The 108436-nt window shown below is 40.4% G+C and overlaps 1 protein-coding gene across 1 annotated transcript; it reads right to left on the bottom strand.

Moving 5' to 3' along the window:
* Positions 1 to 10508: 10508 nt before the first annotated feature.
* Positions 10509 to 81597, bottom strand: tgfbr1b (transforming growth factor, beta receptor 1 b). Its single transcript, XM_062441896.1, has 9 exons — positions 81521 to 81597; positions 43675 to 43926; positions 37410 to 37676; positions 33830 to 34060; positions 30314 to 30481; positions 29124 to 29280; positions 24244 to 24368; positions 23881 to 24011; positions 10509 to 17215 (listed from the first exon to the last, which is right to left on the bottom strand). Exons 1-9 carry the CDS (start codon positions 81582 to 81584, stop codon positions 17090 to 17092), a joined length of 1521 nt encoding a protein of 506 aa, XP_062297880.1. The 5' UTR covers positions 81585 to 81597; the 3' UTR covers positions 10509 to 17089.
* Positions 81598 to 108436: the final 26839 nt, after the last annotated feature.

The raw sequence follows: 108436 nt of genomic DNA, 5'->3' as shown, positions 1-108436 counted from the left end.
CTCGCTTAATGATTCACCACATCGATTTCCTCATCACTGTTGACCTTTCATTCCCACTGCCTGCTCCGAGCCAAGGCAGCGACACACTCACAAAAACACAGAGAGAAGAGAGGAGGGGAAGGGTTCAGCATGTGTACTGTGTGTTAATCACTCAGCTGGATGTGGAGAGTAAGATCTGCCGTTTCACCTTCCTTGTTCTTCTCTCCATCAATAATACACAGTGTTCCATAATATGTTGCAGGGAGATAACACTGTATGTTGTCATAGTTCACTCTGAGTCTCTACAGTCCTTGTGCAAACAAGATAATGGCTCATGCGTACATGGTTATATCTCATGCACACAGTGCCAGCTTGTGCTTCTTTACCTTGAGAATGAAACTTTGTGTTCTTTCATCCCGTCACTCAGCTGTGAAGACTTTTGACTTTTTCATTTGCATTCAAACTAAAAGAGCGAGGCCGAATAGAACAAACAAAAGAAACACTGATTAAACCAAAAAAAACAAAAAAAAACACTTTCTATCAAAAGAACTAAGAGCGTTGAAGACAGTTGATTGCAATTCAGAACTAAATGAAATTCCCCACATACAGTATGCAGTTTCACAGAGAGAATCATTGTTCCCTGAGAACTATTTATCCAATAGTCTTAGATGAGAGTATTGATTGGTACAACACGCACACACACACACACACAAATAGACACACACACACACACACACACAAATAGACACACGCACGCATACAAATACACACACATACAAATACATACACACAAACACCCACATTCACAATTTCACACACATACAAATACAAACACCCAAATAGACACACACACACAAACACATACAAACACATGCACACACATAGACACACGCACCCACACACACACACAAATTATTTCTTTCTTTCATCCAAAGAGTAAATGCTTTATGAATATCAACTAAAATAAACAAGTAATAGGTAAATAAATACAAATATGTATTATTCAACTATCAATATTAATATAGCAATATAACAATATTAAATAAATGAGTTAATGAGGAATTCTAAACTAAGATTCTGTTCACAGTATCATTATTATTACAGCAATGTATTAAGCTGTCTAACAGCAGTTTATGGTTCAGTTCAGTAGTGATAAAACAGATGTGTCATTAACAGCTGCTTCAGGGTCTGCATACTATAAGTGCACAGCCTAACATCACCTACTGTATAATACTGACTGTCACACATGTCTTTGACCACCTCCCATTCAAATAATAACCACTCTGCTTTAGTATCTAACTTCCTGACATGTTGATGGAAGCTGGATTATTATTTTCTTTCAATAGTTCTGTAATATGAATACCAACTGTGTCTGACTGGAAACTGGTGTTTTCACTCTATGGTAACATTTTTATGTGTGACACCCACCCACCCACAATTGGAATGGAACAGTAGTTTTAAGTGCATCTATGTACTGCTAACATGCTGTAGGTGATATATTGTTAAATGTTTTTCACATAGACAATGCACAATACATTTATTGCATCCGATACAGCTAAAAGCTCATTTCCATGTGTAGTCCCGTGGTGGCTGCCAGTGATGTGCAGAATGACACAGTAAAAGTCTTTCAGTTATTGTGAATTCAAACAAACACTTTCAACGTTACAGTGTTTTTAGTAGCAAAGTCTTTGTGTTACTATACTTCCACCACAGCTCAACAGGGAAACACTAAGAGGGAGTTTGCCACTATTACTATTACTGGAATTAGAACGGTTGCATTAATGTGTCTCCGGATACTTTCTGACATCCATACTCTGTCGGTCAGGATTCCCATGGTCATAGACAAGCTGGAAAAGTCATGGAATTTAACCCTCCTAATGTTGTCATGCTGTGTGTGTATATGTGTGTGTGTTTGTGTGCATGCTGTGCCAGGTGTGTGATGCCATGTGAAAAATAAAGCATGAGAGCCAGCTGGAGGACTGGTGTATGTGTGTCTGTGTCTGTGTGTGTCTGTGTGTGTGTGTGTGTGTGTGTGTGTGTGTGTGTGTGTGTGTGTGTGTGTGTGTGTGTGTGTGTGTGTGTGTGTGTGTGTGTGTGTGTGTGTGTGTGTGTGTGTACTTTCGGGGACAAATTTCAGACTGATCAGGGACGGCTTGTCCAATTGGGAAAACGCTGATTTCTGGGTCAGTGGTCAAGCTTACGGTTAGGGTTAGGGTAAGTTTCCAGGAAATGAATGTAAGTCCCCACAAGTGATCTAGTTCAGTGTGTGTGTGTGTGTGTCTGTGTATATTGGGAGGGTGGCATCATATTTGCGGCATGCAGCTTGACAATTGAAATTAAAGTCACTACTCTTTCCTGGCATGAAACAAACTTTTAATATTATTACACAATATTTTTATACTATGATGACATTTTTTGTTATTCATCATTTGTATTATTCCTGATGGTTTGGCAACATTGATGCATTTCTCTACAACAACCCATACTTACTACTGGGTCAACAGATGTCATTTTTTTTTAAATAGGGATTTTTTATAATTTAAAGCTTGTGAATGGTCACAGAAATGATATTATTGGTCCTTGAAAAGTAATGGAAAGGTTTTGAAATCTTGTCTATGAAAATGTATGAAAACCTTCATCAGTGGCTCTCAGCTGAAGACTGTTGAAAACACAAATCTTTAACAGCCTACAAACATATCACGTCATTAAAATGGTCATACAGCGTTACTCATACAGGAGGAAATATTTGCATTTGTTGTGGACTATTTTCAGCGGTGGATTAATACACATTCGGTGCTCTAGTAAACAGCATTCTCACTGGAAGAGAAGTCAAGATTAGTGTGTTTGATGGTTCATAAAACAATCAAGTAAATTAAGAAGCACTGACACATAATACAGAAATAGAAACAGAAAAATAAAGGAGTAAAAATAGAGCAGCGGAGGAAGACGTAGAACAAAACCAGAAAGTGTCAGCCTCAAAGATTAAAGTGTGTGTGTGTGTGTGTGTGTGTGTGTGTGTGTAGTCAGAGGTTCAAAGCCAGCATCACTTCCTGTTGGGTAGCTTGTAAATCACAGCCGTCTCCTGCTGCTCTTAATCAGCTTTGTCACTGGAATCAGTTGAGCCGATGGATTAAAATGAGGCTGGTTGCAGCGCGGTTGAGCTTAATCAACGTCAGAACAACCTGCAGTCACTTCCACTCACAAATGAGCTATTGGCCTCAGGTTAGCCAGAGCCAAAGGGAATCAATATAGGGATTAAGCTCCAGTTTTAATGCCTCATTCCCTGAATAAACGCATCAACAGTTCAGTTAATAGATGACAAGAGCCTTTGGTTACACACAGGAAGTGGTGCAGCAAGCTGCTGGTCAGGAGGTGAATTCCATATATTTTCCAATTTATCAGTAAGTCCTGAAGTCTGTGGACTGACGCTGCGTTCATTCCTCCTGCTGGAAGGAAGTCAACTTCATTTCTATATTTCTACAGCACAGTTAGAAGCTGCTGCACAGCTGCAGAGAGAATACTAAACCATAAAGTACAACAAGAGTTTCAATAAGTGTCCAGAAACAGAGGAATAAAACAAAAACAAAAATGACATAATAAAAGCACAGGAGTAAAAAAAAGAAAGCTGCTATAGAAAAGTGAACTCCAGTCTGTGCTTCAGTGTGAAGACCTGCTGCATTACAGCTCAGTGTGAGTGGCAGTGCAGATGTTTGACAGATGCTGAACGCAGAGCTGAAGGTTGTCGGAGTGAGTTATTCTATCCTAAAACAACATAATAAATAACATTCTGCTTCTTTCGTTCACTTTGTCAACTCAGTATATTGGTGCGCTCTAATTTCTCTAGTTTCTAGTTGGAAATTTCAACTGGAATGCTGTCATGTAGTTAGATTTCTGATTCAGGAAGTTAGAAGAACATCACCAACATTGACCTCAAAATCCAAGATGACTGCCACACAAGCTGTTTATTAGCACTTCTGTCTAATTTGTGTCTCATAAAATCAGTCCTACACACTGTTACTTCTATCCGAGGACTTGTTGCTACAGTGTTTGTAGGGTTGGTAGTCACACTTTTACCGGATCCTGAATAAATTCCATTTCAATGTGTAATAGAAGCCTACAGTGTCAGGTAGGAATAGAGAGGTGATTCTGAAAAGATATGGGCCGTCAAATATATCTTTTGCTCTTATGACAACATCATGGGGTTGGCAGTCACACACACAGGTTGGTTGTGTTATTTTAATGGGTACAATCTTACTTTTTTTTTTTTTTAATGTTTAGTTTCATTGAAGTACAACGACCTAACACATCTCCTGCACCAAGAGAACATACACAGTACAAATCATTCCTATAAGTGCATTTTTTATCCTTATATAACAATATTATGCAGTTTAATCTCTCTGAGCTTCACATCTGGAGGAGTCTGGCTCTTGTTTGTCTTCCTGACAAGTTCCTGCTTGTTTTGACGTAAAGCCTTAATTACATTTTTTTAATAGTTTGCCATGAACATCACAACATTTAAAAAGTGAAAATACAGCATCAAAGACGAGCGAGAAATTCTTTGGAGAAACAGATTGGATAGTGCTGAATAAATTCAACATAATTATAGAGCAGACCAACATATTATGAATAAACCACTGCTGTCTGTTCTTCTTTTCTTTCTTTCTGTCTTTCTTTTTCTTTTTTTGCTTCTTTTAAAAAAAAAGTCTTATTAAAGAAGTTGCAGCAGTGTGAAATCACTCACTCTAGCTCCTAATTAGTGACACGGTCTCCTTCAAGCAGCCAATCAGAAGCTGATTTAGCTGTTTGACCTTTTGCACTGCTATTAATACAAAACATCTTCATTCAGTAATGTTCTGTTTATCTGTAATGTTATCTGATATTAGCACTTAGTAGAAACACATGTATGTTACTAAATCCATCTACAATCCATCTAACATCATCAGCTGCTGTGGACACAAAGGTTAACCTGGTGGAAACAGCTGCAACACAAGTTTTTCATTTGCTCTGATCTGATAGCAGAGAGGTCCAAACTATTCACAGCGAGTCCAATAATATATTCACCTGGAGGCAGATCTATTTAGTCTCTTATGTGCAGCCTGACTACACACACACACACACAGTTATTTAGAGTTATGAGTTTGATGTGCTGCAGGTGCTCCTCTACACTCACAGCTGGATTCCTGCTCTGTGATTTGGAATCATTTTGGGGGAGATGTGTGCTCCCATCTGCTGCTGAGTCAGCTTTATGAAGGAGTGATAAGACATAATAATCCACCGTAGCTGTTCTCAGTCATCTTTAGATTAGAATATGCGTGTTGAACAGGCTGTGAGACAGATAACACTGTTACTGATATTACTGATATTTATCGTCCCACAGTAATAAACAGGCAGCTCATACATTCATACGCTCATGTCCACGCCTCCTGTTGCTACTACTCTGAGCTCGGTTCCCCACCTCACCCTCCACCTGCTGCCTCTGTTCACTACAGTTCCCGTGGGGGGGGGGGGGGGGGGGGGGGGGGGGGGGGGGGATTTGTATTGATCGCTCCCTGTGCTCCCATCTGCTGCTCAGTATGCTTCACAGCAAGTGACAAGACATTCAACTGAAGCTGTGTGTTCCTGTTCTAAATAAACCTGATGATTGATGCACTGTTGTTTCAAATGTCATGATTTGAAATCCTGGTGAGATTTCCTGCTGCAGGTTTTTTTTGGTTGGTGGTGTTGAAGCTGGGTGAGTTGGTTTGTGGCCAGTAGAGGACAGAAGAAGTCTGATACTTCCAAACATCCAGCACACATGGAGAAACACTAAAGCTCAAGTATACTCCATCAGAACTGCTGGTCAGCTGGTCTAACAGCTTAGAAAGCTTCCTAACACCTTGTTCATGTTAGCAGGTGCTGTGTAGCTCTGCTTAACTAAAGGTGCCACATTCACACTGGCCTCATGCTGATTGGTCAGCTGCGTGGAGGCGAGGAAGGAGCCAGGGTTTGAACTTTGCTCTTTTTTCATTTTTTTTTACACAACTATTTGTGTCACTGTCCTCCTGTCCGACCATGTGATCATCATCCAGGAGAGACTGACGTCGTTCTCCGTTATCCTCGTATTTAAATGACATCACGTCTCCTTCCTCTCTGTGACTGCCAACTGTTCTATTTGGAGATGTGTTTGTGTCTGATGAATAAAACTCAACTCAAACTACAACTAATTACAAATGTACAGTGGGGGAAATAAGTATTGAATGAGTCAACATTTTTTTTTTCAGTTAATATATTTCCAATGAGGATATTTACATGACATTTTAAGCAGACTTTGGTATTAACTCCATAGATAAAGTAATGTGTAATAAAGTCAGCTGCTTCCTTACCTTGGTGTGCTGCTTTTTTCCTAGTGTGTTCAATACTGTGTTCCTGTGTCATTACACTTCATTTCACATAACTTTATTTATGAACTTTAGATTTCTTTATATGTGTGGATTTCTTGAATTAATACCAAAGTCTGGTGTGAATATCCTCTTTGGAAATATATTTACTCTTAAGGTCTAACATATTTATGACTGTAGAATGTGTTATTTTGTTGTTTGGGCTCCTCAGAGCAGAATGATGTATGTGTAATTTCATCTGCCTACAGGGGGAAAGTTTCTCTGTTCTGTCTGAAAATCAATTGTGGAGCCAATCACGGTCCAGTAAGCAATATTACACAGATGTGATGTGGAAGCTTAAATCCTCCAGCGCACCAACACTGAGCTGAGTCTGAACTTTCTGATGATGTAAGAGACATGTTGAGTCCAACAATTCAACTCCTGAGATGAAGAATATTTCAACATTTATAGATTGTGGATTTTTAATGATGTATGAGAGAAGAGAGAGAAAGAGAGAGAGAGAGAGAGAGAGAGAGAGAGAGAGAGAGAGAGAGAGAGAGAGAAAGAGAGAGAAAGAGAAAGAGAGAGAGAGAGAGAGAGAGAGAGTCATTTTAAGGATTTTTATGTAAGTAACCAGACTTTTTGTGGAAACCCATGAATTATTAGTCAAAGCAGAGTATTTTCTCATCTTCAAACAAGTCTGGAGAAGATCTTTAAATACACAAACCTTCATTTAAACACTTTTAGATGATCAGTTCTTCTGTCTGCAATCGTGTCAAATCTAAAATTGAGGTTTGTTTAAAATCTAAATCAATAATATTTCATGTTTAGTTAATGTCAGACTGTTACTGATAACGTCACAGTCACTGGACTTCTTGGCTTATTAAAGGTTTTCTGTGGTTTCTATAGAACAAATAGACAGTGAGCATCATATAAGCTGCTGCATCACCACTACATCAAAATGACTTCACAGCCTCGGTGATGTTCAGGAGCCTCATTTATAACCAGCTGCATAACCTACGCACACAACACGGCTCAAAAGATACACATCACCTCCCACGAAAAAACATCTGCATTTATATAAACAGACCTGACAGCAGAATGTGCACAGCTGTACACACTGTCTGCTCCATGAACATGTTGGAGACAGAGACAACTGGAGAATTGAAGCCAGATTGTATCATGATTCCTCTCACACATTTAATTTCACTTCAAATTAAACTATTTATAAATCCACTTCTAGCCGGCAGTGTTCCTGGTCCTGTTCCATAAGCAGCTTTTAATTTGAAAAGATATACTGTGATTCATTATTGAACTAGTAATGACATATTGAGGCTTTCTCACCATCACATCTCTAATGTCCAGAGCACAGAGGAGAGAGAGTGTGTGTGTGTGTGTGTGTGTGTGTGTGTGTGTGTGTGTGTGTGTGTGTGTGTGTGTGTGTGTGTGTGTGTGTGTGTGTGTGTGTGTGTGTGTGTGTATGCTGCTCACACAGCAGCACAGTGATGAAATGTCAGGATGTGACAGGTGGCAGCATTCTGAAATATCTGGCTTGTCTTTCCCAGATATTAATCATGAATATAATGATTCCTTTACACCTCGACCACATTAACTATAACTATAGCGTCCTACAAACAGCAGTGTCAGGCACGCGCTGCACACTCCAGCTGTTTCAGCGGCTAATGAAAATAGACTATTGATGACCTGTTAATGCTGTATGTTGTACAGAGAAATGATTCAGTGTGTTGATCAGAAGTATTTCAGACACTAGTTGCTGTGATGTTTCAGTATTTACAGACCGAACTGATGTTGAAGCGCAACATCTGTTTGAGCACAGCGACAGCTCTGATGTTGTTTTTGGGACTCAGTAAGTAGATTGATAAAGTTTTGGAGTATAAACATATGTGTTTATATATGAATAACTACTGGTTCATTCATATAAACCAGTCCTTAAGAGAAAAGTGTTTTTCCCAGCATGAGAGCCCCCAAAATAGACTGTGACTTATACACCAGTTTTTACGGTAACTGATGAAATATCATCATAATTTGTAGGAATCCAAGATGACATCAAATCATTTTAAAGAACTGAAGAGCGGTGATAGAATTTTAAAGATATCTTCTAATACTGTGCATATATCACCAAGTAACATTTTAGTTGTCATACAATCAATCCAGTCAGCCAAAATATTAAAACCACTGACAGGCAAAGTGAGTAACATAGATTATCACGTTAATCTGCTGCCTGGTATATATTAAACAGCAAGTGAACATTCAGTTCTTGAACTTAATGTGATGGAAGCAGGAAAAATGGTGAAGTGTAAGAATCTGAGTCACATTGTAATAGCTAGAGGACCGGGTCAGCAGGAAGTGGGTTGGATCATGTCTTCTTATATATCATGTGGACAGCCGGGTGGATGTGCATTGTTTACCTAGGAAAGAGATGCACTATGGGTAGAAGGCCAGTCAGCTGAGGCATTGTGATGCTCTGAGCCAAGTTTACCACTGACCTAAACAATGCTGCAGACCAAGTACACCCCTCCATGGTTAATGGTATTCTCTGATGGCAGTGGCCTCCAAATTGTTCAGAAATGGTTTAAAGAACATGAAAAAGATTGTGTGTGTTGTCTTGGCCTCCAAATTCCCTCGATCCTATCAATCATCTGCAGGATGTTATGGAAAAACAAGTGTTATCCATGAAGGCCTCCACCTCACCACTTCAGGACTTAAAGGATCTGCTGCTAACATCTTGGTGGCGGATACTCAGAGGACACCTTCAGAGGTCTTTTATAGTCCAGAGTTCTTTTGGTGGCACTAGGCAGGTGGCTTTAGTTTAGTTTTTGGGTTTAACATGAACATGACTTTGGGCCAATTCTAAATGAATCCAGTGTTTATTGTGTAAGATATTGAGTGTGCGTTCTCTTTGTGTGCTTAGCCTGCGCCTCCAGCAGTCAGTGTGCAGCAGTGTGCTTCTTGGCATCTACCTCCATGTCTAACACTTTGTTTCATTTCAGGAATTGTTTCCGTTTGTTGCACCAACTGCATTACCAGCTGCTGCAGCTTCTGTTACTGCTGCCGTTCTCTACAGGAACAACAAGTACATCAATATTCATGAAGGCTTCTACAATGATCATTTACACTTAATACTGGGAAAGTAAAGGGTGGGATGAGGTTCCTACATGCCTGCCATGCATGACAAATAAAAGACACAAATCTTGTAGTGAAACTTTGTTTCTTTATTCACACCATTTTCTACTCCAGCTATGTTAGAAGTTAACATAAGTGTCAATCCTCTAGTTCCTATGCTGATCTTTCATTCATCTGTACACACTATATAAAAAAGTCAAGATTATAATATGTTTAGAAATCCAAGAGGGTCACGAGGTGAGGAGGGTTCAACAGTTGTTGAGGGGTTTTCGCTTTACAGTCCCTCCCCTCACTTCCAGCCTCCTCCACCTCCACTCTTCTTTTTTTTTTTTTTTTTTCATTAAACAAAAGAATATATTGAACAAGGCATTTGTACCAGAGCTCAGAAGGGGGCTTGGACATTTGTAAAGCGCTTTGACTGTACAGCTCACGCAGAACACAACCAACAGGTCATATACAGAGCATGGTGAAAGAGGAATAGTATACTGCTTGGGCACAACACAAACACATTACAATGTCATCTGACAAAAAAGTACCATTGAAAAGAAAAAAAACATTTCTCTTCAACTTTTTTTAAGCATTTCATAGAAACAAAAAGAGAAAGATAAATTGCAAACTTGGAGTAAACAAATCGAGAATATATATACAGTGAGGTAAAACACATTGGTCTTTAAAAGGAGGTATTTTCTTTTTGATTAAGTGACCTTTTTAATATGTTAATTATGCTTTTTTTTAAAGATACTTTTCAGCTTTTGGATGACATCTATAAAGCAGATAATGCAGACATCAACGCCGACACACAATCACATGCAGTCTTGTCATTCGAGGTGAAAAGTAAAAAGAAGTCTTGTCAAACTTAGGCACCAAATAAAACAAGATAAAGCTTTCTGCTACCCTTGTTGCTACAAAGGCCTCACTGCAGCGTCCGACCAGAGTGTGGGGGGGGAAAAAATGCTTTAACCGCGCTAACTCTGAGACCTTTGGTGACCCAAACCACTTTCCTGGGCTTTTTGTTACCGCTGCGGATGCTTCAGCAGAGAGCAACTTACATCTCTGAGTCAACGGAGGGAAACCATGAAGGGAGGAGTTGATAAATAACCCTAACCGTTTCAGTTCTGAACACGGCCCTCGTCACAGTGTGTGGATCATGCTAGCATAGATAGGTCGATTTGTAACCTGTGTGATCCAGTGGGACTGAGTGGGCAGACGCTATTGGTCCGGAATTTGCATAACGAGACAGATAGAAAGGAACCCGTGCGGAGGATATTTGCGTTGCTTAGGAAGCTGCTGCTGCGACCTTTGGGCTGAGTTAACGCGGGTTGTGCTCGGATTGGTTGGAGACTCTCGGGAGGGCCGATACATTCACAGCTGTGGGAATTTTCTCAGTGCGTGGTTGAAGCGGTAGAGCTGCTGGCATAGTTAATGTCCCCTCCCTGTTTTGGCCCTCTATCAACGCACACAGAGCAGGAAAAAAAGCACGGCTCATGTTGTACCTCTCTCGGCTTCGAAAGCACAGCGTTAAAAAGGCTACGTGTTTCACCAGAGAGCATCTCTTTCTTTAGGTTTGAGTCACTAAACGGCTCGGTCACATCGCTGCGTGCATCCACCACCTTTTTAACCGGGTTGACTGGTGAACCGAGGTTTGAGATTGCAACGTGGCTGCATATCAACAGTGAACCCCCCCCCCCCCCCCCTTTAACCTGAGCTAAGGAGAGAGAAAGCAAGGTAAGGTTCTCAAAGACGAGGTACAGCAGGTTTCTCTTTTAGAAGTCTGATTTTAAAATGGTTCTGGAATAAAATTTACAAGACCCAAACAACCCACAAAGAAGAGAAGGAAAAAAAACTAGTTTTACAGATTTGATTCCAAACCTCCAGACAAATGCAGGGACAGACCCTTTATGAACACTACTGTACAGTCTCAACACTAAAGGCAGAGGTACGCTTGAAACCAACACGTTCGTCTGAATTGTCGTCCCGACTACGTCAAGTCAAAGACTTTATGGCTGTTCCCAACGGCCGTCAGAAGACATCCCTCACTTTTCATTGTGCAACACCACTAATACCTTTGAGACACCGCTCCAAAGTGTTTCCTGTTTGTTTTCGGAATGACGCTTTGCACAAATTCGTTCATTTCAAGCGTACCAGAGCTTTAGGATCAGAGTTTAGAGGAATAAAAGAAGGTCGGGGATGAATGTGAATGGATTCTCCCGGTAATGGAGCTGTGAAGCCAGGGAACCGGCTGCAGTGAAGCGTGGCCCTTGTAGCTAGGAGATATATCTGTAAGTCGATTAGAGAACATGGAATGACAAGAGAAAAAGGCAAGATAGAATCAAAGACAGAAAAGTTGCTGTATAAAGACCACAAGAGAGGAATAGCTGGGTGCAAAAAAATGTCTTTTTACAGTTAAGTCATCTTGGGTTTTGAAAAGAAAAGTACAAGGCTGCTGGTGACTTTAAGACAGAAAGAAGGTTGTCCTAGTAGAGGCATACCAGAGGTGCTGTTGAGTTGAGCTTTTGTTGTTGCTATTGTCCCAGAGAATGACATTGCTAATGGAATACACATACTTTACACTCTCAATCCCACCCAAAAGGCCCAGCAGGGCTAGCCAGGGCTTACTTAAAGGGATACTTTTGATATTTGAAAAATGTAGAGATTCCTGCACCACCACCGCAACCCCCCCCCCCATCCTGTCCCCATCCTGTCCCCTCAAAACCCACATGGCTTAGAAAGAGAAATCCTTGGCCCTGGTCTTCCCTGGCAAGCCCCAGTTGGCCCTACTTAGCTTGACCACTTCTTTTTTTTTTTTTAATTTCTTCAAACACATTAAAACATTTAATTCAGCATAGTTTGTCACCCTTTTTGAATTTCATATAGCAGCAATATCCAACTTGACTTTCTTCAAATATTAGGATAGCTTTCATCTTTCATCTGCTTTTTGTTTAGTGATATTTACAAGGTCACTTCTGCCACCGTCGACCATTTCTACATATTTAAGAGACTTCATTCACGAGGACAACTCTGAACAGTGGAACTACACGGGTGGGAACATCACATCAAACTGTCTGCATTTTGACAATTTTGGTTTTTTAAAACTTAACTCAATTTTCTTAAAAGACGACAAATAATTGCTGACTAGGCTCTATAACAACTGACTATGTAATTATCACCAAAATAGCTCTTTCATTTTTTTGTACATTTTTTAGTTATAAGATATTGCTATCAAAATGTTTCTATTTTACTTTTGTCATGTTCAATCAATCTTTATTTGTATAGCGCCAAATCACAACAAAGTCATCTCAAGGCACTTTACACATAGAGCAGGATCTAAACCGAACTCTTCAGGTTTTAATTTTAAAGAGACCCAACATTCCCACAAGAAAAAACTCCCTTTTAACAGGAAGAAACCTCAGACAGAACCAGGCTCAAAGTGGGAGAACATCTGTTCTTTAACTAAATGCAACAGCATTGATTAATGAGGAGACGCGTCTAAAAGCTTTCATTAAAAGTTTGAATATCTTCACACTTGTTTCTTTCAAATAGACAAAACAGTCTCCTTACAGTCAAAAGGTCTGCTTACAGTCCTTCTGGCTGATGAACATTTTTGATCACTTGCAGCAATAAATGAGCAGCAGGTGGTGTCTTCAAGTCACAGAAACTAAGTTACACATTATCTGTGAATTGTGTTCAAAAATGCATTTAGAAGTTTGCACATTGACATGATTACATCATCAGTTGCTATAAAGGCTTTATCTGGGGGTTTATGAAGAACAAGCATCTTTTACTAAACAAATCCCTCCTCTCTACACTCGGGCTTACAGTGGAAGAAATGGGTTCATTTTCTGTGTGGGCATCAATGGGACTTGAGAAGGAGCTCCTCAGATGCCCGGTGATGGACTGGCACAGTGGTTTTCAACCACGGTCCACAGAGGCTTCAGCTTTCCATTTTCTAAATGAAGACCCCGGCAGCTGCTGCTGGAGTGGGAGGGGGTGTGACTCTGCACTTCCATGGATGCTGGCTGATAACAACTCTTCACATACTTCAGCAAAATCTGAGGACTGCCTGCCAAAATGTCGATGGGCTTGATTTGCGTCGGAGCAACATGGCACAGAATGATCAGATTTAGGCAATCTGAGGATATTTACATCCAACGGCAGCTCTCACCTCGACTCAGAAAAGCAAGGCGGACAACTAAGTAGCAGCACATCAATACATTATGTATCCATAACGAAAAAACGATGGAGACAGACGGACTCGTCGACATCCAAATTGCCACACAGTTAAACCCTGCGCTGGTTCAGAAGTGCACTTATTGCTGAACAATCAAGAGACTCTGGGAGATATTATTTACTGGATGGATCAAATATTGAGTTTAACTCTACTCAACTGTAACTACTTCTGCATTTAGTTCTGACCTGTGTATATTACAAGTGCTTCAGATGGAACTTAAACACAAGTAAATGTGTAAAATCAGTGGAATGGGTTTAGATGTATGGCAATATTGGCAACAGGACAAACACACTGAAACAAACTGTTAAATCAGGTGCTACATACAGTATATTTGTTTTGTCCTTTAGATAGATCATCATCACTTATATATATCATCACTTATATATATATATGTATATATATTTATATTTTTTCTTTAAAAAAAACGGAAAAAAGAAAAATAAGAGCAGATCCTGGCTCTTATGCGTTGGTCCCTTAAGGCTTGCTAAGCTGAAATGACAAAATTGTCCATTTTAAGCATTTTTTCGTCATCTTTTGTTTTTCATAAATGTACATTCTCGTAGAAAAAGACCTCGCCACAAAAAAAAGAAAACAAAAAAAAAACAAAAAGAGGAAAAAAATAACCTGGAAAACCTATGGCTTAGTAAATATCCGTTTGCTATATTTAAATGAATGTACCTCACTGTTTTTTTTGTTGATTATCCTACAGAGAAGAAAATGCTTGAAAGGTTGAGTTGCGCTGCTGCACAAAACACACGAAGGAACGAAAATCAGAAATCCAAAACGTTTTTTACATTTATAGGGCAACATCAGTAATGCTTACAAGTCTTTGTGTCTCTTTTTGAAAGCCGCCGTGAGCTTTGTGTGGCAACGTTTCTCCAACTAAAGACAGTTTGAGGTGCTGAAGCTCAGGTTCCAGACTCAGTCCACTGTGAGGACAAGCTGTACAATGAGTTGTTGCTGAGGTGGTCGGGTGTTCGGGGGGGGGGGGGGAGGTTGGGTTGACGAAATGGCACCAGAGTCGGCTGGATTGTGGGTGCTGTGCAGTGCGTGCCGTGTGTCCCTCCTTGCTTTCCATCCCTACTTCTTGGGTGTGCATAGTACGAGCTGCTGTTTGCTCGGCAGGGCTCCTGCAGGCTTCCTCTGACACACGCACGCACGCACGCACGCACGCACACAGAGCTGCATACAAGCGAGAAACAAACACTCCACGGCAGCCGACATGAGAGGAGTTGGGTGTTTTAAAGCACTGGCACTTTCCGGTAACAGCTGGCTAGGAAGGCATGGTGGCAGCTGATTGTTGTTGGTGTTGTTGTTGTTGTTGTTGTTGCTGTTTGTGGTTTTAGCAGAGCGGAGTATAGAAAATAGACAATAGACACATTTATCTACTGTATATTGCATATGTTGCAGCATGTTCACCAAAAATGAATGAGGTAATCATGTCCAGTTTAGTTTTGCAAAAACGATCCCCTGCCACCAGAAAATTAAAAAAAAAAACTAAAAAAAAACACAATAAATTAAACTGACCTGTCCGACTCCCTGATAATACGAGGGGAGACGGGGAAATAACTAAAGAAAAAAAAGGTGCAAAGGTGTTGCAGAGATGAGAGATTCTGCACACAACTCGACTAGATGAAGAACAGATGAAGCCAACGTATGTCTGGACCCAGCAGGGTCTGGACCCCACAGGCTAGCTTACAGACCATCCCATAACTCCCAGCTCCTCACTTCAGTCCCCAGTGCTACTGTTATATGACTGGAGAGCAGGGCTGCAGCCAACATCCAAATATACCATTTCTTAAATAATCTTTACTCTGAATACTATCAATCATGAGTCATTGTTAGCTTGGTGATTAAAAGGATTGGGTCAAATACACCTGACCTCGTTCTAGTAGCTGAACTGTAACAAAGAAAATAACTCTTACTTTCATATATTTTTAAAAACACACTGCATGTCATTTCATTCTCAAGCCAAAAAAGAGAAACAGTTCATTCATTCTTTCAATGAATTCTACTGATGTATTCACTCCATTTCTATAGAAGCCAAAACAAGCCAGAACTATTTGAACTTTTTACATAACTGAATTTCTAAATGTAAAGTTGAACCACAACTGAGCTGAAATTTAAAGATGAATTATATCATATATAAGAAAAATATATTACATTCTGTCTAAATTCATCTGGTTAATTTATTTAATACATTTACATTTTAAAGACACTCATCTGAACTTGTCTTTCTTTGAACACAGAATATTAAAAGTTTGGTATTGGAACTTAATTTTTTTTTTTAATTAAAAATATTCAAATGCATCCAGATAAATGCTTTTTAAAGTGAAATACTTCAGTGATATTTGAATTTTAACATTAGTTATCAGTAGTTATTCCTTACAGCTTATCTTTGCTTTGGATAATTATTAGAATTATAATACTCACTGATTTTTTTTTTATAAAATAAAAACCACTTCAATTGCAAAAGGCCAGCAGTGTCAATCAGTGAAATGCCAAACTCATTTAACAATTAGCTTAAAAACATGACATCAATGCTGTGGGAGCAGTGCTCATAGTTCCATTCATTATAAAACATACAGTATGTTGCTGTTATGTTTTCTAGATATCAGATAGTGATATTTTGTCTTTAGAATTAGAGGAAATGTGAATATTCCTTTATTAAAGATTATTCAAAAAAAGGACATGAGAGACGTGCAGCCCTGCCCAAGAGTAGCTTGACTCTGAAGTGAAGGATGAAATGCTAATATACAAATGAGGGCGTGATAATGAAGATGTGAGGCAGCTCGGAGGTCTCCTAGGTGATTCCCAGCTGCCTCTCTGGTCTTTAGTTTACCTGATGAGGTCTGAGCTCTTATTGGTCGAGTGTGTGATGAGCGGTGGAGGCGAGACTTGAGATGGATACTAGTAGCCTCGATGGGTCTTTCACAGACTTCATGTGATGAGTAGAAGATGGAGGATAATGAGCGGAGGCTTCCTTTAATGCCTCTCATATTCCCTTCATCAAGATCGATCCATCCATCCAATCCATGCATCCATCCGTTTATGCACCCATTCATTGTGTGTTTGTGAGCACGGTGCGAGACACACACTCCGTACACACACTGCTCTTCAGTTTTAGGTGCAGGACTCATCAGTTTGTCAAATGAAATCGGGGGACAAGAAAAAAAAAAAAGAAAAGAAAAGAAGAATACGAGGGGAATAAAGTCTTCACTTCCCTTCCAAACCAAAGGGGAGGAACAATCGATGAATAATAATAATAATAATAATAATAATAATAATAATAATGATGAAGATAATAATGTTGTAATGCTAACGATATGGATGTCAGTCAGAGGTGTGTGTGTGGGTGTGTGTGTGTGTTTGGTAGTTGTGTCTACATTTTGATTCCCTCCTGTTGGCTGAGTTGAGAGAGGGTCTTCTTGATTCGGAGCGCAGTGAGCCTTGCGGCCCCGTTGGCATACCAGCACTCCCTCATTATCTTTGCCATCACCCTCAACGCCTGCAGAGAGAAGAGAAGACACAGTTTAATATGACTTCATTACAACGTAGAATTAAGACAGCATTGAGTCTGTTTATATCCTTAGTATGTTCAATAGAGGGGGCACACTCTTCCATTCTTAGTCCTTTTATATGTTAAACCATGCTTCTTATAGGACACATTAGTTATTACATTACTGTCTGAGGACTTAACAGCTGGAAGACTTAAAACCTGCCTTTTTAATCTACATGAACCTAGTTTTTTCTCTCATTTTTAATAACCTTTTCTCTTTTATTTTACTTATTTATTTATTATTTTATTTAAATTTAAAAAAAAATGTCATTCTTATTTTCTCATGTGGTCTCAATTTTTGTAAAGCTCTTTGAACTACACTAACCTGTATGAAAGCTGCTATATAAATAAAGTTTAATTGATTGATGAAATACTGATCTTTATGTATTTGTAAAGCCTGATCATTTCTCTAATCTGGCTCTTGTTAAAGTCAGTCTGGATCAGAACCTTCTTCAGTTAAAACACAATAAAACTAATCACACACAAATGTGCTTCTAAACCTCATGGGGTCATTTTAGCTTCTTCCCACTTCTACATTAGATGAGTCATTACAACATGTGGATGTATCATTATGTTAACATCACACTTATACATGCAGACTTATTCTGTATTAAAAATGGACGTACACAACTAGATATGGGCATATTCAGTCCTGTTTGACATATATGAACAAAGCACAGAGCCACAGTGTGCCTTTACTTATTGACTTTGTGATACATTTGCTGTGATTGGTCAAAGCTCAGCTGAGTGCAAAGTAACCATCTTTCAAAAGAGGGTGCCTTTACTTTTTCTATTTCATTTCCTGTCTCTATCTATGTAATTGTAGTTTCCCATTCTAACTTCAGTGTTGTGTAACTTTTCAAAGCTCATCCAGTGTAATCACTGTTCCATTTTATCTTGTGTTTTCTGGGAAATATGACTCCCGCCTCTCTAACGTGGCGACGTCCGGCTAGACGCTGCCAAGGTTGAAATAGTGTTTGTGGATCCAGAGTTTACACTAATTCCTTCATGTCTCTGTTGGCAGGGCTGCAAACAGCATCTGGTATGTATGAGTCAACGTGTCTAGTGTGTGTCTCAGTCTCTCCTAGCGTCTGCCTGGTAAGATGGTGCTGCTCCATCTGTGGAACTTCCTACAGTGCTCATTAAAGAAGGATCGACACATTCCACTCCTCCATTCATTGGGTGGATTAGTGCCGACTTCACACACACACACCTTTTATCTGCCATCATGACTTACAGGCAGAATAGTAAAATGTCAAGACAACTGAAAAAAGAAAAAGAAAAAAGAAATCCATCTTGGGAAGGTCACTGTGAAACCTGACGTCTTGAACAGCAACACAGAGGAACAACTGCACCAGACTTGACTCTAAGGAGTGATTCTGGATCCTCAAATAGTTCCACTTTAGATCCCCTTGAGTCTCATTTGAGTAGTTACTGTTGATTTGTAGAAGAGCAGGAGAGAGAAGTAAGAGAGAAGAATAAAAACCTGCTATTATTCATCCCCTCTTGCATGCTTCTCTAATTCGGATCATTTGAAGTGCAGGTATTACACAAGCATGTAGAACTGCTCCACACACACTGTAGTGCAACTAAATATCAGAGCATTACACCTGTGCTTGTGTGTCTTAAACTAAAATCAATATACTCTAAAGTGCAACAGTATGACCTGCCTAAGTTAGTCAGTCACTGCACAAACACAATAATGTTGTTTCTTGCTCCTCATCATTTCAACACTGCAGTACAAGTAGTATAACTAAACATCATTTATATTCTGTTTTTCTACTGTCACTATGTGTATACACTGTATGTATGTGACTCACGTACATACACGCATATATACTGTATATATACACTGGCATCACTTATGTATGTATATGTATGGGTTAGGGTTCCATACATATACATCTTCAGTTTTTGTTACCATTGTCAGAAAGGAGATCATTCTACTTTCTGTTTATTAATGATGTCATAGTGGCTGATGGGAGTGTGTACTGATGTGTTATATTGAAAAATGTTCCTAATATTTTGTCCCGCTAATGTATACTAATGTGGACAAGATGGAACACCATTAAGTACAATTTCCTTCCTGACAATGTCAACAAAAACGTATATATGTATGCATTGTATGTAGTTATCTATATATATATATATATATATATATATATATATTCTAATGTATATGAAGGAAGAAAAGATTCCTTAAAAAGACTATCTGCATTACCTCATATGATGGATGCTGTTTGATTACATACTTATTATTTAGTTTGTCCCTTTCTGTGTTTGTCTGAGACTAAATTAAATATCCTAACGAGCCAGAACAAGTTGGCCATGACAATTAACCCACTTTGTTACATTTGAAGGTCTTTAGTCTGCAGTTTACTAAGACTGCAGCACAGTACATGCTATTCTTAGAAGCCTATTATTTAACATGACAGCCACTGATTATATTTACTGTAAATCTCTGCTTAAGTCTGCTAGCTCACTGAGACATTGTTCTTTCTATAGGTCAAACTTGTTTTCTTAGCGACATACACAATAAAAACTTCAGAGAATGTATCAAAAAAATATCATCTATCAAATTCATTTTCTTTCTCTCTCCATCACATCTCCAAACACAAGCTTTAACATGCTGAAACCTGTCTGCTTATTTAGGTATCATTGTTGAAGTGTTTGATTTATCACGACTCACTGCTGTGTGACAATGAGTGAGATGTGTGACTCTTTGTGTGAGGATATGTAGACATTTCTGTGTTTATTGCCAGACAACAACAGTGCTGTATGAATAAAGGAGAGAGTGCAGCGATACTCTGTCTGAACTGGATGATTATGACAATCAGTCATGATGAGGAACATCTTTTTATATCATTTCTAAGCAAAGTGTTGGATGTTTATCCTTGATGAGAAAAATACACTGGTAAGCAATGTAAGCTAACCATCATCATCACTGTTCTATTCAGACAGCAGTGACATAAAACCTGCATTCTTTAAACATCTCATCTCAACACAACAAAGTCAATGTGTTAAGTTGGACAGAAGAACAAAGCACATGTTTCCACGTTAAGATGCTGCCTTTGGCTCACAAAGGTCTCATTAGCTCACATTCTGGGGGCACTTTCTCTAAGTGTCAAACATATGGCTTGCGGGCAAGAACCGGCCCACCAAGGAGTCCAATCTGGCCCACTAGATAACCTTACAAAGTATGAACATTGCAGAAAAGCAGAAAAGTAATTCCAATGTTTCTGCTGCTTCAGAGGTTTTTTTCCATCCTGACCAGAATACCTACGAATACATATTGTGGTCATATTTAAACCATTCATATACTAAACAGCAATCTGCAACTTCTGTGCAAAATAATCTGAAAATACTGAGACATAATATTGTTTTTTTTTTCATAAGTAAAAGGACGGTTTATTATAGTAAAGCTATAATATATATATTACAGGGCCTGACTGATACTGGATTTTTGGGGCCAATATTAGGGAAAAAATGCCAATATCGATACATCAGCTGATTATCTTATATACACAGAATACGTACTTAAAAATCACATTTTTTATGTAACACTTGTGACAAAGATATATAATGGAGGCATGATATTTTACAGTTTAACTATATTTAAAGTATAAAATGACTTCACTATAAATGACTATATATAATAAATCACATACAACAAAAATATATATATGCATTTAACTTGAATTAAGAAAAAGGATACACATACAATGTTGCCTATCTAACTTAAAAATAAGTATTGGTTCAGATAAGACAATATATATCAGCTGATGATATGGGTTAACCGATGTATCAATCTGGCTCTAATATATTGTATATTATCTATAGGTTATTACGGGTTTACCTGTCTTGCCCACTTGAGATCAAATAGCCCTGTATGTGGACCTTCAACTAAACTGCGTTTAACACCTCTGCTTTAGACTCTATTCAGGTAGAGGTATGGATATGTGACTGCCATGCTATACAGAAGCCTTGTGTATAAAAATGGACAGATTCTTCCTTCCAGATCATAAATATGACAGATGTCTGGATGCTGCAGACAAGTACTCTACGTGGCAAAGCTGCAACGACCTGAGGTCACATTATACAACAGAATGTGAGTCTGTTCTTTTATATCCAGCTTAAAGAAGTGTGCGTGGGCAGCAGACTTGGCTGCTTATGAGAGAGTGTTATTTTTTTTAAAAGAAAGGCTAGTTTGAACAGCTGAGTGGTGGAGACGGTAGACCAGTCTGACTCAAACTAAACTGATGAGAGCTGGAGACGGCCACCATGCTGCAACCTGAAAACTGCAATAATACAACAAAGTCCTGCATACACACATATCTGTCTAGCTCTACGAGGCAGAGCAGTCACAGAAATGAATGAGGTATTTTAACAGTCTGGCAGCTGTCACATGGGGGGGAAAAACGCATATTAAAGATTCATTTGTGTCCTCACATCAGTCATTTATGTGTATTAATTAACACAATTTAAAATGTAACAACTTCTTAATATCCATTGATGTAAATCCACATATCTGTTGAAAAGCTAAAAAAAACAGCCTTTAATCCAATCAGCTCATTAAGCTTCAACTGTCCGTGGTCTGACTGTAGGGCTGCTACTAATGATCGTTGTCATTATTGATCTGTATTGTCTCCATTGTCAATAAAATGTCAGAAAATGGCTCAAGCTTTGTATGTGTGTGTTTTGTGTGATGTTGGTGTTGGTGAGGATGGATTGCATTGCTCTTTACACAGTGACTGTAGGAATTGTTTGTTTGGAAAAAAACCCAATTGAAAAATCCTGATTTATTTTGCTGGACTGAAGTTGATATATTGAATTGGCTCTTTAAGATTTGTGTTTGAGTGAGATTTATATGAGAGGCTGGGGCTGCTAAGATAGAAAACTCTGTAACTTTCTCAATAAGACATTTCTACCATGTAGACTAAATGTTTTGCTGTGTTCTTGTGAATGTGTGGAAGTGTATATAATGATCCTGGTTGTTACTGGTTAGTGTCTTGCAACAAAATAGTTGGTGATGAATTCAATAGTTGGCAACGGATGGATGAATAGACTGTTCATTCTGGACTGTATGAGGCTACACAGTGGCTGACTGACAGTAGTAACACTGAAACAATGTCTCATATATACATATATGTGTTATTTTCAGGTGACTATACACCAATCAAAACATATCTTTTTGTGACATGAATAGCCTCTTAGCTGCTAATGTGAAGTGTGGCAATATTGAGGTCAAAATAATGATCAAGGTCATGTCCATGTATCATATGATAAGTCCATATATAGACATGTTGATGCTGATAATATCATTATTATTGTGACAGGCCTAGACTAAACACTTAAGTTCAGAGTTACTGCAGCTTTTGCTGTTTTTCAGGTGCAGATGTGATTCAATCTGTTAATTCTGTTAATCAAACAGCTGCAGCAGGCTGGAGTTTGTGTGTCATTGTGTGAGCGTCTCCAATCTGCCTCTCTCTCCTCATTGTATCAGAGGGAGACACGGCAGAGCTTTACTTGTGTATTCTGCTGGATTTACACTATATAACTGTGAGTTTTGCCACATGTGTTGGTCTGTAGCCACTGGTGGGTATCGTATCTCATCTTCACTGAGAACAATGGAGCTGCCAGTCATTTGTTCTGTGTCTGTGTGTGCTTTAACCCCTAAAAAATGTCTCATAGAAAGCTCTAATGGAATGCAGACATATTGTGCAATTACTGCTTTGCCAGCAAAAAAACAGTATAATGACTTCAAGGGGTTGACATTTACAAAAAATAAATAAATAAAAGATCTGCAGACACTCCAAACTCCACGTCCCTGCCTACACACACACGCACACACAAACTGAATTATTGATGTGTGTGTGTTGATGTGTGTGTGTGTGTGTGTGTGTGTGTGTGTGTGTGTGTGTGTGTGTGTGTGTGTGTGTGTGTGTGTGTGTGTGTGTGTGTGTGTGTGTGTGTGTGTGTGTGTTTGTGCAATGGTTGAAACTGAAACCTGAGACTTGCCGTTGTTACAACACACATGCTCTCTCTCATCCCACAAACTGAGTGGTTGCTTCCTCTCTGGGGAGTGTGGGAATGAGAGAGTGTGTGTGTGTGTGTGTGTGTGTGTGTGTGTGTGTGTGTGTGTGTGTGTGTGTGTGTGTGTGTGTGTGTGTGTGTGTGTGTGTGTGTGTGTGTGTGTGTGTGTGTGTGCGTGCGTGCGTGTCATATGACTCAGTGGTGTTATTGAGTAAGACTGTGGGGCCTGCGAGGTTCAGACTTACTGCTAGATAAGTGTGAAGGAGACAGAACACTGGACGCCTAAACAACATGTTTACATCTGAATTTGAAATGAATGCTGGGAATGTGAGTTTTTCTGGTTTTATTTTCACTTCAGGGAAACAACGCAGCAAATCATGTCATTTCACACAAGTAGTTAGCTGATACTTACTGCAGGCAACTACTGGTTTATTGTAAACCAGCTGGAGTTATGGAGTGTGTTACATATATACAGAAGGTAAAAACAGATGCATTCATCTCCTCTTTGATTCCATTATGGTGAAAATAATGACAGAAAACATCAAACATGTTAAAGTCACACATGGTGTCAGTTGTCCTACCTCACAGCTCTGCCAGCGGTTGGGAATGTTGGGTCGAAGCTTCTGCTCACACACCACCTTCCTCATCTCCTCTACTGATGGATCTGACTGGACCAGGTCATAGTAGGGCAGCTGGTAGTCCTCGTGAATGCCTGATACAAAATATATGGGCTTAATTAACACTGAGATGTTTGTGCATGCTACGTGTATCAGTGTGTCTGATCATGCCTCCTTCCCTCCATCCATGCAGATACTGCTGCATCAATAGTCCTATAATTAACTCTTGCTTCATTCATCCATCACCGCCTCCGTTAATCTGTCAGCCTCCCTCCTTCATTCACCCGGTGATTTACCGCCCTGTGTCCCTTCTCGTTTGATCCTCACCTCCCATAGAGCAGCGGCTGGCTATCTCCCAGAAGACCAGCCCCATGGCGTAGATGTCAGCTCGCTTGAAAGACTCAAAGTGTTTCATGTTTATGGAGTCGTCCAGCACCTCTGGAGCCATATACCTGAGCACAGAGATAATGGGAGAGTTAAGAGAGCGTTTCATGCTGATGAAGTCATTTTTTTTCTACTGTGGCTGATTGATGTTGTAAGTACACAGACGAGCATGTTGTGTCACATTTCTGTTACTCATATAAACACACAAATACTGAGCTTCTCCTGGCTTTAAAATGACACGTTGGTAACACAAGCTAACATGTTGGTGTGCAGTTCTATAATGTTTAAGTCTATACTTCTATATCACTCTACTGCTTTCTATGAAGTGGTGCATGGTGTGAAAAGAGTCATATTTAAACCTAGAAACAGTAACTGAACATTATTTGACTGATTGTTCCTCTTCTTGTCATATCATGCTGCCATCATGCACACAGCAAGAATCACAGTGATAGCAGCAGCAGTTTGATGGAGGAACGTGAAGGTTACCTGATTGTTTTTTTTTTAGCTACATCAAAGAAAGAAAGAAGGAAGAAATTCCTGTGGCTGAAATGTCATCATCTGTTTTTCATCTTTGTTATGTTTGATACAACAGCACCCACAATTACTGACATTCATATTCATCAAACCTCTCACATCTGTCACTGCTCAATTTAATGTTGAATGTATGCTGAAGAGCAGCAGCTGATCAAAGTTGACTTTTAATCACGCTGTATGACTGTATATTGATCTATAATGTCTGTTGTTTTTGTTTCTGGTGTTTAAATTGATGCGTTATGATTCAAGTTTTAAAGATTTTATTGGGGCATTTTGTTTGCTATTATTGGGCAGATGATGGAGGAGTAGAGGCAGACAGGAAACGAGAGGACAAATATGAGCTTAAATAACTGCATCACACAATTATCATCCTTCTAAAATATGATAAAGAGTGAGGAGTTTGTATGTTCTCCTCATGATGGTCAGTCTACTCTATGTTAGCCCTGTGATGGACTGGTGACCTCTCGCCCAATGACAGCTGGGATTGGCTCCAGCCCCTCCACAACCCTCTAAAGAGGATAAGCCATTTGGAAAATGAATTGTATGAAATTTGACTGATGATTTTTAAAATGTGCAAGTTGAAGGAAATGCGCAGCTCTTTTGCAATAATACTGATTTTTAATGATTGATTCAAAGTTGTTTTTTATTGATTATTAATCATTTTTCCAAAAATCTGATGACTCCTGTCTCTAAAATGTGGATAAGACGAAACAAGACTTCTGGAAATGTCAACTTGTCATCCATTTTTCACTGTTCTCTGAGGATTGACAAAGCAAAAACACTTATTGATAAATCTAGTAGCAGATCAGCTGATAATAACAGTTAGTTGCAGGTTCAGACCGGGCGCGGAAGCGCCGCGATCAGAAATTCTCACGCGTGCCACAGGCCTTCAGTTCACACCAGAAGCGTATTTTTCCGCGGCGGTCAGCAAGCAGCTCTGCTCCTCTGTCACACTTGGAGCTGTTTTTTCTCACTGTCTCTGTTTGCGTGTGTATGACCAGCCCACTCTGTGTCCCTCTCTCTCTCTTGTGTGTGTGTGTGTGTGTGTGTGTGTGTGTGTGTGTGTGTGTGTGTGTGTGTGTGTGTGTAAATCTTGTACGTGTGTGTTCATCTCGTGCTCTGATTAGACACACACACACGCACCGCATTCGTCAAATGGGATGTTTAATTATTGAAAAATAGTTATAGTTATTTTGAAATGCTTTATTTTTTTAAATTGACCGGATTCTCTCGTCGTTGCTTTGTAGACTTCCTGCCCGGCTAGACAAATTCGGCCGTGGCACGCGGAGAAAATAGACCAGACGCCGAAACGATCGCTGCACGCGCCGGCAGCAGGGCAGAGTGCCACGGTGCTTCCTATGTGAACGACACCATTGGTTAACATGGGCGCCGAAACTAAATGGCTCTGCTCCTCGGCGCTTCACAGCTAATCGCGGCGCTTCCGCGTCCGGTCTGACCCTGGCCTTAGTGACAGTAAAATATTATTTACCAATCTATAAAACAGCAGCTCATTTTTACCCAGAGTAAACACACCTTCCCTTAAATTAATAAAATCCCTTCATCAAATATTGGTGATGAATCTAAAGCCTCCAATTTACAAAGTGCCACACTGTGATTAAGACCCATCACACACACACACACACACACACACACACACACACTGTGACTCACTGTGGCTGTCCTGATCAGATTATGTGACAATAACAGCATGGTGCTGCAAAATGACCACAAAACATCCCAAACACACACACACACACACACACACCCCCCTAATGTTCTGTAATGACAGATTCAACAGTGCAATCACGTAAGTCTCACACTCAGCATAAAGAGAGCTCTCTATAAATAATGAAGAGATGGCCTTGGTTTTGTAAACTGCTGCTGCTTCAGATAAATGAGCAGAGGAAACCACTGAGATAGAAACAGAACACCTTCATCAATACTTGCGATGGGAACTCGAGAAGAATTTAGAGATAGTGTAATGATGTAACTCTAACCCGATTCTAATCATTTCATCATAACATTTAGTGATTCTGTGCCTGACACAAGTGAGCCAGTGTATTGAATTTAAAAATGCCTTTAATCTAAATCTACATTCAAACAAACACACACAGTTCACTTCCTTCCCAGCTCAATGTTAGAGTGGCTTTTGATGAGCACTGTGTTAAATTAAAGCAGAGTCTCAGCATCATTTGGTATTATTTATAACCTTCAGTCTATCATGCTTTTAAACTAATGTGAAGCATCTTGAGATAAACTGTCTCTCTGAGTTTGAACAAGAGGCATTTCTTATTAAACTGTTCATCTAAATGAATGTTCCTATACCCTGCAAGGGTAACCATGGTTACTAAAACAATCTAGCAGGGTTTCACAGATAAGTGTCAGTGGTTAGTCTGATCAAACTTTGAGGTCAGACTTTGGTGGAACTTTGCGGGATCTGATCATCAATATGTAAGGTGGATTTGAGCCAAGACTGGAGCTTCTGTCTCCACTGACCCCGAGCTTACTGAATCATTTAGTGGCGCTCTGATACTCTGATATACCCGCAGCATCGCGCCACTGCACAACAGAACAGGCAGAGAGGAATTAAAAAAAAAAAAAAAAAAAAGACATGAACAAGAAAAAGAAAACTAAGAGAAGCAGAATGGGATTGAAGATGTGCTGGTCTATCTTTACAACCCTTACAATGACACACGTCTACATAACAGAATAAGATGTTTAGACTGAGACGTACAAGGAGAAAGTGAGAAGCCACCTGTAGTGTAGAGGAGAAAGAGAGGAAGTCTTACGTTACGGTTTGACAGCTTTCTGTGACTCAGCAGCTGTGAGGTCCATGATTTTTGGGGCATCTTTGTGTCTCTAGTACAAAACTTACAACATGCCAAATAATGAGCAGATTGTTGTACATACGATGCACAGCATGCACCCATCGTGTTAGTGGGTTTATTACTAGTTGTGGTCAGGCTGTTGCTCTCTCACACACTGGTTAACTTTTTGGCTGTGCTGGCTTCCTGCTCCAAACACCATGAAAAACACTCTGCTTGTATGATAGATCTATTTGGGTTTTATTTGAACAATTTCTGATATTTTATATTTTACAAAACACATATTTTCCATCTTCTTTGTTTCACATTTATCCAGACCTGGCACTTACTACAGATTCCACACTTTCCATACTGTGCTGGAACCCTGAAATTGTTTAGCAGTCAACTGGATGTTACTTAAATGCATCAAAGTGTCTGTGTCTCAAACTTAACATAAAAAAAAAAATCTGTATTTTTCCTATTTCTTACAAATACTATATGAAGACGACAGGTATTGTGTGTGTATCAAAGCCTCGTATATCTTACTCCTCCTTCCTTCCAGAAATACCCAGTAGAACACTGAATGTGGATTAATCCGCTGCTGAAAATAGTCCCTAACAAATGTAATATTTCTCCCTGTTTAACTAACATTTGGTAAACGACCAAAGCATCACGGCATTCAATGTTTTCTACAACAGTCACACTTCACACTATTACTGTTCGTAGAAGAAGAGTCAAGTGTTTATCTCAAAAGGACTTCATTGATTATCAAAATGGTTGCAGAATAACTTTCAATTGACTAAATAATGAATCATTTCAGCTGCAGTCTGTGATAAAACCAATATACAGGAACATCCCTCATCTAGTCACACATCCCATAAGTTTCCTGTAAGATCATGTTTGCTCTCCACTCTCCCGCCCAATACGTGTTTGAGTTACACAAGAAGGAGGAAGTAAAGACTCAAGGCTACACTGTGGACGCCCTGAAGGAAATGCCTGGCAAGATGATTTTATATAAAGTCAATTGAAAGATGAAGTTGAAGCAGAGGATTCATTTCAAGGTTCATGACGCCCCGAGGTCTCTGATGCTTGAGCACCAGCTGACACTGTTTCCATCCTCTGGATTAGCCGGTTCAGCTACAAAGTGACAAGGTGATTGATTTGACAGATGAAATCCTGATAGAGCTGAACTGAAACACACTCGCTTCTTCCAGTCTTATGAGTCGCCGCACTTGTAAAGTCTGCGGCGACGGCTGACACTCAAACGCTTTGGTTTCCCTTTATTTACATCCTCAATTCAGCGAGGCGCCTCTGAGACGTGCTGTGAAACATGGCTCTATTTGCTCACAGTGACAACATCACAGCTGCCTCCACAGCAGAGCAGGAGTGACTTTATCCCAAAAGGACACTAGTGTCAGAGTGACAGATAGCCCACAGAGCCTCCTGATAGAACCCCGGAGAGCATTCTGTGCAGCGTGCTCTCACCTTTTGGTTCCCACTCTGTGGTTGGGAGCGATGTCGATGGTGTCGGTGGCTGAGTCGTGGCGGACGGCGAGACCCAGGTCGGCGATGCAGCAGGTCCCGTTCTTCTTCACCAGGATGTTCTTTGACTTCAGGTCTCTGTGAGCGATAGCTGGCTTACCTGGGAGAGAAAGAGAGAGTCATACATTCAACTGAAGCCCTGCACTCACTGAACACTGATAACAAGAACTGAGCTTTATGTCTATGAGCTTTATATTTTTACATAAAAGGCTCAAATGTGGAAAATAAATCACATGTGAGCATTTTAATGAATTATTTTACACAGCTTGTTTTGAACCCATTTAAAATATAGATTTAATATAATTGAATTTAAACTTAGCATTTGGGAAACTGGCCTGTTGTACTGACATGAGCCCTACTGATTAAAATCCAACATCATGTAGATCATTAGGGCTGGGTATCAGTACTCGATAACTTTAAGGTATTGACCGAAAATCAATTGATGCAAAGTAGCATTGAAACATCTCCCATCAATCGATGCCTGCAATCCATCCTTTTTACACCCAGAGCTAAAAAAAAAAGGCAGATGATGTGTGTTTGTTATGTAGCTCCTCTACACTTTTTCTCGTTCTAAGTTCTAAAACTTAAAAAGCGGCCTTTGATTGCTGAAGTGTTTGTGTCTTTTCTCCGCAGGCATTAAACGACAAGCTCTGCCTCTGTGTGGAACAGCTCGGCCTGATTCCACTCTTACAGACACTTCAGTTTCTCTGATTTTCTTCCGACACTCTTTTCTGCGCATACAAGATCAGTAGAAACCGTTAAATTTGACTCGAGCTGACAGGTTTCCAACTTGTTCTTCACCTCCATTTGTGGTGCAGAGAGTGAATCTGTCCACATCTATCTGTGTCTGTCTGTTGGCTTTGTAGTTTTATGCTGTGAACAATACCTGTTGTGACAGGAAGTGAACAACAGCATTCAACAGGCTTAAAAAATGAGACGCTTGTTGGTTCAACAAAGTTCAGATTTTTTTTCTTCTTGAGGAAATTTATATCTGAACATTTTTTAAACTTCTTCTATTTTCTACCATTTGCAATTTTTGGGTTTTATATTTTGATTTTACAACAAAATCTAAAAGAAAAACTAGAGTGTAAAACTATGAATGAATAAATTGTGTGTGTGTGTGTGTGTCTCACCTTGCGTTCCCACTATCTCCATGTGGAGGTGGGCGAGGCCGCTGGCTGTGGACAGAGACAGTTTGATCATGCCCTCCACGGTGACGGTGTAGCGGTTCAGGTAATCAAACAGGGAGCCGTGTTCATGGTAGTCTGACACCAACCACAGCTGAGTCCATGTCCCGTTATCTACACACACACAGAGGAAGAAGAGGGAGATATGGAGGTTGTTATGTCTATATTCTGCTTTTCCAGGCGTGAAACTGGATTCCTGAGGCTGATAACAATAATGAAAAGTGAAAGTTAGGGTAAGGATAACGTTATTGATCCCCCCTAGGGGGAAAATCTAAATTGACACAACAGTATTCTTGTAATAAGTGATAAAACATAGACTAAAATAAAATAAAATACTATATATAATAAACAATCATTAAATACTATAAACAATAAACAATCTCTAAAATAATGTATAATGATCCTGGGATTAAACAGTATGACAGCCTCAGTCTTATTAGTGGGAGTAGAAGGTTCTGGGAGCTGATTTGGTTTTTAACATAAAAACATAACATGTCACACCTGTAATTTGGTTCAGTCGTTCCAAACCAATGAGAAACAGGGTCAGAAGCTCAAACCTCAGTAAGTCATTTCCAGGCTTGTGTGTGTTTACAGGGCTGACCCTGCTGTAGCAGTGTAGCTAACAACACGTCGTTGCCTTTTAGCTCTGGTTTCTTTCTTATCCACCTTGTGAATTTCAAATGAACCGGGAGCTCAGGAGATAAAGTGACCTCAGCTACTGGTGGTGTCATCCTGCATACAGAGACCTTGAACCCTTTACACAACATGATGTGATCCTTTATTTATCTTCTCTGGTGTCACAAAGAGCTCATATAGAAAGAAGTGGAGTTTTGCACAGTAATGTTATATTCACCTTTTCATTGAGGATTACACACATATTCAACACAGCTTTAGTTTAACCCTGATGAGGCGGAGCGTAAAGCTGTTACCATGGCTAATACTAGAATTATGTTCATCGCTTATGACATTTTCTTTTTACAATTACAATAATAAGTATTGATTAGAAATGTGCACTTACTTACTGATGCTTTGTCTTTGCTCAGATACAAAATGAAACTCAAAAATGCTGTGATGACAAGAGATTCTCCTTCTTTGTAAAGTTTTGTGATTTTTTGTATGTAACTTGCTGTTTTGTTTTGTTATATTTTACATTGTTAGTACGTAATATTATTTAGGTATTTTTTTTAAATTCTAATTTGCATTCTTATTGTGTTTTATCTCTTATAGGTAAGGTTTTAATATAAGCCCTTAGTGGGTTTCTACCTCACCTGTGTTTTATTTTGAATTGACTATTTTTCTCTGACTTTTAATTACAAATGTGCAAATAAACCAATAAACCAATAATCTTCACAGTCACAAACATGGTTGATCTTTTTTGCTTTCACACCCTCCTCACCCCAAAACCACCTCACACTCTTCCTCTTCTATATGTTACTTATGTGGCTGCATGTGTGCTGAGGTCTGATAAAGTGAATCAGCTGATAATAGTCTGACTGCAAATGTATAACTGCTTATAGAACAAGTTAGCACATCAAGTTGAGCTGTGCATCCATCACTGCTGCTAGCTGCCTAGCTATAGCAAGGACCACATCCTCTATAGGCAGACATGTCCAAACTATTCCATAAAGGGTTCATGGGTCCGCAGGTTTTTGTTCTACCCAATCAAGAGCACACGATTCAACCAATCAACTGTCAGAAGACTGAGATCAGTTGATTAAATGAGTCAAGCCTGGTGTGCTCCTGCTTGGTTGGAATGAAAACCTGCAGCCACATGAACCTTTATGGAATAGTTTGGACACCTCAGCTATGGGGAACGCTGGTAGCAGCAAGGTTAAGGACATCAAGTTAAGGCCAGGCCTTTGAGAGTTTGGTGAAATGTCTTCTCTCTTCAGCTGAAAGGCAATTTGAATTGTGCTGGAGGAGGAAATGATATTGGGGCTTCTACTCCCAGTATTTCCTCATTCTGAAAAAAGAGATGTTCCTTTACATCCAGTTCTGGACTTAAGTTCCTTGTATGATGGTAAGTGATATATATCTGAGAGATTTTGTTCCAGAGTTCTGTTCCACATGTATTATACTTCCTACAGGATGTACTGGACAACAGTAAAGGTTTTTCCACCATTGAAGTTTGTTTAGCTGTGATTTCAAGTGGACAGTATTCTCTGAAAGGAAGTGTATGAAGGGAGCCCTATTCTATTGGAGGCACTATCAGGGTTGCCTTTGATACAAGTTGCACTCTCTGAAAATTATCCTTTTTCTTGCTCTGACATCAGCCAAAAGGACAACTAAATTACAAGCACCGTCTGTGCAGTCTTTGAAGGTGGTATTGTGTCCCAACCCTGCTTTTATGCCTGAGGTTAGCGGGTCCTCTTAAAACTGCCCCACACCTGCCTTTCATCCACTGCTTTCTCCAGAGGAGAGTGAGAGGCGGCTTAATTCACTGGGTCCCGTAAGAGCCTAAAGCATCTATTTGGACAGAACTAAGAAGTTTAAAAAGACTAACCAGCTTTTTGTATCTTGGGCCCCTTCTCACCACTGCCCTGTCACACTGGGTGGTGGAGGCTATAATTCTGGATTATGAGAGTCATGGACTGCAGCCACCTTAAGAACCTACAGGCTCATTCCACCATGGGTATGACCACCACATGGCCCTGTTCAAAGACATTTCTGTGCTGCTGCTAGTTCCTTACACACATTTATTCAGATTGACTGCCTGGACAGCATCTTTACTGGACAGTCCTGGGTGTGGGTCCATGTTAATGTGCCAGTCCATGAGGAGGGCTTGTGGTGTAGACCCTACAGGGCTGAGGTGTTATAGGCTTCGGAGCATGCAATATGGAAGCGGGCCACATCTTGAGCCACGGGTGAGATACCGAGCGAGGTTTGAAAGAGAACTCTTGGTTACCAGGGTAACCGAGGGAAGTATCTCACAACGTTGCCCTGCTTGCATGTGGAAGAAATATGCTTGAGAATGTGGTGTGGGGCGCCACAAACCTTAATAAAAGGGACAGGCTGATTCATGCAACTCAACATGATTGGTTTTCTGACAGACACGGTGGTGCTGGAGCTTCCATGATTGGACACATCAGAATGTGCTTCCCATAGTGCGATCCCATCCCCGGTTTTCAAAGAACTGGGGTTACCCTGGTAACCAAAAGCTTTTCTTTTCTGACAGTTTAAAGTTCACTAGTAATTAAAGCAGCCCTGGTTGTCATTTGTAGATGATTACAATCTAATTTACAGTGTATGGAATTGATAAGCTTTAATCAAACTATATTCTTTGATAGCACTTTAATTAGCCTGGCAATTGTGTAACTCCAGTTGTTCATCATACTTACATTCATTTCTTAAGTTAAGTTCTTCTAACAGGCTCTAGTTGGATTTATATTATATTCTTCCTTGCTGTGGGATGTGTGGTATTATCTCAGTTCAGCCTCTCAGACTCTTCTGTAGATGACTCACCTTTGTTGTCGGCAGCGATGAAGCCCAGAATGTTCTCATGTCTCAACATCACCGTCTGGTAAATCTCAGCCTCCCGGAACCAGGAGCGCTCCTCACGGGAGGAGAAGATCTTCACGGCCACCTCCTCACCACGCCATTTACCTCGCCACACCTCTCCGAAACGCCCCTTACCAATACTCTCCTGGAGGATGATGGTCCTTGCGATGGTCCTCTGGACCAGCAGGGGCAAACCTGGAGAAAAAAAAGAGTCAGGAATGTTTAGAGAATTTAGAACTTTCAGTGCTTTCACCACCTATCACTGGATAGGTTCACATTTTTTCAAGTCTATCTTATACAATATTCCTATGCCCACATGTACAATGAAAAGGTTAATGGTCAGTGTGACTGTTCCTCCTGTTCATACTGAATATGAAGAAATCCCTTCTAAATGCAAATTCAATAGAAATAATGACAGAAATCCATTGTCCTCATTCTGTATAGAAACACATTCTAAAAGGTCAGCTGAAGCAAATATTAGACAGCTCTAAAGTGACAGTTAAAACAAGAAACACACAAATTCCCACTGTGTCTGTGGAAGCACGAGGGACCAGTTTAATACTAAAAAAGACACTTTGGAAGAGCCCCAGTCTATTTATCTAACTTGCTTTAGCTGAATTTGAAGTTTTTTGGGCATCAGACTGTACTCATTATTAGAGCTGGACTAATGAATAAAATACGATTTTTTTTTCAAGCATTCATTGAAGTGTCAATGAACAATTAAAGTCTTTTTTTGCCTGCAAAATGCAGAATTAAACATCGTATTTTACAGTTGACTGTCTGCACCAAACGCTTCAACTAGAATACATATATCCTGTTTAATCATCTGAGAGCAAAGATCAGTGTGCAGAGTCTCATAGTCGTGCCTGTTCAATGTACTTCTAGTTATCCAGAGACATCACGCCATACCTATCATATCATCATTTATGGAACTCAACAGGCTTAATGCTAATGTTGCTGTCATCTACGTTAATGTGCATGTTGTAATAACTCAATTTTCATTTAGTAGGGCTGGGCATACCTATCCTGATATAACACAGCCTAATACAAAGAATAAATAGTTGGTCCGTGCCCCCCTCCTGCCACGCCCTAATGTTACCGCTCCATCCTTTGCGTGGATTTAATTACATTACTCTCCTTGTGATGCCCAGCCCTACACATGATTTAACACTCAACAGTTATATAGATTTTTCAACAGTGGCCCACATTTCATGCTCATTCTCAATCACTTATTGAGAATGCTGTTGTCATGATGAAGGTGTACCACTATGTCTCTTTCCAGGGTAACCACCAGTCAACAGCTGATATTAAATAGTTTAGTGGAGTTTACTTGATAACTCCAGTAGAAGGATACTGTGATAGAACTGGTCTCTTAGTGCACAAGCACAGTTATAGACATATTAGAGTCAAGTCTGCTTTTCAATAGATTTCGTGAAGTGGATTTAATTAAATTGAGTTTGCTCCTCTTGCAAACTCGTCTGGCCAGAAACATTTCAAATCGATGACTCGAAATGTAGTAACAGTAAGAAAGTTAGACTGTAAGCTTTTCTCAGCTCCTCGGGTTTGGTAAGCTACTGATGCAGAAACACAAAATGGAAGTGGAATGAAAATCCTCCTCCCATTTAAATAGGCACCTCTCACACACAATAACGTACACACACACACACTCTAAATGAGAGAATTAAAACCAGCCCACACAGTTATGCCAGCACATATAAACAAAAACTGATGCATTGGATCAGTCACACACACACACACACACAATTGAATATTGTGCAATATGTTGTAAATAGCTAAGAAGACTGATTCCAAGTGCTTCCTTGGCAGCGTGCTGGAGGTGTCAGTCTACACAGAGAGGTGCTAATTTATGGCTAGCATAAAGAACAGCTTCTGCCAGTGCAGAATTTTTCACTCTCTCTTTCTCTGCATCTTTGTTTGTATGTGCACGTTTTTATTACCTCATCGGGACCTTTTCTGGTATAAACACAGAACTTATGGGGACCAAAGCTCAGTTCTTAGGAGGCAAAATGTCATTTCTGTGGCCCTGGTTAAGGTTATGGGTAAGGTGTGAATTGAGGTTAGGTTATGGTTATGATCATGGTTATGGTTATGGTTAGTCCAGTCATGTCCAAACTATACAATAAAGTTCCATGTACCTGCAGGTTTTTGTTCCAGCATCAAGAGCACACGACTCGACCAATCAACTGTCTGAGTGAGTGGAGCCTGGTGTGCTCCTGCTTGGTTAGAATGAAAACCTGCTGCTACATGAACCTTTATGGAATAGTTTAGACATCCCTGGAATAGGCTGTCAACAATGAATGGAAGTCAATGGAATGTCCTAACAAGGATAGCTGCACAAACTGTTCTACTGTCAGATGTTTGCAGCTTCAGGGATCTCACTGCTGCCGTCTCCACACAAACACCAACACACTGATCATCATGTACATTTAAATATACAAATACTAATACTGCTGTGTACAACAGGTAGAGGCTGTATGGGTCCAACTGTCTAAACTTAATATAAAATGGACAGATGGAAAACATCAACCGGAACCCAGACATGCAGAAAATCATTGTGAGAAACAGAGATGGAATGTGAGAGGAGCTTTGGGATAATTAGACCTTAATGAGACTGTGGGTTGACCTGAGCACCAACACTGTCAGCAGTGTGACCAACAAGCAATTTGCAACCACAGTTGAAAAGCACATTAATACAATGATTGTTAAATTGATGCTAAGCTCCACACTTCACACTCTTTCCTTGAGGATAACCGCATTACCACAGTCCTATGATGCCTGCTGCTGCTGCTGCACTGAGCAGTACAGTTATAGTTTGACCTTTAACAAATACAGGTGAACAGGACAGCTCATGAATGAACCATGGTAAGGTACATTTAAAATAGAATCCTGATTCATTATGGAAACATATAAAAATATGTTTTATGTCACAACTCAAATAGACTGGTTTAGTTACCAGCAGAACATGTGCTGTATGAGCTAGTAGCTCAGAGTAAGCTGGAGTCTGAGAATGAACAAACATTTCCTATTAGGGCCTGAATGATAGGCTACTGGATTTTTGGGACCTATCAAATGTGGATATCACTTGTGACATAGATATATAATGGAAACGTATTTTACAGTTTAGGAATAAACCTTATTGTATTAAGTGACATCAGTAAACACAGTAAACTTCACTGGGAATTTAATAATAATCAATAACTATGAATAAAAAACTAAAACATTTACATATTTATCCAACTTGAATTAAGAAAAAGAATCAAATATATACATAGAATGCTGCCTGTGACAACATATATGCCAATACCAATATATCTGTGATAGGTCAATACGGCTAATAATAATAATCAGTGGACTGATATATCTGTCGGGCTCTATTTCTTTTACTTGTAAATATGTTCCCTCATCTTCTGCTCCTGCCTGTGTTAAACAGGACAGAAATGTAACCCTCATCATATAGTTTTAGACTTGCTGGTGTGAGCTGGACCTTATTTGACTGTCATTAGTACGGGGTGCAGCATCGTACCTGATCCAGAACCAGATGTGGTCATGTCGTAGATGAGGTCTTTCAGCGTTGTTCCGACAGTGATGAAGGGGTGGTCCATGGATGGGTCTTCTTCGTTGGGCACCCGGTGGTGGTGGTGATGGTGGGCGGCCCCTCCGGCTAGACCCCTCTGACTGTGGCAAACGTAGAACGCCAGGACCAGCAGCAGGCAGAGCACGCACACTGGGCCGGCAATCACCGCTGCGAGGGCCACGGGGCCCAGAGGAGGGGGCTGGACTGTAGAGACTGCTGGACAGGAAGAAGGCGCACACACACACACACATCAGAGGTTAATATATGAGCTGTGTTTCCAACATGTAAGCAAAAAAAAAAAGTTATTAACATGTGGGAGATCAAGTGAGGCTGTGAACTGCTGGAAAGGTTCACTTGGAGCATACTGATGGCTGGCAAGTGACAGGCCTTAAGTGCTAGCCACAACCCAGGAAGCTAACAGGCCAAGTGATGCGGGGGCATGTTCCATCTGCCAGCCTGATGGGAGATTTGGCCTGTAGCTAACACACCCCAACCACACACACAAACACACTGAGTGCCACTTGGCCAAAAACTACAACTACAATGTCTTTATTCATCTACTGAAGTGAAAATAGATAAAAGACAGCTGGAAAACGTGTCCCATCCATAGGCACAGCTGTCCTCGTGTGTATGATTGTGTGTGTGATGCATGCCTGGACAGGGTCATCATGCCTGGAGCCAACACAATGCCTGCCATATTGCAATATCAAGCTATAGACAAGCCAACTGCAGTGGATGGTAAGGAACTGCCACAACCGTGGGATGAGCTGATGAGGGTCGGTGTTGATGCTCGGTATGAAGACATTGCCTCAGTTTAATGTTTAAACTCTCCTGGGTCACTGCATGGCTGAGCAGGCTGTCACTTAACCTGAGAGGTAAAGTAGTTTATCCACCCATCACCCAATCTAAAAGGTGCATCAAACAAGACTCCATTCATAAATCAAAGGTTTTAAGGGGATTCTATAAACCGCTTCATTCCTGCCACAACATGGTTTAAAGTGATCCATAGTGATGATGACTTCAATAAGTTTAAGATACTTAAGCTCTACTGTCAAACTGTGTTCTGTGAAAAAAACTTGGCGTGTACGTTCAAGACTTAGAACAGGATGTCTCAAGATGTTTGATATAGACACTATCACATCACAGCGGGGTGGGGCTTGAGGGCTCTGACTTGCTGAGCAGGACAAAGGCACGCGCTTCCCTCTGTTAATCTGCCCAAGAGGTACACAGGAGAAGAAACAAAGGTGAAAGCAGTAAGACTAGCCAATAGGAGTGCAGACACATTTGATTGGCAGCGGGATCAGATAATAGAAGGCTGTAAACTGCTTCTATGGTTCAAACTCAGTTTAGTCTCACTGGTGAAGTTTTTGTCTGGATTGAAACCATTTAATTAATTCCTTATCATTTTAATTGATTAGTTTGTCAGTTGATACATACATATGTGGTCCTTGACAAAATAATAAGCAGCCTGTTCTAAACAGGCACAGTTTAAACAGGCACTGCACTAGTCAGTACCTAACCTTGAATATTGTACAGACTGTTTAGCCACCCTGAATCACCACAGGGAGAATTACTTCACCTCAACAGCCTTAACCCATCTCCATATGGCCTGAGGAAGAACTGGTGATGTCAGCATTTATATCACAGCTTGGAAAGGGTACGATAAAGAATAATCGGATTTTGGTGTCAGCATTCCCCTTCTGCATTTTAATACACATCAGGGGTCATGGTGGATGAAGGCAGGCTAGTGTTGCCTCCAACAATGTTAACTTCATCTACAGTATGTGTTAAAGTAATGGCAGTGGCATTCAAACAAAGGTCTTCATTACATAATATTCTGTAAAGGGCTCTGATTAAAGCTGACAGGGCCGGTGTGGATAGAGCTGTGATGCAGATGCAATATAAGTCCTCCAGGGCTTAAGACACAGCAATGACACCACTGGAGAACAGCTGGAGCTGGAAAAATAATGAAATCACGTGATGGAAATTAAAGCTAATTTTACATATTAATGACTGTTTATCACTGTGGCTTAATTACAGATAACTGTAAATGCATTTTGTGACAGAATATAGAAATGTGTCATCTATTTAATAACATGCAACTGTGCCCATACATGTGTGTTTATTTACATATTCTGTGTATATAATTATCGGCCGATATACTGATATATTTTAGTCCCTAATATTAGTATCGGCATCATTAAGCTTTCACAACTAATTATAGCTGGGAAATAAATGTATAGAATAAAATAGATATACTCAAAGTAAAGTACAAGTAACTAAAACTTGTACTTGTACTCAGAAATGAGACGATGATGTAATGAAAGTGCAAGGAGTTTGGCAGTATCAGCAGAGGCAGACAGTACATACGCCTACATCACTGTCATTTTCTCCACATAGTCCCTATCATTATCTCACTATTATCAAAAACAAAAGCTCAGCATCCACAGATCCACACTGAGGACAGACACAGCTACTTAGAAACCAGTGACAGTGAATGCAACAGTGATGTTTGTCAAACTATATGGCATCTACAAGTGGGAGAGATGATATTTAGAATAGTCTGACCTAACCATGGCAACAGCAAAGTGTGCATCTCATACTTCACGACTGATTCATTCACTGAAACTAACTTAACTATATGTCCATGTCTCAGTTGATTTTAATCTGGTCATTCATCAGTGTTGATTTGACCATGTGCAGATACGAGGCCATCTCCAACCTCCTGCATACCACCCTGACCCATTTTGGGTCTGATACCTCAGAAAACTCTCCTTGAGCAGGAACCAGGGGAACTCATCTCAGGATCTAAACTAAGAACTGCTGCGTTTTTCCTAGCAAAACATACAGTCATCCTGTTCTTAGTATTTACTTCTGAGTGATTCTGATAACTGACTTCAGACTCCAGAGTTGATGTCTTATTGAATGAACTGCTGGCTGTTACATGGTTATTTAGTTCTGCTTTTTTTTTCTCCCATTCACTGGCTCTGTTCTCTCTACTGCCGCTCCCTCTCTCTCCTTAACACTGCCAAAATTAGTAATCTGAATGTGATTATTAGGGCCTGAGCACTAACATCACACACACGTCAGACTTGGCAAAAAAATATATTATATTATATTTAGGGATGCTCGATATTGACTTTTCTGCCGATATCCGATATCCGATATTCCCCAACTCTTAATTTCCGATACCGATATCACCCGATACCGATATATGCAGGCTTTTTACACCAAAACTATCTGGTAACAACATAACATATCTCCTATTGTTGAATTAACACATTATGCCTAATTTTATTGTGAGGACCCACTGGATACATACATAAATGCAACATGGCTTTCCAAATGTAAACACTGTCTGTGCAAAATAAGAGAACAACTTCAACTTAAGTTATGGAAAAAAGTGCCAATATGACACTGCCATATTTATTATGGAGAAGAATGATGCTGCATAACAGGTTGCTATCTAAAAGTCATTTATGTGAATGAGGCCAGTCTGGCAATACAGAGCACCCACAGCTGTCCAGCCAAATAGTGGAATAGGTTCAACTTTTACTGCAATACATCATCTGACAAACGGCTGCGTGGGCAGATCACATGGATAAACCCTTTTTTTTTTTGTTACACTACATTTCCACAATAGCGGAAAGATAAAATAGTTGTTGTGGTGATAACCTTTGATTTCCTGTCTGTGAGTATTATCAAGTGATGTGAAGTGTTTTGGCACTGAAACATGCGGATGTGTTACTAAAACTGGACTTCCTGGATGGTATTTCAATGCTTCATTGGTACTTGAAGCAACACACACCCACAACACACACCCACTGACTTACAGTGCATCTCTATATGAACTGACAGTGACACGGACAGTTGAAAAAATAAACAAGAACAACAAGACCTCTCGTCTGATTTCTGTTTGGCCTCCCGAGTCTTGACTGAACTCAGAACACACCGCTCACCTTTTACTTTCAATTAGGTGTTGCTGCATCGTCCAATAGTTATAGCAACACATCTAATTTAAGCCCTCGGGTTTTTTGCAGACTGACCTTTTGGTACACAGAGATCTTTGTTCAAATCTCAGTAAAAAAATAAACTGATATAGGTCTTGTGGGAGTGTAGTCTTATTGTAATAACATAGAACTTTCTCTGTTAAACCAGCTAAGAAGAGAGTAGTTAAAAAAAACACCTGTCATTCTCCTGGCACCTCTCCTCTTTAATATGAAATGCTTTTTAACTGTGGAGGTTAACAGTTAAACATGTTTTCACTGGCTGATAGAAAAACAAAACAGGCATTTTATTTTTATTTTTTTAAATGGTAAATAAATGAGCTACCTGAGGCTGGATGAAGCAGGCAGGAGAGTCTGTGTGCACTCTGGTAACCCTGCATACTTTACTAACAAACAAACAGCAGAGCATTTTTATAATTACCACTGCTGCTGAGTGCATCACCACACTGGAAAATATAAACCTAAACTTCTATTATATAAGTGTTTCTCTGAAGCACTTATTGCTGTTTGCTCCATCTCTATCAAGCACTTAGCCGGTGAACTCACCGTCGTATAAATAGAGGTAGTTTAACTGAGCTTCAGGACAGGGGTCACTAGTTTCATGTGTCTGATTTACAGCTAAACTAAATGTACAAACTGATGACCTATGTTAGGGGTGTCAGAAAGGTGTTATCTAAGGATTTTGGAGTTCATTCTAGTAGACTGCTTTACACTGAAAGGAGTTTAGACATCTATCCAAAAGTACTATCATTGGTCTATAGAATAACACACATGCTCTGATGATGTGGCATATTTATTGTTTTTTTTTTACATGTTTTTGTGTCATGACTCAGGATCAACATTGAAATCCATTCTAACTGCTGTGACTTCAGGCTGACAGCTGCTTTAAGTACACAGAGGATTAGTGTTGATACGCAAAACATATCAGATCCTCCACAATTTCTGAGAGAAATTGTATTACCACTTATTAAGGATGTGTTCCGGTTCCATTTTGGAATGTGGTTCCAAGTTGGTAAAATCCTCTTCCTCATTGGTTTTGATAGCAAAGAGCAACAGAAAGCATAAGCAGCAGCAGCATGTCTCTGGTTAAACTGACAGTCTAATCAGACAGCTGGAACTAATTCATGTTAATTCCATAACGGCTAAAATAAAAAAGCTAGTCTGTTCTGTGGTTAATGTGCTCTCTGCAGCTGGTGTCTGTATTCACACTTAGATTGTTAATGATGACACATCACTCTGTATGTGTAATGTGCATGAACACCAGTGTAGTTACACTTTGTGAAGATTAACTGAACTGTTGTGTTACCTAATGACCTCTCATAGAGAATCTGAAAGGATTTGCATATAGTAAGTGGACTCAAAGATGGATTAGAATTGAATAAAGTGCTATAAAACCATAACCTGATGTGTGAAGAGAAGTCATCCTTGGAAACTGTTCAGAAAAGAGCAGACGCTTACAAAGAAATACTTGGCAGGTGATTGGACTAACTGTGTGTCTATCACCATCTATTAAGGGCTAACTTCTCACACCTAAACCACACCATGGATGTATTATAAGAGCTGATTGGGCGCCACTGCTCAGCCATCAGCTGATTTGTCACAGTGGTCACTCACGGTATTGCAGCAAAAAATCCCCCAATACTGTAAAACTGTTGACAGGACACCACGAACATGCATAACTAAACCTGGAAGCTAGAAATTATTTTTGCGTATGCTCCAGCCGAGCAATTCCTATAGGATTGAGTGGGCGCCATTTTGGGTCTGGTAACCAGCCCTTATAATACATCCATGGACTATGCCATTAGTTCCTCATGAGGCACTGATTTGTCCTCATTTGAACCTCATACCTGTTACTAATGGTGGGGAACGCTACAAAAGAAATCATGTTGCAGTCAACAAAGCACAGATCAATATGCCAGTGTATCATATCATTACTAACTCATCTGTATTGATTCTGTATCAGATAATAGATCTTGTATCAGATACATTAGCTGCTATCTCCTCATGCCACCTGATAATTAAGCTGGTGCACAATCCAAGCCTTCTAGCAAAATACACACATTGTAAGAACCTCATATGAAAACAAGTGTGTGTGTGTGTGTGTGTGTGTGTGTGTGTGTGTGTGTGTGTGTGTGTGTGTGTGTGTGTGTTGTGTGTGTGTGTGTGTGTGTGTGTGTGTGTGTGTGTGTGTGTGTGTGTGTTTTTACCGGGCAAGACTGTGACATCGGGCTCTTTGTTGCAGTAGTCTGTGGTGCAGCACATGGGGTAAATGCCAGTGTCCTGTTTGACGGACGGGGCACAGATGAAGGGTCGGTCTCGCGGGATCAGTTCGTTTTCGTGTACGCACTGGCGCTGCTCGGTGGTCAGCCGGGTGCCCGACTTGCGGATGGCGACGAAACAGACGCCATCCGTGGTGCAGCTGGAGTTGGCAGTGCAGCGCTCACAGTAACACTGGAGGGCTGAGGAGAGGAAAAGAGAGGGATAAAGAGTTAGAAGATGAGACTTTACTTCTTTCAGTGGAAGTGTCAGAGTAGATTCAGACATTATCCAACTGAAGGGATTTAAAACGGTTATTCCCACTTGCACTTTTGTCCTTTTTGTCAGAAGAACAAGAAGAATATTTAACAGTTTGGCTTGAACAAAAAATCTAGATTTTAAGTTTAAATCTGCTGGTTAGTTTTTAGGCCTGAAATTAAACCAAAGTCGCACATAGCAACTATACAGCTGTTCATCTGAGTTTCAGATGATACTCAAACTAACATGCTTTACATTCCTACATACTTTATAGTAAAGCTTCCTCATTGATCCACAGCAGCACAGCCCTCTGATTTACTGTACTATTTGCAAATGAAAAAGTTGTGTGGTAGACACTCACATCTGGAATAAAAAACAAGTGCTGGACCAAGGAACTACATCTGTAAAGGCAGAAGAAAGTCCACACACTAGAAGCTCCTAATACAGGTATAATTATGAGATTCTTTTTTATGTGACGTGCATTGCAAAACAATGGCTCTTTCTTCTGCACCGTCACCGACCAAGTTCCATTTTTTTTATCTTTTAACCATCATGTGAAAAAAAAACCCCCAAACCTCGTGTACCAAAAGCGGCTACTCTATCTGAGCATCTCTAAATACAAATAACTGAACTGATGTCCACTTTCGGAGAAGGAGAAGAAGTCTCGTTGATGGCATGTGAGACGTTACATCACTCGTGTCATATGTTACACGACTCATTTTTCCTGCTCTGTTGCTTAAACTCTGTCTGTTTCACACACACACACACACACACACACACACACACACAAACACACACACAGATGCAATACAGCTGGACAGCGCGTGGCTCACTCCAGAAGAGGGCCGAGATTCTGGTAAGTGGAAAAACACAACAAGACAGAGCCGAATATTCATTTACTCAGTACGAACAGTCTAAGGTTTAAACTCAGATGACCTCAGTCTTCTTAAGCATCCCTTACTGTTATCACTGCTGTCTAAAAGCCACAGGTCAGGGCATCTTTAAACACATTTAAACACTTGGAAGCAGCAGGCCAGACACCATCAGAGTGAAGAATGTGCTTAATGTAAGTCAGGTCTGCTTAGCAATCCCTGAGGCTTCAAATCATTAGCAGTAGTATTATGGAGCGCTATGAATAAACCAGGTCTCTCTCTCTCTCTCTCTCTCTCTCTCTCTCTCTCTCTCTGTCTGTCTGTCTCTGTGTGTCTCTACAGTGTCCTTGCCCCCGGGCACGGGACAGACAGAGAGAGCTCTACGCAGCTCAGAGACGCATCGTGCACGGCTGGCCAGGTTAAAGAAACACAACGCACCTTCTGAGACCAGACCTCTGAATAATTAAGAGGGCGGGCGCAGCAGTCCGTGGCGTAAAGGCGCTGGGAGTGTCTGACATCCACACACGCTGGCAGATGGTATTAACAGTATGAAAGGTACACCTTCGAGTATCTGCCCTGCGGTGCAACTCCATCAATAATTAAATGATTGCTGGTGAAAGTGTCTGTTAGAAATGCACCAGCAGTCTGAGAAAGTTACAGCTTTATCCAAGTTTTGATGTAACAGCAGGCTGCAAGATCCAGGAATTCATGGAATTGCCAGAAGAAGTGTGTTTGTGTGTCAGTATTTGTGTGTGTGCGTTTGTGTGTGTGTGTGTGTGTGTGTGCGTGTGCGTACTGCATGTTTTTGGTGGCGTCTCAGGAGGAAGCAAAAGGAGACAGATCAAGCTGTGGAAGACAGCAGACAGCTATATAAAAGCCAGCTGACACTGGTCTCCTCTGACTCACCTTCAGAACAGATAAGTCCTGTCTGTCCAACACAAACGCACGCACACACGCACACGCACACACACACACTGTACTGTGAGGTATGTCACAGCTGTCTAGACAACAAAAACAACTGAAAGGCTGAAAAGTTCCACATGTTATTCTCTCTCTTTCTGTGTGTGTGTGTGTGTGTGTGTGTGTGTGTGTGTGTGTGTGTGTCTGTGTGTGTCTGTGTGTGTCTGTGTATGTCTGTGTGTGTCTGTGTGTCCTGCTGGTGAAACGTGGCACAGAGCAGCAGTGACACCCAGGAAACACTTGTGAGCTGCATGAGTGATGCTGGCGGACTTTAAAATGTTGGAATAGATTTTTTTATAATTACATTGTGTCTTTTAATGGGTTGCACCTCTCTTGATGACTGTGTGTGTGTGTGTGTGTGTGTGTGTGTGTGTGTGTGTGTGTGTGTGTGTGTGTGTGTGTGTGTGTGTGTGTAAGCCCTCGGGCCCTCAGTCTGCACGAGGACCCCCACTGTGTCTCCGCTGTGGTCTGACAGAAATGAAAGAGGCTGTGCTGTCTGAACATGGCCTTACTGTCTCTGTCTCCACTCTCACCTGTGCTACCTATATAAACATCATACACTCTATACACCTTTGTTCAATTCTTGCTCCAAGCAGGAGCAGAAGCAAGCCTGCCACCACCCAATAATGTGTTTTTCTTGTCCTCTGCACACACACTGAGTGGACTTCACTATTCATTTTTAAAATACTAAAACAACTGGCATATTCATAGATTGTGCATTTTTAATGAGGGGAAGGATGAGATGTCATTTTAAGATTTTTATTAAAGAAAACTCCTATCAGACAAATTATTGTTTTTTTTGTATTAATGTATTAATTTTGTATATTTATTGTTAATTTTATAGAGCTGACCTATTACCAGCAATTCATCTCACATTGACTTCTGCTCCTGAAAATACATACTACTAAAGCTAGTGTTAGTGTGTCACTCTAAGCCATTGTGTTTACATGGGACGTTTAATGGGACAGTTGTGTGTGTGTGTGTGTGTGTGTGTGTGTGTGGACACTGGACACAGACAGCTGGCGGACTGTGTGGATATATCTGCTGAATTTAACAAAAAGTGTACTGGATTAGAACAGCTGACTCAGCTTTTCAGTGGCAGACTTTCTGCTATAAATGAATAGTCTCCAAGCACATGTATGGGTCAGAGACTAATGGTAAGATGAGCAATTCAGGTTTGTTAAAATGTACATTTAGTATTTCTGTTGGTTTTATGTCATCTGAAATGACATTTGCACCTTTTTTTTACCAAAAGTAAGACTGAATGCTCCTGAAAATGTTAAATGGTGTAACCACAAAAGAATGATAAATAGTAAATATTTGATCCACCTACAGTGTATTTAAGTGGACTTATACTAATAATGACTTCATTTAAAACATGATTCCCCAGAGTAAATGTAATATTTAGAACAATTGTATTCCATTACCTTTATTTAGTATAAAAGTTATAATGTAAGATCATGCCAAACTAGTTGATATGGTGTTTTATTGAGAATTTACTGTTTTTAAGCAAGTTGAATTATTTGGTACAAAGTTTTTATGGTTACACCACTTAGACATTTTTAGCAAAATCCTCTAATATATTCTCTCAAAATGGATTAAAAGCAGAAATTTGATGCTGGGTCCACAAAAAAAAGAATGTGTGCAAGTTATTCATACGTTTATTTTCACATTTTAACCCTTTTATATTTAAACTAAACCACAGGGACACAAAAAAACCCTCATTGGCCCATAGACAGACCCTCTGAGTCATCACTATGACATCATGTGTGATATTTTCTCAGACTTGACAAAGCTCCTCCAGAGCCACATATATCATTATATAGCGGTTTTCTCATGCTGCGTTACATACAGCATCATGAAACTAATCATAATTTTACAATTTCACAGTGATTGCGACACAGATCATCTCTGTCTCAGTGGGACAGTAGGGGTCTTGTGTGGACTGATGTCACAGCACACGTGAGCTAACCAGACTGACAGGTCTCCAGACGCTGCCTGTTGCTTTCTCAGTCAAAACAGAAACATGAGTGTGCAGCAGACAGGAAGAAGACGAACGCAAACAAACACACCCATTACTGCTGTTATCAAAGGAAAGAGCAACAATCTCCGCAGCAATTATTCCTCCTTCCTCACTTCTTTTGTTTGGCTTTCATCATAAAGTTGGTAAAAGGTGCAGCCGCTCTGACCCCAGCAGCAGAGTCTGAGGAAGATTTTTATTAAAAACAGTAACAGCCACCTGCAGAGATCCGACTCTACCCCCTCAAACAAACAACTGCATTCTTTATGAAAGAGCCTGACAATAATCCATATAATAGCATGCTTCCCTGAGGCTGCAGCCGCCTCCTTTATTATCAACACTCTCAGCAGAGGAAGAGAGAGAGTGTGTGTGTGTGTGTGTGTGTGTGTGTGTGTGTGTGTGTGTGTGTGTGTGTGTGTGTGTGTGTGTGTGTGTGTGTGTGTGTGTGTGTGTGTGTGTGTGTGTGTGTGTGTGTGAGAGAGAAAGACCAATTATACTGTGTCCACAAATGAAGCATGTGCAGATGACACTGAACAACACCAAAGAGGACACTAAAAGAAAACACTAACACCATTTAAACGTCCTCACAGCAACACAACAGACTAAAAGAGTTCATCTCGCAACTAAACGCTTTACTGATGAATAATCAACGACACAAGAATAAATGCTTCAATATGTGTTGAGTGTTCAGATTGGCTTAGCAAAGCTCCGTGGATACATTTCAGTTTGTTTTCTGGCTGCTACCTGCAGCAACAAGCCCTCAACCATTCCACTGTTACACCTGCCTCTGCTGTTAATGTGACTCACCATGACTGGAAACCTCATGTTAGCACTGCTACTTAAATACCTTCAGATGAATGCAAATGTGAATGCGTACGATTCGTCGGAATTGCTTGTGGAAGAGTCAGCTTCTGAATTCCCACATCGGAATTAAAGGAGCTACGTCCGGTGTTGGGAATAGCTAGTTATTTCATTAGAAAATAAATGTTAGTCAACTGATATTATGGGCTGATATTGGCCTATCACAGATATATCGGTATCGGTGTTTATGCCGTCCGTATATTATGTATATTTAATCAGTTTTCCCAATTCAAGTTTAATATATACATATAAACTCCCAGTGAAGTTTACTGTTTTAGAGCACTGATTTTTATTTTTAAAAAACTAGTTTATTCTTAAACTGTAAATGATCATGCCTCCATTACATATCTGTGTTTAGTAACCACATTTGGGGGAAAAAAGTTTGTTTATGTATATATATATAAGATTATTGGCCAATATATTGATATTAGAATTCGGCTCCAAAAATCCAGTATCATCCAAAGACTGATTACTGAATACATATATTGCTGTTTTTAATTCTTTGAAATCAATATTTTTTATATTTAGTAAATAAATCATGATGTGGGCTCATTTGGAGCACACATGGGCTTAAATGTCACAGTACCAATTTAGCTCATGACAGACTTTTGACTTTTGAATCAAATATGTTTATTTTATATTCCTAAACCTACATGAACTAATGAATACATTTTCAAATGAGAGATAAATGTTGCTTTATAAGAAATGATCTCTCTTATAAATCATGTCAGTATCCATGAAAAACAGCTGGACTTGGGTTCCTTTCCTAAGTAAACTTTCTAACCCTGGCTGTGTCCAATGGTTGCTTTAAGTTTGTGAAACCCACCGTCCAGCTTTCACACCTTCATGCTGTGACTGAACGCCTGTGCAAAAGGAAGAAAGTCAGCACTCTTTTTTCTCCCTACTATTCCCGTCACTTGTCAAAGGAACGACGGAGAGCCACACAATGAAAGCACTTCATAAGAAACAGTGGTGAACTGGTTCTTTTCTAACATAACCACAGGCTTTCTCTTCATCCTTTTAAACTAGAGCTTGTTGAAGAAGTGACAGCTATACTCTTTTCACCTCCGTTTTAATTTGGAGGCAGCAGAAATGGACCAATGCCACAAGAAAAGGTGAGAAAAAGCTTCAATGTTGGTGAAGCAGCTTCATTTAAAGCAGTGCTACAATGACCTCGCTAGTTCAGTACAGAACACTGATGTTTTAATATCAATGCATAACCAGTGACACTCTAACATGATATGATAGAGTTAGTATGAGAGAGCTGACAGACACAAGGCCAGGCTCTAAGTGTGGTCAGACAGAATCTAAGATGCTGGTTAGGATGACGCCAGGCACGCCGCCAGACTAAACACACACACACACACATACACACGACGCGAGCCAATTGCCTTCCTCGCCGTTTCCCAAGGCTGCTCTGTCCTATTTTAATATGGTGTGGGTGTTAGTGTGTCGCTTCCTCTGGGAGATGGAGGTGACTGGACGGATGAGCGCAGGCCGGCTGTAGTTACACACAGCACGCGGCTACGAGTTTCAACAGGTCGGTGAGGTGTGAAGGCAGAGCGCTCTTCTTTCTGTGTACGTGTGTGTGTGTGTGTGTGTGTGTGTGTGTGTGTGTGTGTAAATAGTGCGGTATCTATGCAGACATGGAATCTGAGCTGCCGTCTCATCATCAGTGAGTGTTCCTATTCTGGATCTTTGATTCAGCAGCTCAGCTCTTCTCCATCTGTCTCATCTCCTCTTCTTATGTCTCATGTGTGGATTTTAGCCTGAGCACAGGTACAGGGCTCGTTCTCATGACATTTTGGTTTCAAAGATTTACAACATGAAAACTTTAAACAGACTTTTATCTGAGAACTTCCTTTTTAGGAATAAATAATGAGGCCTGAGGTAATTGTGATTGTTCATTTAAAAACATCTGACAACTGAACATCACTTTCACATTTTAAAAAACGGATTATTAACAGTCATGCACAGTTACCTAAAAGTCAGTCTTTTTTAAATGAACATTTATCTCTCATTGCCATAACACAATCTACAACCTCATATTTTTTAATATTTGATTGAAACCTGGCATCATTTCTAAATGTTGTGGCAAACCTGAAAGAACTTCAAGTATAGGTTCTGCACATGTACATTTAAAAGCAAACTACTACTTTTCCATTCATTCAATTTACATTAAATGCACACCTGTAGCAGTAATGATACATAGGTTTCGGAAATGAGGCTGATGATTTTGGTAATGATAATTATACTAAGACTGAGGTATGGTTAAAAATATTATAACATTTAAAGCAGAGAATAAAAAGAGATAACACAGAAAGTATCTGTCAACACATCCAGCACAATCTAACACAACATGTATATTTAGTATGCTATGGTAAAACACTCAAACTTGCTGTAAAACAAGTTGAAAATGTATATTATAGACCACAGACTGATTCTGTAAACACATGAATAATAAAAATAAGGAGAAATGAACAAAACACATCAACAGTAGATCTGGTGACAAGAAGGAAGCTGCTGATTAGCATTATGGGATGTGTAGGATGCAGGGCTCATACTAAACACTAAAAGTTAGAATATCTCTTTGGCTGCTGCTTAACCTGTTTCTACTTTATACAAGTGCAGTCCTAAATCAGTGTAACCACAGCAACCGTTTCACAGCATGGATGTGTTGTGGCAGGAAAGCCTGAACAGCTTCTCCATTCACTCATCTCCACTGTTACCACAACACAGACATCTAACTGCAGATTGTTATGTGACAGCAGGTGTGATGCACTGGAGGACATTGTATGCCACTGTAGCTAATTAAAAGAGACTAATGTTGTATTTGAACAAGGCCCAGTGGGGTCAGTTTATCAGCTCCAGGCCAACAGAAGAACTACGTTATAGCCAATACTCGTCAACAGGACAAATGACTTGCCAGCCACCGTACTGTTCTCAGCACGCCAAAGGAAACACCTCTGTTAAATAATGCGCTCAGGTCGTATATTACATATAGACACAACCTTATTGAGGTTGAGTGTAAACCAACACCGAGGAGCAGTTTGAGATAGGCAGAAACACCTCATCTCTGTTTGCCCTGGTGGATTGTTGGTCTGTGCTATGAGTCATATGGCAACCCCAGACCTGTAGTTTGGGTTTCACCACAGCTCAACGGCTTCCGGTGTGGCAGCAGAGCGTGCTTCAGCGCCGCTTTGGAGAAACGTGTCGAATCTGATTTGCAGTCCACAGTATACTGGAGCTAAAGCTTACAACCATCCAGCCTGAGCCTCTTTTTTTTTTTTTTTTGGCCAGCTTACGCTCTCCCTTTCATGCTTAAAGCGCAATAGCCTGTGAAATAGACAAGTGAGGAAGAGTGGGAGTGGGAAGAGTAGGAAAGTAGGCCAGTTGTTCATTCATGAGGTCTAATCCAGAAAATGTCCAATAATTCAGATAAATGGCTCTCCCTCCTCACCTTGTTCACCTCTGAATGCTGCAGCTGCATTCATTCTGCTACGCTTACAGCAAACACTACATCCAGATACAAATCCATCAGCCAACCACGTATCGTACTCTGGTTCTGAACACACCAGTTTACAGAACTTAATGCACATATTTTTACTGTCAAAATCTCTACATTTCATTTAACTCCTTTTCTGTAAAAAAAAAAAGAAAATCAGGATGTTTCACAGTGGTTTGGTTTAAACTCTGGCTGTGTGAGAGCTCTAAATGATTCATGTGCTTAGGTGAAAGCGGTATTTTAAGTTTGTAGATGATTGAAATGCTGCTCACAGTATAGTAGATGAGCTAAATCTTTCTGTTTAACCTCAACATGTTGGGGTTTTTAGCTGCTGATTGGAGAAAGCAAGCAAATGTAAAGATGTCATCTTGGGCTCTGGGAAATAGTGCTGAAGGTTTTTCAGTATTTCTACATGATTGATGGAGGCGGGGTACACAGTGGGTAACAGTACTAACTGGAGCCCGACCGATGTATTGGTCAACCGATATTTTTGGCTGGTATATCGATATATCGTTATTGGCGAATGTATGTTGTCCAATTGCAATTAATTTTTAATCAAGTTATATGAACAGCATTTTATGTATACTTTAATATTTCTTAATTCAAGTTTAACATAGTACTAACCACAGCACCACTGTGCCGCTTGTGTTAGAATAAGCATATTTTATTGTCTTACATGCAGAATGTAAATATAATGAGTAGAGTTGTTCTAATTACAGATTACACTTCTCAAACGTTTGAATCAATATGTGAGTAAATGCAAATGAGCAGCGGTGACATCTGGAGGTTTCAGACTCTGACCAATCCAGCGCTGCCTCCCTGTTATTCCCACCCAAATGCATCCCTAAAACACCATTTTTTTTGGCTGTGTAGTAACCAGGCAACAGACGCACAATGCATTACAAAGCCGCCCGTCACCGGTTAGAGGCTGAACCGCATTTATCCCTCCCTCCCATCCGCCCCTCCTCCTCCTCCTCTCTTCCTCGCTTAGTGCTCCCTCCTTAATTACATCCCCCCCCCCCTTCTGCCACAGCCCTCTTTCTTTTCACCTCCTCTTCTGACCCCCCTTTTCCCCCCGCAACCCTCTCTCCCCTTCTCGCAACAATAGACGAGAAAATGCTGAGACGAGTGTCAAGAGCAAATAAAAGGAATGTACAAGCAGCAGACAGTACAGGTCAATATTTCAGGATGCGAGCATGAAATGCATTAAGTGTAATCTGCCTGACTGTGGATGTGTTTGCATTGGAGGCCGGCATGGGATTTCTCCAGAGTGTGCCGACACTGTCGGGGTAAAGACGTTATTGTGGAGGCTGAGGAAGCACCTCCGAAGTTCATGCAAATCACCTTGTGCGCTGAATGAGGCTTAGAGTAAGCGCTGTAGTAGAAGAGACGGGAGCTTCTATATTCAGCACACTGCTGATAGGAAGGACTTGATATTCATATGTTGGTGTTGGTTCCACAACATCTGGAGAATGTTATTTTCTCAAAGCTGCATCTGTATGAAATTGTGAAGCTTCTAAACTTTCCAATACCAAGTCATCTTTTTGTTTCATTTCCATCTCCTAAAAGTATTCTTGATGTCTTCTACATGACTGAATGTTGTAGAAACAGGGTGGCGGTTTCAGGCACAACTTCTCCTATAAGAAAAGGCTCCAGCAACACTTGTAGTATAGAAGAACTTTATTAATAGACCAACGCATTCATATTTGGTCTAATAATGAAGTTCTCCTATACTGCAAGTGTTGCTGGAGCTTTGATTTTTTTTTGTACATGACTGAATACACATTTGTCAGTAATTCTCAGGATTTTTTGATGGAGCCAGCCAACCATGTATACATGTGGTTCAACAAAAGGTGGATAGCGTTCATAGATTCCTGGGATGAAGGTACCAACTCTGGTTAAGTGTCCAAAACAAAAAAAAAAAAGAGTTAAAAAAACATGTTACGATTTTGAATCTATATCAAAAATAGATCATAGTGTTTGATTTTGACCTTGAAAATCACTGCTGGAGCTGCAGATGATAGAGCATCACAACTGGAAAATCCTCCACTGAGTGTTGCAACATTAAGCCTTCCCACAGAGTTATATAAACACATTGTCAACAGAAGCTTAATAACCTGATGAACAGTGAAAGCTTACCAAACGCTGAATTGGGACTGAGGTTACCATGAGTCAGCATTAATGCTCCTGTTTTCATTTGTAGCTAATTTGGAGAGGAGATTAGCGGGGAGAGTGGGTTCAGCATTCATTAACATAATACATTACAGTTTGGTAATGACTAAGTAGAAAAGTGCCTTTACCGTAATATCATTAATTAGTAACAGAGAGGGAATAGTTTGCTCACTCCACATCTGATAAGAACAGGCCACTGTATTATAAAATAGTGTGTTTAGTTTTGTTAGACTCAGCTTTCATACTAAGCTATAACTTAAACATGATATATTCACTATGATAGCATTAATCTAATGAACATATGGATGATTAAAAAGGTTGAGTTGACTATGTAGTAACATTTGTGTTAAAGTGAAATATTGTGTTCAACCATCAATATCACCGTAGTGCTCGATTGTGTTACAAGCACATTAGTCTTTAGATGCAGTCAGAACAGTCTGTCTTCACTGTAAACTGACTCATAAATATGAAGGAGGTCAAAGGAGTAATAAGATGAATATTTTCAACACATTGTGCTTGACCTCATGTGAAAGGTCCAGCTCTTATGTTGTGGAAAAGCTCTTAGCTGATGTTTCTTTGGAATAATGCTTCTTTACAGTCTTCAGCTCACAGATAAAGAGCTTCAAACCATGATGGTATCTCAAGGAAAACTGGGACGGGTGAAGTACGAGTGAAAATGAGAAGAAAAAAAAGATGAAAAGTCAAACGGAATTGTGGATTTGAAGACTCATGATACCCTTTGTAAAGAATCCCCCCCATCCCCTACATCACAGTGATGTCATAGTGTCCCTAAAGTACACGTTGGCTTATCAATATTTCTAAGGGGCAACAAGGACATATGATTATATACTTTATTTATACATGTGTATTTGAATTTAATGACTGAAATAAACTAAACTAAAAAAATAGTAGCTGTATAGTATAATAAAGTAAGTATAGCGTAATAGTAATATACCTCTCAGTAATGTGAAATTCACTTCTAAGGGTCAATGATGTGATGCAACCCAGTGTCAACTGGTGTAATCAGTATTTTTTCATAACAATCTGATTATATACAGGAAAATAAATGTAAACTAAAAGATTCATATTCAAAAATATTGAATATTTATCATTCTTTTGTGGTTACACCATTTGACATTTTGTCTAGCCAACCAACCCTTATTTGTCACTGATCCATGAATGTATATAAATGACTATATTTATTGACACTTGACTTAACAGTAATATTTAACATTAATGTGTTACTGACAGATTTATAGACATATAGCCAAGGATGTATTAGTTACAATGCTGATACAGACCTTATTGAGCAGTTTAGATTGCCAATTAAGATTTCAGCACTACCATAAATCCTGACATCATGTCACCATACATCTAAATATCCCAATGTGCTCCACACAGGGTGGAGAACAAAAGAGGATATATTGGTAGAGAAAAAGTTGGACGGGTGTATCCAACTTATTTTCTAAGTGTTTATGTTACTTCTTCTCCGAAGTCTGTTAAGCAGAAGGAACGCTGTGTTCTTCCTGCAGCTTTCTTCACTATTCAATATATAAACACACAATGAAGCCCAGGCAGCATGCTGCTTAAAGTCATTACAATGCATAAAGTATCTGTTACCTCATCAATCATACATGAGCTACAAACAGGATTCACTCAGTTTGTAAAAAAAATACAAAATATGGAGACAACTTTAAACAATATTAGAAATGATGTTGTGCTATAGATGACATGGACAAAATATTAGAAACACCTTAAAACGACAACCGTACACTCACACTTTAGCAAGAAAAGTGAAACTAATACTCTCTGATGAGGTAACTGCTATGACACATTTTAGCAACAATATTAGTAAAACAGGCTCATATAGAGAGGGAATATGAACAGTGATTTTCTCTCATCCTCCATCTCATGTGTGTGTGTTCTTACATTCATCTGACAGTCTCTGTGCTCAGCACCAATCTGTGTACCTACAGGCAGGATCTGTCACATCAGATCTGGTCTGGAGCCAGATGTGATCAGGGAAACAACTTATACAAGATGTGATGTGGAGACTTCACTCTGGAAGAAACACACACTTCAATATTTAATCTACAACTACAGCTTTTTTTTCTCCCATCAACCGCTGAGCGTGCATAGTGTGAAATTAACACTTATGATATTGGACTAAATATATTGTGATATGGAATAAGGCTGTTCTATTAACCACGTAGTCATATCCACATTGATGATTATTTATAAAAATCTTGTGTGAAAGCACCAATAATCATTCCTAATACTGCCAAAATATTGATTTGAAGCTATTTGCTGATAATTGATTTAGTCCATATATTCAAGCCCTACAAGAAAAGTTGAGTTAACTTTGAGAAGACTGACTCATGATGGGAACTAATTACCAAACTATTTTAAATAGGGCTCTCCCTCTGGCTCTCTCTCTTTTCATTGGTCTTATCAAGGTTACTAACAGAGCTGTTTGAATGATAATCATGTCTGGGTGCAGCTCTCCCCTATCTGCTTCATATAAAGTCTGAGGGGTGTTAGAGAGACGGGGCAAAATTTGTCTGACGGATCAAAGTTTGCATCAATAATTCATTGCATTTTTTCCCTCCACAGGGCTCTGTCTATCTACAAACAGGAATACTTAAAGAGGAGAAATTGATTTTAAAGTGTCTCCCCGCTGCACTTTAAACGTGTCTGTCTGTATGATAGGATGTCTGCTGACTGTAATTGGACCTGTGACCCCCCCCCCACACACACACACACCCCACACACACACACAAAGCAGCCTGATTCTGTCTCACTCTGCTGCTGCTGTATTTTATAATAAGCTCAATGATTCAATCACTCCATTCTAAGAGGTTTTAGTTCTCTTCATGTGCAGCTATAATGTCTAGTACAAAAGAGAAAGTTCTACCTGCAACACTTATCATTATCCACTAATCTGTCAATGATTTCCTAAATAAATCAATCAGTTTGGTGCTATAAATGTCACAGTTTCCCTTGGTGACATCAACAAAGGCTACTTTAAAAAAAAAAAAAACATTTAAAAATTTTATTTTTACTTTAATAAAAAAAAAGCATCTTTTATAGCGTTTTTATCTGAGTTAAAATCAACAATATAATTATGTGAGTGAACATTAAAAGTTGGGCTAAAATATATTCATAAGCATGCAGGAGCTCACCAGACAGAATTAAAAAAAAAAAAAATAGAGTTGAAGGAAATTGCCCTGGACCTCCTTCATAGCCACTGGTGCTCAGTATCACCAAGCATGCCAAGACACACTAGAAAAAATAATGTGAGGATTTCCTCGTCTGGAAAGCTTCTATTTCCTACTGCCGGGGTGTTTCACATGTGGAGTGGAGCTGACTGAATTCCACACACCCACAGCTGGAATTTGGCTGAAATGCTACTCAATTTTGAGCTTTTTTTTTACTGGAGAAAAATGTTAATGTGACTGGTCTGCACAGTTGTTAAGTGTCCACATAGAGCTGTCGTGGTGAAGGAGTTTCCCCTGCCGTGATTTAAGGTGGCACAATGTTGGCCTACAATCCAACCAATTCAAATGGTAAAGAATTCATTAATTAAATGGTTTCACTCCAGACAAAAACATCACCAGTGAGACTAAACTGAGGTCCAACTGTAGAAGCAGTTTGCAGCCTTTCATTGGCTGATTCTACAGCCTATCAAACATATCTGCGCTCCTATTGGATAGTTTTACTGCTTCCACCTTTGTTTTTTTCTCGGCGTATGCTTGTTTTTCTCTCTCGGGCAGATTAACCAAGAAGGGGCACGTTCCTGCTCTGATGTGATGGTGTTGATATCAAACATCCCCTGCTGCACTCAGACACAGAGCTGATCAGCTCGCTGTCTGCTTGTTTATTCAAAGTTTATTAATATTAAACATGCCCCATTTGTCCCAAATTCAACACTGCATGTCCCTGAGTCCCCAACAATACACCTGCCAAGTGTGAAGTGGATCGGATAAATGGTTGTTGAGATACACGAAGGACATACATACAGACAGAAACACACACACACACAGATTCCTTCCTTTATAGTTAGATTATACATCTGCTGAAAGAAGCAGCAGCACCTGACCAACATGGAAAATGCTTTAAATCATGTTGTGGCAGCAGGAAACAATGTTAACCTACATCTGAGTTTCCTTAAACCGGTGATTTATGAAAGGAGTCTGGCTGGATGCGCCTTTAGATTGTGTGATTGGTGGATAAACTACTTTACCCCACAGGTTAAATGACATGGCCACGCAGTGACCTGGAAGAATTTTAAAATATAAGACAACGTCTTCATACAGATGTGTTTTTAACTGCTGAGCATCATCACTGAGCCCCATCAGCTCACCCTGATTGTGGCTCTGTGATGAGGACTGGGCGCCAGGTAAGCTTGTTAGTCTGGATGCAGAACCCAGCGTGAGAGACTTTTTGCATGGTGGGCAGACTCCTCTAAAGACGCTGCACCTGTGGAGCCGCCAAACTATACACTTCAAAAACACTTCAATACACATGCACTCAAGTGTAAAACATGAACCTAACCTTCTCCACCCCCTGTGGTTGGCTTGTCAATAGTACACACATACACACTACAATAATACACACTGAAAAACACACTTGCTTTTCGTTTTCTCAGACTTATACTCTTCCATTATGTTGACACTAGAGTGATATAAATCTATGACTAGCTGGATGTGCAGTGTCAGAACACATCTTTGATCAAATCAAGATAAGAAAAAAAAGACATGCAGACTTTTCAAGTGGCTCTCATTATAAAAAGGTTGGAGACCACAGGTAGAGTCAGATAGATGATTTTTAACACACAACAGGCTTTCAGCTAATCTTCATTCACAGGACAAAGGAAAATCACAGTATTTTAACAAGGCAGAAAAGCCACTGGTGAAATGAGTTACTCAATTATTGAATGTTAACATGTTGGTGTTAATGTGCACCAGAGACAATCCTCCAGCCAACCTGTGGAAGTAGTAAGTAAAGATTATTCTACAATACTTTTAGCACATCTACACTTTGATAATGATGCAGCTTCACTCTTTCCTGTTTACACAACACTCTATACATCTCCTAACCTCTCATATTTAACACTCCAGCTCCTGCCATTTATTGCATGCTTTCATCATAATGTGCTGGTAAAAACACAGTCCTGAGCTGCACTGAGGACTGTGTAGTTAGTTTTAAGCACTGTTTGAAAGTAGTGCACTCAGGAGAAAAGCAAACACTCTGAGCCTTTTTATGAAAAAGCACAGGCAGGTCAGTTCTACGCAGAAAGCTAACAGGATCCGTCTTGTGAGCAGCTCTTTTAAACAGACTCTGGACCTGGAACGCTCACTGAAAGGTGTGAGTGTGCTTAGGTATCAAAACAGGACAGTGTAAGCAGGACTAATGATCAGGTAGGAGTGATGGGTGGAGTCTTGCCATGCTTTACACCATCTTCCTACACTGTTGGGTAACGAGCATCACTGCAGTGAAACGTGTCCTTTCACAACTGCACTCTTTAACAACCTTTAGCAAATGTCCTTATATATAACCTTGCATAATTTGTTTGTTTGCTCATCTCCACGATTACAGTAACTGATGTAATGATGGGAACGGTATGTGATGCAAGACAGTCCTTTGTTGGCTTTGTGGTCAGGAGGAAGCACCATTCTCCAGCAGACCTGATTCCATCAAACAGCTATATAATATCAGCCTAATATAATATATCAGTGTAACCTCAGTGCCAGTGTCGGTCACCTCCCGCAGACCTCCAGATGGAGCGGTGTGTTATCTGTCATTCCTCCGCCGCAGGCACACATTTATCCTTTTTTCATCCCTTGGAGTGGATGAGGAGGAGGAGGGAGACAAAAAACTATCTTCTATCAGATCCACACTTATCAATAGTTGGCAGAGAGAGAGAGAGAGAGAGAGAGAGAGAGAGAGAGAGAGAGAGAGAGAGAGAGAGAGAGAGAGAGAGAGAGAGAGAGAGAGAGAGAGAGAGAGAGAGAGAGAGAGAGAGAGAGAGAGAGAGAGAGAGAGATCCTTGATACTGTCACCAGATTCAGGCTGCATACGTTTAAAAATGACAGAACACGCCAGAGACACTCACACCGAGCTGAAATGACACGGCAAACTAAAATATTGTGTTTGTTTCTCAGAGGGGAGGGGGAGCATCAATAGTCTCCAGAGCAACAACCCAGAGGTTGACTCATACCTGGGACACACTACTGCGCTGGCTGTTTATTTTGGCTCCCATGTGGACAGCTACTTGTCCCAGCTGATGGACGTTACTGGCTGTGACATCAGCGCAACATGCTTGAAAGCTTCAGGTCACACAAAGCAGTGCAGTATAACTGTGCTGCTCTGTGTGGGATTCAGTGCACTCTTTATTTTAACCCTTTAAGCTCAGCCAAGACTGTAAAGTGCCACACTAAAAACATGCTGATAAATCTGCTGTAACAGTTTATGAATGTGTCACTTCTTACTTCTTTGTTTCCTACTCAGAGTGAAGAGGTCAACACATTTAATTAGATATCCGTTTCACACATCTGAAATTCTACTCAAATTACTATTTTATTCATTTCCTTTTTTTCCTCACAGTTTAATGTTCTCTGAGATTCAATATTGCTGATCTACTGATTTAAGCATTTCAGAGTGTGAGAGTGTGATCTTTATCTGGATCTGGATCTGATCGCAGCTTTTTGCATTGCAGTATTATCAGAAAAGAAGAGCTGCTGTATTGATTCTACTTCTTTTTTCTTACTTTTCTTAGTCTTGCAGCACAATAAACTAAATATATTTGGGTTCTAGCCTGTTGGCCAAACAAAACAAGCCATTAAAGATGTCATAAAGGAGGAATTGGCCATTTTTCACAATTTTCTGACATTTACAACTGCATTAACCCAAGTTTTAACTGATCTGGATGCAGATTTGATGTTTTAGCAGTACAGTGTGTGGAGCTACACTGCAGGCGGTGAAATCTGTCTCATATAAATGGATTCATAAAGGGTTGAACACACTCTGTAGAGCAGCAGCATCCTATTTTGACAGCTTCAGAATATTGTGTAAGATACTACAGTGACAGAAATACTGACACATCTCAGCTCACCTTGATACGTTTGAGGCTGAATGGTAGCACTGATGACATCTAAATACATTTTGTATTTGTGTAGGAATGTTGGTAGTTTCCTGACGTACAAGGCCGACATCTCAAGTGAAAGATTACAACCCATGCTGTTTATTTGTTCACTCGCGAGCCGACAACCTTAGTCAGTCTCAACTCCATGCTCTGTGTGAGCAGGTGACCAATCAAAAGCTCTTCTTCACAAGATAAGATGAGTCACAAGGCCAGCAGAACTTATGTCTGTACTAATAAAATGGGCTATAGTACTGATTTAATGAAACCACATGAAGCTTTTCAAAGTGTTGTCACTAAGTGTTCAGTTAAAGACAGAGAGTCAGATGGTAGGACACACTACATTGAATATAATCATAATATTTTCCTCTTCATAATAATGGCAGCCCAGAAGAACAAACAACCTGAATGTATGAGTTTATCTCTCTCCAGCAGACTGTCTATGAGAACAGACTCTGACCCTCTGTTACCATAAACATAAAGTAATCATGCAGTACACCTGAGACCTGCATCACAATCACACAGTAATGGGGTTGTCAGATTTAAATTTTCTGCCAATCACGTTAATCCACTAATTATATCTTTTTTATTCTGTGTTGGACTATCAAATTAATGGAACCTTGATTATTTTCTACCTACAGTGTATTCAAAGCAGAGCTGGTCTATAATATGTGTTTAAAATGCAGACTGCCACGTTCTTTATCAACAACTACATAATAGTCCAGCTACTCTCCAATTGGAAATATTAAATTAACAACTCGCCCGACAGCGGTTTTATTCAGTTATCATATAAGTAGGTGGAGAGGGGAGCAGAGATAACAGAGGTACAATGAGGGCAAAACCTCAAGACTCATTTGTATTCTACATTTGACCACAGTGTCCCGATATCTGCAGCTGAACAAGTGGAACAAATGCTAAATGGACTGGACTTACATAGTGCTTTTTAATCTTTTCACTACTCAGTCACTATCAGCCATTCATACACTGATGATAGGAACTACAAGGAGCAAGGAAGCAGGGAGGTCAGTGATCAAGGTTTTAATCTATCCATAGGTTGATAGGCTATAGATTTTTTTTTTTTTTTTTTTTTTTTTACATACTTTTTATTGTTCAAACAGACAGAACAACATACAGAATTCAGATCATGCTCGGGGGATCTAAAGCATAAACCAGTCATGTGTGCCAAAGGTTCACATTCAAAGGCATTTATAGGTGTGGTACTAGTTTTCCAATGAGCTTTAAAGATAAATAAATACTAATATTATTATTATGCAGTATAATATCAGCTCTCCATTCATTCTCATCAGTGTGACTGCATCCAATTCTGTATAGCAGGCCTGTGCAGCATCATGGAGGCATGACAGTGTGCGGTCTCTCAACATGTGTAATTTCTCCCAATGAAGCTGAAGCCATTCTGGACAATCAGGTTAGGGCTGAATAAGCCATTATTTATTGTTGTTGAGGAGGAGGAGAGAGGGAGGGAGGGATGCAAAAAAAAAGTGAAGGAAAGAAAGACAGATTGCCTCGGCCCGGGCTTTAAGTGGCTGCAGCGCGGTGTGGAGAAAGCCCCCGAGAGACGCTTCAAATGAAAAGAGAGGATAAAGTTTAATCTAATACATTGACTCACAGCAGAGGGCAGGAGGCCAGAGAGGGAGGGAGGAACGGAGGCAAACAATGGCTTCACATCACACAAATCAATAGCAATTCAATTCTATAACCCCCACACAAAAAAAAAAAATCATAGTCACACACACACACATACACTTGAAACATCCAAGGCAGTAATTGAATTATCTGGCATTTAGAGCTCGGGCTCTATGCAGCACAGAGGAGAAAGAAAAGCAGTCCTTCCTGCTACATTCAGCCTAACGTGCACATATTCACATGACATGATAGCAAGGAAGCTCTAAGAGATCTGTGTTGAAATTAAGTCCATAAACAGGTATGATGGCAGGATCCGAACACACAATATGAGTTTGATAATGACCCATTTTATCGTGTGCTGTGTCATGTTAGAGACAGAGCTCAGAGGTAACACAGGGATGTGTTCTATCCCCACTGCTCTTCTCACTCCTCCACACTGATTTAAGATCATCAGGCTGGAGGCAGAGAGTCAGTCAACTGGTGCAGGGGAAATGACCTTCATATGAATGAAGAAAAAGACTGAGATGATCACTGACTTCAAAACAAAAATCAATAAAAGCACCTATTCTCATCGACAGCTAACCGATTGCAACTGTCTCCTTCAAGTTCCTTACTGCCCACGCTTCAAACGCCAACCATCAGATGTAAAAGGCACAACAGAGACTCAGGCAAGGTCCTATTTTACACACACGTAATCCAGAGCATCCTGTCATGCTACTGAAACACATTGAAGCACATTCTAACGAAGACAGACAGAATTATGACCATAGGCTACAAACTCCCCAAAACACACAACACACCACCTCAAGATCAATCAAGATCACAGATGATCCTCTCCACCCAGCTCTCCATCTTTCTTCAGCATCTCTGGCTGAAGGTACATACAGACCTGTCATGATAACTACTTTTATTGATGATATACTGTCTCTGAAATAATCGTGATAAACAATATTATTGTCACATGAATAGCATCTTAGCTGCTAATGTGAAGTGTGGCAATACTGAGGTCAAAATAATGATCACGGTCATGTCCATGTATCATATGATAAGTCCATATATAGACATGATGATGCTGATAATTACGTTATTGTACGTTATTACTGTAATTGTATTGTATGGTATATAGAGCTGTGTACATCCTCTATGCTTATGTATGTCTTTGTCCTCTATGCTTGCACTGGTGTAGTATGTGGTGTATTGTTACAGTCCTTCCACCAGCTTGGCTGTGTGCTAATAAAAGAAACTTGAACTTGAAGAGAAACACAATAAAAAGGAATTGTGTACTAAAAAAGGTTGGTTGATGTATTTAGAAGCTAAAAATGAGTAAAACAGGACATCCCTGATTTGCACTGAGCCTTTTGACTTCCCATTGAGAAATGATAATAAAAGCTCTTTGGATTAAGCGTGCCATTGTGTCTCCAGGCTTGTGTCTCGGGGGGGCAGTCCGGTAATCCATAAATGCTCCCAGTGAAAAAACAACAACTAATATTGTAAGAAGTTTAATTCCACTTACTACTGGATATTCAGACTGCTGCTGCTGCTGAAAAATACCCTGCAGAGAGAAATACTGTCTCTGCAGGATTCAACTATTTATGACTAAAATGCTTGATGTTTTTCCTCCTCTGTGTGCATGCAGAAAAACTTGTTTCTGCTGAATTATCTTGTGAAATGGGCTGTCAATGAAAACAGAATGAAGTCTGCACACTCCACTGAATGTGTGGGCTCTGCTGCCAGTGTAGCGGATGCTGGAGCTGCTCTCCGAGAGCCTATTACCCTGCTGCCAGAAGACACACGTACAGTATGCATGTCTGGAGCAGAGTGGTACTCTCAGCAGACCCACTGCTGGAAGCTGGCAGAATTACTTCATAGGAAAGTTCTGCTTCAAACTCTTCTTCACTTTAACTATAAGCTGCTGGTGTCAAACCTCACTTTCACACTTGCTGCTAACACTTTTAACTTAACCTGTTAGAAAAACTGCACCGGTGGGACACATTTTAAGTGTGTTAATCCTGATAGATAATGATCCACCTGCTTTGGATCCTGTATCTACCTCAGCATTAAGACACTGACAGAACAAAGCGTCACACGTCACCCAGATGATACATTTCAGTATGTGCGGCTGACTGATGCACAATCACTGGCATCTTGTGTGGCAGATAATTAGATGGTATGACAGCTTTATGTGTTGTCACATGAGCTGCCGTCTTTCTAACAGGCAGGGATCTACGGTTCCAGGATTTCACTCGCATTTGCCCCTAAAAATAGAACCGGAAAAATCATTTACGAGCACAGGGGACAAGTATAGATTCATTTACAACCAGCTCTAAATTTGTTGTTAACAATTCACATGTCTGCCAAATGTAACTGTGATTATTAAACATGAGCAGAATGTGAATTGGTAATGTTACCATAAGACCACAGCACAGCCACTTACTGATGGTTGTAAATATACTGATCACTGGTCTGCTAACAGGATAGCCCAAAATATGTGGTTTGTTGAAAAACTACCTGGTTTTACTCGCATGCAAACACATGAAGCAGCATTTCCTGTAGCTGCTTCAAAATAAAAGCCTGCTGCTGGTTTGCCAATGGAAAGCTTTTCATATGAAATGGCAGCATCTAGTAGGCATGTGGGATTTTGGTGGGATATATATTGCACAGATGTGTGTTCCTTAGTACATGTTAACCCAAATCTTTTTAAAAGGCTTTTAAAAGTGTCGACTGTTCAAAACTTGTTTTAATCTTTCAATAGTTTAAAAAGCTGTGTCAATATTTTAAGGCCCATGTCTGGTGTCTAGTAGATATGAGGGTCTTCCACTTCCACTTAATCTGGTTTGGAGTGTCAATAAGAAGAGCTTCAGTTTTGGTATTCATGGAAATAACAACCATAAATGTTATAATTTTGTAGTGTGACTCATTTTACTGTTTGCATCATTTGGCTCCCATGGCTCCTCCTACCTCAGGCTTTCAGTGTAGAGACCTGAGGTCAACCTGCTCCTCTCCTCTTCTCCTACTATTGACTGAGATCTTCTCAACAGTTATAAGCTGCAACAAGGTTAATGGTCAACACGTGACATTATAAAAAGAAGACATGACGTGCAAATGAGCGATAGAAGACCGATCGTCTTTTTCTTTTTTTGTGCGCCCCTTAATTATAGCTTCGCAAGACAACATTCACTTCAAAGAGGAATATCGTCATGCTTTAGTCTCTTGAGATCTCGCAACACGAGATATCGTCACACCCCTAGTCCTCAGGATCTAAAACCCCCTCCCTTCACACTATTCTGACAATTTTCTAGACAATCTGGTGCTAATGCCAACTTCATGGATCAACTGGCCAGGTCTGCAGAGGTGAGAAAGTAAGTATTCTTTTACACAACTAATGCCAGTAACATTTTGTACAATCTAGCACAACACTATGCATGGCTTACAGGAAGGTGTGCAACCATTTGTATGATTCTCTGTTCACTAAAATGATAATAGCTTTTCCACCTTAAAAAGGGTCAGTCACTCACCTTAAGAGAGCCTTGTCAGGTCCAACAGGCACCTGGTGTATCTCATTTACACTCTGTCACAAGAGGCCAGCTTAACTCACTAACTCCAGGGCTAAATAAGCATTTATTCACTGACAAACAGCCTGAACTGTACACACACACTGTGCACCGCTACATTCACAGCTATACTGCTAACATGATGGCACAGACCAGCTACTTTGGCATCCAGGTGACATTATGTGTGACAGTAGCCGTGTCCTGTGTGTGTTTTACAGGCAGATGATACACCGCTTTACACCGGTTTGTTAACAACCAAACAGGCAGGGCTTGGTTTCAGGTTGATGTATATATGATCAAAGTTGTAGCAAGTGTTTGACTTAATTGACTTTATTTGACATAGTTTATCCTGTATATTACACATTACAGCCCTTCCAAGAATATCATAAAACTGTGGGACGCTCATAACTTAACATTCATAACAGTTTTGTAAATGGCAGCAGGTGTGGCTGGTGTACAGTCAAAGTCAATGGGACACCGGGCTTCATAGACAGTCTATGTCATGTGTCAATCATTAAATAAGCATCTTTAATAAAAGGTTGTGATGATGTCTTTAAGTGAAGGTGAGCAGAGTGCAGGACCTTGACCACTCTGCCCCTGCCATCAACTACCTAATTCACATAAGCAATGCTATTATCTGCTCTACAAGCAACACCTTGTTGAATGTGCAGTCACATGAACATATCACACCTCTCCCCTCACCCCAGACGTGCGCTGAATTAATGACATGTCCCCATGGCAACCGCAATCTCTGCAAGAAAGACTGGCTCTTGTGTATGTCATTGCGCTGCTATCATTTAGAATATTAATAATAATGATAATTTCACTTTTTTTCCAGTTTTCTTTCTACCGCTACCTTGATAAGATCACCAAAATATTTGCAACACCGGTGGACAAATTACTTTTATATCAGTTGTATTGACATCCCAATAAGTGGAAGTGCAACAAGGCCATTACAATAATTACTAGAAGCAGTGAAACAGCATTTCTATTGGAAACAAACACACATTCACCTGATTATGTCTAAACCAGCAGCAACACTGATCCTACATTCAGCATCATTTTCTGCTCCGACTGAGCGACTGAAAAGAATGAGGAAATTATTTATCATACTTCTTATTGTACTGAAACTATTCTATTTAAAAACAAATGTACACTTTAAAAACTCTTAAATGTATGCACTTATCTTTGTATTGCAGCTACTTATATGAGCAGCAGTGTGCACAGACACCACATATATGTGTGTTATAAAGGCTTCAAGTCAAACATAAATAGAGAAGAAAAGAAGGAATTTAAATGCACCATCACAGACGTGCTACCGTCCACATGTTGCCCTGCCCCCACTCTGCTCCTTACATCATTCTGAGTGTGTGTGTGTGTGCCTGTGTGCCTAAGAGCTGATTCCCCCTTTTTTTTTTGTGGGACCTTTCAGCTCCCGGAGTCATTTCCATAGGTCATGGCCCCATCCGCCCCATCCACCCCAACCCCCATCCATCCAGTCACCTCCATTATGGCCATCCCTTTGTCCACACCAGATGTGGTCTTTTTGTGTGTGTGTGTGTGTGTATGTGTGTGTGTTGGGCAAAGGGGCCCACTGCCCTAGACCCACATGACCCCCCCCCCCCGCCTTTTGCTCTAACGTAGAGCAGAGAGGCTGCTGCTGTCTGCCTCGCTGCACTGTTTGTCCTTGCAGGTCGAAGCAGGAGCCAAAGCTGGAGCCAAAGCTGGGCGATGTGTTGTAAACCAAACTGTGGCTCATGCTATAAACAGGAGCTACAGGAGAACGGATACAGGACACTACCCTGCAAACTGGAAATCAACTGCAGTTTCTCAACAGGAAACTTAGTGAAGAAAGCGCAGGAGTTGCATGAAAAGCAACCAAAGCTGCAGCGATTAATCAATGAATCCATCAGCTGATTGACAGAGAAATAATCAGCAGCTATTCATGAATCCTTGATGTAATTTTTAAATGAAATATGCTTGCTAACTTTCCCTGGTTGATGCGCATGATTTGTTGGGATTTGCTGCTATAAGATTCAGGACTGTCAATTTGATGACATCAGCTGGTGCTTTAGAAAGTGTGATGGATATTTTCACTATATTTGGCTTTTTATAGAAAAAACAATTCATCAATTCATTGAGAAAATAACCTCATAATGAAAAGAGTCCTTAGTTGCAGATCTATATAGGCCCATGATGTTAAACTGTGTGGTTAAAATGGTTAAAGTGGTTGTAGGCCACTTGGACATCTGAACACAAGCAGCATGTACCGACAGCTGCGACCAGTTCTTCAGGAAACAATGGGAGTGGTGCAGCTTGTATGTTTTCTCCTAAAAAGATGAAATAAAGGTGGAGGCAGCTTTTTGTTCCTCGGGGACAAAGAGGAAGCTATAGATGGCCGTACAGACTGAGAGCGAGGAGGGGAGGCAGGCGGTACATCTGTCTGTCTCTGCTCTTATAAATATGCAGCAGTTTGATCTAAAAGGTTAGACAGCTAGCACCCTGGCAGCTGCTCCAATCTAGACACAGCGCACGCCCACACACTCACACACACACACACAGAGTAATATTCCACCAAACAGAGTTCAAGGCAGAGCCCTTGATCACGCAGTCCAACTAAATAATCATCATCTTTCCAAATGTCCTTTCTGTCTCCTATTGGTTTCCTAACAGAGATGACTTCACTAAGCAGCGTCTCTCCTCTAATCAGCCAGCCAGCCAGCCAGACAGGGCAGAGGCAGCCTGTGTTGTTGCAATGAGGCTCTGCTTCAGAGCGTGCCTAATCCACTTCAGCAGGAAAGATATTCAGACTCATCGTTATGGCACTGGCAAAGAGAAAGGCTCCATTTGTACCTCTGTGCCGTCCACACGGGTGGAGACAGATTAGTGTGGCATGTGTTTACATACAAGGGAGAAGGAAGACCTCAGGCTTGTCCACATTAAAGCCCTAACATCAATATTAATCTGACACTTTTCCACCCCCCCACTCGCTCCCAGTGTAACTCTCTGCATATGCCAAACTACAAGTACAATGCTACAAACTCTTTCATGTACTTAACAAAACTTATTCTTTATTAACTTTGTTCTTCTTTCTCTCAGTTATCTGTGGTGGGTTACACTGACGACAAATGTCTGGCTTCCCCTTTTTTCAATTTATGCTTACTGAGCCATGACAAAAAAACGAGAAACCAAAAAAACCCCACTTAATTTCATTTTCTTTTCTGTTGTGTGGTTTCAAAGCGTGCTGTGATTCCAACTGTATTTCAATCTCCTTTACTTTGATCACATTCCATTTCTATTCTGGTGAGAACATTCATCATACTGATAACATTTTGTCTGATTGAGATAATGAATGTGGACATGGCTGCTAAATATATTTGCACCTGAGTTTAAAAACACACCTGCACATCTCTGCCCTTGTGAGCGTTATTGCGTCGTCCGAGCTGGACGGTGCAACGGCAGAGTGGTTTCATATAAATGACTGTGTCACATGCACGAGTGCGCACACACACAAACACTGAAGCAGGGATAGTGGAAGAGGCGAGCGACAGTGGAGAGCAGCAGAATAAGTTAATGGAGGCCAGGGAGGGTAGTGCTGTTAGAAGCAGCTGACTCACACCTCAGACTGAACCGGTTGACTGTTTGATTGGCTGCTCCGGTGCCTGCCTGCCCCCCCCAACCCCCCAATCCTACCACTTCAACACGCTTCCAGTTCCACATCCAAACAACTCCTATGTGAAAAGTTTCATAATGTGTGTGTTGGCCACTTTTAAACACAAACACATGAAGTGATGCAGTATGAAATAACTGGGAGATAAGATCACCTGTGAACCACAACACTCATTATTTACTTTTCCTGTCAAAATGATCTAAATGTACCTTGATGATTGTCTCCATTTGTCTCTAACACACACATCTGATTCTAATCCTGTCTAACAGAGATCTAGTAAGATAAGCTGGGTTTGCTTCAGGCCTCACGGTTATATTACCTCCATTCATATCAACTGAAAACACAAAACACACCAATCAGCATCAGTGAATCTGTGAGTGTTATTGGAAGCTGTGTACAATGATCCCTGTTAGAAGGTTCCTTGTTCAAAGTTAAGAATATAGAGTGAGAACACATCTGATAAAAGCTTTGTTTAGCTAGTGCTGTCAGCGTGTGGTTTTACTCTTGTAGAATTAAACAGATAAGAAAATTTGGTAAACCACGCATAACTGATATAGAGAGTGAAACCACTCACAGACTCAAAAATGAGCAGGTGACTGAAGATTAAAAACAGGTTGAGGATGAAAAGGGAGAAAACCATTTACATTCACTGTAACAGCCTTTTAAAAAACATGTTTACACGGAGTGCTCAGCAGTCAATGTCAGCCCTCTACATTATATGTGAGACTGCTATAGTGTGAGTGTACTGTAGGGGAGAGTGGAATAAACTATTGATTCATATTACATTCTCCATTCACAAATGTCAAACATTGATTTTCTAAACGTTACTCAATAACAGTTAGGCGGCTCAAAAAAAGACGGAACACAACTGTGAGGGCAGGGCACCACCCGGACACTTTACAGCGTACACATACTTGGGTTATCTTGTAGTTTAAATGTAGAGAATATGTTGCTATCATATTAAACTAGATGACCTAATGCATCCATTGGAAACATTTCATGCTAGATAGCATTCCAAAGGAAAAGCTGGCAAAGGGGTCCCTTGACCTTTGATCATGTAAATTTTGCATGCAGTATAAATGTGTTACTCACACCTATTGTAAAACGGGTGGATTTGAACATTTGTGATTACTGGGGTCACTACACAGTGTTGGCATTGTATAAATTGGGTATGACTAGAAAGCTAGGACTTAATGAGTCCAACTGTATTCAGTCACTTCATTGAGACCATTTTTTGCATGTTGACCTCACCTTGTGAAACTTTACAACCACACACTAGAGAGCAGAGATGTGTGGCTTTCATCATTATACTGAAAAGAAAAGGGCTTCTGAGCTACACTTAGAACACAAGTGCTCAACAAAAGAAGCTATTCTTACTGAAATCTCCAAATGTAAGTGTTTGATACCAAATGGTAGTGGATGGGCAGTTGGAGGTTATTCAGACTCCTTCACTTCTATTCAAGATGGGCTTTTTTGTTTACGACTTTGAAATCTTCATGGATACAAGGATGCAGCCAAGGTTTCTACAGCCTCCACCAAACTACATTTAACACTTTTAAAAAACAGTTCTAATACAACATAGACTATAATTTAATATCTATTTCATGGTCAAAGTAGTGCTGTGTGATATGGACAAAAGTTTATATCCTGATATAGGTAATTTTATATCCTGATAACGATATATGTCCCGATATAGTATTTTCGGCACCAATTCCTCTTTGGGTTCTGTTTCCACTGTGTTCTCTGTTTTTTTAACTTTTACTCTTTATTTTTTTTTAAACAAACAGTGTTTTTAATGTAAATGACTCAAATGTACACAAATTAAATAGAAATTAACTTAAATTTATTGAGATGACAAACAACACATTTCCTCAATACCGTACCGTACAGTAATAGTGTTGAGTTTCGAAGTTTTTTCACCGACGAAGACAGAGCCGTGGCTAGCCGCTTCGCCATGTTTACATTGTTTTGAAGGGGGATGGGCTCAGTGTGTGGAGAGGGCTTGTTGTGCCACCCAGATTTGCTTCCCTCCGTGCAGTTTTCCCCAGACATACGTTCCTCTTCCACACGAAAAACAGCATTTCAGTCAAATTATGTCAAAAGCTGCAATATTCCGCGTTAAAAATAAATTCTGTTTTAATAGGCCAATTCTGCGATTCCGTCATCGCAGAAATCATAGGGCCCTACATGCTCCCCTAGCAGTGCCGTAAACGAGTCTTTGCGGGTGACGTAAAAATGCTACTTTAAAGTAGTAGCGTTGCTGCAGTTACATTAGCCTTCATTCATTGTTCATAAAACATGAACTCACATGATACATTTGGATTATCCGACGATCATTCCGATGTTGAGTTGTACTTTACACTGCGTACCTAAACCACAACCGTAGTAACGTTAACGTCGGTTAGCGGTGTTAGCCGCTAACGTTAACGTTAGTGTAGCAACAGAGCTAACCCAGTACCCCACACGTTAAAATTACGATATAAACGATAGAGGATTATATCGTACGGTAGACATTTTTATATCGTACTACGATATATATCGTAATATCGCACAGCACTAGGTCAAAGTATGACAGATATCAATAAAACCTATTAGGGACAATAAGGCTTAGAATAATTTGGTAAGTGAATGTGTAATAAAAGTCAATATATGTAAATATATTTCACATTTCTGCCACTATGTCTGGGTAGAATATTACAATCATTCCCAATAATATTACTAATTATAACTAATTGCTCATGAATCATGACATGGACGTGTATAAGCATCAGAAAAAGAATGAATAGATTATCCAATTAAGAAAACACTAATACATTTAAGCTCAGAGGTTCAGCTAAAAATCCAGAAAATAACATTATTCTCTGTGGAAGATTAGAAGAAACAGATAAGACCTTTATGAATGAACTTTAAGACTTTTAAATCCTCCTTCTAAAGCCTCTTCTTACACTTTGAGGCCTGCAGACAGCATATCACCTTTCCACTCATCTTGTACAGCTGGCTATGAGTCTAAACTGTCAGAAGACCAGGAGACTTCAGTGGAAATAAACACTTGCTCCCTCAGTGGGAAAAGTCAGCTGGTGCCAACAGTGATGAAGACACAGTAAACATAACAGGACTGACTGTGTACGTCAAGGAGAAATACAGACAAACTTCCTGTCTGCCACCAGAGATATTAAAAAACCACACACACTGAACTGAAATAACAAAAACATGTGAAACTAAAACTACATGATACAGGAAGTTTGTGACTTGGGACTGTCCTATCAGAGTTGACACTACAGGATGCTGAGTGATGTTCTAGCTCTGACATCATGGGTGAGTCCACTCGCTAACAACAGCATCCCTACACTCATGGTACAGTCACTTCTGAACCACTAATAACAGTCTGATGGATCTGTCCATGCTGCTCTGGAGGGGGGCGCGTGATGCTGCTCCTGGTTCAGGACTTGCTGTCAGGAGTAGTGGATGAATACAAGCTGGCTTCTTACTAAGACTATGTTCTAATTATTGTAACTGTTACACATTAAGTCTTTAACACATTATATAGAGGGTGCCACCCCCACGCTTCACTGCATATACTGAGGAATAGGTGTGAGTGTGTGTGTGTGTGTGTAGAGGAGTCAATCTATTATCAATCGGAAACTATAGGGGGGCACAACTGAGCTTCCCCCACCTTCACACACACACACAAACACTGATTGGTAAACATGTGTGCCAATACTAAAAACCACACACCTTCACAGTCACTCCCCTTTCCCTTTAATTTTTTGGTCCTCACAACATCAGTGTAAACAGACTATTTGCACACACACACACACACACACACACACACACACACACACACACACACACACACACACACACACACACACACACACACACACACACACACACACACACACACACACACACACACACACACACACACACACACACACACACACACACACACACACACACACACACACACACACACACACACACACACACACACACACACACACACACACACACACACACACACACACACACACACACACACACACACACACACACACACACACACACACACACTGAAGCAGGGATAGTGGAAGAGGCGACAGTGGAGAGCAGTAGAATAAGTTAATGGAGGCCAGGGAGGGTAGTGCTGTTAGAAGCAGCTGACTCACACCTCAGACTGAACCGGCTGACTGTCTGATTGGCTGCTCCGGTGCCTGCCCCCCCCAATCCTACCACTTCAACACGCTTCCAGTTCCACATCCAAACAACTCCTATGTAAAAGTTTCATAATGTGTGTGTTGGCCACTTTTAAACAAATCCTTGTTCAAAGTTAAGAATATAGAGTGAGAACACATCTGATAAAAGGTTGCAGAGCTTTGTTTAGCTAGTGCTGTCAGCGTGTGGTTTTACTCTTGTAGAATTAAACAGATAAGAAAATTTACCACACATAACTTATGTAGAGTGTGAAACTACTCACAGACTCAAAAATCATCATAGCCAACCTATCAGTGGAGTCCTGACACACTGAGTGGAGATAAAGTGTAAACTCAAACCCTGAAGAAGTATAACCCTGCTGAGTTTGTACCATTGCCTAATAACTGGCAATGATGTGAAAGCTTCCAATGAAACATGAGCCTATATGACCAGATGGTGGCACTATAATTGAAGCTCAAAAGTGCTATTCTAAAAAGGCCACTTCCCTCAAACTTTAAGTCCAGTTGGATTGAAATTTCACAAACCAGTCTAGCTCAACATGCTCTATAAAAAAGCCTGTTGGACCATAACAGTCTGTCATAATGGATTTCTGCTCATTAGCATAAACTGAAAAAGAGTAATGTTACATCTACTTTCTGGTATACAGGTCTGGTCCAAAAACATTCACCAAAAGATGTTCACACCTGCGCATTTTAGCAGGAAATGTGCCATAATCCATTAACTGTTTGTTCAACCTTCATCAATCTTGATACAAAGCATGAGCCCATCATTGACACTAAGTGTACAGCATTTTGAGCCTGACTCATACGGAGCACCACAAATGCCACAAATGTATATGTGAAACCCAGTGGGTAGGATTGGTGTGAGTGGGCGTGGCCTATCACATATGTGCTCATTACTCTAGATGCATTTGAGCGACCTTCATTAAACTCCCTGGAGACATGCTGCTCTATATCATCCACATATACACTCAGTTGCAATCACAATCTGATGAAGAGTGGGTGGGTGGGGGGGGATGGGGGGGGTATGGTAGAGGTTAGGGTTAGCTGTGTGCTTCAGCTCGCTCCACACCTGAAACCCACTCAGTGCTGCTCGCTGCTTTGATAACAGCCGACTGAGCCGATTCCTTCTGCCGAGTGCAGAGGTTTGAACCCTCAAATTGCAGCCTGTGGCTATATTTATATTATTATTATTATTATTATTATTATTATTATTATTACACGCTAACCTTTTAGCACATTGTCTGGCATGCCACCCCCACATTTCACTGCACATACTGAGAAAAATGTATCCTAACTGATTCATGTAATATAACATGGTGGGGGCTGTTTGGCTTGAGGGTCACAGCCAAGTAGTGCTGCTGCCTCACCTCTGTGTTTAATTCAAAGTAACTGGGTGGGGGGAGGTGAAGGGGTAATTGCTTCTACTTTGGATTGCAGTATGCATTCAATGCACACAGCAATGATAGTATACACAAGTTTCTTTATCTCTTCAAATATACTTATTATAAACATTTGTTAAGTAAAAAAACAACCCATCAGAGATCAACTACTAATACTTGGAACTGCAAGTCATTCTAATTCTAATGGCTGACTGACATGAACAAGCATAACCCTCTCTCCTCTCATAAACATACAATCAGCAGTAGAGCTTGTGACCCCCCCTGGCCTCCCCATGAAGGAGAGCAGGGTGGGGGGCCGTTCATTAACGCATTGGTGCCTTTGAATCGGACGGGCCGCTGGCACCGCTACAGCCTCTCAAATTAGTCGTGCTTCCTTGGGCCGGGACAACGGGCGTCCGGGGTCACCCGCATGCCTGGCATTCCTCCTCCTGCTCTGCTAGTACTGACAGCGGCCTCACACAAAAACAATGCTACACAAGCGCTTCATACACAACGCACAACACACGCAATAACAAGAAAAAACCAACAAGAAAAAACGGCCCCAAGCAGCTGCGGAGAAAGGGAGGGGGGGCAAGAACTTAGTGATGATGAAAGTATGCACAAAATATCCACTCTCAGCAGACTCAGTGGATCAAGATGAGAAACAGCATCATGTGAGTTACAGCCTACAGAAAAAAGGGAAGCAGAGTTCCACTGTTACCATGATGAAAACTCACATGAATGTAGCCTGACTTCCTCACTCACTGCACTCATTTTTTAAAGAGTAAACACTCAACTACATTTGTCCACTTTTATCACTAAATATGTAGCAATTGATATCAATCTGCTCAGCAACATCTTTGGAGCATTTCAATTTTCAATGAAACTCCACTGCATTCATTCCACTTTCCAAGCAGTGACCCGCCTCAGCTGCTCTGGATTATTATGTTGTTGAAAAAGGTCCACTTGAACATTCTGATGTCTGCCTTCAAACTTTAATACAAGTGGCTAACTGCCTTAAGATCAGTAGGAGACTTGAGGGGTGGTGCTATCCCCCTTGTTAACCTGCCACCCACCCTCTGCAGATACCTGATTAAATGGAATTGTAGAATTAGAGATGGCAGTTATGGTTAAGGCGTCCTGCAACGACGTCCTCTATGAGCTGTACGTGGGTGTGTTGGTTGGTGGTGTCGAGGAATAAGGGGGGCTCCCATGGGGCCACCCCCCCTGTTAAAAATTAACAAATCACTGACTGCTTCTGATTGACTGGACAGCCTAACCAATAGGATTCTGTAGCAGCTTCAACCAAGCTGACTGGTGTAAAGCTCAGTGTGCACAACTGCAACATGTGCACCATACAGGAAACATGTCAGAAGTATGTACACACACACACACACAGTGCTGTATGAGTGTTTTTGCCTCACAGGTCATGACTATAGCTCTGTGATTGAATGTAGAAACTTGCAAACAGAGTGTGCAGGCAGAGAAATGTTCAGTGTGACAGTCAGTATATGTAAGCTTACATCACAGCAGTAAAAGTTACAGTGACAGAAATGTACACATTTATAAAACTTCAATGCCTAACCCTGTTCTGAGTACATGGCTCCAAACTGTGACCATTTCTGAGAGTGTGCAAGTTTAAATTTCACATGGTCCCATTGTGTGAGTGGGTGGTGATCATTATGCTGTTTCACAAAGATCAAGTCTGGATCCACTGTCAGTCTTCAGGGTTTTCTCTCTGCCTTGCTTTGTATTAGCTCCATTACATTTGTTGAAAATTCCAGCCTGTGATTTTGACAGAATGAAAAAGGCAGAACTGAACTGCAGTGCAACACCCAGACAGTTATCTTGTAATTCATCCCCAAAAAAAAGGCAGCAGCTACACGCATGTTTTGATTTAATTACTAAATCACATTAGCAAGATGAATGTCAAGTATATTGTGAATACTTTCTATTGCATCACTCAGACTGATGTGAGGAGAGAGGAGCAGTGATCAGCACTAACAACAAACACACACTGCAGCATTCAACTACTTAAATCAACTCTGCTGAAGAAAATATCTCAGTGCTCACCTCAACAACATAGCATGTTGGACCGTGTAGGGGACTATAACATGGACTATGTGGTAGAAAATGTCAAAATACCTTCATGCAAACCAGACATTGCTTGATTTTTGAATGGGGTGCTGTTGGACATTATTCCACACACAAAACACAGGTACATTACCCTGCACAGTAGCATACCAGTTTGACATATAATGTTTACAGGGAGCAAGAGACCACAGTTTTTTCCACTGCATGGTCACAACAGTATTCTTAATTGTTGAACATCTCAGAAAGTCATTTCTCTACAGACTGAACTACAACAGCTGAGGATGAACACTGTCAGGTCTCCAGCTGTCTGACCCACTGCTATTGTGTTATATTGATGTTTATGTTTACCTGCCTCAGTGTGCTGAATTCTATTGAAGAAGCCTAGCATATATCTTTAAAAAAATAAATGGTGTTAGGGGTTACCCAGGGTTCTCTAAGCAGGATACAGTGTTTACATCCAAACCACATAACGCAGATACTCCAAAAACAAGCAGTCACTGGAATACTAGTGAGCCTGTAAACACATTCAGTGAAGAAAAAGGAGAGGCCCACAGCTGAAAAACTGTGAGAACACAGTCAGCTCTGGTGATACCTCTCAGACCAAACACCACTGCACTACATTTGATTTAAAAATCCTTGAGAAACATATGAAACTGAAAAAGTGTTCTTATGATGCAGTTTGCCTGCACGCACATTGTGTCATTTCCTGTTCATTCAAACTGCCAAAACACTGTAACCTCCTCCTTAGTGCACAGTGTATTCTTTGCATTAGCAGTACATTGTATGAAAGTGGGACGCGCTGTAGGAAAAATCCCAAGATGTTTGTAGATGTGTTTCATGACCAGCAGCGAGACTGGAGGAAAGAGGAGCTTAGATAACATCCTGAGCTGATCAGCTACATCCTCAGATGTCAGAGACAGCACCCATTGATTTGGAGTATCCCTTTGACAGCACCTTGCGTTTGACTCAGAGTGCTGACACGACACTCCATATACCAGCCCACTCCGGCTAAACGCAGCCCATTTACTTACTATGCCTAATGGGGCTGGGGGAAGAAGCCGGAGCCTCGGAGCGGACAAATGAAACTGAAGGGCGGGAGCGCTGAGGGAGGGTAGAGGGAGAAGCCAGCGACAGAGCACGAGGACGGAGCCTGTTAAGGGCGGGAGGATGACTGAGGCTGGTCGAATGAGGAGAACGATAGTGATACCACCTAATTTAGCCCGTTGCCAGCGTTCAGATGTGTGAGTGTGTTTGAGTGCGTGTGGATGTTTTTAGTGGGCGAGCGCCAATCCTGTGCGCCTCTGTGAACCGCAGGGGTGTGGTGCTGGATGCTCAACATCAGCGTGCCACATGAGGATGTCAGTAGATGCTCTAGTATTATTATTGTTTTTAAAAATGTATCACATTTGCACTTTTGTGGATGTAATAAAAAACTAGAAATCCATTTCCCTCCCACTGAATTGTGCACGGGCGGACTGATCTTTTTTTTTTCCCCTCCTCCTAATCTGCTAGTTAGATTATCTGCATCAAAAAAATATTCCATTCTTTTCTGATGGAAATGATGCAGCTTCTCCGGCCGTGGACCCACGCCATGACAATCCTATTGCCAGACAAAGAAAGTGGAATTCCCTTCCCCTCTTGTGTGTCCCTCAGCCAACATATCAATTTAATAAGCAGCCCTGCATCTGAGGCAGCAATAGGGTATATGAGGACACAACCGCGCTTTTGGCATAGAGGGATTCTGATGAGATCTTTATGTATGCTGTTTGAAAAGCATGCTCCTCCACTCATGATGAGGCTCCCTCTCTCTCTCTCTCTCCACACAAAGGAATGTGACACAAAGGAAACGCGTGAGAGTGCCACTCAATAAGAAACAACACACTATTCCTATTAAAAAAGGCCTTCTCCTCCTGCTATCACACACTGGATACTGAAACAAAGAAAAAAAAAGAGGAGCACACTTCCATTGCAAAATTGAAATAGAAATAAGAGCATAAAGAGAGGGCAGTGTTAAACACACGGTAACAGCAGCAGCGGCTGTGTATCAGTGTCATTCTCTAATGAGCAGGCTGGAAATCCAATTCACAAATGTGGCAGGTTAATTCGATAGTGCTTATCCCTGAAAGCCGTAAACAGCCCCGTTCCACATGACTTGAGGACATATTTGCGAGCCCATCCAGCATGAATGAAAAAGACTGCAAGTCGGTCTTCCTTCAATATTACAACAACCATAGCCTTCCTCCTCTTTTTCTTCTGAAATCACACCCTCGCTACAATGCAAATGACCAACATCGAGTTTTATTTGTGAAATAAAAGCACTGCTTAGGTATTTGGACGCCGTGCTCAGTGCATCGTTAAATCGGCACATTTTTGAACGGAGTTTGGCGTCACCGGGAAGCGCTGTGTGTAACGTTACTGCTGAAGTGGAGCAGCCTGATGATGGGATTGTTTCTCATCGTTTAACGGCAACATGCTAAACCGTAGCGTCCGATAAAAATGCCTCCGTGTAGTTTGAGCTCAAGAGACTAATGTCATTACCTAGCATAACAAACAGGCTGGTTTCACAAACCGTTATTTAAGTAGAGCGAAACAAAAAAAAGACGAGAAAAATGTACCAACTCTGGTGTGGTGAAACATCAGCAGCTAACGGTGCCGCACGGAGGTAGATGTGTTATCTGTCAAACAACAAGTTCAACTTCCTGGCAATACTTAAAAACTGTTTATTACACCATTAGACAAGAACGTAATGAGAGGACAGAAACTATATGTGGCTACCAGGAGGCACAACAACAAATAGCTAGATAAAAAAAGAGTCAGGAATTTAGTTCAAACAACAAACCAAAAGGCACTGCTAAGCATGAACGTCACTGTCACATCACCTGGGAGGAGAACAGAGTTAGTGAGTTACAAACACAAAGCGAAGCAATGTTACACCTACAGATACACCGAAGAGCCTTGAGACAACATAAAGTTCAACTATGTGCAACTAAGCCTGCGAGGTGACATGCTCAAATCACAGAGTCAATGAACAACCAGTGCTTGACAAAAAGCAAACATCCTCTCAGTGATGCTGCCAACTTTGTATTTGCGAAAAAAAACTGAGCAGTGCTCCTCCCGGACGGACTCTTTGTACTCTTTGTTGGCGAAGCAAGAAATCCAAAAACTGTAGCCAGAACCTGGCGGAGGGGAGGCTAGCTTTGATCCTACTGTGACTTTTCGCTCCCTGCTTCTTTTTTTTCTTCCCCCCCACTAGACAATAAACATTCCTCAGACAGGCAACAGCAGGCTGGCCGCCGACCCTGCGCCATCTTAGTTACACACACTCTGCTTCTTCGGGCGTCTTGAACAAAGAGCTTTTCTAGCGGAACCGGCCGGACCCATGAGTGTAACTTTCGGGAAACACGCAAGAAACACATAGCACAACTCCAAGCTGCCCATTAAAAAGGAACCTACCGGTGTTTTCTTGTATCCTTGTCCCGAACAGGAGGACGAGCAGAAAGCATGGTATTGCATCCATCGTGGCTACGGACCAGACTGGCAGCCGACTGCTAACTTCTCAGTGCTCTGAGGAAGGTAGGCGCTGATTGGCGGGTAGAGCCGCAAGTCCCGCCTAGCCAGCGCTAGTTAGGAGAAAGGGCGAAGCTGATTGGCGGAGGTACCTGCCACACCCCGCCCCACTGGAACCACTCTACCACTGCTGTAAACAAACACTGTTGCTATTCACTATAATGACAAAGTATTCATTTATCTTACTTTGCTACCTTTTACTGACCACTTTTGTACCAAAACTAATAATAAAGAATTTAAATAAAATTATTTTTCTTTTGCAGTTTGTCTGCAATAAAATTACATAATAGAGATTTATTGCATTTCAGCCTAAATGAAGAAAACTCCAGCACAGCTAAAATGTAAATACTAGTATGATTTCTCCATACAGCTGTCACACACTGACTTTAAATAGAATTGCTCCATAGAAAAGTACATCTTTGTGAGGAGAAAATAGCTCAGACAGAGAGGAAGGTGACACTCATGTGATTTTGTCAAAGAGAAAGAACGTGTCACAGTGGCTCTGACCGAGGCAACATATCATAATAATAACATCAGCAAACACAGATAACATTTTCCTGCTCCACAGATAAGGTATCCTCAATGACATGCTGTGGCTAGGACCGTGTGCATCGTCCATATGTCAGTCTTTCACACACACACACACACACACACACACACACACACACACACACACACACACACACACACACACACACATACACACAAAGACAGATGCCCTACACAATCACGGCAGCTTACGCACGCACACACACACACACAAGCACACCTCTCGTACATTGTTCTAAATCCTATAACCCTTTGTCTCATTCACATTTACTCCATCTCTTGAGAAGACACACACACACACACACACACACACACACACACACTTGACCTAGCCCCTGCCCCGCAACACCCCCCCAACGCACGCACACACTCACTCACACACACCCTTCCTAGTCCCTGGAGAGTGTGACATAGATTGATGATGGCCTATTATTTGATGTCCAACTGAGCCCTGCACAGCCCCACATGCACATTGTGCAGGCACACACACACACACACACACACACACACACAAACACACACACACACACACACACACACACACACTCAAGCACACACAGGCTGGTACACTCTCATGCATATTTATTGTAGTTGTCCCTAAAAGATGGAGAGCAAGAATAAAACTGAGGTGATCTAACGAATGGAGCAACATGCACTGCAGATAGATGGATCATGTGATGTAGGATGTCAACATATGTATGCAGGATGCTATTTAAAATATAATATGTACTTGAGCAGATGTTGTTAAATGAAGAGGGACCTCTGATATGCCATCTTCCTGACATGCACTCACACACACACTCTCACACACAGACACACACACACTCTCACACACACACACACACGCACACACACAAAGACACCGCCTGCTCTTAGCAGTAATCAAATGCAGTTCATGTTTCATTGCTTGTACCTGTCTCATTTGCATTTACAATTTTGGCATTTAGCTGACGCACTCATCCAGAGTGACTTTCAGTGTGTTGGGCTCTATAAAAAAAGATTTTTAATCACAAAATTACAAGCAACCAACAGTTAGCAGTGCAAAGGTCAGTGAGGATTTTCCTTTGAGCGCAGAATGATGTTGCAAAAAAATATAAGCAAGCAAGCAAAGAAGAAAAAGGACAGAACTCGATTTTTTTTCTTTTTTCCAGAACAAAATCAATATTTGGGGTTTCAGTAGGGGAGGCAAATTCACCCTAAGTAAATAAATGCTCAGCCCCTCTTTGGTTCTGTCTTGAGTGGGAAGGTCAAAGGTCTCTCTATTATAGACAAGGACAGCAGAGAGCACAGATGACCAAAGCTCTGTTTCATTAGAGCTTCCATCTCAAGTGTAAACCTGCTCCCTGCTCTGCAAGTGGACTCTTGTCTGAGAGGTAGAGGACTAGTTAAACAAGTAATGATGCAGGTCTTAAGGAGGACAGAGAGGACATGCAGATAGGAGACAAGTAGCAGCCACCACAGCTGAACCCTGAAGCTAATGTTGGTCTCTTAAACTGCAGTTCCTCTGGTGGCCACTAGTTTACAAGAAAACCTCAATTCATCTGTCTGTCAAATACTATGTTTTCAGTAAATCCTGCTCTGATTGCTATGAAATGTGCTGTTTATATTTATGACCCCCAGATGATTCCTAATGATCTATTATATTAAATAAAATGTTGTACTTAAGAGATGGCCACAAAATCATTGTGCCATTCTTCACAGACGATGAACTCTTTTCATTTAAAGATGTAAAACGTCTTCTGTAAAATGTCCTACACACAGTATACCTCAATATCTAATAGGCATATCTCTACGGACTTTGTTGAGCACATTCATGCTTCTCAGATGATAACCCTTTGTGAATTTAATAAAAGCATAACCTTTCCTCTGGGACATCTTAGATTTTATAGCAGAGATGTCCAAACTGACTTTGTAATGCCACAACTTTTTTAAGTTGGCACTTATTCAGTGAAATCTATCTACGGAATGGATTGGACCAAAATTTGGTACAGACATCCAGAGTCTCCGAGGAATGAATCTTAATGACTTTGGTGATCCCATTTGTGGTTTTGAGTGAAACATATCAACAACTATTGGATGGTTTGCTATGAAACTTGGCACCGACATTCATGATTCCCTCAGGATGAATTGTAATAGCTTTGATGATCCTCTGACTTCTCCTCTGGCACCGTCATCAGGTCAAAATTTTCATTTGTCCAATACTTTGGCTTCTAACCAAATATCCACATAACCACTGAACATTCCGATCAGCCTCAGCTGTGCGTTGTGTTCAGTGCTAAATAAAAAACATTTAGCTTGGCATGCTCCAGTAGCTTGCGGTTCGATTTTGGCAGCGGACCTTTGTTGCATCTTGCATGCCATTCCCCATCCCTCTCTGTTTCCCCTTGTTTGCTGTCATCTCTCAACTTTTGCTATCCCAAAATGGTGAAAAATGCCCTAAAAAATATAGAAAGAAAGACTAATGTTGCATGCGAACACTGTAAAATGAGATGGCGACCATGGTAAACGTCAGCATGGTATCATTATCATTGTAAATGGTAGCATGCTGACATACTTTTTTGTAGCCTACATTTTTTTAATGCAAGCTCCTTACTTAGCTTGTCACTTTCTTGAAGTGTATATGAAGCTCTTCAACAGATCCACTTTCATGAGATGTCACTGCACATTTAGTCAAGCGCCTCGCCTTTTTCCATGTGCATTTAAGCCGCTTAGATCGGTTCCTGCTCAGGACCGAGCCTGGAGCTGCCATCGGTCTCTAACATGCTGTCATGTGTGATTCACTACACTCTCAGGTCGGAAACATAAACATGTTTAATGTGAAATTAATTCATATGCTGAAATGATGCAGAGATGACAAAAGTGGAAGAAGTTCAAAAGCAAAGGTGAGGGATTTGATGTTGATTCATAAATGCATTAATGCTGGCATAAACAAGTGAAGTGCACCAATGCTTGATATGCTGTTTCTCCTAATTAACTTTCATTTGTTTAATTGAAATAATTCTGTTACAAGCAACAGATGTGCTGGGTTAGGCCTGCTAGCTGTTCCAGGGTCCAGGTTAAGGTCAAAGGGTGAACCTCATCTTCCATCTGCTGACACTGTTTCTGCTTTTAAATCCTGCCTCAAGACATTCTTATAGTGCCTTCTCGCCTGACAACTAGTCATGTGTTCATAAAGCAGCTCTGTTGTGCTGCTTTTAAATGTATTTTAATAGTTTTCACCTGTTTGGATGATTTATTTGTGAACTTCCTTTATTCTTCTAACTCTGTGCTTATATTTTGCTGTTCTTTTACATTTGTGATTGTTTCTTTTGTGCTGCTCCTGGCTTAAAAAGTGCTATACAAATAAAATGATACATATACCTCTTTAAAAACCCTTGAAATGGTGTTTCTCATACTTCTTCTCCCATGTTAATAATTCCAGATTATACAATAACCAAACTGAGTTCACTACTGGTCAGTATAACTAACATATTAACTATGCTGGTAGGATGACAGTGAAGTAATTACAAATCCTGTTTATTTGTTCTTAGACAAACCCCAAGAAGAATGGAGTCAATTCATTTGAAAAACTGAATGTTTGACTAAATCAATCATATAATTAAATCTCCATAATTAAGAAGCAGCTGCAACAGAAGTCAGCTCACCCTTCATCAGAGAGACTCCGTTCTTGTATTCTTTTTTATGACTGCCTTTTATTTAAATGAGAGATCTGATCCTCCTGGGCATAGATAATACCAGTCTGAATCAAATCTGTGGACAGATGTTCCGTTTTCTTTTTCCTTCAGCTGCTTTCTGCTTGAGAGGTTTTGCTCTACCTTCCCTTTTACATTATTCTAAAGGTGTTCTATTAGATTCAGGTCAGAGGACATACATGGCCAAGTTTCACTTTTTTCAACTCTAATGTGATTTTTTGCAAACATACCTGACCACATCTGATCCAAACTCATTTATTTTGGTTTCTAAAGAATGTGCCTCCAGTATTCATCAGGTTTCTTTTCATGTTGTTTGGCAACGTTTAATCTTGCTGTTTAGTGCTGTTTTGGGAGTAATTGTTTCCTTTTTGGACACTGTCCATAGAGCGTGACTTAATGGAATGTCCTTCACACTGTCTGAGCAGACATTGAAATACCAATTTCCACAGATAATCATTGTGCCGAGTCAGAAGCACTTGTCTGTTTTTCTATGCAGAGTACATAAACAGTGAATTGTGTGCAGATAATTTTCGAGGACAGCCTCTGCTCTTTCTTTTATAAGTAGTATGATTCCTCCTGTAACTCCTGATCACTGCTGCAACTGTGTTTTCGCTTCTGTTTAGCAGCCTGCTGCTGATCTTGTACCCTCTTGTACAATCTTATTAGTTTTTTTAGACAGTTCCATATCATGTGGAGCCACGTTGCGTTACACACAGACCAAAACTGACAAAGTTGAGGTGTTCAGAGGTTCTTTTATAACCTTATTCAGGCAATTAGTTCTAATTGGAAGTCACAGGTGTACTCATTTTTCTTTCAGTGGTCACAGGTGAACTGGTTTGTTTCATTGAGGCTGAAGTTTGATCATTGTCTTTTCAATTGACTCTATCTCACCTGTTAGTTTTTACTGACAAATAAGATCAAGTACCTCACACTTCACCCTAAAAATACTAAAATTACTGTAAGATGATACAATATTAAATCATTCAACATTTAGTGATAGAGCCTAGGGTGTATTGTTATATACTGTATGTTAAATGGATTATAATTATAGAGCACTTTTCTAGTGTTTTGACCACTCAAAGCACTTTTACACCACATGTCACATTCACCCCTTCACACACATTCATACACCATTGGTGCAGCCATCGGGAGCAAGTTAGAGTTAAGTATCTTGCCCAAGGACACATCGACATGTAGACTGGAGGAGTCGGGAATCGAACCGCCCATCTTCCTAGCAGTGGACATTAGACACAGACGCTCCAGCTATGAATATGCAAATGTATTTATTTTAAGAAGTTTTCCTGCTGTAGACGAAATGTTACTTCTCTGTAAAGTTCTCATTCTCAGTGTATGTTCACTGGAGTCATCCAAGTTTCCACATCACACTTGTCAAGTTGGATATTGGAGCAGGACTGACTTCCAAACTAGTTGTGATGTCACAAATCATCCTCATAGACTCGCTCCTAAAAATCAGATTTCCAATGAGCTCAGAGAAACTTTAACCTTCAGCAAAAGAGTGTAAAAACAAACTCTACACATACATCTGCACAGAGAAGCTCAACCATCCAACTGAAGGAACAAGAAGAAAAACATATTTTTGAGTGGAGGGAGACTTTAAGTAAATGCTCATTTATTAAGCTTTGCATTATTAGTAGAAAGTGCTAGTTTGAAGAGAACAGAACAGAGTTCTGAAGAGTTTTCTTCATGCTGCACAATTTTAATTTGAACAAGACAAATAATTGAGATTGCGTTGAATATTTGAATTAAAAAAATTCTTAAAACAAACTCTTTGTATTACATATTGTTGGGATAAAATAATAATTTCCATTTTTTATTAAGATTTTCACTCATTTGGATTGTATTCTCTTGATGGAGGTGAAATAATCAAACCCCGAAAAAACCACTTTATTTACTTTATCTTGAAATAAAGGAATGTTTCAACACGAGAAATAGATGCAATTTTTATGGAATATAGATTCCTCAGTCTCAGTAGGTCATATCATCAATGCCTCAAGGCTGTTCAAGCCCTAATCCATGTGATTAATAGTAGTGAAAATGCATTATATGGGAATGGATTCTGATTTTGCAGTGAGATGAATAGATCATTCTCACCTTAGAAATAGTTTGCTCTCTCTGTCTCTGTACTGCAGTCTGTATTATAAAGCAGTAAGCTAGTAAGCTGCTATTTTACAACATCATGTCATGTGTGTTTGTGTCTTTATGGCTGGGTGAGTGTTACTTATTACACTGTTATTACTATTACACTCAAGTTCAATTTGATGTTATTGTACTCAGATGAAACCTTAAATCCAGTTAATATTAGCTGACAGTAAATCTCAGTGTCACACACACACACACACACACACACACACACACACACACACACACACACACACACACACACACACACACACACACACACACAAATAGAGTGTAGCTGTCACGCAGTGTTTAACTAAAGGGAACGGACTGTGCCCTGTCCAGGGATCATTCCTGGACTCCACCCTGATATCAGGTGTTGTGGATGGAGCTCTGCCAGTCATACCAGTCCTCTGCTTTTATTTTAGACTCAGAGCCGACGCTACAAAAGCCTCCTAAGCTGTCTCAATCCAAACGCTGTGAGAAAACAAACGACATAAATCCTCCTCACTGCTGTAAAGAAGCATTCTTCTGCTCAGCAGGAAATTGAGTTGTGGAACATTATCGCTCAGGAGTGATGTGAGTGATGTGACTTTATCTTGAATGCTAAATTAAATTTCCGCCTTCCCCCAATATTTACTCACATCATACAGTATGATTCACATTTTTAAAATTGCAAACTTAAAGATAAATATATGGAGCAATCCTGGTTCTGTTCTTGTTATACTTTGCTGTTCACATCGTGTTATATACATGACTCTGCTCAGTGACTTGCACACACACACACACACACACACACACACACACACACACACACACACACACACACACACACACACACACACACACACACACACACACACACACACTAGAAGAATGTACCATATCATGCTTTTATTATATTCCTCATTTATATATCATATTATGGTCTACAGTACATAACATGTGATATCTAATAGTACTGTATGCATGGCTGGATCTACCATACAGGCAATCTGGGCACATGCTTAGGGGGTCTTGAGTAGAAAGACAGAGGAAGAAAAAAAATGTGTGTGCTTTTTTTTTTTTTTTTTTGTCAGGCTCTACAGAAATACAACACTTGACCTCTTGATGTTGGTAATTTCACTTTCGAAAACCTAGTACGGAGTTACAAGGTTTCCACCCAACAGCAGCGTTATCCAATAGGAGTAAAATAAAAGCTGTTTGGGGGACATGAGCTTCAGGCACTAATGCAGCCCCCCCCCCCCCCCCCCAGTTTACATTCACTTGCAATGCTCAGTAGATTCTATTTTGTAATGTATTGACTTGTACGCTAATTTAATTAACACCTTCCTTAAGTTGTTGTTCCCAATCATCACTATGTGTATTAATATACAGTATGCTGTGCTGTGATTGCAGACACATGAAAGAATGGATGAATGATAGTTGGGGGAAAATGGAAGCTCTGAAAAAGATGGATCTGTCAATTCTGCAGCAGTGACACCAAAATGAGACTTAGCAGAGATGTTTTGGCTACTGGACATGGTATGGTATTAAATGTCATTCCAGTGGCTGGAAAAAAAAATGTGTCATGTCGTAAGTCTGCTTTTGGACACTTTTTCATTCTATTAGAATGAGAGAATTGCACAACTACATCAGCCACACCAACAACTAAATGACCCTGGAGATGCAGGCTGCGCCACAGAGAGCTGATCAAAATGTGTGTAAGATGGAATTTCTGTGTCAGTTTATTGTGCAGAATAGAGGGAATGAAGGACCTGCCTGTCCAGGGTCACGTGACAGCTGAAGGCAAAAGAAAATGTCAATAAAAACTGTCAATCAAGCAGCCGTCAGTCATGTGACCCTGGCCTTCAGGTCTTAGCCTCAGGAGTCACCCAGCTGATTGTTCTGTCAGTCCAAACTGTTGGGTCTCGACACCTACGGTCGGATTGCCTTTAGACATGTGAGCCGTAGAGTTGTCTGATGTTAAGAGAAGTCAAAGAGAGTTATCTGCCATGCTGCTGTTCCGTATTTTATCATAAATGTACAATAGGAGCACTTCTTGCAGCACTTTGGAAATCACTGATTTGGAAAACTAATGTTTGAATTTCTGATTCATGGTCTCCAGAGGATGAATTGTTGACCTTTAGCGCTGCCATAAAGTCTGTTTTTCCACTACTACACAAGAAATATCAGAACATAAGATTGCCATAAAATGAGTGGTGAACAATCCTACTCTCCATAAGATGAGCCCCTCAGCTTTTGCCCTATTGCTGCCCTTTATCAGCTGTTAACAAGACTTTAACCACACATATCATCATGTGCACTAATCTCTGCAGTGTTTAATACAAACTAATAGTGTTGTGCAACATTCTACCAAGCAGCAAGCGGTGCTGTACCAAAGTAGTCCCCAGGCCAAGCATTTAACACCTTTTTATGGCACAGTATTAACTCCTTGGCAAGGCCATTGCCTATCAGATCATGTTCATTGTAGGCTGGCTTGGCAGTTACTTGCTTTGAAGAGTAACTGATATATGGAATCATCTTCCGTACTTCTTCTTATGAGTAATAGAAGTGCAAGCTTTAAGAACCTTTGAAGGCCTGTGGGCTGTGAAAAAAAAATCCGCAAAAAAACACACTGAGGAGTCTGTGCGCTGATTTTAAAGATGAATATTAATAAAGAGTCTGTAGATGGAAGGAAGGGGGGTGGGGTGGGGAGAAAAGGCCAAAAGCACCCTGATATTATCCATATGTCATTTCCCCTCTAAATCTAAAAATGTCATTTTATGCCTGACACCTCTTCTTGCTGATGAGAGTGCAGTGGGGGTAATCTATCTGCCTACAGTGGAAGATATATCCATTTATATTATGCATGCTTTTAAATGAGAGGCCATCACTGTAGTGTAAAAGTGTATTTAACAGTGAGAAGAGAAGGAGCAGAAATGCAAACTAAAGAGAGCTGCTGTGACTCCTACATGCAGTAAGAATATTCACATATGTTCACATATGGCTTTAGGTCTTATGAATGCTTAAGCGAGTCTGACATAATACGGGTTAATTAGTATTCTGACACTTGGTTAAATAAAACCACAGCTCACACTGCACTGAACACCTGATGCTTGCTGTCATATCATTAACTCAAATTGCTGGCAGCTGCTTGTTTTGTGACTCTATGGTTCATTCTCTCACACAGCTGTTTGAATCACTGGTTTACTCATGTTTCATGCAAACATATTTACCTGAATCAAAACCAGGATAAGGCTAATTACTGGAATACAACTGTGCATGTATACCTCTTTGTCATGATATAAAATGATACACTGAATAAACATCAATTTATATTTTTTGACATAAATTAGGATTTAAAATGTTCTGGACAATTCTGTTGACTTCTCTTTTTTTCATCTGATTATACTGAGAGCTTGCTGTTTTGAAAAAGACACATCATCAACTTAGCAAGGTACAAACTTTCTTAATACTAAAGTAATCAGTGAATTAATGGCCTGTACTCGTAGTCAACAGCTTACCAGACAATATTTAAATAGGTCCTGGGTTAAAAAATTGTGAACCCGTCCTTTAGGAAGAAACCCAGGGATAGGTAAAAGTGCTTTGAGTGGTCAAAAGTCTAGAAAAGTGCTATATAAGTACAGTCAATTTAACTCTTTCAAATGTTGTGTATTTATCATTGTATTATATCCCATGTAGATTCATCACAGTCACTGATTTCCTACATTAACACAGAGTTCCTGAAGAAGTGACCAGCCAACCAAGTGCTTCCCACTTCCTGTAATGTGTCATGTGAGCTACACAAGGCGTGACATTGGTGGGCTTACTACCCAACTCACATACCCCACCTACCTTCAGAGACTAGAGGAGGCATAGGCTCCAATAACCTCAATGATAGACATAGAATTTGTTTTGTTTTTTTTACTATAGAAATCAAGGTAAATATTGGAGAATATTTTTCAAATTGAAGGTGTTCTGAACATCCATCCATCAATCCATCCATGCCAGGAGAGATATGTAATCCCTCCAGCATGTTCTGGGTCTGCCCCAGGGTCTCCTCCCGGTTTGAGTTGCCCGGAACATCTCTAAAGGGAGGCATCCAGGAGGCATCCTGCCCAAACCACCTCAGCTTGCACCTTTCGATGCGAAGGAGCAGCGGCTCTAGCCTCCACCGGATGTCTGAACTCCTGACCCTATCTCTAAGGCTGAGTCCAAACACTCTCCAGAGGAAACTCATTTCGGCCATTTGTATCCGCGATCTCATTCTTTCAGTCACTACCCAAAGCTGGTGACCCTAGTTGAGGGTTGACAACATTCTGATGCTAAATTTAAAATGTTGCTGACCTGTAGATGCTGTGAAAAACAAATTTGCTAAAGCTGGAGTGTGGAACTTTTGTCTCCCCCTTCTGGCAGTGAGAGTAATTACAAAAACACTGTTGACCAATGCTTCCATCATAGGCTCCACTGAAGCCAACTCTGTTGCTACTGTTGCAGATGTAAAAGCATCACTGGATATTGGATACCAACCATTCCGGCAAGCCCAACACCAGATTAATCTGTACTCTGTATACTGTGACACACAGAAAGACGTATCTGGTGTGTGAACTCATTTGGTCAGGGCTTGACTGTAATGGATGTTCATTTATATGTAAAAGTTCCACACCGCAGTTTTAATTCACTATGCAAAGCTTAGAGGAGCTACGCTAGAGAGAGCATCGCATTGTAATCAGCATCATCTCATCAATTTCTCTTTGTTTTCTGCCACTTCTGGTCAATCACCATGCTTAACTAAGTCATATCTTAGTCAGTCTATAAGCAGGCTTGCTTATAATAATTAAAGTTAGAAATACCATTGTTTGTAACCTCATGAGATCATTAGGCCTACAGCCAACTGGTGCTTATCACAGCTAGCTACTCCAACTGAGACCAAAGTCACAACAAGAGCAGGGGACTGAAACTGCTTTGAGTTTAGTAATGTTTTCTGGGAATAATATCAAATTTTAGGCTAATCACAGCCTCTGTACCATGGCAAGCACATTGCACATTTCCAGCACCACCCACACTGATTACTACAATCTCCTTTTTATTACTGTTTCATAGGTGGCTCCTTAATTTGATGCTGTCCGCCATTCTAAAAATGCCCACTGTGATTTGTCATGGTTGAGGCTGTGGCAAAAAAAAGTACAAATGCATAATTGATGTGATAAATTCTCATGAATTTAATTAGGCGACAACTGAAAGTGGAAGCTGATTTCTTTAGGGCATTTGTGGCCAATGATATAAATTGATAGGCTTATGAAATCAGAAACGCTAGACCTGTGATAACCTGATTAACTGCCAAAGAAATATGAGGAAGATATTAGTATCAGTGTCTCATCAAGAACTTCTAACACATGCACAAAACAAAGAGAAAAGATGCTCAAACACTTAAGTGCAAGCCCTAATTAGGGTACATTCAACAACCTATCCAAAATATTTTTTTCCTGGCTTAGTCTGGCTGGAATTAGTTTGTATGTGTGTGTTATCTTGGCTAATTCCCCACTTTAATAACCAGTTTTTCAAAATCCATTTAGGCCAAGTTGCACATCCACAAACTGTAAAAGTCAACAAAATAAAAGAAATCAAACCCTGAGTGTACTGTTAGGGCCTGATTTACTAAGATCCAAAATAGTGGGTACTAAATTGCGTGCACAGTGCAATAGAATGCGCGTCTTGTTTACGTGTGTTTTGCAGGTGATCTACTAAGAATAACTGTGTAAATGAAAACAGGTGCAACAGGGTGGAGACATCAGTATTTAATGAGGGTTTTGTGTCTTTATGGAGAGTTTGGACGAGCAGAAAGCTGCAAGCACAAAATGAAATGTGATCAGGTTCTAGTGGAAGAGGTTAACTAATATATTGAGTTATAACAAAAACTAATATTACCAGAAAAACCCACATATGGAGAGTATTAGTGATGAAGTCAATGCTGTTAGTAAAACCACAAATATTCCACTCCAAAATGATTAACACAGGTGTAAAAACTCTGTCCTGTGTGTATTCTGTCATTGTGCCTCTGTCTCCTCGTCTCCATAGTAACAAAAGTCATCTGTGCGCAGTGCACAGCTGGTTAATACCTGTCCTTCAAACGTATTATTTATAGACGCAGTTAGCGTCAGATATAATACCTTCAGGTTTGGTAAATCACAATGTGCGTGTTAAATAACATATTTACATTTTCTCCTCCCTGTATTTTGCACACTGGGGTTAAAACGTCTCATATTACATTCATTATGGTAAACGTACTAAATGGACAGCGCGTACTATCTTGCACAGTTGAAAGAAGCAAACCTCAGTGCGCTGCGTTAGTAGATCAGCTTGCACATTTTTTGCGGGTGATGACAAGTTTGCACACGTTTCTACACACGCAGACCTTTAGTAAATCAGGCCCTTATTGCGATAACTCTTACAGCTCTTATGATTTTGATTAGATTACAGTTTAACTGAAAGTTGGAGTTTAGAAATAAGGCTTTGGGCTTTCTATTTGATACCATACAATAAAACTTAATTTATTATCCCAGGTTTTTATTTGCTTCAATCATTGAACACAACTATAAGATTCCACTTCTAACCTATTTGGTTAATTTATTTTGCAGAAACCTCTTGCTCAGCAAAAAGCTAACTGTCTATTTAAACCAGTGTGAATATTACTGGTAATCTATAAGATGTGGCTTTTAAATCATCACATTAATTACTAATCATAAATTATTGGACGGGGGGGTTCTCCAGAGTTTTGTTCAGCAAATTCAATGTTACTATGTCCAGCTTATTAACTCCACCACCCAGTTATAGTGTGAAGAGAGTATGAAAGTATGGGAAATGGGCACTGTTATATAAAGAACTGGTATATAAAGATACTGTACCATAAGCTAAGAGTAGACCATATGTAAAGCATAGTTTATCTATATAAAGTGATAACATATACAAAGTATTCTCAGTTAGAGTAACACTAAAACAGCAATGTACTGTGATTGTGAATATTATGTGGTTTTCATACACGAGGTAAAATATCAGAAATTAGATATGAATATCATTACATAAAAATGAAAGGTGTGTGTGTGATAGACATACTCACACACACACACACACACCTAACTAGTAAGGGCACAGTGTTATTTTGGGTCAGCGCATCCACATGGACCCACACAAACAAGAATAATATCTATTCTGTAAAAACTGTGCGTGAGCTGAGTGATTCCTCTTCTATTCAATCTGAACAATGATGAGTGCCTCTACTAAAATTCCACCTGATCATTAATATCACTCGGCTGCTTTTGATTTTCACTCATACACAGTGCAAGCATGTTTGCAAGTTTTGAGACCAAGAAAAAAATCTCATCTGTTGTTTACCCAAGTGCTGGAAAAGTAAAGGATGTTACCCTTAAACTTAAAGATAATGGGTTAACCTAACCTGACCAGACTCACTTAAGGTAGACTGACCTTTAAGGTGGACCAGCTATTCATATTTTAATGTCAATCTCATCTGTTCTTAAACAGAGAACAGAGAAATGTCTGGCTGGCTGAGTTGTTGCTCATTCAACAGATTAACAAAGATGTCGTTCCTCTGATGGAAGATGGGGATCTGGCCAAATACGTTCACTCATATGGGCATCGACTGGCATTGATGAACCTCTGCAAAGATCAAACAACACTTCAGAAACAGAAGATGGGCCTTTTCCTAAAGCTACGGGCAAAGCTCCAGATGAGAAAGGAAGCTGATGCTAATAAAACTAAAGACCAAGTGCCAAACATTGAAACATCTCCAACTCCTGCAGAGAAAAGAGGGAGAGCAAGTCATCACAAAATCGAAATGGGTTGGCTGCACAGTCAGAGTGGACAAGCAAAACAAATGAGAGCAAAACAAGGAGTGTCACGAAGACAGTAGTTGATGGAGTAGAATGTGGCATGGACACGGTCCTAGAGAAAGGACAGAATTATCTTCTTAAAAGGAATGTTAACCAAAGGCCATGTGGGGTTACAAACACAACTCAGTCCAAGAAAATGTAACCATTGGTTACTCTTGGTCTCTGCATGGCCAAGATACCCTTCTATATTGCCTCTTAACACAGTTAAGTTAAAAAGTTAAAAAAGGATAGTGCCACAGATGATAGAATGTAGAGGAGATAAATGATAATGCAGAAGATGATGATTGAGATCATCCACATGTTGATGATATGGTACAAGAGAGTGAGGATGTGAACCTAGAGGAATATACATCTTCAGTACTGGCTTACATCAAAAAGTGTGTGGAGGACGTCACTATTAGCAAAACCATCACAGAGTTTTCCACCTGTGTTAATCATTTTGGAGTGGAATATTTGTGGTTTTACTAACAGCATTGACTTCGTCACAAATACTCTCCCATATGTGGGTTTCTCTGGTAATATTAGTTTTTGTTATAACTCAATATATTAGTTAACCTCTTCCACTAGAACCTGATCACATTTCATTTTGTGCTTGCAGCACTTCTGCTCCTCCAAACTCTCCATAAAGACACAAAACCCTCATTTAAATACTGCTGTCTCCACCCTGTTGCACCTGTTTTCATTTACACAGTTATTCTTAGTAGATCACCCACAAAACGCACGCAAACGGCACGCGCAATCTATTGCACCGTGCACGCAATTTAGTACCCACTATTTGGGATCTTAGTAAATCAGGCCCTAAGAGGGCAAAGGCAGAGTATGCTAAGAAGATACAGGGACATTTTACATCAAACGACCCTCGGAGCATGTGGAGGGGCATCAAATCAAACGACCTGCCCCTCAGTGTAACAGCAGCGGAGGTGAGCCTCACACTGCAGAAGATAAACCCCCGCAAAGCAGCAGGCCCGGACGGCATTCCTGGTCGGGTGCTCAGGGACTGTGCAAGTCAACTCTCAGAGGTGATGTGCGACATATTCAACATCTCTCTGTCTCAGGCCATAGTACCACCATGCCTTAAGACATCCACCATTGTCCCAGTGCCAAAGGCCCGGACAGTGTCCTGCCTGAACGACTACAGTCCAATCGCACTCACCCCAATAATAATGACGTTTTTTGAAAGGCTGGTAGCAGCACACGCATTAAGAAGTCCATTGCCATAACATCTGACTCTCAACAGTATGCTTACAGGCAGAACCGCTGCCCAGCTGATGCCCTCTCTGCTGTGCTCCACCAGACCCTCACACATCTGGAAAACAAGGACGCATATGTGAGGCTGCTATTCCTGGACTTCAGTTCTGCTTTCAACACAATTATCCCTCAGAGTAAATCTAGTAAATAAACTGGTAGCACTCGGACTAGCCCCATCACTCTGTAACTGGATCCTGGACTTTCTGACCAACAGACCCCAGTCTGTTAGGATAAATGACATCTTCTCCTCATCCATTACTCTGAACACCGGCTCTCCCCAGGGTTGTGTCCTCAGCATACTACTCTTCCCGCTGCTCACCCATGACTGCAGGGCTCACTATGACAGCAACCTCATAGCTAAATTCGCGGACGACACGGCAGTGGTGGGACTCATCTCCAACAGAGACGAGACAGCGTACAGACAGGAGGTGGACGAGCTGAGGCAGTGGTGCAAGGAGAACAATCTCAACCTCAACATCGATAAGACCAGGGAGATGATCGTGGACTTTAGAAGGAAAGGTAACACACCCCTCCCTCTCTACATTGATGACCCAGCTGTGGAGATTACACACACCTACAAATACCTCAGGGTGCACCTCTCTAACTCACTTACCTGGCAGGATAACACCACAAACATCATTAAAAAGGCCCACCAGCGGCTGTACTTTTAAAGGAAGCTGAAGAGGGCGGGACTGATTGCCAACATCCTCAGCTCTTTCTACAGGTGTATGGTGGAGAGCACGCTAATATCATGCACCACCATCATGGTATAGCAGCTGCACGGTGGCAGAAAAGCAAGCGCTGCAGCGGGTAGTCAACTCTGCTCAGAGGATAATTGGCTGCAGCCTACCATCCCTAGCAGATATCTACACCAGCAGATGCAGGGACAGAGCTGCCCGCATCATGAAAGACCCCACCCACCCGGCACATGAACTGTTTGTCCCTCTTCCCTTGGGCAGGAGGCTACGCAGCATCCGGGCAAAAACCTCCAGGCTGAGAAACAGCTTTGTCCCGGATGCTGTTCGACTCTGCCTTGATTAATGCACTTTAAACCACCCTGTCTGTGTCTGTGATGCTCCACTTTCTCTCTTTTTTTTTAAACTAATGCACTTAAACTATATGTGTTAGCCTGTATATGATGTTTAGCCTGTTTGAGCTTGTTTTTAATTAGATTTAATTTATTTTCGAATCCTGAGACCTGAGTACTATATCTCTCTCACATGTCTGACATGATGACTGACTAATAAAGCATCTTGAATCTCTTGAATCTTGAGTCTAAAGTTTATCAAACATGTCAACACTTGAAGCTTATTTAGTGACATTTCAGTAGCAGGAGCACACCTCAACTGCACCACATCTGGCATCCCTATAAATACCACCTAACCCTCTCCTCCTCCTTCTCCATTCTCTTATTCTCTTCCTTTATCTTCCAGATTCCTCTCCTTCGTAGAGTCCTAAGGGGGGTCCGTCGTTGCCTGGGTGCTGCGGAGGATTCCCTATAAGCTCTCTCCTAAAAGAACTTCAAACATCAATTGTTCTACTTAATAAATCATTACGCATCTTGTTGATGGTGTGGTCCTTGCTCGTGAAATACTAATCAACCTGTCTTCCTCTTGTGGAGGAGATGTTTTGTATGGAGCAGTGTGCAGTGACCTATTTGAAACCTTCATGCGGTTTGTGAGTTGCCAAGATGATGACATCCTCTGGAAGGCTCTCTCTTTTTCCTCTGTTGATACTGATGAGCTACTGGAGGTCGAACAAGTGTCACAGCTGAGACGCTCAGAGAGATCGTGATGGAAACTGCACATGAAGGGCTTGTGCAAAAGCCAATGCACGTGATAGATTGGTGAAGGGGCGTTATACAGCCAAGTCACCTTTAACTGTAATGAGCTTGTTGAGATATATGGCAGCCTCCTAATCAATACCTAAGAAAGTGCAGGGACTCATTTAGTTGCCTGTGATGATGACGCCAAAGCAAAGAGAGATCGAAAACCACCTTAAAAGGTACCTGAGGGAGTTGGACAGGAAGCGATGTGATCACAGCAGAATTAAGATTTTGTTTTCAAAGGTCAAAATGTATAAGAAAGCCTATCAGCTGTTAAATGGTTCTAGAGGTACTAGTTTAACACAGACTCCATCTAGGATTAATCCTAGACTAAAAATAGGCTATGTACCAATTAGGGACGGGTTTTGTGTGTATATGTGTGGGGGTGGGGGTGGGGGTGGGGAGGTGTGTATAAAAGAGAGAGGGGCAGACATGGCATTCCCACACTTGATTGTGTTATGCAAAGATTATTGTATTCATTTATATTTAATTACATTCCAGACAAACCGAAGGGTAACGCTGCCCCCTCTGCCCCCTCTGCCCCCTCTGCCCCCTCTGCCCCCCAAACAAAACAAATCTGTGAAAATAATTGAGAGCTGTTACTTGTAAGGACTCACTGTTTGAAACATTAAGATTTCCTGGGTACTTAAAAAAAACAAAACATACTTTATATATCATCTTATAGGCTTTATGCATTGTTTAAAGGAGCAGCACCCCCCCTCCAAACAAACAAACAAACAAAAAACAAACATATTTTCCTCTTACACATTTGCATGCTTACAGTTAATACTTTATTTCTATGCTAATCAATTATTAATTATCATTTATATATACGGTCACCAGGCCTAATGCATTAATTAGGCCTGTTGACTGTAAATGTAGACCAACTCTTAACATAATGTGTACTGTGATTTTCATCAGCCATGAGAGAAACAGTGGTCCTTTGTTGATGGATAAATCACATGTACTGTACGTGTGTTAATACTACAGCTTGTTTATTTGAAGAGGATTCAGAATGTTGTGGTGTGCTGTTATTAATTTGTCAGGATGCTCTGTTGTCATAAAAAAATCAGTTTAAAGAATCCCAAAGGTTTAATAGTTGAGCAATGTTTAACAGCTGCTTAGCTTATTTCAAATAAAACACACCCTTGTGTCCCATCTTTGAGATACTTGAAGATTTCTGTAATGTCAATATTGTACAATATAGTCATTCTTTTGACAGCCTGCAAGTGTTTTTTCTCGGGTGTCATCTATTCATTCAGACAGTTTTGGTGTAATTTTCTGAGGTTTAGAGACGTCTCTTGGCAGCCCCATACAATAGAGCTGAACTGGCCTCCTTCTGTGTGTGTGTGTGTGTGTGTGTGTGTGCATGTGTGTGTGGGTTTTTTTTTGAGTGCCTAGTAAGTTGAATTTAAAAGGACTTTTCACACCATTATTATTTTTAAAAAATATAGTGAAATGTTTATACCAGTAATCGCAGAGGGCCGCCGTGTTCCAGCTGCTTTGACTGGCCTTGGTACAAAAGTCTATGGAGAAATTGGCCACCATCCGATCCCCCTGCCTGAGCCCCATCAATCCCCTTGCAACCTCTGAACCGCAGGCTCCCAAGCCAAACTACACATAGTTAACCACTACACAACAATGCTTTCACATCTCTTATAATGTCTCTGATATGCATTCAGAACATTCCAATGATTTCATAACCATTGTTACTTTATTGTAACAACAATATAGGACTCAGCACAGTTCAGTGAAAATCAATGGGTAGGTAGGTTCAAACTGCATTGATATGTCAGTGTAAATGATTATACATTAAACCATCATTAACACCAAGTAATAACAGGAATAGAACTGATATATACATTTCTAAACACTACTGACACTTTCATTTTTCTCCCAACCTCAAAGTGGGAACAGGATCTTTCCATCACTCCAAATGCAGATTTCTGGCCTTAAATATGCAAAAATAACTTAACTCACTGCAAAATCCCAAATGTACAACTCATTCAATTCAAGGTTAACCACAGAACACACTACACATGTGAGAGATTACATAAAATGGGTTTCACTACATCAGATCATGCATGCTCTCAGGCACTGTACACCAATTAGACAATTTTGGATACAAGTCACAGATCACCTATCACATATACTAGGGGCTATACTACTATCTCCGTGCACATCTCAGCCTGGCCTGTCTGATCTTGTAGGTATTCTATGTTCACATCACCACATTATACATTACAGGACAGCCTCTATTACACTTGAGCTGTTGTCTTACCATTGTTGGGTATTGTATGATTGCCACTCACTTATGGATCAGGCCGCAGGGTACTTTAACATTACGCTTCACTTTGCCCATAGGCTAGGACTGGTTAGATTAACCTTTACATACAGTTTTGACCCTTTTTTTTTCTTTTTACATTTGAGAGCTGTAAAAACACCATATACACATTTCTTTAAGCTGGGCTTTTCATAATGTGTACAACAGTGTACAAAAAATGGAAATAAAATGCATTTTTTTCAATTTTTGTGCAGCTGATACACATTGTGCAAATTTTACCTGCGTTTATTAAAAAAAATTCAAAAATCAGCATTCAAACATTATTCAATATTCAACACACGTGTGTGTGTGTGTGTGTGAGAGACAAAGAGAGAGAGAGAGTGAGAGAGAAAGAAAAAGTATGGTACAGGAAAACAAACTTACAAAGTGTTTCTTTAACTTCCTATTGTTGTTGCAGAATTGTCATATTAAGTATCATATTATATGTTGACTGAACGAGGTTGATGAAGCAGTACTGGATTAGGCTTTTGTCCAAAGTCTCTAAAGTGGTCGTCCTCTTGGAATATTTTGAACATGCTCATCCAGAACTGAACAATCCACCACCAGGATTCACTGCACTGATTGGCCACACTGCATCCATAAATGAAACTGTTGTCTCTGGCCAAAGTGTCAGTGGGATTTCTCCTCAGAAACACTTGCATGTTGGCGACATGTCACACAAATCCTCTCTGGACACCCAGTAGATTGTTGTGTAAGCTTCCATCCGTACAACTAAATATATGAAACCATTCATTTTTTATACCATATGGCTTCAATTTGTCAAAGGAGTCCATGTGCCAAAGAGCATTAGGCCCTTCAGTGTTCTACTGCTGGCACTTAAAAAGCTGCACTCTTTGAAATGGTCTTGCTGTCCCACAAATCACATTTGAATTGGCTATAGATAACCAACAAACGATATCATTGCATCTGTCCACTGAGTTGTAGTTCCTGATGCACAAACGCTATCACCTCATCCAAATCACCATGTCGTGTTCTTGTAAATAGGACAATACATCAGCAATGTCTCTTCAAAGTCTGGATGCTTATGATAATATGTTGATTCTGGCCAAAAATCACGAGTATTTCCGCATTGCTAAATCCAATTGCAAAGTATAATTTGATTAGGTCATCCACTGCAGACATAATACACAGTGATCAGTAGCATCTGTGGCGTGTTGGAGTTGATCAACTGTAAAGTGAGGTGATGTGGGTCCTAGACCAAAAATATATATTTTTCTTATAAATGTGTGAGTTTCTTCTTGCAAAATATATGATTTTGTAACTCCGGAGATTATTCAAGATTTTTTTTAAAGAAATTTGAGACTTTTTTCACAAATGTATGACTTTAATCTTGAAAAAAAACTTACTTTTTTTCAGAATATTTCCCACCCTCCCCCAGGACCTAAAATGTTCCTTATCCTATTGTACCCTAAAATTATCCGTTACTGAGCAAAAGTACCAAAACAGCAAATGTAAAAATGCTCCAAGTAAAAGTCCTGCATGTACAGTAGTTGAGTAAAGGTACGTAGTTACTTTTCAACACTCTAGTTAAAGTCATATATATTTAATCTGGGGATGGCTGCTCCTAAACACTGACAGCAGAGAGTTGTGAGCTGCTGCACATCTGAGCCACAATATAAATAACACTGCAGCCAATAAATGATGTGACAAGCAGCAGCAGAACTACTTTGATTTTCAAATATGTTTGTTTGTGTCCATTTCAACTAGGCTTTGCAGATGAACCACATCTCTAACATACTGCTGCTGGTTGAAAGCTTAAACCAGTCTGTCTTAATCCTGACCAGATAAGATCACCTTTATCTGAATATTATACAAAAATATTAAAGGAAATCATAAATGGAGGATTGTGATGTCGGTTGTATTTTCGCATTGCCTATGTGAACATTTATCGTTCAACATGAATCATTGATGCGCTTTTCCACTGTTTGTGTCTGAATCATCTCCTTTAAACTACTGATCCTCAGACTGATGTCAAACACATCTTTTATGCTTTTTATGTGAAGGAAGGTCCTCAAAACTTTTGAAAAAGCAACACGATACTAAAATATTTAATATCAGTCTTTGATGTAAAAAGTTTGCTTTTGGTGACTGAAGCCTCAAGAGCCATACTCTCCACATGCTTCTGCAGTGTGCTGAGCTACAGAGCGCATCCATGAAAGTTTCACAAGTTATCAGTTACTTTGAAGTAACTCGTCACACACCGGTTTGCTGTTTCATCCAAATCTGCTTTGCTGTCATGCAGTGATGAAGAAGTGAGCACATTAAAGGAACAAGACCATGTAAGTTTCACTAATGATATGAAAAGAAAAATGAAAGACTATGCAAAAGTGTAGAAGCGTTATAAATACTTAATAATGTGTAAATATGTATCAGATTTCAACATGAAATGAATTGAGTATGATTTATATGTTATTTAAAGTTTCAAGTCAAGTGGTTTAAAATGGGAAAACTTGTAAATTAAAAATAAATAAAAGGATAAAAGACATAACAACAATCAAAGTCCAGACACCAGCTTTTCCTGCAGCTTTCCACCAATCATTTCTCACTGCACACTTTCATTTACATGAGCAGCACTTGGTGACAGTGACAAGGAAAAACTCCCTTTTAAGGATGAAACCTCAAGCAGAACTGAGCTCTAGGTGGGCGATCATCTGCCTCGACTGGTTGGATTTAAGAGAGAGTGAGAGAAAGAGACAGAGAGAGAGAGAGAGAGAGAGAGAGAGAGAGAGAGGATAGAGAGAAAGAGACACAGAGAGAGAGAGGATAGAGAGAGAGAGAGCGAGAGAGAGGATAGAGGGAGAGTGAGAGAAAGAGACAGAGAGAGAGAGAGAGAGAGAGAGAGGATAGAGAGAGAGTGAGAGAAAGAGAGAGAGAGAGAGAGAGTGAGGATAGAGAGAGAGAGTGAGAGAAAGAGACAGAGAGAGAGAGGATAGAGAGAGAGAGAGCGAGAGAGAGGGTAGAGAGAGAGTGAGAGAAAGAGACAGAGAGAGAGAGGATAGAGAGAGAGTGAGAGAGAGGATAGAGAGAGAGTGAGAGAAAGAGAAAGAGACAGAGAGAGAGAGAGAGAGAGAGAGAGAGAGAGGGGATAGAGAGAGAGTGAGAGAAAGAGACAGAGAGAGAGAGAGAGTGAGAGAGAGGATAGAGAGAGAGAGTGAGAGAAAGAGACAGAGAGATAGAGAGAGGATAGAGAGAGACAGAGAGAGAGAGGATAGAGAGAGAGAGAGTGAGAGAAAGGATAGAGAGAGAGTGTGAGAGAAAGAGACAGAGAGAGAGAGAGAGGATAGAGAGAGAGTGAGAGAAAGAGACAGAGAGAGAGAGAGAGGATAGAGAGAGAGAGACAGAGAGAGAGAGGATAGAGAGAGAGAGAGTGAGAGAGAGGATAGAGAGAGAGAGAGTGAGAGAAAGAGACAGAGAGAGAGAGAGGATAGAGAGAGCGAGTGAGAGAAAGAGACAGAGAGGATACAGAGAGAGCGAGAGAGAGGATAGAGAGAGAGTGAGAGAAAGAAACAGAGAGAGAGAGAGAGAGGATAGAGAGAGAGAGACAGAGAGAGAGAGGATAGAGAGAGAGAGAGCGAGAGAGAGGATAGAGAGAGAGTGAGAGAAAGAGACAGATAGAGAGAGAGAGAGAGAGAGAGGATAGAGAGAGAATGTAACTGAAAGCTCTTCAAAAAGCCAACAAATGGACCTTTAGTTAAGATTTATTGTCAAACTACTGTTCCTACAGTCAAGATTGACCTTTCTCACACATAGATAGCAGGATAGCGTCACCATGTTACACATTACACTGTACAGGGCATGTGCATATATGTTACAAATGACAAATATGGAATAATTGAATAATGACTATGTCGCTTTATAGCAGGGATGGGCAACTTTACTGATGGAGAGGGCCACAATTTCTTTTCATCGCTACCAGGGGCCCACATAGGACCGCACATCTCCACTAATAAGATAGATGAGCTGCCTGTAGGTGTGATTGCAGTCTGTACTGTATGTGTCCACTCACTGACTGCTGACCTGTCCACACTGCACTCTGCTTCTCAACCAATGAGAACCCCCCCCCCTCCATGACTCTATACAAGATGAATTTTATATCTGGAGTAACACAAATATTAAAAGACAGAGTATTCCACAAGGAGGCTGGCCTGTAAGAGAGACTTAATGAGACAGCAGCAGTAATGAGAAGAAAAAAAAGAAGTGAAAGGGCAAAGTGGGAGATCTATAGGCCTGTCACAATAATTATGTTACCGACAACAATGTAATTATCAGCATCATCATGTCTATATATGGACTTATCATGTGATACATGGACATGACTCATTTCTGAGATAATATATCGTCCAATAAAAGTAGTTATCATGACAGACTTAGGGATGCGATGAGAACAGGTGGATACAAAATAAACACTACAGCTTAAGTGGATAACATTTCTTCTCTGTGTACAGTATGCTGATTCTGATTGGACGCGAGGAGCAGCTGGGAGGGCAGGTGCCTGGGTCAGACGATGAAAAAAAAGCTGGTGGACAGGATGTGGAGGTCTGGAATGACAGGAGAGGTTAGTATGCATGACACAGACAGATGAGGCAGAAAAGGAGAAGACGTGTAGATGGAGCAGCTGTTACCATGAGAGTAGACACTTTCATTCTTTATTCTAAACAATTTATAATTCCATTTTTATTCAGTTATTAAACCGCCTCTGTCAAGAGTTTCAAGTAACATCTTCTCTGTAATTAACAGAGAGTTTGTGACATCTTTCTCTACCAACACTTTTCAGATTTATTTCAAAGCCTCAGCTAATTATTACAATCACATAGCTGCTGGTGGCTGCTCTGTGAGAGGCAGCTGTGTACATGAAAAGACCCCAGCAGCCATGGACAGTTGAGCAGCTATTAAACATGCTTTTAACAGAAAGTGGAGAAATCTTTCTCGTCTATCTGGCCCCGGAAAAAGTGGCAGTACAGTGTGTTCCTTTTTAAATCTGAAAGTTATTAAACAGGAGGTGAAAGGATCCTTGTTGTTAATGAGAATATCCAGCAGAAAGCTTTTTTGTTTTGCTTCCCACAGAGACAAGCCTTGTGGGAGGCTGATAAGAGGAAGGCCCCTTCCACCCTCCTTCCTGCAGCGATATACTTGGATCATGACTTACCCACTTGACCCTTTTGGGATTTCAGCCTTTTTTTTTCTTCTTCTCTCTCATTCATTGTTGTTATCAGAGAGTAAGGAATGAAAAACAATGTTCATGGCAGCTAAGTGGCACAGAGAGTCAGCAGGTCTCCTACCTAACATGTCCTGTCATGTCTGAATAAAGTCTTTAAAGGGTTCACAATTTTTTTAAGTGTGTCTTAAAACAACAGTCAGGAGCCCAAATGAACATTAAAGCTGTTTTTCTTGCTGTAATCATTCCTCCTGTTCATACTGACCATTAGAAGATCTTTTTAAACGTTATTATAAGTCTAATATGAAGCTTCAGCCGTCCAAATGAGTCAAATCTTCATCTTCTATGTTTCAACGTTACAGTGTTTTTAGTACCAAAGTCTTTTTGTTACTATACTTCCACCACAGCTCAACAGGAAACACTAAGAGGGAATTTTACTATAAGAGATGTGGGCTCTGTGAACATTTTTAAACAACAGCTAAAAACATGATTTAATCTGGTTTATAATTAGTGTTGTTTTTTAATTTTACACATCCTTGTATGAAAGCAGGGGCGGAGCCAGCGTGGTGGCTGGGGATGGCACCTGCCCCCCCCCCGGAAAACCGTTTTAGCATGTGCCACCCTTCCTGAGACTGTGCCCCAGCCTGGCCCTCCCACAAAAACGTTTCTAAATCCACCCCTGGGTGGCTTTTGGGGCTGCATCCCAAATCTTTTCTCAAAAACATCAAATCTTTTTTTTTTTTTTTTTTTTTTTTTAAATCTGTTGAAGCCACGTTTTCTGAACAGTGACTTCAACCGACTGAATGTTAGTGACTTAGTTATGACTTAAAAATAGTGAACCTGTCCTATAAGAGGAACATTAAAGGGTGTTGGGGAGCACTACTGCATATGTCAAAAAGTAGTATAAAGCCATTTGTGTTTCTAGTGGGAGCTGTGTGAAATTGCCCCAAGAGGTGTCACAGGAGTTAGCTTCATACTACAAGAGTAAAAGTTTGAAAATGAAAGATATGTGGGGGTGTTGAGTTAGAAAGAAGAGGGGTTAGCAGACTTCTGTAGCTCCATATCTCTGCTGGAGGCTACTGTAGCAGCTCCAGGCTGCATTAGCTTCTATCAAGTGATTCAAGTCGAGCTGCATAATTTTAATGTAGGTGCCAACTTTTCTTTTTTGTAACTTTTTATTTATAGACATTGTTCACACTGTAAATACAGAAACTGAAAGAGCAAAACCAAAAAACAAATACCAAGCACAGAAAAAAAACAAAAAACAAATATGAGGTCTAGGGGTGATGTTTGCCTAATCAAAGACTAAATACCACACATGATACATCCAATAATTATAAATAGTCTGTCTCATTGGCTAAATAAGCACAACATTTTTGCCACTGTTGCCACATCTTTTTTGGAGGCATATAGAATAAGACATGTAGATGTTCTACATAGTGGGGTAGGTTCTCTGGAGCCAATATTTTGTGTTGGCTTTTTTGCTTGTGACCTGAACATCTGGATGGAGGGACAGGTCCATAAGATATGAGCATGATCAACCTCTCCATATTCCCTCTAACAGCCTAGTTGTGTGCCAGTCTGTTTGGACTTCTGCTCAGGAGTAATGAAAAAGCAAATTAAGTTTTCCCAACAGGTTGCTTGCTCATGTGGGAATGTTGGGTCTCTTTAAAATTAAAACCTGAAGAGTACGGTTTAGAACCTGCTCTATGTGTAAAGTGCCTTGAGATAACTTTGTTGTGATTTGGCGCTATACAAATAAAGATTGATTGATTGATTGATTGATTGATTGATTGAGTCTCTCCAGGGTCTAACAGTTGTTGTAGTATGACTGTGTCTCCCAGGCGGAAGAATGTATTGAATAATCTGTGCCCATAATACGCCTGACAGTGTGACAATGTAATGCTAAATCTGTACAGTCTCTTTCAACATAAACGAATGACAAGAAGCTCTGACAGCTT

Source organism: Scomber scombrus, chromosome 20 (genome assembly GCF_963691925.1).
Source record: "Scomber scombrus chromosome 20, fScoSco1.1, whole genome shotgun sequence".
Classification (NCBI taxonomy): Eukaryota; Metazoa; Chordata; class Actinopteri; order Scombriformes; family Scombridae; genus Scomber; species Scomber scombrus.
This window is presented reverse-complemented; position numbering and strand designations above follow the sequence as displayed.

Excerpts from the sequence above, each read along its gene's own strand:
- tgfbr1b (XM_062441896.1), bottom strand. The coding sequence starts at position 81,584 with ATGGATGCAATACCATGCTTTCTGCTCGTCCTCCTGTTCGGGACAAGG. Across the intron at positions 24,369-29,123 it reads CACAGAGTGGGAACCAAAAG|GTATATGGCTCCAGAGGTGC; the intron begins GTGAGAGCACGC and ends CTCTGTGCTCAG. Across the intron at positions 24,012-24,243 it reads CAGCCGCTGCTCTATGGGAG|GCATTCACGAGGACTACCAG; the intron begins GTGAGGATCAAA and ends ATTTTGTATCAG.